Source organism: Zosterops lateralis, assembly GCF_965231275.1.
Source record: "Zosterops lateralis genome assembly, chromosome: 6".
NCBI lineage: Eukaryota > Metazoa > Chordata > Aves > Passeriformes > Zosteropidae > Zosterops > Zosterops lateralis.
Window position 1 is genome coordinate 41,327,991 of NC_139761.1, and position 144,179 is coordinate 41,472,169.

General features: G+C 41.6%; 2 protein-coding genes across 4 annotated transcripts; both read right to left on the reverse strand.

Moving 5' to 3' along the window:
• Nucleotides 1–39,675: 39,675 nt before the first annotated feature.
• Nucleotides 39,676–95,320, reverse strand: TTC17 (tetratricopeptide repeat domain 17). 3 transcript variants are annotated; one of them, XM_083864314.1, is made up of 25 exons: nucleotides 95,034–95,320; nucleotides 82,288–82,377; nucleotides 80,795–80,964; nucleotides 79,705–79,816; nucleotides 78,499–78,630; nucleotides 77,694–77,803; nucleotides 77,258–77,402; nucleotides 76,743–76,882; nucleotides 76,348–76,508; nucleotides 75,917–76,029; nucleotides 74,833–74,973; nucleotides 74,280–74,395; nucleotides 73,013–73,181; nucleotides 72,431–72,508; nucleotides 70,049–70,273; nucleotides 67,682–67,868; nucleotides 50,787–50,957; nucleotides 50,195–50,445; nucleotides 49,497–49,662; nucleotides 47,120–47,240; nucleotides 46,640–46,799; nucleotides 46,073–46,156; nucleotides 44,476–44,595; nucleotides 42,123–42,266; nucleotides 39,676–40,741 (listed from the first exon to the last, which is right to left on the reverse strand). In XM_083864314.1, exons 1-25 carry the CDS (start codon nucleotides 95,247–95,249, stop codon nucleotides 40,610–40,612), a joined length of 3,654 nt encoding a protein of 1,217 aa, XP_083720440.1. In that variant the 5' UTR covers nucleotides 95,250–95,320; the 3' UTR covers nucleotides 39,676–40,609. The 3 variants fall into 3 exon arrangements, with proteins under 3 accessions (XP_083720440.1, XP_083720442.1, XP_083720441.1); XM_083864316.1 differs by lacking the exon at nucleotides 95,034–95,320 and adding an exon at nucleotides 93,112–93,178; XM_083864315.1 differs by lacking the exon at nucleotides 95,034–95,320 and adding an exon at nucleotides 86,682–87,128.
• Nucleotides 95,321–96,872: 1,552 nt separating this feature from the next.
• On the reverse strand, nucleotides 96,873–113,984 carry API5 (apoptosis inhibitor 5). Its single transcript, XM_083862849.1, has 14 exons — nucleotides 113,850–113,984; nucleotides 110,203–110,364; nucleotides 109,327–109,420; nucleotides 108,290–108,355; nucleotides 107,779–107,930; nucleotides 106,218–106,424; nucleotides 105,580–105,684; nucleotides 104,804–104,893; nucleotides 104,068–104,249; nucleotides 102,814–102,907; nucleotides 102,221–102,277; nucleotides 101,100–101,176; nucleotides 100,630–100,766; nucleotides 96,873–99,024 (listed from the first exon to the last, which is right to left on the reverse strand). Exons 1-14 carry the CDS (start codon nucleotides 113,916–113,918, stop codon nucleotides 98,945–98,947), a joined length of 1,572 nt encoding a protein of 523 aa, XP_083718975.1. The 5' UTR covers nucleotides 113,919–113,984; the 3' UTR covers nucleotides 96,873–98,944.
• Nucleotides 113,985–144,179: the final 30,195 nt, after the last annotated feature.

Consider the following 144,179-nt stretch of genomic DNA (forward strand, 5'->3'; position numbering starts at 1 on the left):
AAGAGAGGGATTTTCTTTAAGCACCACACCTTTCCCTGCTCCCATTAGGCAAAACACATCTCTGAAACGACCTCTCTTGCCACTAAGTGTGTGAAGAGGGGTCAATTAACAAATGCAGCTGAGGAGGGGAGGGCACCAGGAGCCCTTCCACGGTCCCAGAGGAGCTAATGAGGACCTTGAAGAGCAGATCGCCTTCCCCGTCTCCCAGTCAAAGGGATGCAGCTGTTTCTTAAAATGCCTAAAAAAAGGCAAGCGCAATGGGCTGTTGCTATTTTTAAACACATCTCTCATTTGTTGGAAAATGGCACTAAAAGCATTAAACAACCTCCCCACCCCGGGGACAGGCTCAGGCACACACGCCAACACCCGAGGGAAAGCCAAGGTTTATGGACCATCTCTTCACCAGGTAGGAATATCCTACCATGCCCTGCCCACCATCAGCTCTTTTCACACCTTGTATGAAGAGAGAAGCAAAATGCTGAGGCAATCAAGGAGCCACTAAGTTATTTACTGTCTAATCTGTACACACACATTCCTTATTTATTAACTCACTTAATTATTACCAACTTCTTTTGCAGACAATGAATTTCCTAATGTCAATAAATTGCATTCAATGAGGTAAGGCTGTCTCCTCCTCTGTCTCTTAGCCAGGCAATGCCATTGCAAACTATGATAGTGATGTAGCAGCACGCAGGGAGGGGGACATCACACACCTATATGAGATCACATCATAAGCACTGTCAGGCTTGGGGACACAGATTAAACATTTTTAAATGACTACACACACTCTCTGGTAGAAGTGAGCAGATCCATTTTCATTCACACATCTCTGGCATGCCAGTCACAAATCCATCTTCCCAGGACTGGGACAGATGTTGTGGTTCAGACCTAGGAGAAAAGCCCAACCTAAACTATGTTTTTACTGTGCGCACCTGGGAAGCTGGCCTTTATAGCAGGAGCAGCCCAGAAGACAGACAGATGCAGAGAAATACCACTGTAGGGAAAGACCTTATACCAAGGACAGATCAAGACACCTCAAGAGCCCAGACAGTGCCAGACACACAACATACCTTCTTCAAGGAGCTGCAACAAAGCTCATCCTGAGTTAATAAAAACATTAGGCAACACAGGAGTTTGAGGATGGAAGAGTGCACACCTAAACTACCTTCTGTCACTCAGACCCAAGAGCTTTCAGATAACCCATGGCCTACTGTGGAAAGAGGGGATGATCATCTACCCTATTCCTTCCCACACACACCCCAAGAGCTTGGCATTTGTCTGTAGTGTTCACCTCTATGCACATGAGCAGAGGAAAGCTGTTCAGCCTTATTTTTTCTCTGTCACAGAGAAAAAGGTATCAACCTGGTTGTGTACCAAGGATGGTCTCTGAGGCAGGTCAGGAGTGGCCATACTGGCAAGCCTTGCAGCTCCTGGACCTCAGGCCCTCTTCAGCCACAAAGATGCCTGGAATTCCCTCCCTGCTTCACATCCTGAGCAGCTCCTAGCAGTCACATGTGTGGGTTATTTAGGTTTGGTTTTGGTTGTTTGTTTGTGTTGGGGTGGGGGTTGGTTGGGTTTTTTTGGTGTTTTTTAAGTTGTTTTTTTTTCCCCCTAAGTTGTATAGTCTTAGTGAAAGAACTAGATCTTCCTACCAATGGGTTTAACATGTTCTCATGGAAGCTGTAGTATCATCTTTCAGCCTCATTTTCATAAGAGCAGCCTGCCTTCCTCTTTGCTGTCCCCTGCTTCTCCAGGCCAATGCATCATCTCCATCTCAGGAGAACCATCTCCTGTCTTCCCTGCCTGCTGCTAAAGGCTTGGTTGAAGTGAGGTCCAGTGCCCAGAGAATCCCTCTCATGAAAAATAAAGAAATGGAAGCTATCCAAACTGAAAAGAATGTTTGGCAGGTGACCATGTACCAAACAGCAATTCCCATTTCTCCTGATCCTTAGGAACGCTAAAAAAGAAAATCTATCTTCTATCTCGATATTTTAGTTATTAGACATCTCATTTTTGAACAATTAAGCCTCCCTGCCAATGAAGTCTTAATGAAAGCAATGGATCCTGTGTTTGTCCCACCACTGTAAAGTGATGCCTGACAGTGACTGAAGAAGCAGAGTCCCCATCAGCTGCAGGTGTGTGGCCTTTCACCTACAGCTACTGAAGATGCCAAAGGGGCAGCCCAGCTTCTAATACTATGCTACACATAGCTAATTGTCCTCACTCTTGGAAATTTCCCTTTCAGACTCTGCCCAAATGGATGATGCCCCAGTTTGGGATACCACTATTATTATTAATGGTAAAACATTAGTGTGCACAAAAATGCTGCTCAAAACCAACTATGATCTGACACTTAAAAGTAGTCTACTTTGAAAATAAAACTATTTTAGTGGTATTCATAATTTGTTTGGGGTTTTGATCCAGCAAATTCAAGACACCACTTCCTTCTCAATTTGGCTTTTCTGTAGTTTTTGACAGTTACCTCCTCAGAGCCTTGGAGTTCTGCTTACCTGTGAGCCATTCAATAACATATCTGCTATAAAACATTCCCCTAGCCCAGTCTTACTCCAAATAACATTTCAAGTCTGTTCTTGGCCTAGTTCACCCAAGCAACTGAAAGACACGTGATATGTTCCAAACATAAGGAGAACAGAAGATAAACAGAAACAGAATGAAATGCCACCAGGATATACTAGGATCTCACAAACTCACCTCATCTTTTTGAATAAAATTCACCTTGTATCGGGTCAATCAATAACTTATGCTAGTTAACTCTTGTTACAGGAAAATGTAGAACGCAGAAGAAAGAGCAATCACATTGAAAAGGAAATAAATTAGAGCGACATCTATTCAACGTTTTCCTGGGTTTTATAGGTGGTAGAGTATATGCTAGTGAAAGGACTAAAGAGAGTAATTTCTAGTTAAAGCAGAGGATTAGAATCTAGACAGTCCTCTTCCAATCACAAATTTGCTACAACAAGTGTTGATCTGAAATTTCTGATGGAAAGGCTTTTTCCTTGAATAGTTTTGAAGTCCTCCTCAAATTTTAGATGAAATGCCAATCACTTTATGCTTGGCATATCTACTAATGAAATGAAGATAGACAATACTCACTTACCTAAACAGGATGTTCTTGAAGATATCTATAGCATTGAGATAATCAATAAAAGTCATCAGTAAGAAGACAGCAATATTATAAATAATCAGAGATCAGAGCATGCAAGGAAGCAAAAGGAGGAAAGGAACTCTTTACCTCCAACATCAGAATGAGAAACTGCAGTACATTAGTAAAGAAAATCTCACCTGTGTCAGAAGATCAAGGGCTTATTAAGACTTCAATTTATGGAACATTTTGAGAACCTGAATGCATATACCAGGATACCAATAAAATAGACAACTTGTGCAAGAATCATCTCACGCAGATTGTATTAATAAACACTTTGAACAGTTTGGGGTTAAAATGTCAGAATATGTGGGTTGCTTTGTCATCATTAACTTTTCTGTTTACCTTATAGATATATATATTACTATAACATGTAAAAGGATAAAAACTGGATTTTCCTCCAATGGCTGCAAAATCAGGCCCTGGAGACATACTTCTGTGTAACAGGGATGAAAAGAAGAAAAGCATTAGCATAATGAAGCTGGTGGAAAAGAGTACTAAGGTCTCAATATTGAGGATGATATCAAAAGAAAATCATATCACTTTTTAATAAAAGTTAAACCTATGGAAGAAATACAGTGACTAGGCATCATACTTCAGATACGAGGAGCATAACCTTTGAGGAATCTTGCTATAAATTTGATGAGCCTTTACACTAAGATTTGATTTTCATTAGCCTTTAAAATGGAACTTGTCACGAATAAGACCCATGACCTTTAACATAATGTGCACACATATCTGGCAACCACCTTAAAGAAAGAGTTATAAACAAGACCAAAAAGATAAGACAACACTTCAAGGTAAATTATACAGGAACTTGAACAGGGAGAAAATAAGGGAAGGCTGTGATGAAGAAATGCCAAAAATCTGTGTCAGTCTTTACCTCAAGCTATCCAGTATTACAGTCAGTGTGAGAGAATGGGATATGGATAGGGTGATATTGAAGTAATTTAGGGATAATTTATTTATTGAGATAATAAAACATGAAGCCAAAGGATCCATCAAAGAAAAAAAGTCAAGTTCTTTCAAGGCAGAAGACAGTGGGGTGGGAAAAAGAAAATACATTAATTCAGCTCCATTTCTAAGATGGTGAAGTGAAAGACAAGGTGAGATGCCTAGGGTTATGAAGACATGGCCTTGTGAGCACTTATCCTGACCTATGATGCTCCTGTAACACTGTTCTTTACTAATTTGTTCTTCCTTTTAATGTAGTTCAATGTGGCTATCAAGAATTGCAACAAAAATTGCTACTCAGCTAATAACACATATTCAAATAAGGACAGGATGGTGATTTCATCAGTCACTCCTCTACTTACCTTCCGGGGTAACAAAAAGTCTCAAATTCACACTGTTCAGTAGTCCTGGAATTCCTATCTCTCTAGACCCCCAAACTCCAGAAATCCACATTCAGTAAAGCAGAAACATCTGGCAGTTTCCAACAACATGAAGGAAAATGAAAACACAAATGGATCAAATGATCTAGATAACATATGACTTTTTGTCCGAACATCTATTTTTATCCTCAGTTAACATTTATGCACTGTGTGCTAATAGCAAGTTCAACCCCACAATGGCACCAAGGTCCAAGCTGTTTGTGCTCAGATCCAAGCAGTGTTTTTTATGCACAGTTTACAAATTAAGCCACTGGTTCCCTGACTGTGACTGGCAAACCATCAGTGTGTACAGAACTTGTTGAAGTCCCAGAAGGACCAGCTGGGCAAGCACTAATGGCTTTTACTTTCCCAGATGCTGAATCTTCTCAATAGAAACATGCTAGACTTCACATTCTTTTACTTTGCCAAATAAATGACTATGTCTATTAGTACATGGTGTTATCTGGTCATGAACTGGGAGGAGGCAATTCATGTGACTGGGCATAGGAGTGGAAACATCTACAAGGTTTTACTGTTAAGACATGCTTCAGCTCCCCTAGGAAAAACTGTGACAGCTGCTGGACTAACAGCTATCACTGAGAAAACAAGTCATGCCATGAAATTCACAGGAAGAAGGACACACTTCAGTACCTGGAAGAGTTTAGGCCCTTTAGAAAGTCCTCAGACACAGCATTGCATTGCACACACTTGATCAAACCACTACCACCATATGGCCAAATGTGGGTAGGGGAACTATAGTGGTTCTCTTCATTTTGTCTCCTCCAAAGCATGGGATGGGCAGCAGCTCTGTCTCTGGTCCTTGCTGTGGCTGTATGTACATCCTTTTAATGACAAGAGACGTATTAATACTTACCCAGCTCATGATGTGAACTGGATGGAGAAGTGTCATACATAACTTACTGAGTATTAGTAGTATATCTGGAGATCCATGGATGAGCAATAGAGAAGTGCAGGCTATTATCATATTGCTATAAATGCCTGCTGCAGAGCCAGGGGATGAAACCCATATACTTATGCAAATGCCTCACAGATCACTGTTTTTGTGCTGCTTTTGCAGTAATTGCAATTATTATAGGACTATATGAACAGAGATACAAAGTCTGAATTACATTCCATGTAATGGTTTTCTGAGTAGTTCAAGGTTTGCATGTAAAAGCTATTCTGAGTTGTTGTTCAAGACCGACAATGAGTATTTCGCTAAATTTAGAAATGTGTTAATTTTTGTTAATGTTAATATTGTATCAGCTGATTGCTCCTTACATTGGCAATGCGTCACAAGTTAAACTTTCAAACGTGAGCTTCATTACCATATGCTGGCAATCTCAGAGTAAGCTGCCATCCTACTGGGTGCTGTATAAACCCAGAATCAAAAAGTAACAATGTGGAACATTCTAGCTGGAGTCAACACTTGAAAATAGGTTGGAGCATTAAATAAAGCTGGATCCTTATTCAGGGGGGACAAAAAGTAAAACTAATGACAGCTGATGTCATTGTTACCTACCCACCTGTGATGTGACAGGTACTGAACAAAAGAATGAATGAGACTCAATACCTGCCCCATGAGGATACAATTCAGATGGAAGGGCACAGAACAGAGTCTCATGAAAAACAGAGGAAAATTACTTGTGTCCCAGCATGGTTTTGTATTTTGGAATAGTTATATTTTGCAGAAATATTATTGTTACATTATAAATTATATTATGACATTCTTATTTATATTATGAATTATACTGTTTATACTATACTATATTGTGCAGATAATTTTGATGGGATTACAGTAAGTGACAGACAAGTCCTTAGGCAGGAGATCTTGGGTAGTACAAAGAGAAGTGGAAAGTAAACAAGCAGTGAGAGCAAGATACATGGCCTCATACCCACAGTGGGAGTCAATGGGAAGCTGGTGGCTAAGCCTGAAAAGCAGAAGGAACTGAAGCATCTACACAACAAGAGTCTGCAAGAATTTGTTGCAATAAAGAAAACATGAAGGCTGAGACAATCTTTGAATCCTATTTGTGATCCTGGTGTTTCAAGGGGAAAAGTGTCACAGAATAGCAAAAATACTCCAATGAGTATGAGTGGAGCCACTAGTCTTGGCTTGATATTAGGTTTTCAGTTGAGAAAGCAGAAGTGAACTAACTGAGCACTAGGACTGCACATAGGTGTCACTGAATTCTGAAGTGTCTTTCAGAGAGGTCTGCAGTGAAATTGAGAGAGGGAAGTTCTTCTGCCAGACATTTTGTGGACTTGTGTCCTCTTGCTCATTTTTCTATAAACTAAAAGGGAGTCCAAGCAATAAAATGTTTTGCTCTACCTCACCAGCACTGACCTTTTGTCCAGTCCTTCCACAGAATGCATAGTTTAGTAGAAGAAACAGTTTTGTTTCTTGTGCCCAGAGTTTATAAGGTGGTGTGGGGTTGCCTCTCTGAAGACTTTTCATAAGAAAGTGGTACTTTCATTGCCATTTGCTATGAAGAAGACTGTATTTAGATCTCCAGAGGTACTATGCAATTCTTGGGAAGACCATTCAGAGAAGTACTGTGAGAAGAAATACAGGATTTTTATCCATATGTCTGTCTACCTGACACTTAATATGCTGTATGGTGACATAAACAACCACCATCTTAAACAAAAACTTCACATTGGAATTAGTTTATGCAGCCTCCTTGAGATAAGTTGCATCACAGGACATAGTTTTACATGAGAAAATCAGGAGTAGCAGAAGATCATACAAATCAGGAGGAATCTTAATAAGGAATATCCTTCTGCACAAGCATCTAAACCAACATAAGCATTTTCAGGGTTAGATCCTGTGTTGATGCAGTCCTGTTCAGTGTTGGACTAGGAGGAGATGGTAGCAGAGAGAAAGGATGGGGCAGAAAAAAAGGTAGTGGTTAGCTCTTTTGATACAGAGAAACCTTCGAAACCTGACATGAAAAGACACAGCATCTGGAAAGCTGCAGGAGGGTAGATGAGCAGTGTGCAAGCTGGAGAATTCCCTCTGTTGCACAAGCTATGCAAATGTAATTGTAGGCTAGAAAGTGCAGTGACTCATAGGTGAAGTGGATGTGAGAATATCTGGGTTAAAGAGAGTTTGTATAGAGAAGACCATGTGCAGGACCTCAGAAGTTCCCAGAGAGGAGGAAGTGAAAGGAGTTAATGAACACCCATTACCAAGAGTCATCCTGCTGCAGACTGCTTTCTTGAAGTGTCAAAGGAGGAGCTCCTGAAGCTGTTTAAACCTGGTGGCATTTCAAAACATTGAGATATCCAGATCAGTCAAAGATTCGGGGGTTGGGATAAGAAGCAGAGAAAATAAAAGATGAAGCAGAAACCTCAGTAAACAAGGGTTGGGAACAACTTGGGGTTTGGGCAAAAGATGGTAGAGAACCAAAAATCAGGGGTGTTAATGCAGATTATGAGGGTGCAAGTTGGACCCAAAACAGCATCCCGAGGTGACACACTGCAGCTGCTGTACTGTTATGTGGAGGAAATAAGAGAGTGGCACTGCCTGTGGTGTTTCACCTTTTGTAGTCTCACTAACCAGATGTCCCCAATGACATATGCATCAAGGTTCACAGGAATAAAACACAGGATTGCCATGTTTCCTTAGCTGGACAGACAAACAAGAGATGAGGGGTCAACAGATGGCAGTAGAGGTGATTCAAGTCCGAGATAACTTGAGATCTCCATATTTCTGTAAGGGAGATGGACCAATGATGCAGCAGGCAACAGAAGGATTAAGTGTTGGATGTGTTCAAGACCAGGTTGGATAGGGCCTTGAACAACATGGTCAAGTGGACAGTGTCCCTGGGTGTTGGAACTAGATGATCTGTACGGTTCCTTGCAACCCAAATCATTCTATGACTCCATGATTAAGAAATGAGTGCTTTGTAACCAGCAGCCCATTCTTGACAGATCTGTCCTTCATGATAAGGGGTGAAAATAGTGTATGAGCAAGTGTGAAGGGAAAATGCTGCCTCCTAAACACCTCACTTTTGACTTTCTACACCACCTGCCATGACTTTGCCTTCCACTGCCACCCCACCCTTCTGAGGCACTTGGTCATCACCCTGCAGTTGCATGTTGTGTCCCCTCTGAGGTCAGGCTGCTTCATTGCTCTGCTGAGTGCCCTGAGATTCCTCAGAAGAAAAGGCACTGCCCAAGGTGTGACACATTACTCACATTGTGCCCTGTGTCAGTTGCCACAAGGTATTACTCTTCTAGTTATACAGAACTTGAGAGCAGGAACCTCTGAAGGAAAAAAATGCTTTCCTCTTGTTAAAGCAGTTGGTACCTACAGCTACTTTGGAAACCGTCCCCTCAGACAGCAAAGACCATCCAACTTTTTCCAATTAAAAAACCTGCTTGAAATTAGTAATAAATCAAACCCACTCTTCTCAGGCAAGACATCTCTTGATAACCACGTTGAGAGCGGCAGCAGTAAAGAAAACCAGGATGTGCACCACAGATGGCTGCAGCCAAGGTGGAGATAAAGAATCAGTAGCTGCTAAACCCCCATTTTTCTCCAGCTATCAGTATCTGCAATTTGCAAACCACCAAGAATTAACCAAGAAATTTGGCATCTTGTCTTGCACATTGCAGAGCAGCAAAGTTTGGAACATGTAATTCCCTTTAGTTTCTCTATAGATCAGCTATCAGAAATTACTATGTATAAAGATTTCCCTCTACAGGTGGTTAGAGCTTGTAACAGCCTCTCACTTTCCTGCATCACTTTAATTAGTGTTTTGCCTCATCATTTACTTTGTTACTATTTTACCTATTTCCACTGCCTCCACTATGGACTTTCAGTCTATTCCCAGTGGTAGCACATTCTCTATGCAAGAAATGTCAACTCCCTTCCATCCTCCTTAAGCTACAACGCTGCTGACTTTGACCCTTTCTGCAATTAAAATTTCATTTGCAAGCTCGCTTCCCGGGTGACTTGACGCCTTTCTTCTCCCCCCACCCCAAAATGTGACAAAATGAAAGTTGCAGCCTCTACAAAAAGTGTGTGTGGGTCTCAAATGCAGAGCTCCCTGCCTGCAGTTTGAGCTGGCAAACTAGCATGCTTTCCTGCAGGAACATCAAATGCACAGGACACACGACACGACAGCCTAGAGAACTCTTCACAAGGAGGGGGAATGCAACGCTGTCCAGTCTTTTCCGAGTCAGGCAGCCGAACAAATCAGAAAAGTCTACTTTTTGTAAAAGCATCTAACAACTGAAATCAGAAAACTTTGCAAAAAAGCAAAAGGAAAACACCTGCACGCACACACACACACACGCACAGAGAAACCTACCTTGCAAAATCTTCTCCACTTATTTTTGTATGCAAAGAAAAAAAAAATCAACAAAGCAAAACAATCCTCAAACAAAACAAAAATAAATAACTCCCTCCCCTCCAAAACTGCTTTCTCCTCTTCCCCACGCCTTAGCTGGATTTCTAGGGAATTTGGGGACGGGTGGGAAGAGCCGAGGGTGGAGGGGCTATATAAATAAACTAGAGCGTTTCGAGCTGTGTATCGCGAAAGGCTGTGGGTTTCGCGTAATGTGTGCCTGCACTCTTCCAGGAGAAAGGCAAAAAAAAAAAAAAAAAAAAAAAAAAAAAAAAAAAAAAAAAAAAAAAAGAAGCCAGTTCGTGTTCAGAGCCTGACTTGGAGACAGGGAGAAGCAGCAGCCCCCTCCTCCCCTCTCCTCCCCCGCCGCCCCCCCGCCCCGCCGCCCACGCACCACCCCCGCACGGCCGAGCCGAGCCCGGCACCTCCTGAGCGGGTGCGCGGGATGGGACGGGATGGGTTGGGATAGGATGGGATGGGATAACTCTGCCCCCGCCGCCCCGCGCCCCCGCCGCTATTTATAGCCCGCGGTCCCGGCCGGGCACACGCCTGTCCCTGCCTGCCTCCCTCCCTCCGTGTGCGTGCACCACCACAATAACGCTGCCTTTCACAGGTAGTGAGGGTGGGCTTCTTTTTCACCACTCGCCGCCGATTTTTTTTTTTTTTTTTTTTTTTTGGGGGGGGGGGGGGGGACTGCAAAGAGCCCCCGGGGTGCGGGGGTGCGGGGAGGGGCGGGGGGCCGTGTGCGGGAGCCGCGGTGGGTGCTGGAGCGGGCTCCCAGCCCTTGGCTCCCGGTAGCACAGTCAGTTCCTCCAGTGTGTGCTATTGACCTGCATTGACGTCATTGCGTCATTAGGTCTCCCTTAGAAACACTGACTTTCAAAAATAGTATCAAATTAATTCAACTGGCAGAGAGAAGCCACTAGCTGGAATGAGCCATAAAACTCCAGAATCTTCAGCCCGGCTTTGCTGTGCCAGCCCACCCCCCTCCCCCAGCCCCCCCAGCCAAGCGGGCAGAAATCAGATTGTGTGGAAAATACCACCGATGGAATAAAAAAAGGGAGAAAGGAAAAAAAAAAAAAAAAAAAAAAAAAAGGAGGGGGGAAGAGAGAGACCAAATTAGATTGCAAACCCTAGACCAGCCTCTCTCCCTCTCTTTCCTTTCTCTCTCCCTCTCCCCTCCTTTCCCTTTTCTGATCTAAAAATATCCCCCTTGCTTGAGCTGACTGCGGTATCTTTTGTGTTGCATCTTTCTGTTTTTAGCCTTTGCATGAGCCATTGAAGGGTGGCCCGCAAGAGATCAGAAGCACAAGATATTGATCTATTGATACCCTCTGGGGCCAAGAATTAATTTTAAATGAAAGAGCTGCACCTTGATTTTGGCAGTGGGTGGGTGGGCAGATGACAGGGGTTATTTTAGGATACCATTCACATTCTATGAAGCCGCAGCTTCCACTTTCTCCCTCTAGATTCATTTTAAAAATATCTTTCCTTCCTCACCCCACCTCTCTCACGTGGACCTGTGGGCAAGCACATGTCACCCCCATTCATACAAACACAATGCAACGGAGCAGCGGTAATTTGCAGAGATGGTACATTCACAAACAGCAACCCAGTCGCTTTAATGCAGGTTGATTTCACAGAAAGGACACCACAGCCCAGAGGAATTTGATTAGACTGGTGACTTAAATTTGCAAGCTGCTTATTGGGTTCCTTATTTTCTTCATCATAAGTTAGCAAAACTGATTTAATGTCTCTCTCTCTCTTCCTTTTTTTTTTAAAAAAAAAGAAGTAAGAGAAAAATTCCATGTACACTAGTAGATGGTAGACCTAAATCTTAGAACCAGTGCTAAAGGACAGTAAAAAATATTGGTGGCGATCAGCTTTTGAATGCTTTGCATCAAGGCACACACCCCACACCCATGGCCAGACACAGCTGTATCTATCCCTGACCTACACGACGCAGAGCTGTACATATGTAACAAACAGCAGATCTAATCCTGCAACGTTCACAGTTCAGGAGAGTGAGGAATTATTTTTTTTTCATTGGTGAAAATATTCAGAAACAGAAGCACAGTGCTAGACAGTAATAATTTGCAAGATCAGGCCATAAATAGGGCTCTAGCCCTGCAAACATTTATTCACGTGCCAAGTGTTAAGACTGTGACTAATCTAATTTGAAATCAAGGAGATTACTCATAGTAGTAACATTAAATTCATGCATGTTTGCAGGATCAGGGCCTAAATGATTAATCACCACTGCAGCTAGGCACTTTTGGGTACACCATTTATTACTTACAATACTTCAGCACTGTACACACTCAGATCCATCCTGGAGAGTGTGCATTGCTCTGCTGTAGTGAAGAATGAGCAACATATTCTGCTGAATGAGGAAGTATGGAACACACCCCAATATTCATATGCTCGATCTGATTCTTGCAATATCGATGAACTTCCCAAAGGCCCTGGCTAAAACCACTTGGGCCAAATTTGGGGTCATTTGAGCAAGAAGTTGCAGATGTGCAGCCTGCCTGAGATGGGCATCTCATGTGTCATTTGTGTGCACAGAGGCTCCGCTCTTAGTTCTGAGGGAGAAAGACAGAAAGGCTGAAAGCACGGCCATTGTATGAATCATTCATTCATGAATTCATTCATCTTTGTATTACTACTGATATTATTATTATTACTACTACTATTATTGTTGTCATCATCATCCTCATCATTGTTTCGCAAGAGATGTTTTGGCCATGTTCAAACTGGTCTGTTCTTTGATATTCATTTCTGCTGGTGCTCAGCACCAGTGATGACACTCTACTGCAAAAGTGATTGACCTTTGACATTAGGTCCCCATACGAGCTTGTGGCAAACTATCGAATCAAAGAGAGTAAGAGGGAAGACATGCTGAGGCAAGAAGGTTTCCAGGCAGCTTGTTGGGAAAATAACTAAGTGATCCACGTGGACCACGAGGTGCCATGGGCTGTTGGTTAAACCTGAGCAGCACCTGTGCACTGTGCAGGTGACTTCTCTTGACAGCTTTTGGGAACAGAGTGATACACATGCTTCTCATGTTTTACAAGATCTCTTCTTGTCCAAACCCCACTATCTCTGGTTTGAACCAATGTTTGTGACTTCTCTAAAATAAACAGTCCACTGTTGTTTTAGAAACATAAGTAGTCAGGAAAAATCAGTAATGACTTACTGAGGGAAGATAGAAGACAGTTAAAACCAACAGGATTAGGTTACCTGGAGCTAGGAAACTGAATGCAGTCAAAGAAAAACAAGCAATTTGGTCATCTACTACAATAAGTCACTGACAAAAAAATCCCTTTAGCACAAACTATTCTGAAGTTTCTAAATTTTTTACATCCTGGGGTTGGTGGACAGAGGGAAGGCTTTGGGGCATGCATACTGGCTGAAGAGGGGCAGGGTGGGTTGGCTGGATGCAGAAGGAAAAAGGGTCCGGAGGAGAGCACAGGAAGGTGAGGATAGGATTCTGGAGGCACAAAAGCAATTAGAGCAAGGGGAGTTAGAAGACAACAGGAAAAAAAGCAAGGGAGTAGAGCTGGGGCCCTAGCTCAGAAGTGTGCTGAAAGGCCTGGTGCAGAATGAAGGCCAGGTAGGCAGTTAGAGGACAAATTAGAAACACCTCTCATTCCCCTCTGTGTAAGTGCAGTAGAGGGGAATCAAGCCTGTCTTTGGCCAGAGCCACCTGGTGCTGTGAATTGTTTTCCTTCATGCGGCACTTTTGTTTGACCAAGAATGAATTTCTGAATTTCCAGAGCTGTCAACCCTCTTCCCAATGCACCAGGAGCAGCCTGGGGCTGGTCCTTGGCCCTCATCCCTTGTACTGCCACTCTATGCATGGTACACTCACACCTCAAAGCACTGCCATGCTCTTACTTGCCCACAGATATGTCAAATAAGTGTGATGTGGGAAGCAGAAGGGTAAAGCTGGGATGGACATGTGGGAGGAAACATGAGAGAACAGCTGCAAACAGAGCTGCATGGAAAGAAAGGGGAAGGTGTCAGAAGGTATGGAGGTACAAAATGTGGGTGCAATGAAAGAGATTTTAGAGGACCTGAAGCACTGCAGGAAGTAAAAAGAGCCCAAAGGAATATGGTAGATGAAAGCAGTGAAAAAAAAATGGGAGAAACTGATCACTTCAGAACCAACACCCATACCTCACAGGACTTTGAGGCACTTGGTTTCATGTCTCTTGCTTGTCTATGTGCTCCATTTGTCCTCTCCACCATTCAAAGTGTAGTCAGTGGCCCAGGCTACTCCACAGTCCTTCCCTAGATCCTCTTTGGAGCTTCTTGCTGGTACCTGCAAACATAGGAGCATAGACAGGACAATAGTGTGCAAGACAGTGAACTAAATCCAGTGTGGGGACCTGGGCTCTCGACATGGAAAAGGTTACATTTTCTAGGGGTGTGGATGTTTGTGTGAACTGAAGAAGACTTGGTATGATTTGGTATCCCAAAACTTTGCTTAGAGGGAATTAAATTTCCTTCATTTCCTTTCAGGAAGTAGAGAAGTAGAGAGTGGGTGAAAGCAAGCAAGGAAACTGAAGAGACTCAGAACTGTGTTGCACACGTTGCTGTTTGCAATGCGATCTCAACTCTGCCCTCTGGGTGCTGTGCCACAGCAGGGCCCTCACCTGCCATTGCATGCACACTGGAAATGAGTATGGAGGACTCCTGCACAGAGTCTAATGTCTCCCTTGCTGTGGCAAAACACAAGGCAAGGTCACACAAGCAAACAGATGTGAGCTAGGCTTGGCCTCTGCTCTAGTGCTGAGCCTACATACATCACATAAAAAGATGTATTGACTTTTCCCTTTCTACACAGGTTCCTTCTGTGTAATGGCCTAGCTCACCTCTCCCCATGACCAGAGATCACACCACTGGGCTGGGGACAATTGCTGCAGACACATTGGCCAAACCTCTGCAGGTGCACCAAATAACCCACACGTCAGCTCTCAACATAGACCTTGCAGTGTATCACGATACCAGCTTTCCCAAGCTACTCTGACAGTCAATCGATACAGCTACAGTCAACACAGTTAATACACTCAGAATAGATGCAGATAAATGCTGGATTTCCAATTTGTTGTCTGTGATTCTAATAATAGCACACCCAAAGAGAGTGTCTCAGATATATTTATTAGGCTCCTCAGTTTTTGCCTTGCCATTTCCAGGACCTAATTCTAGCAGCTCACAGTTAAGATCACATTGGGAAGGGATATTTCTTTAAGCATTTCATTGTTGACTTCTTAGGCATTGCAGTCCTATGACTATTGGAATTTTCTAGAAGAGCAGGGAGTTACCACACCACCTGTGCAGCAGCAAATGTTGTAAGCACTAAATAATAGGGAAAGGAGGCAATGCAGTGCACACAGTGCTGTATGGTTCAGTATAAGAGAGAGTGCTGTACACAAGGATATTGCAGTCTAAATGAGAAACTGTACAAAAAAGAACAATTAGAAGAGAGGAAGAAGGATGGACAAAGTAAGTTACCAAATTTCACTGTGGGTAGGACAGATACACCTTACTATTTTCAGATTTTAAATCAAATTGGCATCCTGTATTTAAAGACCATTAGGAATTACTGCAGGAGCTTCAGTCCTGGAAGAAGAACCAGGAGATTTTCAGTCAGGATAAGCCTCATGGCACATGGCTTTAGGGGTATTAGAGGCCACAGACTACAGACAGCATACAAGCAAGGCTGTGTCTAGCCTCAAGTCAAAGGAAGATGTCTTTTTTCCCATGTGCAGGAGGGTTACCCTTGGAACTTGATGTCCAAAGGGAAATTACTGGCCTGCACAAAGTGAAAGGAGTCTGATGGATGGAGGATTTATTTGGAATTTAGCAAAAGCAGAAAGTACTACCAAAGGCCTGACAAAATGGTAACATGGTGTGTGACTGTCCTGAATCTCACCTAACCAAACATGTCCCAAGGGCAAGCAATGCTTCCCAAAGGTTTGCCCATGCCACACCACAAAATGTTGAATGGTTTGGTGTTGCTGTCACCATCATGAATTAGCTTCTGAAAGGAGACCCTTAGGCAGCAGCCTTGGATATGATGTCCCAGGCTTTAGCACACTTCAGGCTGAGTTTGTTTCTGCTGGTTTCTCCAACAAATGTTACCATACACACGTGCCACTGTTTTGTCAGAGCATCTTACATGACAGAAAGCCCTTTGCAGGTTTATTTCTACCTCTGTACTGCACTGTACTCAAAATTATCAGATGTGCCATTTTGGAAAACTCATTCAAGACATGAATCTGTTTCAGACTACAGTTAAATCCAGCCTGCTTCCCCTCCTCTTTTTTTTGTATAAAACCTTGCAGTACCTATGTCTTGCTTGTCCCTGTGCAGAAGCAGAGATGGATGCAGAGGACAATATTACCTTCTGACCTCCATGATGAGAGCATTCCCTGCCTTTTTAAGATGAGATGGAGGGCCTTGAAAACTGAATTATCCAAGTTAAACAATGGTGGCTGTAGGCTGGGTCCTCCCATGCCGAGTTACTTGAGGAGGCATTCCCTGTGACACACCAGTTTGTCGCTGTGGAGTAATCCAGTATCTCCCCTCTGCATGCTGTAGGGACAGCACTGGTACTTCTCCTTACTGCCTGGCTTTCCCTCTCCCCCTCCCCAGCAAAGAAAGGAAATGAAGCAGGAAATAATCCAGGGAGCGGGGATTAGAAAGACTCCCTGTCTGCAACCCTGCCCCTTATTTCAGAGTGGTCTCTAATGATGGTGGAAGAGCCCTTAACTGTGTTGGGTGGTCACAGCCCATGGTGGGTGAAGGTCTGACAGCATTGCCCAGACACTTGGAGGGGAAGGGCTGCAGAAGAAAGGCATGGACACATAGGGCAGGCAGAATGAGGACTGCCTCCTCAATCCTGATATCGCTTAGGACCGTTCTGATCAATTCTCTTTTGACAAATTCATCCTTGGTTGAACTCCATGTCCTGGAAAGTTAAAAACTGACTCCCAGCACCTCTGGCTCCATTTTTGGATTGAGAATATAGGACTCTAAAAAGCCAATAAACCAAATATTTATTGTGAGATACTCAGACAGAAATCCTTCTGCTCATCTCATATTTTCTTTTATCCATTTCATTGGGAAATTTGTTTGAGAGCAAGACTTTACAGTGGTCTTTAGCAGTTCCTGGTGCTTTAATTCATCAGAGTACTCACACATGTGTGAGACCATAGAAGGGCTGGGCTAAAGCATCCCTAGGGGTCCATGCTTCCTGTTCAGTGCTCTGCCCTTCTATCTTCTACAATGGCTGCCCTTTGGTGAAACCACCCAAGCCCCAACAGAGTGCTGTAGGGCTGGAAGAGACAGCAAAGGGTGGGGAACTTACCATGGTGAGGATGGATTCAGCCACACCAGGCTAGGAGATGGAGATCAATGTCAAGTTTACTTAGAAATAAATATTCTGCTTGTAAATATTCTTCTTAGCCATTAGTCTCCTCTACTGTCACCTAGTGAAGGAATTAAAAACGTTTGGCAGCTGAGAGCATTTACTGCAAAACCTTAAAAAAGCCAACAAGGCATCCCTAGAGCCAGCTCGAGCCTGTGACTATCACTAAGATCTTCCTGGCTTTAGAGTCGCCCCTGTCATTTACTTTCAGTGGAATCTGGGAACAGAATCAGGCTCTCTGACTCTCCCCTCACCAGAGCTCCCTGCTTCAGCAGGAGAGAGGCACAGGGAGCCCGCAGGTGCCCTTTAGGCCCCCACCCCTTCTCCCGGTGGCTCTGTTTCCCTGGGCACAAGCCCCCCTGCCCAAGCTCCTCCGTCACTACCCGTGTGTTCTCCAGCAGCATTAACTTATGCACACACCATTCACCAATTGTTCGGCTTTTTTTGTCAATGAAGGCACATTTTATGAATTAGAAGAGCACATGCCCCCTTGTGGCTTGACTTCGCTCCCTGCTCCACACCGCCAGCCCCCTCCGCACCCCGGCGGGGGGATCGGGCACGGGGAGGCTTCGCTCGAACCTGCACAGAGGTTAAAAATAGCCCACGGCACTCGAAGAGATGGCCGGGGTGTTTGAAGGATGAGCTGCAACGACAGCATGCAAAGAAACACGGAAAAGAAAAAGAATTTTTAAGGAAAAAAAAAAAAAAAAAAAAAGGAAAAAAAAAAAAGCAGTAGCTTGAGCAATAGAAGGATATATTTCTACAGGGTTTTAAGAAGGGTTTAGCTAATTGAAGTAAACTGAAAAGCAAGGCAGCTGACACATATGCAAAGTGCAGTCCCCTGCTCATCCATGGAGCAGGTACAGCACAGCAAATGGCTTCTGCCTGACCTATATGGCTCAGACACTCTATAGAGAGTGTGAGTGGAGCTGATTCTTCACAGCCTTTTCTCTCCTCGCCCCTTCCAGTCCCTAACACAGGATTTTCTGGGGTGGACTATGGTAGCAGTTTAATCATAGGAACCAGTTTTACTGAGAGCTGAAATGAACCCCATGACCTAATCCACAGAGAGATTCCTGAGAGGAACCAGGTACAACACTTTGATTTCAAAAATACAAGATTAAAGACCAGAGGGAGAAGAAGCAAGACTGACAGTGCACAACCCACTCATGGACCTCATTTATCATCAGGGTCACATCCTGCAGTTGTTATTCATGGCAAAACCCAAGGAGACAGATGCTAGAACAAACCCCCAAAAGCCAGAAACAGCTCTGGCATCACAGCTTGTGGGATTGCTGTTTCTGGGATTGTGTCTTGGGTTATGAACTAGGAATGCCAGAGATCCAATTCCAGCTATCATATCACTCCTTTCCTAGGCAAGGCTCTGTAAAATGAGGATTTAGTTCTCCGCCTCCTGGGGGCTATGTGGCTGAATTATAGATGGTAGAAGGTGAAAAGCAATAAACAAGAAATCAACCAAATTGCTAGCATGAGGGAAGAGCAGGTATTAATATAATTATGAAAAATAAAATCTTTGTTTCTGCAAACGTGGGAAGGATTGCTGTCTCATGGTTACTGGAGACAGGGACAGGCAGGACTTCAGGACTCTAATGCTGGCATGTGTGTGGCAGCACATTAGGCTCAAACTAAGCAACCAGGGCAGTTTGGTCCTTACTTGCAGTTGCACATTCTTTGGTCAAGGATTTCTTTGTTATTTTGCAGGGAGCACCTAGCACTGTGGTGCCCATGGGTGGTATCACGAGGAGACAGGATGCTAGACATAAACCACACAGACACACTTGTGCATGTGCATATTTGCAACCTTTTCCAGTGTAACTGTCTGTCTACACCATCAAAAACATTTCTGGGTTGGTATCTCACCTTTATATCTGTACACACAAAGACCTCGATCATGATTAGGACTTCTGAGAATGGACATAATAAAAGTTTAAAAATACAAACAGTAGTGGGTGTTATGAATGACCTTTGTTTCTGCTGCCATATACAGAAAGCCTTGTTTTTCAGTAAGCCTTACACAGTCTTCTATAGCTTGTGGGATGTTTTAGTTCATGTGACTGTCAGTTTAAAATACTTATGTGGAATATTTCACTTGAATGCTTTCCACCTTCTTCTCTTGTACTTTGCATGAACCAACACAAGTTTCTTCTCCTGAGTGAGCAGTGTCTCTAATACAAGCAATGGCAGCTAAACCTGAAATTGCTGTGTATTCTCCTTCCTACATCATGGTTCAAAATATTCAGTCTAAGCAAATAAAGCCCCTTCACATGTGGGGAGAGCTAAGCCAGTAAACTTGATCTCTCTTTCCTCCTCAGAAATGCAGAAGAAAGCAGCTTGCTAATTTATCTTTCTTGGGGTAAGGGGCCAGCTCCATTGGCTCTCAAAACTAGAAGGGGACTCAACACTTGGTGAAAAAATTGTCACCACCACCTGTTCACAGGAGCAAATTACCAGGACTGCATCCTGAATTTCTCCAGTATGCTTTTCAAAGGTAAAACACACAAGATTCTGCCCAGGAGAGGGCAAAGATGCTTTTGTCTTACTAGATTTGGAGCTCCTATTAGAAATGTCTGGAGGGTTAGTCCAGTTACGGAAGACATTCTAAAGATACAATATAGCCCAAAATATCCTTGGTTCTCGGTGCTACAAAGACATCAATTCTGCTAAATTCATTGTGTCATGCCCAAGGAGCCCCCATCAAACTGGCCTGATACAATGGGAGCTGGGGGTGATCAGGGCTAACTCCAAATGGCACTGGGAGCCCCAGCATCACCCTTTGTTTGCTCGGGAGAGATCCAGTCCTGCTGCTGTGGCCACCACCACTCCACGTGCAGAGGGTGCTCGTTCTTGCTCACCACATTTGCTCTGGTGTGGTTCAGGGACTTTGTCCCCTGCTTGGCTCATCTGGGACAGCTGGGATGACAGTCCTTGCCTACCCATGCTGGGGAGGCTCTGAAGAGGAAAATGGCTTTCCTCTGCCCATGTCTCTGGCACACCTGATGGTGTCTGAGAGGGTGAAGCTCTTCAGGTCTTTGCATCGATGCAGCCTTAAACAGGGAGTGGGAGGGAGATGACTGGTGATGGGCTGCAGAGCTCTTTGTACTGACGTTATTTCTGCATGATAGAAATTATGAATCCAGGTGGTTCATTCTTTTTGGACCCAGCGTTGGAAGAGTGGATGGTAAGAAAGCACCTCATAAACCAAGCAAAGGTACAGGTACAGAGGATAAAACTGTCCTATCAATTACCCCGCTCTAAACCCCCGTGGGATTGCCAGAGTTACTTGAGCCCACCGCAGCCACAGCTGGATTTTGTATTTTACCTTCCCTCCTTTTCAGCTCCTTGTGACAGTGGGGATGTGACTGTTTGAGACAGGCAGGGCAGGACAAGCCATGGCTTGGGCATGGAGGCGGGCAGGGGCACGAAGCGCCGGGGCTGGCGGTGGGGAAATGGGCTGCGGCGGGGAGCACATCCTGCCCCTCAGCCGGGAAACTGCATTTACCTTGGGGACCTCCGGGTTTGTAACGGGCTTGTTCGGAGTTTTGCGCCCCCCAGCACGCAGGGCTTACGTGCCTGTGCCTAAAAATAGAGGCGAGCTGGGCAGGCCGTCAGGGGAAGGCAGGCAGGGAGAGGCTGGGCTGCCCCGGCGCGGCGGTGCCGCAGGGGCGCGGAGCGGAGCGTGCCGCTGATGTAACCGCTGTGCCCCGGCCAGGGCCGGGCGTGCGCTGCCCCCGCGCTGCTCTGCCTGCGGGGCTCACGTGGAGCCACTCCCGCAAGGTGGTGGTGTGGGGGTGTGTGGGGCACGGGGAGCAGGGGGGGCTGCCGGCGAGGCCACCCGGGCTCTGCCCCCCCGGAGGGAGCACGGGGCGGGGGTGCGGATAAGCCGCGCTGAATCCCCTTTGAAAAATCTGCAGTTTGGTGTCTTACTGGGTTTTATTTCTCTCTCCTGTTCCTCTCTTCGCCCTGGAGTTCTGTAGTAGCCCTGAATTAGCATGTCACGTGTATGGCATGTGGAAATGAATCAGGGGCATGTGAGGAGGAGGAGGACGCCTGTGTCTGTGTTTGCATCCAAGGATCTCCTCTCACTCTGTGTTTGCGTAGGTGTCTAGCTCCCTTCTCCCTCCTCCCATCCCTGCCTGCCTCTCTCTCCCTGCCTCCCTCTCATCCCTCCATCTGGCCAGCCCAGCTCTCCCTGCCAGCTCAAGCAATACCTCAAGCAGAAACTGCAGCTTTTTCCCTGCACCCCGTTAGAAAAATAGGGTGGCCCCAGGCTCTGGACATGTACTCAGGGGAGAGCATGCATGCACACACACTCCCGTATCAAGCTCTCTTTCCCGCTCCCCACCTTCCCTGGATTTTTGCTCCTTAGTCAGCACCTCAAGCCCTGCAGACTGCACCAAGGGCAAGCTTATTAATGCTAACAACAACAGAACACAGCCGCAAACCAAGCCCCAGAGCCGCCTCTGTCAGTGGGTACATTGCCCTCACCCCCTTTCAGGGAACTGCCACCAGCACACGTCTGCATATAAAGCCAGGCATGAATCAAATCCACCCACAAGTAGGGAAGGGAAAATGTCCCCGGTGGGGCACTGGAAACAGGCAGGATCCCCAGGGAGAGGGGCCAGCACAGCAGGGGGAGCAAAGGCTCAGTGACAGCTGAGGGAGCTGGGGAGGAGGCAGCAAGACCCCCTTGGGGGGTGCCATGCACATGCCATGATTCTGCCTGTCTGCTCCAGCCAAGGTCAGAGCTTGGCACCCCGAAACAGGGATGATGCCAGGGAAGGGTTAGGGAGCACACTGCACTCAGTCCCCTGGGTCAACAGGCCACATAAGCCCACAGTTCCCAGTCCCATTTATGACTCTCACTGAACTTGCTGCCCCCCTCCCCTCGGGACAAACTCCTCTTTTTTAGATTCTCCTGCTCTACTGGGTGAGATGGGATGTTTCTGCATCCCCCAAAAAAGCAGATTCACTCTGACCAGCTCCCAAGTACTCCCCCAGGCAAAGGTTGTCTCAAGATGATTCCATTTGAAGCCCCCATACCAACCAGGAAATAGCTACCTGACATCTCCCTCCTCAAATCTCTTCCAAAACAGCTTATGTCCCCTGTCAAGCACTGGAGGCAGCTCTCCTGGTCTACCTGCCCCCAGCTCCTCTCCACTTTGCATGCCATGGTCCCCCACTCTGCACACCTCCTCTGCTCTGCTCCCCTCGTTGCCTTCTGGGCTTTCCCCTGCCCTCCTCTCCTTGCCCAGGGCCCTGTGCCCTGCCCCGTGGACTGCCCTGTCCCGTCCCCCCCGGGGGCTGCTGCTGCTGCTGCTGCTGCTGCTGCTGCTGGCAAGGTGCAGCCTAGTGTGGTGAGAGGCTATAAATAGCTCCGTAAGCTCCACTCTCACTGACACCGTTTGGACAGAGGACGGAAAAATAAACAAAGGAAACTCCAGGCTCCAAGCAGCAGCTACATTCCTCATGCTAAATAATGTCAGATTTTCCTCCAAGGTGTGTGGGTAATATACAGATCGGCACTGGGGCGTGGGGGGGGGGAGCAGGAATCAAAACAAATTATACACACCCAGTGCATGTCAATATTTTGGTCCCTCTCATTCTGCCCTGTAGTAGTTAGGCACACACAGATTGCCTATATTTAGAAAAGGGTATATTTTTAAATACTCTGGGATGGAGATTGTTTCCATTAATAATGATGGAGCACATTGGAGGAGGCAGACCTGGCGAGGAGCTGTCGAATGTTGCTTTAGTGACATATAGAGGCCTGAGAGATAAAGGACAGGGCAGAAGCAGAACAAATATTTTGAAATCAGGCAGTGATTACCCTTAAGTTTGCAGTTGTGTTGCTATTTTTACACAGGGGGCTGTTTGCACTGGGAAATTGTTCACAGTTCCCTGGTGCAGAGACTCAGACAGTGGAAGAGGAATTATATTATCAGGGGTTTATTTTATTTTGTGGTTTTTTCCTTTTTTTTTTTTTTTTTTTAATTGAGGACGGAATATACACTGCAGCAGAAAGCTTCAGCTCAGAATGGATGAAAGAAGGGATGGACAGAGAAAAAAAAGTAGCATTTACTGCCCAATTTTAGGATGCTAACTCAGCCTTGCTTTGGAAGGGCAATGACTGCATTTTAACAAAATCCTTTTTTTCCCCCCTCCACCCTGTCATTCTCAAAATAGCCTCTCCCAATCTGAGTATTCCTACAAGGATATGTGAATAGTGAATTTTCATTTATGTTGTGGGAGGAAGTAAACAACCAAATAAGATCTGCACCATAACATGTGAGGAGCTAAACATGCTGGGTGTTAAGAGGCTGCCCAAGGAGCTCAGTATGTGAAAAGAGAAAGAAAAGAATAAAAGGACAAAAGGAGAAAACCCTTTGCACTTTATAGCTGGGTAAATGGAAGTTGAGTGACTTACCCAAGACTGTAGAGATAGTCTGTGGCATTGCTGGGGCACAAAGCCAGTTTTTCTCTCTTGGGGCAACATCCTTCATATGATCATCTTCAGAAGATGTTTCCATATTTTTCTCCTAGATGTTTCTGCTTAGCTACTTCACAGGCAGGATGATTTACAAAAGCAGAAATCCCAGTAATCTTCCTGTTACTCTCTCATGGAGGGACATGTACTAGTCAGAGCTGCCCTCCCCATCTGGTGTCCAGCATGGTGTGGGGAGGCAGCCCCAGCAGCCTCCAAGGCCCTTCCACATTGCAGTCACTCCAGTGGGCACCTGGGGCTTGGGCTGGCAGCTGCCTGTGGTCACTCAGCCCTGGGGCTGGTAGGGCTGTCCAGGGGGGACAGCCCTTGTCCCCTGCTCAGTCAGCCCTAGCCCAAAGCTTCCTCACTCCTGGGGAGGAGAGGCCAGAGGAGGCTCCAGCATAGCTCTTCAGATACCTAGTGCAGGGAGATTTAGCACTTCTCCCAGAGGGCTGACCTGGTGACACTGGGGAAATCCTCTCCTGAAGGGCCATGACCTGTCTCCTATCTCCACCTCCTGGTCAGAGCTCAGCCCCTCTCCCCAGCCCCACCACATGGGGAAGGTCATCTTCCTCTGTAGCCCCCTATGACGGAGCTGGTCTTCACCAGTTATGGCAGTTACCTAATTTATCAGATCTGCACATGCAAATAAACTCCCAGTGTCCTGGGAAAACCCATTTGTGCACCAAATTTTCCCCAAACTTGCATGCAGAGAGAACAGATGTGATCTAACAAGTAGGAAAACACTGGGACCAGATGTTCCTCAGGTTTCTCTTGCTTCTGTCATGGCCTGACCTGGGTAAGTCATGCTCCCTTACCCAGCAGCATAGACCAGGAGTAGCTGGGGTACTTACAGGGTGAGATTAATCAGTGACTTGGAAATGCATCTAAACTCAGAAAAAATGAAAATTAGGTGATGGAAGACGCTGAAAAGTTTGAGAATGTGGGAGAGCTCCTAGCCAGAGTCTTTTTAACCTGCCCTGCACACACACACACACCACACTGCTGGGAAAGGACAAAGCCTTTCCCCAACTGGTCTTCACCAACATCAGGGTGAACCTCAAGATGTCAGATGGCTTAAGAGGATCATGGTGGTTTTTCGGCTTTGTTATTTTTTATCTTGGAGTGTTCAGCCCACATATTTGAGCTTTTCTCTCACAACTTTCTTACAAACAGATATAGTGAAAGGCAACAAACTGAGCTGCCTCCTTTCTCCAGAGGGAGAGGGGTGGATAGAGGTGGGCATTTTAGGCTAAGCCTACTACACTTGCCGAAAAAACTTCCCTTGAAATATACACATGGAGTTCAAATCTATCTTCAGCTAAACCTTTGAATGAAATATAAGTCGACAGCCTCATTCCGCCCATCTGATGCACAGGCGGCACACCCCACACACAGGAGCTTGGGATTTGGGGGAGAAGCAGTGGAGGGATTCCCATTAAGGAAACCCCGCTCACTGTCTGCTCTGGTAAGATGTGGGGGAGGGCTCCTCTCCTTCTCAGTGATATGAACATGAGATCAGTTGCCTCATGGTTGCGTAATGCCCTCACTCATTTGGGAATTCATGTGTTACTCCCATTCAGAGCCTGTAAGAAGAAACCCCTTCTTTTAGGGATTAGGGACTGAGGACTGTTGCTGAGCAATGTCAGCGGGCTTGTGTTCCCAACCTTTAGTCTTGCACCTTATGGAAATTCTTCCCTCTTCTAGGTTTCCTCTCCAAGGGAAAGAACTGCTTCACCTGGGGCTGGAAGTGGGAGTGAAGTAGCATAAATAGCTAACTATGTGTGCTGCATGACTCCCTCAGGGAACTGGGGGCCACAACATGGGAACAGAATGGATTTGACCTTTTAGCACAACGCAGCTGCAATGTCAGCATGCTGGTAAAGAGTGATGTAGCACAGAAGACCAGCCATTTCTGGAAAGCTCATGTTGCCCTTACAACCTCCCTCTAGTCTGCTCCTTGGCAACAGAGGATGAGATGGACCCTGGTTTTAAACTATGGCAAGTTACCAACTTCTGCAGTTGAGCTATAGCTGTATCTACACTATCACAGGCTTGGAAGTACACTAATTTACTACAAGCTCTCTTCACAAACCAAAATAGGCTCTTGCCTTCTCTTTATGTTGTGGTTGTGATGGCTCATCAAGCTAATGGTGGCACAGACTGCTCTCGGGGGGTTGTCACAGAGTGGCAGAGCTGGAGGACACCTGGGTTGCTTTATCTAATCTATCCATCTAGCTGGAGCAGAGTCAGCCATTACCAGAGTCATCCCTGACAGATGCCAGTTCAACATTTTAAAGGCTTTGCCAATATCCTTTACACACAATCTCCTTTCCACAGAGGACCTGTCCATGCTGCAGACAGCAAGTGCAGTGGTTCAGCACTGGCCACACTCATACCTGTAAATGGAGAACCTGGATGGACCTGGCCAAGGTCCATGGTAATATCACATACAGTGGACTGGGGCTGTTAACCCTGGCAGGCAGCAAACAGCTTCCATGTTAGCCCAGAAACGTTAAGCAAGTGTAGGTTGAACCTGTACTGCAGGGTTGTGACTCTTGTGGACAATATAACTATGAGAGAAAAGACATCATACCTTCTACTCCTTCTTTTGGAGACTCTTGGAATCATGAAAATGAAATGTGGGTATAAAAAGAAATACAGCTATGGAAGACAGCTCCAAGGAAGACTTGCAATAGGAGGCTGAGGTATAGGATGACTCTCAGCTGAGCCCCAGGACTAGGATTTCTACTGGTCTTGATGACAATAAGCCTCTAGCTGACCATGCAGGCTGCTGTTGTGCTCTGATATGGCTACAGGGACAGTGGCACCATGCCAGCTGGGTGTTTTATTCATATTTTGCTACTCTTATAAAGATAGGCCCAAGTGACTCATATGTCACTAATCACATACTACACATTTAAGGTCATTGTCATGGATTTGATTTCTGGGGGTTATGTTGTTGTTGTTTTCTTTTAGATATTAATTCTTTTCCCTCTGGTCTCCTCAATTTAATTAAGGTCATGTAATCTGGAGATCTGTAAGGCTCTAGAATGATGTCTCTGGCTATCAAGTTCCCCTGTTCACAATTAGCAAATGGAGACAAGAAGAGAAGCACTGGAAGAAAGGGGTTTTAACTTAAGATGCTTAAGAGAATCTGTGATCCTGTTGTCTCATCACTGACAGGAGGGCCACAGGTGAGGAAGTTTAGGTTTCAAGTCAAGATTCAGGACACTTAAAGTAGTATGAAAATCAGACTTTGTTGAACTTTCTAGAGCTAGACATTAGGAGGAATTCCTAGGACATAGGAATTAGGAGCACTAAAGAGGTTTTAAGCCACCCCTGTAGTGTTCAAGAAACATTGAACAACACTGAGGTCTGCTTGATCTTAACTGAGAAATTCTCATTTCCTCTCAAATGTCAATGAATGTTGGCTTTTGAGCAACACAAGGCAGAAATTACTGAAATAAAACTTTCCACATTCTGATTGTCAGCAAATGCTTTTCCTTCTTTTCTTACTCATCTCATGCCATAATACCCTCAGAGACCTCTCACTCAAAGTTTGCCCTTGCTCCTAGACAGATTCTTGCAGAGGGCGAGGGCCTTCAACACAGTCAAGTGGAAGACAAGAGTCTTGGAAAAGTCCAGTTTGGCACCTACAGTGCTTCCCCCAGGACTTCTGCATTGCACTGATGTGTGGAAAGCACAAGCACATGAAACACAGGGCACACTGATCAGCAACATCATCCAGAAACTTGCTGGCATGCTTTTGAGTTCAGTATTGGTCCACCATAATTTCCATGTAATGTATGAAAAGTTGTGTCTCATACCACACTCCTGCAATGCTAACTAGGCATCTTCAACATACTTTTATCTTATTTTAGGATGAACTCAAAGTGTAGATTTGAGTGTAGATTCAGAATAGTACCATCCCAGAATTGAGAAAAGTAGATGTGGTGTTTTGGGAAAAGATTTCAATTAGGTGATTGGATAGAGCTCATGAACATTTTCCATTTCTAGAACAGATATGCAGACATGAGGAGTTCCCTGCTATAAATCCCTCCTTCCCAAAAACTCATTTTCCCCCTTTTTTTTGAGGGAGAATTATTATTTTTTTTAAGATGCTCTCAAAGTGTAGTAGAGTGTAAGCTAGCAGATATTTTACACTTGGCTTTCTTAGAGAAAACACCACACCTGTTATGACATACCTGTCTCCAAGGATCTTGCCTCTGTCACAGGATTTTCACTGCCATCTCAGATGGTATGGAGCCTCTTGCTCATGTCCTGTGCTGCACCATAGTAATGGGTTGTCAGTGAAAGAGAGAAACAATCTCTACACATCTCCCATAGAGGCAGCCCAAGATGCTGGTTGTGTCCAGTCAGACCTGAAAGTAAAAAAAAAAAAAATGAGAGAACTCAAAATTTGTGGGCCATGGTGAGAAGGACAAGCATATTTAGGCAATGTTATGCTTTAATTGTTGTGGCTCTGGAAAAATTCTTCTATGCCAGTTCTTGCTGCAGCAACAACTGAGACACTCTGTGGGCTGTACCCCTGCACAGGTGGTCTCATGGTGAGATTTTTGAATTGCCCACAGATTCGGGGAAAAAACAATGGAATAAAGGTATGTGGTACATTGGGGAAAACATCAGACCTTCTCACCTTCTCACTGTGTTTAAACACAGGACAGATGCAGCACCTAAAGCAAGAGATTTCTGTGTAATTCCCTCCTGAGTGATGATGCTCCATTATAGAAATGAAGGACAACGTAAATAGACAAAAGCATGAAACCCTGGTTCACCTTTCTAAATGGCAATTTTCTCAAAAGGCAGGTGAGGGTCTCAGGCTTGCAGCCCACACGTCCCTCCACTCTGATGTGGTACCAAAGATGACAAGAAGATGGAGGATGCTGTTGCATGTTTGATACTGCAGTGGTTTGGCACTGCAGGTTTGGGAAAAGGAGGAAACCTAGCTTGAAGGTTAAAGTCAAAACTGAGAATCCCACCTCCTAATTTGTGTTCCAAGGATTGTCTGTTAGGTGGCTTTACACACACAATTGTGGCTCACTGCCCCTCTTTTTATAAGCAGGTTAGGGACACCAGCTGTCTCCTGGGGGCACCTGAGACTGAGTGAAGCAATGGCTGCAAAGGGCTTTAGGAACCTCAGTTAAGGGGTGAGAGTAAGAAAATATTATCTGGCTGGTAGTAGACATGCAATAGATGCCCTTCTGCATATTGACTACAGGAAAGCAAGGGGGAAAATGACTCTAAGAGCTTCTCCTTGTCGTTTTCCTTCAGACTTCTGCTGCCTGATTCTTGTTTCTGCTTCCCAGGAATTTTTTTTTTTTTTTTTTTTTTTTTTAAATGTTATATAGGCAGAAAAGTCCTGGACCAGGATTGTGAGGGTTTTTTTGGGGGGGATAACTGCAGACAGGCACTAGGTCTGTACATTTTAATCTCCCTATCTGGCTAGATTAAACACACTTATAGCACACAAAATGTGCTGCAAAGTAGAAGCTAGAAGGCTGGCTTTGTTGGGCAGGAGAGAGTTAATCCCTATGGGGTGCTCATGTACGTCAGAGCAGGTTCCTGTCTGTGCAGTGCTCAGCTAGGATTGAGAGCTTTTGTTCCTTGTTGTTTTTCATGATTTCTTTGCATTTAATAGTGTTTGGATTTTTTTTTTTTTAATACATTTTAAAGAGCAATTCAAGCTGGAAAATAGGGGGTTGTCTGAGAATCCTGTAGACTGCAATCCCCTATATATCCTAAGATATTAAAGAGCATCTTGGACACAGGCAGGACAAGTCCCCACCATGGCTGTGACTTCTGTACTTCAGCCTTTAGTGCCTGTGCCACGCCCTGCGTGGGCAAGTCCCCAGTTCATCTCTCATCACCTGCCGGGGGCTGAGCAGGGAGTAACAAACGATGGTGAGACTTGGGGTAGGAATGCTGGTAGCACTCCCCCAGCTCTGCCCCTCTAGGTCTGGAAAAGGCAGCTATTACCTGTCCCAGCAGGATTGGTGACCATCAGGTGACAGGACCCGATGTTTTGCTCCCAGGTTCCAAACAAAGTCCAGCTCGAAGCATGACTCTCCTGTTTGATTTTTTTGACTGAATTTAAAACAGTTCGGAAGAAAGTGGTGTCATTCTCCGAGCATAACTCCAGCCCAAAAGGTTTGAAACTGAGAGAGCCTGAGGTGGTGCTTTGTGTTCTGAATTACAGACATTTCAGGGCAGATGCAGTGCTGGATAATGTCCCTGCCCGCTCCAGAGGCAGGGAAGGTGAGCAGGGAACTCCCTGGCAATGGGCTGTCCCCAGGGCTCGGGGGGACAGGCTGCTGTGAGAGGCTGGAGGGCACTGAGGTGAGGCACTGAGCTGCTAAAATAAACCGGGCAGGGTCATCTGGAAAGCACCGATCGTGAGCTTCGTGAAATAGATTAAGACTAGTTTAGCAGTGTCTGAAGTTTGGCCAAAACAAGAACCCCCAGTGAAAGGCGAGGGGATGGCACAGCGCAGCCCGGGGGGCGGATCAGCCTGAGCTGCACAAAGGAGCGTTCCGGGGGCTGGGGGATCGCCCGGGGAAACCTCCCCAGGCAAACCCTCCCCTCTCAGAGTCTGGAGCTGAAGCGGGTGAACCCCTCAGGAGCGCAGGGCTGGACTCGCTTGCCCCGGGGGATCGCCGGTGACACCGCGCCGCCTCCTCCTCCTCTCCAGCCCCGGCGCCGCATCCCCCGAGGGTCAGACCGTGTGGGCGGAGGGAAGGTTCCCCCGGCCGCCGGGGCGCTGCGGGGACAGCCGGGCCTCCCTCGGGCCGGGCGGGACGGGGGGGTTTCCCCGCACCCAGGGCTGTCCCGGACCCGGGGATTCCACCGGGCTGGGGGCCAAGTGCGGACGGCCCCAGCTGGGGGGCTCAGGAACACTCCGCAAAACCTGCCGCTGCCACAGAGCTGCCCTGGGGGCTTCCCTCCCCCAGACCCCGAATACATCAGCCCCCTGTCCCCCCACCCGCCCCGCAAGGGGCGAGCCCGAGGAGAGGAGAGGAGAGAACCCCGCGGCCGCACCTCGGGCACGGCGGGGAGGGGGGGACACTCTGGGCTGCGGTGTGGCCGGGGAGCAGCGGGGTGTTCTTGGGGGCGATCCCCCGGGCTGGGGCAGAGCCCCCCGGGCTGGGGCGGCGCTCGGTGCGGGGGCAGAGCGCGGCGGGGGAGCCCCGACGGGAGCCCCGGCCCCGCCGCCCCGCCCCGCCCGGCCCCGCCGCCTGACGCCGGGCTGCGGCTGCCACCTGCCGGCCGAGCCGGGACTCGCACCGCCCGCCGCCCCCGCCCCGGGCTCCCCCCGCCGGGAGCGGCTTCTGGCCCCGGCAGCGAAAGGGGCCGGACCCCCCTCTCACCGGACCGGGACACCTGCGGCACGGACATCCCCTGCCCTTTCCAGCATGAAAAACTCCTGCCCAGGGTGTTAGTTCAGCCCGAAGCTGAGGGTACTGGGGTATCAGCGTTACCCTCGACACTTCGTCAGTGTCCATGGCAAAACCTGGCCGGGAAAGGAGTACGGGGGACAGACAGACAGACAGAGGGCTGCCGTGAATCAGCAGTGAGGGGCTCAATGCGGGGACCCTTTGGAGGGCAGGAGGGGGCTGCGGGTGTACCCAGGAGGCTCCAGTGCTGCGGGTGTGTAAGCACAAAACTGCACTGCCAGGGAGTCGCAGGGCCAAATTGGGCACACAGAGAAAGGCAGAGCAAAAACTGGGCCCTGCAAAAGTGATTCTGTCAATGGAGACCAGGACAGCGGTGGCAGAGGAGGAGAACAGGTAACATGACTACAGCTCAACAAACCTGGTGTGCCCAGAGGGGCAAAGAGCTGCAAGACCCTCACATCACACTGACTCCCCCCGGGAAGGTGCTGGGACAGGCTGGGGATGAGATAGGAGAGGTGTACTGGGATCAGGCAATCTTACCTGCTCCTGGTAGGACAGATCATCCATCCAAGTCCAAATACACCCAGAGAGGAGGCAATACTAATTTTGTCCTTGGCCACTTCTCATTTTTGGTTCAGCTGCCCATTCATTAACTTGGAGGTAGAGAGAATAAGGCATGACAGTGCTGGAGTGCTTCAGTATCAGCACTTTTCCCGGCAGGGAAAAAGACAGAAGCCCGGCAAGGGGGAGGGAGGTGGTGGGCATTGCCCCACAGCCACTGCTCACACCACTACCCGCTCCTCGGCCCCTCTGGCGTTACCTTCAGGTGAGGAACACAAACACAGCTGGAGGGGACTGCGAAAGGGAGCAGACAGCGAGGCTGGCTCTCAGCCCCCAGGTGCTCTTCCCTCTTCTTCCTCCCACTCCTCCCACTTTCCTCCAGCTGCTGCTCTTTCCTCCCACACAGCAGCTCTAAGAGGCTGGAGGAGACAGTAAGGAACAGGGGAAGCACTTACAAGCTGACAGATGCCACTGCCTGGTTTCTTTCCAGAGCCCCATCTTCCTTCGACCTTCACTGTCTGCTCCATTTGCTCCAAGTTGGCAGCAGTGCTGGCAGAGGTGACTGAGCTGCATGATGTGGATGAAGTGGGGCACAGAGAAATGTGGGTGTCTGGGAACAAAAGCTGGTTACTGAAGCCCTGGGAAGAAGTCACTTGGCTGCAAGTAAGGGAGGATTAATGTAAAGCTCATTAAAAAGTAAAGCTCATGGGTTATTCCCCCCAAAACCAAGCCACGCCATCCAGGGTCCATTTTGCAGGAAATCTGGTGAGTACTGTGCAAGCAATGCTCTGAGATGGTAATCAAGGGTTGCTGGTGACACTTTGAAGTGAAAGAGTCACAGGGATGAATTAATTTCCATTTTATCTGCTGTGACCTTGCTGTTCATTCTAGTAATACCAACTTTTAAATGAATATTGTGAATTCATTCACACTTCACATTCCCCTCTCAAACTTCCTAGAGTCATGCTGACAATATTAGAAAGTCTTGTTCTTTTTTACCTGCTTGAAGGGTTGTGTGCTGAACAAAGAAATCACAGTAACCTGATATGCTAGGACATGCTATCCAGGCTGAAAGAACTACAACTGCCATGCAGTCAGTCAAAAAGATTAAAAAAAAAAAGCTCAGGGCTAGCCCAATAAATAAAAAGGTGGAAAGAAAATAAAAGCCCTGTCCCTGGATTCACACAGGTAATGGAATGGGCAGGCTCTACTCCTCTGCCCAGCACTGAGGAAGGTAGAAACTACAGGCAAATAGAAGGGGGTTGTCTTGGCTTCTCTTCTGAAGAGTTTCTAAAGGAACTCCCACTCATTTGGGTTTTTTCCTTATTTTTGTCTCTTGCAGGTCCTCCAACTGAAGCAAGCAAGCCTTACACACTAAAATACACCAAATTGTTTGTTCTTCTGGTCAAAATGTCTTTGAAACATTTTAGGAGAAAGTGTTTCATAAGAAACACTCCAGGCTTCTAAAGGCACGAAATATCCTGTTTATCAAAAAGGACAGAGGGTTCTTTGTCAGGGTACCAGAAGCAGTGCTGCACTGATCTGATCTGCTCCTGAGGAAATGCTATCACTTGGGTTGCAGCCACCCAATTTTCTATGAGCTTTCAGTGGTGCTTCTGCTAAGGTTGGTTATTGTATGCAGGTGTAGGGGGGTGTTGCTATAGATATTCTGAGGAAGGCCCATGTAAACCCACAGTGACAAGAATAAGAATTCTAATAGAGCTCTTGCAACCTGATGTGCTGACTAAGCTGCTCCAAATAATTAAAATTGCCCTATGATGAGAGGAATTAATTAAGTAGGGTTTGGAAGATTGTTCACCTCTCTCAGATCACTAAGAGACTGTAAGACACTACTGTAATCAAGATTAACACACAGATTAAATAGATTTTAGACCTAATTCTCATTATGGCCATTTAATAGTTAATAGAACTAGTTCAGTGACTGAGGTAGGACACTTTTGTTGTGCAAATGCGTGCACCCAGCCATGCTTAGGGACATACACACCCTGCCATCATGCCATCCACTTGCATAGAAAACTGCCCAAAGGCAGACAGGTCCCCGTGTCACACAGGACACAGAACTCACTATTTGCAGGTCCCCAAGAAAGAGGGCAAGAGTGGGTGGGCCAGAAGATGCCTCTCTGTGTGTGAGGTGTAGATTGACCATCCTGGCATTAACGCCTCAGTTACCTGAATCACACCCTGACCTTTCTTTTCCAGAGGTAACTTCAATCTAGGTTGAGAAGGCAGGAAAAAAAAAAAAAAAAAAGATTATGGATGCTGTACAGTCTTATAAACATTTTAAAATCACTTTTAAGCAAGTATTCTACCCTCCCAAAAGAAGCTAAAAGCCAAGCTAAGTCTGGTCAGACCTCAGTTTAGTCAGGAAGGTGTATCTTAGATAAGCATGTTGTAGAAAACGTGAGGGAGAAAACCTGTTAATGATCTTCTGTAACACAAGAAGTAGAAGACTCATAAAAAAGGGACATTTCTTCACTGGAAACTGATCTCTGGAACTCCCAGCTGTAGGTAACCATAGGAGCTTCTGTTCCAGTGCTCACAGGACGTGTCTGCACTTAGTCTTGTCCCTTGGCCAAGGAGGCTGAGCAGCTGTGGCCCTCCAAACTCCACGGACATACTGACCGTGCAGGAATGCGTGTCAATGCCAGGTGCCCTACTGTCTGCAAGGGCTTTGCAGCATTGACTCATGGCTTCTCAGATGCCCTTCTTGTTTTCTGATGTCTCCAGACAACCAGACAGAACCATCCATTCAGGCCACTGCTTTGTCCTTTTTACCGTGTCTAGTTCTGCCACCAGAAAGTCTCTGATACTACAAAAAGGACCCTTGTCTTCCTTGCTTCTTCTACATGGAGCTTCCTCTCCCTTCTTCAAGAGTCCCACCACTAAAGCTTCGTTTCTTTTCTGTTTTCACAGAGAAAACATCTTCCTACATTAGCTTCTAGCATAGTAGTGGGATAAGACTGGCTCCTCCATCCATTTAGTTTGTTTGGATTGCATCTGCCCACAAGTTAGTGTCCCTTAACATATATCAATTCTTTGTTCCTCAGCATACGGATCACAAGACAGGGCACAGCAAAATGCACTCCTAAGACATAGTGGTAACTCATGCTATCATACTGTAATCTGTAACAGCTGCAGCTCTAGGAAATAATTTCTTTTAAAAAAGAAAAAAACCCCAACAGTAGAATTAATTAGAGAGAGAGGACATGATTGGATTGAGATCAACAAGCAGAACAGGCAAAAATTTTCCATTGAGTTGTAGTAGGACGATCATCATTGATTCGTCAGAGTATTATTCTCAGAGAGATTATGGATGGCTTGGATTTTAAAACCAACAGTGGTGTCATCACGGAGGGAGTGTGACTAGGTTAAACTCAACAGCTGTCTGATCCCTGGCTAAGGCACCAGTAACCACTGAAATTCTTCTGTGGGCCAATGTCTGGGGCTTTACACCCTTCAGAGCAGAAGCTAGCTCTTCTGTGAAGTACCTGGCACGCCACAGGCACAAATAAACATGCACAGCATTACTCCATTAGACTAGCAATAACCTGATTCTGAAGGAAAATGGAAGCAGAACCCTGAAACCAGATTAAAGAAGAAAACACAGCAAATCAAAACACTTGTATTAAGAAAATACCCTTAGATTACAAACATCACAAAGCTAACTCCTGCTCACCTGTATTTGAAACCATTCCTTCTGTGGCACTCGGATTGCATCTCCTCTGGGACTACTGAACGTGAATACTATTATTTTTGCTCTGGAATCCAGAGGCAGATCATTAGGTTTAAAAGTTTAAAAAAAACAGGTACTTGGAAAAATTTGAGGGAGTGCTTTTTTAAGCAGTCAGCCTTATCAAAACACTGCTCCTAATCAATCCTGAGCTTTTCAACCCATGAAAATGAAAAAAGCTTAAAGTAAAACAACCCTCTCCTTTAATTCAGATTGTCACCTTCTTAACTTTCTTTGTGTGGAATATAGACTGTACCACTCTTGTGGTACATTCCCTAAAAAAGACAGTGAAAACAAATTGCCTTTAAACTCACTGCCTGTCCCTTTGTGGTAGTCATTTGCATGACTTTCTGGTGGTTCTCACAGATAACCAGCCACTGGACTTCAGCAAGATGACCACAAATTGATAGGAAAGCTTCATAAGCTTCAGTGTTCATAGACCCAAATTGTTTTGTTTGAATAAATACTGGCACATTTGAGTACATCCAGCAAATCAAGAGTAAAACTCAACAAAAACAATCCCACAAGTGACAAAGCCTTTTCTTGGGGAATGTTTCTTTTAAGAGAGTCTCATTGACTCAGACATGGCCATTCCTCTAAGAATCAAGACAACCTGCAGCACTCCAGAAGGACGTATCTAAATAATGCTTGAGATGGGATGATCACCTGAACCTGCCACACAACATCCAATAGCTCTGGAAGAGCTTGTGTTTTCCTGAATTCCCAGGCAAGTTCTTCTAAAGCATTTTCACTCTTTCATTGCTGATATAGACTATTAAACTTGGCCTATTCCCTGTTCCACAGGTTGTTTTTAATTTGGGTTGCTACTATTTGTAATCTCTGATATTACAACTGTTTCTCACACAAATTCATAAACAGCAATAATTTCAGTTCCAACCACTCCCCCATATGTTCTAAAAAGACATCAGACAATGTGTGGGAGGGAGAGGTACAGCAAGGAGGGAAAACCTGTTGCTTAAAGTCATACAGGAGGACAGCAACAAGGGTAGGAACATTACTGACCTGGGTCCAACTCAGGGGTTCCTAGGCTGGTACCCAGAAAAATTAATGGCAGCTACTGCAAATTGTACAAGCAAAAGCATCACAGTACAGCAACCGAACTAAAAGGCATCTTCAGTTATACCATACCATGCCATTCTTAGGGAGAGGTTGTGGGTTTGCTGTTTTTAACCTTTCTCCTGTGAGAGGGAAAGAGGGAGGGTTATAGAGTGGGGAAAGAAGGCTGTGAGCTGCATCAGGAAACTTTTCTGATGGCAATTTCCTATTTTAGGTGATGCAAGGCATCCACAGGTGATCTCAGTCTCCACTGCATTTTAAAATCTCTTGTTTGAGTATTATCCTATGGTCACACTGGATGCCAATATGGTATTTCAGTGTTTCCTTTTTTTGTATGGCATCAGTGCAGTCCTGACCAGTAGAACTAGGGCATCAACAGTGAATCAAATCCAACCACTTTATAGATAGAAGTGTCTGATTATTTTCCTGTACCATTTTCCCTCAAAAGCCCCTAAACGTCAGGAGCTTTAGAGGCTGTGAGGATGCTGAGGATTTAAAGGATGCTATCTGTGAACAAATGGAGACTTTTTTCCCATTTGTACTTCATTTCTGGATATGCTCTGAAAACAACGGAGAAATCCCCCATTTTTTTCTGAAGAAGAGGATTTTGCCATTTACCTATGGTTACGTCATCTCTAAATCAGACTACTGTGGTGATATGTTAAGCAGAGCCAGTCAATGTGAAGAGTTACCAAGCCTCATTATTAGAAGTTACACTGAAGTTCAGTTTGTCAAAGGTATCTCAACAGTCAATGGAAAGGAACAGGCAGTTTGAACAGGCAATTTGTCATGCTCTACAACAGGGATGGTAGATCACCCTCTCAAGATAATAATCTTTTCCGTTTATGAAAGACAGAGCCTAGACAACCACCTTAGCTTATACTGAAATAACTTAAATGGAAGGAGATGCAGGTACTCTCTAAATAGGTAACTGACTCTGCAGAGAATCACACCTTTGCTCTTAAAAATTCAGCAGCCTCCATTTCAGCACGTTGCCCAACTTGTTTTCTGTTTATAGGATCAGCATAATTAATTTTAATTGACTAACATTTGAACACAAACCACTGAAATGCACCACTTCTTGGCATTTATACAGGAGGGTCGAAGGCATGAAGTGTTCCATTAACCTTCTCTAAGGGCAGAAGCCAGCATTCCCCAGCAGATTCACCAGTAGGTGAAATCTTTAAGACACACACTGTTGCTAGCATTAGGTCAAGTTTATGCTCTCAAACTAGATCTTTTTATTTCCCTGCTTCAGTTGGATGTACTTGCTTGTGCAGTACACATCCAAGAACTACCTAAAATTGCAGAAAATATAGTTAAGAGGGACGCCTAAGCTATTTTAAAATTGGTTATATGGCAGAGAGAACATACAGTAACCATGCAGCAAATAAAAATCCGTACATACAAATTTTATGGGACTGAGGCAGTACACATTTAAGTACTTACCCAAGATTCAGAAGAAAAACCCCATCGTCAGACTACTGCAGTTTTCAAGAACCATTTCTAATGGGCAAATTCTCTGAAAATGCAAAGACAGCAAGAACAGCAATGTCTTGCTACCTCCTTGGCGCCAGTTCACAGTATGGCCACACACAAACTTAAGTCTTCCTACATTTTGCCTGATGTCTGTGTACAGTGCATCTTGCTGCATTTCTTAGAAGAAAAAAATTAGTAAACACTGCAGTAAGCAAGACGTATGCTGGCATGAATATTAATGACCAATTTAAAGTGCCCACCAATACTGCCTACGAGCATAATCCTTGCTGATCCAGAAAAGGTCTATTTTAACTCCATCTTTTGTCAAAGCCATGGATGACCACCTGTGCTCCACATATTGGGGCTCTAGGTTGTTAAGGACCAGCCTTACTCTTCACTTAAATCCCAGCATCTCCCATCAGCAGTGAGACAGATGAAATAGAAAACAGCTCAGCACATGGCAACCACTTCATTTAACCCTGTGATACATTAGGAAACCAAGTTCTAAGGTACATGCTCTGTACCAAGTTAAGTTCTTGTATACTACATTTCAAAACTAGTACATGAAATGCAAGATTTACCAAATGTGACTACTTATCAAGCACTATAAGAGTGAAGCACACCAGTTAACAAAACTGAATAAAAGCAGCCACTCTGCACATTAATTCAAGGAAAAGCCTTTGCTCTTTTTTCTAGATCAAATGGAAATTCTTTCCATTTACTTGCACCTGTCTTGCTATTTTCCCCTCCCACAGCTCTATGTCAGAAATCTCTGTAATTCATTATCTCAGTCCACGATCCTAGTGGTGGTATTAGACCTTTCATTAAGTGGTCTTCCTCTTGGAGTTTATACAAAGATACAGCTATGCTTGTCTCCAGCCAACACCATTCAGTCTTCCAGCAGCCTTGGGAAGAGAATAGAATTTGACATGCTATTGACTGTGTTGACAAAAATTTAACACATTCACCCATTTTTAATAAAAATCTACCCAACAGTAGCACTTGCTCATACCTCTGTCAGGCTTCCTATATAACTGCGAATTACTTGCAATATAACAGAAGTAAAATTTGCATTAGAATTGCTCATCTTCAGTCATATATAAGAATATTGAGGGATCCTTTTATGAAGTAGTAAGTTCTAGTACTATAAAAATGACACCGATGTCATAGTTTCTATCACTGCCATACTTACTCTTAATTTGCATCAACGAGACAGGAAAAATATCGAGGGAGAAAAAACACCCAGAAAGTTCATAAGCATTGTTAGTTCTTTAAAAAGAATCACTAAGAAGGATATTTATAACACTTGAAGCTGAAGAGTGGCTTACATGACAGCTGAGTTAGTTAACTTTTCCTTATTTCCTTCTGCCACAAACAGAGTCAAACACAGAGATGCAAAGAATTTTCTAAGGGTATGCACAAAATCATTGGCTGATCAGGAGTGTCAAAGGCTGTCCTGGCTCCCAGCTCAGTTTGCTCCCAAGGAAAGGCTGTAGCTCCTTCAGGGTAACCTGGACTCTTGCAAGTGGCGCATGACACACACAGTACAGGAGAAGCTGTGAGTTGTTCATAAACAATTTATTTTATTTCAAATATGTGCCCTTTTTGATTCTGGAGAATCATGTCCTCCACCAACCAAAGACAGAACTGATTTGGAAATCTTCCACCTGACTTTTTTGCTGTTGGTACCTTGACACCATGTCCCTCCTCCTCCTTGGCAGCTGAAAGTATGGCTCAGGGTGAGCGTAAACCTGCACCTTATTCCAAAACGGCTAGAAATACAGTGAACAAAGAATTAGTAAATCAACCACTCAGGGAGGCAGAGGGCTATGAATATATAGACAAATATAAAACATCTTATTGGGATTTTTACCAATTTCTTTTTTCTGCAAGTATGATTAAAAACTACTTTGACTTTAGGGTCCTGCTGTTCCCTCCTCCTCATTCCCCACACAAATGAACAATTCTAAAAATGCTTCATGTTTCTCATGTTTTTTTAATAAGTATTAAAAGTCTGTTCCTCTCCTTCCAAAAAAGCAGGTAATGCGGTATGGAGTGAACAAGACCAGACAAAGCATGAGTTTCACATGGATGAATTGCTGATTATCTCTTCTTACTATTTGGTACATTGTGTGCTTTGCATTTCCAGTGGCTTAGATTATAAGACATGAAGCAAGTTATTTTGGATGCTGATGCCAATCTGAGCATTGCGGAAAAACTAACAGTGCCTAGGTCCTGTTACAGGTGGTCATGGACTCATGGAAGTTTCTCGGTTTAATATTTACACGGATGTTTTAAAATTATGGTCTGTGAAATATATTTTCCAGAGATGCTCCTCTATCTGACAAAAAAAATAATAAAAGAACCCCTGATCCAAATCCCATCTCTTTTTAACAGTCTCGTTAAAAATTTCGATTCATCAATTTATCTTAGCACACTTAAGAGCAGAATAGAGAATAATGACATTTTTAAAAAAGAGAAAGATGCTGCTCTCTAAGGAGACCGTCGCTCTTTTTTCAGAAGTAAATGACACTGGATGGTACGGATTCGATTCTTTGCTGGGGCAAACTCCGGCTGAAGCTTTAGTGTTGACTCATACCATTTCATGGCCTTTTCAAACTCCTCCTGTGAAGAAAGAAATCAGAGTGCAAAGAGTCAGATTCTAAAAACAGTGAACACATTTTCTATGCCTTTCCCATCCCAACCAGTTGTGCAGCATGATACGCATGAAAGTAACTGAACCAACCCTTGTGATTTAGGATTTTTTCCTTCTCTCACAAATAACTGATATTTTCTTGGGCTAATGACTCAATTCTGCATAATCTATGGAAAGGAGCCGAGTTATTGCTGAGAATTATTGACCAATGTTCTCGCCTTTTCTTTTTAATAGTACACCTCTGTATTCTTGCTGTGAAAGTAACTTTTTAAAACAGATTTCAGCCAGAATTTGAGTAGATCAAAGCTTTAAAATCATGGACAATGCAAACCCATCAACTTTTCTGAAAAGCTAACATTTTTAGAAACAACCTGAAATTATTTTTAAAAGATTACTCAATAAAAAGAGTAAAAACTGAACAAAACTCCTCCAAAACTTAAAGAGCATACAATAGCTAGACAATTTCAATTGATAAGCTGGACTCCAGGCTGGTAGTTAGAAGCATTCATGTGGAAATAGCATCTATTTTTGTATAGCTGAAATCTCATTACCTATGCCACCTTGTTTTTTTATTAACTAGGAAAGCATGCCAACATCCAATAGCATATTAGAGGAAAAATGAGAGGAGAAAAGACTCAAAATATTCTGGGGTTTTCAGTCAGTTTCATTACTTATTTTTTTCTCTTAAGTTCCTTTTCTCAGTAACTTTAGTTTTGCAGTAGAGATAATATGTACTACTGGCCATATCATAAAGACTAACTAGATCAAGATGAGTTGCAAGTCTTGATTTTTTTAAAAAAAGGTGTATTTTAGTAGTATATATAGACAGTATGAAGAAATTTGAGTTCAGTCTGCAAATTATGTTGGGCATTAATAATCCAGATACTGAAAATGAACTTCCCTTGTGTTTTTTCTCCACAACTGTGAGTTGAGTTTTACTTATTATTCCAAGCTTAGCTAATCAAGATAGAGACCAAATTCATTATTAATTTTCAAGTATTATAAAAATACCCTGTATTTAGATGGGTGGACAACCCAAATGATGAATTCTTCGCTACTGTTTTTACAAAGATGTACATACAGCATTCTTAAGCCAGCTTATAAAAATGTTAAATGAGAAATAGGAATAAAAATGAGAAATAGGCCTTAAATGAGAAATAGGAATAAAAAAAGTTAAAGTATGAGTAAAATAAATGGAAGTTTCATCTTTCTAAAGATACTCTTTCTTGATAATCATACCTCAATTTCTTGAACGTTGCTCCTTTAAAATTATTTGTGAGAATAAAAACTTCTGTATACATGTAAACAGTGTCCCAAAGACAGCCATACCTGGGCAGCAAGCACACTCACCATTGCTACATAGACATTTGCCAGTGTGAAATGATTAACCACGAAGTGGGGCGCTATTTCCACTGCCATGGTAGCCACAATGATGGCATCATTCCAGAGTTTGGCGTTGTGGAAGATGTTTGCTAGGCTTATTAGTGGTACATCCTGGAGGAGAAGAGCAAGCAACAAACCGTTTCTTTCCATTGCAATTGTCTCAGGATAAGCAAGACAAACAGAATAATTCACCACCAACCCGCACTCATCTGGTTCCTACCCACTTACCTCTCTTTTGATGTTGAGAATAATGATCCAGACCTATTTTAATACAAAACTGCATTTGGGCCTGAGTTACAAACAAAAAACCCTCACATCCACATCCACTCACAATAGTGACAAACATTACTCTTGGACAGAAAAAACAACTCAAAAATTAACACACTTAAGTGTATGTACATTTAGTTTTTAGAAGCTCTTATACTATTTTTTCCCCAAAGATGAGATGCGCTCTTTAGAGACAAGAGAAGCTGTTTTGTTTCAATACCCTCCTTTAGCTCTTGCATAAAAGGAAAGGGAATATGAACAAAGGGGACAGCAGGGAAGAGAAAACATGGTCTAACCATTAGTGCAACAGATGCATCACTTTTTTGTCCTGCCTCTGCCACAGAATTGTTATTCTGATGCTGAGTAATAGCTATAAATAAAATTTTCTCAGCTAGACACTGATGGTACATTCTTTATTTCCTGGACTTCCAGACTGTGACCTTGTCTGACTGAAAAAAATTGTAGAGCCCTGGCAGCCATAACAGACTCTCTGGGAGCTGGGCCTCACACCTTCAAAGCACAAAATACTGCTTATTACCAAGGCTTAGGTGCCTTCAACAGGACAATAAAAAGTTCTGGATGTATGTGATTCTCTATTCCTTGACCTTCACATGTCAAGGAATACCTTTTCTGGACAAGTTATCCATGTTTGCAAAGCAGATATTATGGATGTCAGAATCACAAGAGAAGTTCACAGGAAAATGAATTACCTTTTATTTGCATGAGAAAAGTCAAGAGAAAGTAGCCAAAGTGCATAAAAGCAAAGGGGAGGGTAAACCAAAATAGACAAAATAGCTTTTAATTCAGTGCTAACTGAATAAAGGTGCAGCTCTATCTTTACAAACAAGATCCAGAGTTTTCTCTGGAGGCAGCTTCAATATGGAAGACAAAAACAACGCACAAATCTGGAGAGTCATACCATCTCAAGCAACATTATATCATACTTCTAGAAATGGCACTACTCCACCACAATCTTGCCAAACTGTAGTTTCCAATCTACAGACCCTTACAGATCACACAGCTAAGGACTCCTTTCCTGAGGAACCAATTACATAGAAAGACAGGAAAATAAGCAAAAGCTGGATGTGTTAAATCTTGGTTCCAACCTTGTTTTAAATAGATAATGCAAAGAAATAAAATTACAGGAAGCATACAAAGGATGTGCAGTGGGGATGTGGATTTCTTAGTTGAGGTATTTCTGCTGTTAATGGCTAAATCCTCCTAATAATATCCTGAAAGTTTGAATTACCTTATCTCCCAATTTTCAGAGAAAGGCTGAAGACCAAGATTCCAGTGGACTTTACCTATTTCCATGCTGCCCAATTTGTTGCTCAGGTCCCAAAGAAAACTCTGCTATGTTGAGTAAGGAGCCTATATTGCATTTATCAGTTTGCAAGGGGGAGCTTGGTGTTAAAGAGCAGACATTACAATGCTCAGCACAGCACCTGGCAAGGTGAAGGGTACAGAGCACTTCAGCCAACTGAAACACTAAAGAGAAGATGGTGTCCAAAGTACTGCCTTTTTTTTTTTTTTTTTTTTTTTTTTGAGCAGAGAACTACTGTGCAAAGTCAAGGACTAGAATACAACTGAGATTCACAGCCCAAATGCTTGAGATTCAAGCATTTAAGTAATTCCTTTAGATAATCACCTCCCACCCTCTCTAAAAGCACAACCAGAAGACATACTCCCCTCTCTAAAAGCATAACCTGAAAACACACGCCCACATCTGAGGTTAGAAGACTTGTCCAGACAAAGGCTGATGAAGACTCAAAGTCCTAACTAATGGGAGAAGTTCAAGTCCCGGATGCCCAGAAAGGTGTCAAACCCACTCAACTGCAGGAAAGTCCATTGAACCTTTTCTGCAGTTATTTTTAAGATACAGTCCATACTAAACAAAGGGTGAAAATCCTGTTTTCACCTCAGGTAGCTAATATCTAATACATTAGAAACATCTGATATACAGTGTTGACATAAACAATAGTCTGTGAAAGCTCTGCTTTGACAAGTAAAACATTCTTTCATCTGAGTAGTGGGCACAGACACATGTACACACCTTCATGTGATGGGGTGCATAGTGCAATGCTTGCCGTAAACAATCAATTGCCTTCTTTCCTTGGCCTTTCACCCTCCAGTAAAGAGCTGCCATGCTAGAGAGGACCCATGAAGTCTGATTCTGGCAAAAGAAGAACATAAAAAACTGTCATGTAAACACCGGTAGTGAATATTCTTTCTACCTTTCACTCTTCCCATTTATTTGAAATACTGAGGTAGAGGATGATACACTTCAAAAGAGCATTAAACTATTTCAAAGCAGCAAAAAGTTTCTGACAACATATATGGAATAGCCAGGTAAATGACACTGCAAAACAAAACAAATTCCAAGTGCAACATCATTTCCTTAGGAAAGGAATAGCAGTTAAATAGCTTTCAGCAGCCACAACAGCTTCTAATCAGCTCTGTGATGCTGAGCATCTATACGTGCACACACATTACCCCAACATGAAGGAAAAAAACTTAGCTAAATTAGCTGATTGGACTTGTAGACTCCCTGCAGTCACTGGAAAGAGAAAGATGCCCTGGGATGCAGCTCAGTCCAGAAGCCTGCCAAAGCCCAGCCTCTAGCTGGCTGATTCCCATGCCCTGTGTTACAAAGGAAAATACTGAGAATTCTGTTCCTAATCTCTGCACTAAATATTCAGCTTATTTGGGTAAATCTTGATGTCTGCACAGGAAACTAGCATGTAAGAGAAAAAGCTAGTTTACATCTAAAGTGAAAAGAAACTAAGTCCTGTAACATTAGGACAAGAGTAATGTCTTTACTTTCAGGGGATGGACAAAGCTGTATTGGTTTTAATTTCAAAGCACAGTAAGTACCTCAGACAGCTTTCAGTCCAACAGGCATGGGGCAATAAACTATTTTCACTGAGCCCTCTTTTCTATAGTAGTTTGGGATATTGTCCCTACTAGCTGTAAATACAGAACAGCAATCCCAGACATCCCTGTCTGTTTTGTGGATCTTGTGAAAATTATGTCCCTAATCCTCTCATCCTAGGGCTGACAGCTGAGGTTCTTAGTAGCCTTTAGCTAGGAAGCTTGGATTTCTCTAGGGGAAACACGAGTGCAGGCTTGCACATGGTATCACACCTCTGCCTGAACACTTCTGACACTTTAGGCCAACACTGCACCACGTAGAAGCAGCAGGCTGAAATAACAGAAAGCCCCTTTGAGCTGCCTGACTGCTGCATGCCAGGAGTGCTACTGGAGAGGGGAGACTTAACTTCATGGCTTAACTTCACTTTCCATAAGCTCCAAGTCAATGTAGCACAAAGAGGAAGAAGAGGGCTGAGAACTGTTGAAATAGTTTAATAAATCAATAATCAGCAATGCTGCTCACCACAGGGCAGGAAACACTGGGACAAGCTTAAGTTTCAGCAGAAAGGTACAGAAGACACTTGATGGTATAAGCACAGGATGTACCTCAACAAAATACCTGTGAGGGCATTACAGATGCTAAATAGACACAAATCCCTAGTCCAAGTACTAATACGTTTCTTGAGCAGGATTTCAGACAAACGATTTGAGACCGGATTGACCACTATGCCAGTCATGAGCAGTAAGCCCAGACTTCTCATTTCCTCCTTTACACATACCTTTTCCAAAGCTTTGGCTATTCGAGTACCAACTTGTTCTAGTGACTGTGGGGAGTAGTGGTCTTTGCCAAGATTTTGTAGAACCTGTGGAAGAGGAAGTAGAAGTGCTTAGATGCTGGAACCTGGTAGGAGATGTCCCTCCCCCCTTGCTTGTTGGTTGCTTTTTTGCCTGGCTTTTTACAAATGCTGTAACCTGCTTCAACCTGAACAGCACTGTCTATCTTGAGTTGATACTATCTGTAAAACACAGTGCTGTAACTCCATAGCACTGAATACTAAGAACACTAGAAATTCTGAGTATGCTGAGCTGGACTTTACTTTCACTAATTCATCCACGAAGAGCTATAAATACAGAGACACTAATGGTGTTTTAGGATTTCCCTCAGGCCAGACTGTAGATGGCTGGGAAAACATTCTGGTAAAATTTCATGCTGCACTGTTCTTAAAGTTTTATCCAGGCATTCACTCACTGAAAGTCACCTCTGCAGACAAGGCACTGAGCTAAATGCACCTTGAATCTGCCATGGTATGGCCATTTTTGAGTGACGGCCTTCAGCTCTGGCATACCTCTTTTAGTTGACTTTCTCCAGTGTAATGTAAGCTGGCCCGACTAGAGACACCTTGCAGGTGGTCCAAAGTGTGCATACTGGCTGGGAGGTTTGGGTTACAAAGGGGCTCCATGGCTGGTTCCTGCAGCTGTGTGGCAAAATCAATGTGTTCTGTAATGCTACAAATGTCATAAAACAAGTCAAATTAGTTAAGAGAACAGAACAGTCATTAGAAAGCTCTCTAGTGAAAGTAAACTGCCCAGAACCTGGCAGAATCTCATCTGAGTAGCTCAGGAAGCAAGGAAAACTGGTTCTTTCATCTGCACTTGCAGTTTTCAAGTCTAACTGATGAATTCCATATGACATTTGCAAACTTCTTAGAAATCCTGGCAGTTCTTTCTTACTAACATAAAACCTTTGGTTTACACACACTGAACACCATGTAACTGTCCTGCTTTGTGTAAGTAACTTACTTAGGGCTCATGTCCAAAATACTCACTCAATGTTTTTAGCAGAAACAGCAAGCCATGTGCTGGCTACAGTTGTAAGCTCTACCCTGCGGAGTTTCAGGCATTCATCAGGACTTGGCCAGCCAAGGCTACGATAGTCACGCCTTTTTCCTTGAGAAAGTCAAAAAAAACAAATTGAAGAAACTTTATGGAAGTAGCAAGACATTCAACTTCAGTACAAAGAATCTTAAAATACTTTATGCCAGTGGATGCATCCCCTGCATTATATAAAAGTCACTGTCTATTCTAAAACTACAGATAAAGAACAATTGCCAATCATGTTTACAGGTGATGTCTCTACTTAAATGTCCTTAAACCAAATTTGTGAGTCATCATTAATGTTCTACAGCTACAGTTAAAAACTAATAAAAGTTGATTGGTCTTATCTGTTAACAATTTCAGGTGAAAAATACTGCCAATACTGTTCAGTGAGTATTGTCTAAGACAGTCAGTGGCTTTTATTGTGTTCTTACACTCAGGATAGAAACCTTCCTGAAACTATTTAACAATTACACTTTAGCTCTCCCATTTTGCAGAGAAGAAAAGCAAGGCAGGGGAAGGTTAAATAACTTGCTTTATGTTAACAAACAGATCAGTGAGGCAAACGTGAACCTGATCTTCACATCTGAACTAAAGCCTACCAAAATCTTTCCCTCAAATTTGGTAGATGCTCTATCAAGTCCTAGGAAACTGGCCAGTATTAAATGTAAGAAACATTTTCCTCTCGTATCAGAAACATCCAAACTATTTGGAACTACAAGAAAAATTTACTATAGCAGTAGATTTGCACAGTGGGAAGCCAAGTTTAACGACATGCCAGTTTATCAAACCAGCTATCTAGACATTTCAGTATTTATTCCTAGTTACAGGAAATTTTGCCCATTTGGATGCAATTCCTATTTCTCATCCAAGTTAGAGTAAACCACTTCATCATATTTTGCAAATAAGGAAGAAGTCTGCAATATCATGTATTTTGTAAAGTATTTTGATAAAAGGGAAATTAATTTCAAGATACAAAAGGAAATTTCAAAGGGAAATGATAAGTTCTCATCACCATCACTGGGAACTATCTGATTGCAAAGTTCTTATTGGCATGAACAGCAAAGGACATAAAGAGGTACAGAAATGCTACAGAGACAGTTCAGTAGTCTAGGAAGGAGTCAAACAGAAGACAGATACCATCATTCCTCTGTTCTACCAAGAACTCCCCAGGTGATCTTCAATTTGTTACTTAAATTTTGATGACTTAGTTCTTGCAAAGAGGATGCCAACAGACCCTGCCTCACAGGAATGTTGGAAAGATTACTTTATAATCAAGGGATGCTATGTAATAAAGCCAAAAAAGTAAGTCAGAGGGAAAGAAGATAAACATTGAGAAAAGGACAGGTGTGTGCTCACAAATGATAGTCTGTTTTCATGTATTCCTTCCTTCACCAATTTAAATATTTAATTCAATACCCTACATTTGTCAGTTGCTAAAAAAAGGAGGTTGTTAAAGATTTAATGTAAAAGCCTTCAAAATGTGAAATCACTTTCCAGGTCATCAAATCATCAAGGACTAAGATGCACTGTAGAACTTTGCTTACACATCAGTCCCACAACATTAAGATTTTAGCTCCATTGAAAAGTAAGCAAAGAAGTACATGGGTCAATTACTTGGGTTTTATTCTTTGGCACCTTATTAACAGATTACTCTCCAATCCCTCTTATTCATCTAGCAAAAACTCTATTTGCCTCTCAAAATGTCATCTGTGTTGGTGCAAAACTCTACTCTTCTGTAGCTACAGTATTTTGGAAGACAGTCTCTAAGTTTTCTCTTAAAATGCCGCTAAACAATTATAGCAGAACACTTGATTTTTATTTATTTATTTACTTCATTTACTTTGTTTTTATTAGACTAAGCTTTCAGCCCTTTCTCTTTGAGTTATCTATCTTATGTTTAGCCAAAAGTCAGTACAAACTCTTATTCTGCACCCTGATAAACTAACTCCTCTGCCCATTCAGTTTATCAAAAGAGATCACCAAAGTCTCCTCTCTCTTTTACAACTTTTACAACTTCTCACAATGTCTACCTCCTTCATTCTCCACTCTCACCACCTCATCCCCAAAAGTTCTGGAAATTAACTAGAAAGTTTTCATTCTACACAAAGTTAGGCCACACTTCATCAAGAAGGTGCAGATGGAAGAGATTTCTTATTTATTTCTTATTTTTTCCATGTACTCATCTAGAAGGGACATTTCACTACATAGTTTTTGTGATGCTTATTTTCAGTAATAAACCAGTGTAATATAAAGGCTGCAAAGGAAATAAATTATAGTAATACAAAAGATGCAAATGATTTGCTTTCTCTAGAAGCAGCAAGTTACCTATTGGTCCAGGAGAAGGTATCTTTGGTCCACTGATCTCCAGAGCAGTTTGGTAAAAGTTTTCATTTTCTGCATTAGTTCCTTCTTCTACATTTCTTCCAGCTGGCTCCTGGAGATCCAGGCTTTCAGCTTTTGGTTTCTTTAAACGTTTGACCTGAAAAGTGATCTACAAAAGAACAGTATTAGCAAGGTCAACAGTAAGAAAGACCATGACTGTTATCAGCTCCAATGCACTACTTGTTTTAGCCCACAGATGTTACAGATGAAATCTTTGTCTCTCTCCTTTCCTCCCCATCTCAACTCATTCTCAAAGCCTGCCCCCTCTCACTGCATCACATCATGCAAGCAAACTTCTGACCTCCAACACAGGAGAAAATCAATTTAACTGCTGGAGAACTGAAAGGTGTTTGTCATTACATATTTTACTGGTAACACGATGACAAGAGGGATTTCCGTGTTTTCATGCTAACCAGAACTTTTGGTAAAAAATCTCTTTATTTTTAATTGTGAGCAAGAAGTTGGTGATGGATTGAAACTACTTGCTTATTTTGCACCAGCCATCAACAACTACATCTTTTAGGCTTATAGGGGAGGTTCACAGATCTGCATCTCCCGGTGTTAAACCCCGTGAACTGTTCTCATCTTTCCCTCTTCCACAACACTTAGTGCAAGACTTAAGTAAACTCATTCAAACTTACCCATTCAGCTTCATCATCATCACCACAGTCCCCAAAACAGGAGCTAGCAAGTCCATCCTGAGATCCCTTCTTCAGGACTCTGATTCCCTGCAAGTCCATCCGACGACCTTTTACCTCCAGTGCCCCTTCAAAAGCTTCCTGAGGCCAAGAATTTTCAAACTCATCCACCAAAGCCAGCATCTCTTCTGACATCTGATCATCTTCTAAATCCTCAACTCCTTCTGAACCATTACTTTCTGCAGTGACTGTGTCTAAGAGGGAATACCATAAAAAACTTCAAAAATTATTTTCCCTGTGCTTTCAAAAATTGTACAAGAAGAATCTATTTTCTGTTTTCTATTTCTAGAAAATAATTTTAGAAATTTTAGAAATCTATTATATAATCTACATAAACTAATTTTAGAAATCTATTTTTAGCCACTTTTCCACTTGCACAACCCAAGTATGACTGACAACTCACTAGTTTATGATTATTTGTTACTTTATGGACAAAGAGGGGAAAACATGGCTTCCCAGTGGAAAATAGACAGGTCTTCTGAAAAATCTAGAAACCTTTTCAATTGCCAGAACCGATTTTGTAAGGCTGACTTACTTTCCAGTCTCAAGAAGGAGGGATCCCTTGCTGAACTCTGAGTAAGGACTTCTGGATCTTCTGTACCTCCTTCAGAGTGTCCTTCTGTCACTGCTGTAGCTGACTCATAGTGGTCATCAAAGTATTTCTCCTTGCCATAACTGCCATCTGGATTTTTCTCATGACAGTGGCCTGAAAGAGAGAAATTTACTGATATACCATGACAGAAAGCTCCTTCTGGATACAAGTGCAGAAGCTGTATTGTGGAAGCTATCATCTTCTAGTTTTCTGTGGATTTTCTACGTTTTTAGTCCGTGGATCAAAAGAATAATTCTACGAAGCATCAAAGATTTCATTCAGTGATTAAAAAACTGATCTGCCCACGGACAAGGGAGATCATGTAAAACAGTTACAGGAAACTATGTTATTAGGTATATGCTGTGAACTACTAATGCAAGAAAAATCAGCTGTTTTTCAAGGTAAGGTTGCACAGGAGATGAGAAATTACTGTTTGTTGGTAGCCACTCCAATTAACACGCCCAAGACATGTTTTAGTGACAATGCACCATATGAGGTGTTTGCCTGCCACTGAAGACACCATAGTGGTCACCATGCTTACGTGCAAGAGAAAAAGGGCCAAGGCAGACTGATCTGGGAATGCCAGACTGACCTTCTATGCCAGCCACAGACAGCACGTTGGTACAACTAGCTCGTGAAACAGAAAGACAAAAGCTAAGAGCATTAATCTGTGCAAAAAATCAGAAGTTTATACAGCTGAAAACATCTATAATTTTGTGCTCAGGTTACAAGTTTACATTCCATCAAATGCAAAAATCTAGGAATAACATCGGAAAACATCCATATGTAGAGTCAGTAATAAGCAGAAACAAAAAAGCGCACACTTGCAACAGTAGCCTTTGAGCTTTCAGTGCCACATAAGCTTTCAGACAGTTCAAAGGGTGGCCACCTGCATCTTTGTAACAATACTTTTGATAATAAGTACATTTTAACCACAGATGTCAGATTTTCTAATACTAATTGATTTCCAGGGCCAGAGCTGCTTAGGAAACACAGCTAAAGCCACCATTCTCCACATGTGTGAGAGGCTGGGAACTGCCCTGAACCCCAAAGTGCAGCTACACGGCTGAGACATGGACTGGGGACACTTGCCTCACACAGGAAACCTGCCCCCACTGAGAAAAACATACTCCACGTACACAGCTATTGCTCTCAAACCCGTCCTTCCTTTATTTCAATCACTTGTGAGTGAAAATAGTATACATATACAAATGAATTAAGAAGCGAACAGTTGAATAAAAGAAAAATTAAATGCAAGATTCTCAAGTACATTCCCCATTCTACCTTCTCTGAGTGCACATTGTATTTATTTCTCGATGCACATGGGAAGTGTTATTTTTTTCAACCAGCAGCATAAAATAACAAGAATGTGAATAAAGTAGATCAGTGACCCCTTTCTATTTCACACAATGATCCTACGCTACAAAAGAATAATTCTAGGTTTTACGGCTTTATCAGGCCAGTGGGATGAAAGGATGGTTGTAACTCTCAAGTAAGGGTAACCTGTTCTGCTGCTTCTCTGCAAAGTGAAACTACAGCTTTTAGCTCTCTGCTTCTCCATCTGGGAACACACAGGTGTCATCTTTGGAGGAGAAACAGACCAGTATTTTCTCTGTGTGTGTGTGAGTGAGTGACCAAAATCAAACAAATTATACTAGATTTATAAGTCCATTAGGAAAACTATTTATTGTCCCACCTTTTCTGCTGTATATAAGAATACAATGTTATGAGTAAATACATAAAATAGAAGTAATTAACTTCATAAACTCTTCTAATATCTACCATACAGTTATACTCAGCCTTTTCTACTCAGTCATTGATTCTTTCTTCAATCCCCTGCCCATCTCTCCCATTCTGCCAATAAACAATTATTTGGTTTCATTAAAAAAGAAAGAAAACAAACAAATAATCCCAAACAAACAAAACAAACCAACCAATCAACCAAAAAAAGAAAACCCCAATCCCTTCAATATATGGAGAACCTCATGTTTAGTTATGAGAAATGGTGCACACAGAACACTTCAGCTGCCCCCACCTGACATCAACCCAGTGTGACTTCAATGTAAGTCAGGTGCTCCTCAGAAATGTGATGATCACAATTCCTTTTGTTGAGGATCCACTCATCATAAGTATAAAGAAAGAAACAGAGGGCCGCAAACCCAGACAAACTATTTTTAATTGAAATAAAAAAGTCGAAAATAATTAAAAAAGCTGGAAAGCGCAAGCAGAAGGAAAAAAATATGACAGCACTTAAAATTCTATTTAGCACCAACTCTGTTAATGTTAATTTACAAACACTGACAGCTAAAAACAGACTAGATGACTATGCTGGCTTTCTTGGGATCTGAGAGCTGCTATATATAGAAACCTGAGTGACCCAAATTTTTTAAATTGCTGCTTGCAGTTGTCTGATGTTGCTGGAGACAAAAATGCTAGCTGAAAAACCAATGGAAGTTGAAGATCTCTAGTGAATGAACCATGAAGCTGGTGGTACTGAAACACTGCAAGTCAGAACTTCATAGCCTGTCAGCCAGAAGCCTGAAGCCCACCAGGAAATTCAGTGGGGAAGAGTATGAGGCCAGCAAGGGAACAACACAGCCCCAGACTGCAGGCACATTCTCTGTCTGTAGAACTTTGTCTGTATCACTGCAATACTTAACAGCATCTTCACTGTGCAAAGGACAAAAGTGACCAGTGATTTACAAATGCTCAGCTATTTATTATTAATATTTCACATATATTCTGGCTGTCTAAACCTGCACATGTGAGTTTTAGGTGTAAAGTCCTGACACGGTGATAATTACAAAACTTGGAAGTCTAAAATTTCTACATTGTACTTGTTAAGTTCAGGTGACTCAATCCTGAAAATTTACTAGAAAAGGATCACTTATTTTTCTGAGAGCAGCTGTTGTCACTCTTCCTATTGATTCTGTACAGCTAAGAAAGCTCAGAGGGAAGCAGATCAGAGTCTGCCTTACCTTATGTATTATGAGATCCGGTTATCAAATTCCAGAGAGTGAAACAAAAATCATAGTGATGATACAAACAAGTGTCTGGGTCTTTATTTAAGTGACGCAAATAACGCAAATTATTATTAGTCTCTAACATATTAAGGTAGAAATTGGCAGAAAAAAACCCAAAGAGTAATTCCTAATTTGCAAAGAAAATCCTCTGGAGAAAAGAGCAAATACAAACTCTAAAATGAAGCATTGAGACCTTAAGATTAAAAGCAGAACACAGTGTTGTGTATTAAAGGACTCTATTTCCATATTGTTATAACTTGTAATTTTTTTGGCCAATTTTTTTTTTTGCACACTTGTACAGCATTAGCAAAGCCCAAACGTTAAATATAAGAAAGATTTGCTCAATTATCAATTCCATTTAATATCAACCAGCTTCATGATTTTCATGATGCCTCTCAAAAGTCCACTGAAGCTGTGGTAACTACTGCAGTTGGTAGGGCAGAAAAACCCTAGACAAAAAGTTAGGCTGGTGTTCTTTAGGAATGGGTGATTCTGAACTCTTAGCCTGAAATCCACTTAGCGTAAGGAGGGAAGCACCCAGAGTGTTGACATTTGTCACAAGGAAGGAGAAATATTAGGAGAGAGAAGCAATGCAGTAACTGAAATTTAAGACTTGCTTCTTCTATGAATGGGTAATAAATATTTATTCTGAACCATATCTAATGTTGCCGCATTTCTCAGAAAAGTCACACCTGGAAACCATTATGAACTTTCCTCATTTCATATCAACTTTTCTGGTGCTATTTGCTGTGGTGCTTGTTTTTTTTTGGGGGTTTTTTTTGCCCTTTTTTATTTTTTTTTTCGTCTAAGAACAAATTTCTGTGAATTTAGGTGACCCCAAATGCTCAGATTGAAAGCCACTCACTTAAGGTAAGGAAAGAAACATAGGAAGTACAGAAAAGAGGAAAGATGAACAAACAACACTCCCAGAGTATCACACTGAAGTGTTGCACCTTGGGTAAGGTCTTCAAAAGTAATCATTAAATTAGGCACTGATTGTTCTAAAAACGTAAATTAACTGCCACTGTAGCTGTTTGTTTCTTGTGGTATATCTGGTAGAGAGAATGAGGTCTCATTAGATATTTTCACTGTTTGATTCCTATATACTAACTGAAGATACATGATGGGTATCATCAATAGCATTAGAAATAAAAAGTAAAATTATCTTCAAGTGTCTTTGGTCAGCACAAATTTTTTACTGACATTCAGTTCTTTGTCAGTGCAGAACCTGCAAAATATGGCATTCCTAACTCCACCACCTGTGTTCCAACATCCCAGGTTTACGAAAATTATTGGGTCCTAACTTCTAATGTTATACAGACTAGTTCCCTTAAAATTTTTTGGTACATATTTAGAAATTACAGTCGCAGAATAATGCCTCAGAACTAAAAGTCAAGTCATTTTAAATTTAGGTACTGATTTTTTCCCCCTAACATTCTGAATAAACAGAGCTGCATTATCTCCTGAATTATTAGAAGAGTCAAGGACTGTGGCTGTAGTCAGTGACTTGCATTAGGTTAGGCAAAATACACATTATCTGGAGATATGTGTTATTTAAATGTTTTGCCTCTTTATGGGTAAACAGCCAAGAGAGAACTGTACTTAATACAGATGTAAGTCATCCTAATACCTGAGTTGTCAGAGTAGAGAACAGGAGTTACTAACTCCATACTTATTTTTTATGAATGCTTAAAACTAGTATTCCCCACAGTGAAATTCAGTAAAGACAGGTCTTTTTTTTTTTCTTTTTACAGCAGGAATGACATATTACTGAGCTCAATGGAAATAAGTTTCAATCTCTGCATGCTGATGAACAGTCTCATCTACAGATATCTCAGTAGCAGAGCATCAGTAAAGAGTGTTCTCTTTACTTTTGCTAGTCACTGCATACACAGATGCAGAGATACAAATAGAAGGGGGTGGCATATTACCACTTTACATATGACAACGGGCAATGATGCTGCTCAGAGGTCACATGAAAAATTTGGGTGTGCTCACTACTTGAGTGACACTGTGTATTTACAATTAGGCTAAAATATATCCATTACAGAAATTAAACTGAAACCCAGCACACTGTCACCCATCACTTTTATAGAACCAGTCTCGTTCCGTGCTTCGTGTCACAGGGAACATAATTTCTCAGGGTTTACAAAAATAATCTAGAATGACAGAATTCACCAACATGAACCTTTTGTGCATCTAGAACTACTGAGATCTCAGTCATCAACATTTGGGCTAAATGAGCGCCTTAAGACCTGTCTTACTTTCTGCACCACAGTGACTTTGTTGCAACCTGACATTAACAAGCCAGGCAGTATCACAGGGAAGCACTGTTTGGGGACCATCCTCTATACAACATAAAAACATGAACTCTGACTTTCATGGCAATGTTAACTGGTGATTAACACACTGCATACTCTAATTACCTTGATCTTTCAAGGTTAACATGGTAATTTCCTAAAGATCTTCTGGGATATTAAGAGCAACCATGTTATTCCAATCACATATGAACATATATTTGATTGCAAAGCATTTGCTAAGGAAAAAGCAACCCAAGCCAGTTATTTTAACATGAGTTTTAAAAGCAATAGGATGAGCAGTAACTGCAGAAGAGACCTATCTTTAGCAGCTATTGCTGCTCTGCTTATCTTAATCATAAATTAACATGGTTCTATTTAGATTTTGCTCTAAAATTAATGCAGTCCTTTTCTTACTGTTTTAATGAAAAAATACGTACTTATACTTCAAAATAAATCCTATGATTGAGCTCTGAAAGCAGAAACTGCAGAAAACTTAGGACTGAACAGGATTGCCATCAAAAATGTTAAAGGTCCCAGGCCATAATTGCTGAACTGTACAACAGCGCTGTAGTCCAGAAGCAATACCAAAGGAATTTGTTGCTTTCCACACACACAAGCATAAAAAACACAAGTGAAGAACATCCAGTTAATTTTTAGTGAAAAATTATCACCAAAGTAATAGAGCAGGTAAGTAAGAGGAGAAGAAAACTAGAAGTTTTAATTAGAATTAGTTGGTTGTGCAATACTGATTTGTGAATGTTTGCTAGGTCTGTATTCAGCTCAGGAGAAACACACCACATCTACCACATATCCACTGTGCACTATAAGACCCAGGATGGATACAAAGCAGAAGGGCAACCTACATCTGCAGAAACAGAGAACACTTCACAGCCTTGTTGATGATTTAAAAAGCAACCAGCCCAAGCAGTGGTCAGTCTTGCTCTCTCTGAACCCAACAGCATCACTGCTGATTTCAACCACGCACGACTCAGCTCCAGAACAGTAACACCAGTGGACCTCCAGTGCCTTTTACAGCTGTAACACACTGGATAAACCACTAAAAAGATGTATCTGCTACCCACATATGATCACAGATTCTATTCTGGATAACAAAAGAGAGATTGCAGTAAGTTCCATCTCTGATTAAGTTAAGTATCCATATGGATACTGGAAAAGAATGAGGAGTGTAGTGCTCGAATTTTAAATGAAGCTTTAAGTGTGTTTTCTCCCTACACACAAATACTATTTGTTAATTTTTACCTTTTTCCTTAAATATAAATCCTCCTTTGAAAAGCCAGAACTTACAGGACAAAAATAAGCATTTTCAAAGGACAGGACAAACTGCTGATTGAAAAAGTGAAGTATCAAAGACAAATAATGAAAAGCAAAATGAAGTATTTTAAAAGCTGATTTTCATAAGTTCCTCCCTTTAATAGCCAGTGGCCCTTCCTCAAAGATGATGAGAGGCATGCCCAAAAAGGAAGAGTCAAAGAAAACACTACATAAAAAGCTTTCATTTGATGCATAGCAAAACCTAGGATGATAATTTATGCTATCAAAATTTAGGCCGAAGCACACAAAATGAAGCATTCAAAAATTCTTTTTTATTACTTATTCCAACAACAGTTTCCCAGTTAAGAGGTTTATATGGAAACACTGTGCTCACTCGTAGGAAGTTTCAAAATCTGATTTGTAGCAAAAAAGCTGCCTCTAAATTGGCTTAGCTATAGATTTAAAGGTTATCTATTTGTCTCATCACAGCAGTTCTGATTAAACCTTTCAAAACATATAAATGCCAACAATACATAACAAGATTTCTTGATCATATTGTGGGAAATACCTCACCACTGCGTAACAGATCAGTCCCTGATGAACAGATACAAAAATTCTCCTTATGAAATATAAAGAAGTGGTAAATAAAACATGGGAAAAAATTAAAGAGAAAGACAAACCTATTTAAAATAGAACATAATGCAGTTTAATAAAGGACATGCATGCAAAATGTCCTGAAGAATTCAGTAGGCTACTCTATAACAGAGTAGAAAATATCAAATCTTCCTCCCAGCATCAGGGAGGGGAAAATGAAAGAGACTGACTACCTAAAGCCTTCGCTGTCCACCCACTAAAATAGGAGCTTATTTTTTTCATGATGCACATCTAGAAGCAGACACTTACTCTTTGGTGCCAGGAATAGGGCCTAAAACATAGAAACATTTAAACATCTAAATGTAACTCCCCCCCCCTCCCCCCAAGTCCTGTCAGTGAATAAAAGAAGACTAGAAAATGCCTCTTTCAGAGGACCCTGAGTCTATGTATGGAGTAGGAAGGTAAGTAGCCTTCCTGTCCGAATTTCAGTCTGTGACTCAAGGGTACTGATTTTTTTTGCTTGTTTGTTTTGGGGAAAGAGAAAAAATGTGAGAAATAAGCACATAAAAGCTCTGAAGACAAAGGCTTGTCCTCAGTGACTTCTCCTTGGGCCAGATTTTTTTACTGTAGGTAAGAAAATAGTTACTTAAGAATTTCTTAACAATAAACACTCACCCATCATAAGGCTTGCTATGAATATTAAATGACTAATATTTACATCCCTGTACGCAACACTATTCTGAAACCTGTTTATGATTAAACCAAAGAAAATTCTTAGTTTAAGTATCACTAGCATAAGCAAAGCCTACAGTGGCCTGCATTTGTTTTTCTAATCTTTCCTCTTTTTTACATGTCTGTTATGCTAAACATCACATATTTTTTAGATTCTGTTAGATCCTAAGTATCTATGAACTCAACTCTAGAAAGGACTTTAAGTACAACAAGTAACCTTCTACTGAGAAATGGCATCATATAGTTGAACTCTATGAGAGTTAATAGCTCCACTATGGGTTTCCCACTTCTCTGAATGCATGGAGTTGAAACTCCAAAGACAAGGAAAGGCCTTATGTGTGTGTCTTGATTACCACTTTGTCTGTAAGTTTTGCACCATATACTGGAATTTAAATGATATACCACAGGGACCTGATGACATGTTTTTTATTCTGAGAAACTATTTTGATAGGCTGTATTTATGTTTACCTGTGTATCTCTTCTCTAAGTTATACTGCTCAGCAAGAGTGGAGTCATAGTCAGAGCTGATCCATGAAAATTTACAAATTTATTTGGAATAGATATCCATGCAACTGCTCCTCCTAACTGGACATCAAAGCAGAGGTATTGACACACTCAAACAACAAACCAGTGTTAACTGGTCAGGTAGGCCTGTCCCTTATTAATCTAAGAGAGCTTTTAACTGCTTGGCAGTTTGCCTGACGGGGCACATTCTATATAAATCATTAAAAAGCAGAACTGTTGCTGTAATTACAATTTAAAAAAATCTTGGTGTTGATGGTTGTGATGATGAAGATGAGCCTTTTCTTAAGTAAGGAATACCTGCAGAAGGTTATGTTTGACAAGAATACTGCCAACCACTCTAGATTAGAATTCAACAAGAAAACTCTCTCCTCACACTGCCAGAACAGTACAAAACCATAGAATACTTACTGCAGAAAGACTAAAAATTTTTGGAAGAACGTCCCTTCTCCCCAAAATGATTACATTCAAGAAGGGAAATGCTTCCTCTGGGGAAATGCTGAACTGTCCTAGTTTCAATATCTAGTAGCCAGAACAGATGATAGATTTAATGCTTTGAGGACAGTCAGAGCACAACACAAACTCACATGAACCAGGCAACCAACCTTAAAAGGAAAAAACAAATCAATAATGCAGACAGATCAGGGGTAGTTAAGTGCCTGGCACTCCGTGGCTCAGCGTGCAAGTGCTCATTTTAATCTGAGCACATGGAATTGCATGCTGCTTCCAGACAACCTCCACATGACTCATTACAGGCTGAGGCCAGACATCACCACTTTACAAGTTCTCAGATTTAAGCCAAGTGAATAAAGCCTTCAAGGTCTTGGCCAGCTGCTAATGACGCTAAACTACACATTGTCACTTTTCCCATATATGGGGACCACACATTCTTTTCCAAATATGGTTTAATCAACTCACTAATTCAGTGTGTACAGCTTGACTACTAACACGTTTGTGCAACTACATCTCCCTGAAGATGTAGCTGGGGATTACTATTCCTCCTAAAAAGACTGTTGAACATATATAGTTGTTGGAGCTTTTTTAATAAGTCCAGCTCTAGGTGTTGCATCCAATTAAGGTTCAGTAAGAAATGTTAGCAGCTGCATGTAAGTAACTGCCACTGGCAAACACAGCCTCTCAAACAGAGAGGAAGACACAGACAGTCAAAATTTTCTCATTTTCTCTACATTCTTGTCACAGAAAAGCACCACACACGTTGCAGAGAAATGTTAATATATCTGTTAAGTGAAGGTATCAACTTTTGAAAATTTAGTTGGAGAGAGAATCTTTTCCCTTTGAGCAATGCCCTTTGAGCAATCTCTCCTCCTCATATATGAACAGATAGCTATTGCCCAAGTAAAGGAAAGATCCAGGTAACATCTGAAGAAGAATCCTTTGCACTGTAAAGGCAGACGAAAATGGGAAATGTCATATTATATTTAGTTTAATACTGTACTGCTTTTTTTTTCATACTGAATGGTTTTGCACCATTAAACTCTCACTGAATTCTCCTACACTTCTACATTCCCTTTCACAGTGCAATTCTCATATCCTCAGTTGCTCCAGCAGCTGAGGCCGTAATTTCCTCCTGTCTCCTCCGCTAGCCTTCTGATCTTGGGAAAAGACAGAAGGGATACAGAACACTAAATATTGCAGGTATACCATTCTTAACAGAGCACGAGGCAAAGTGAGACTGATGACTGTTGGGAGAAGCTGGCAGGTACACTGCCCTGCAGGAAATAAACAAGCCATGTAGGTAGGATAGCAAGACATACTTTGCATGATGAAAGAAGCTGCAGAACAAACTCATCCATTAGTATATTTAATGCATGCAAAAGAGAATGACATTTGAGCAACAGAGATATACTTAAGAAATCATGCATTGTTTACAGAAACCTTTAAGATTTGTAATGGCTTTCCAGCAAGCAGCAGCTTGGAAGCAATGTGCATATGGAAGCAATGTGCATAAGCAGTGGGTATACAGCCTTTGGATACTGGTGTAGCTAAAAATGCCACATTTAACGTAGTATCACATTCTTTCATTTTTCAAATTGAGAATCTCAATCTATACATCTTTTATATAGTTTTGACAAGAATAATAGATGGAAAGGAAAGACAGGTTTCAAAGTGAGCTTGGCACAGCGGTATTAGGGCAAGGTCATTCACCTTCAACTTCCTTCAGCCACTCAAGAGACACTACACACAATTTTTCAGGGATGAAATACATACAAGACTTTTCAGGGAGAAGTATGATTTATAAATCAGGCTCCAAGGAGTGAAAAGTACCAAGAAGCCTGTATCTGGTCCACTATCTTCAAGATCACATCACTAATATTTTAAGATCATTGCAGCAAAAGTGGACTGTGGGAACTGCTTCTTCCCTCACTGGGCTAGTGGTGCAGAAACAGTAGCACAAACCCAAAATAATTGGGTCACATCATTTTCACAGAGCACATTCTCACATGGTTTTCTCCAACATCTTCCACTCAGAAGCACATCTGACATTTCCCGACACCCTCACTCCCCAGGGATGTTGACTTCCACCAAGACAAAAAGCAGACCTCATTCTCCTTACCCCCATCTGCCTACATTCTGCAAGATGGTTTCACTCTACACAAGTGCAATTTAACCTCGTCTTACTCCTTTAGCACTACAGAGCCCAAATCCAGTGATCTAGAGTCCACTTGTGTGGCACCCACCAGATCTTTCACATGGACCGTCACTGTACGATCTTCACTGCCAGAGATGCCTGGCTGCCAGAGGAAAAAAGAATCCAGTCCCACTTTCAGATTCCAGGTGGAACTTGCAGGGTGAACAATATGCACATGGGTGCACTCCTGTGCATGTACAGACAGGGCAGCAATAAGCAATTGAGTATTTAACTTCAAAGGATAACAGTGATCTTAGAACTCTCACTTAGAACGCACTTTGTCTATGCTACTGCTAAATGACCAAGGCAAATTATTGCCATGACATGTTTCTGAGATCACTGACAAGCTGTTCATGTGCTTCATAGAATTCTGCTCGTTGTTTAAAAACCCTACTGGTGCTAACTCTTCTGTTCATACAAATGAACTTTACCATAAGGCGAGAGAGAGTAAAAGCAACAGAGAAACAAATGGTCACAGATCCCACCCTTTTCACAAACTCTAAGACAAATAAGAGTACTAACATATGCAGTACTCTCAGTAAGGTTCAGAAGCACTCAAGAATTCTGCCTTCCAATATGCAAATCAAGGTGAGAGAAAGCTGCATTTTAAACATACAGAAGTGCTCAATTCAGAATTCCATATAATTGGTATAGATTCTGGCCTTTTGCTTTAACTGAAACACAATGAAATTCTGAGCTAAGCTCAGTGCTCTTTGATCCAAGAGGAAACATCTTAGGTGATGTCTATTCCATTAATGTTATTGTAACACCATTAACACTGTGACAAGCATTCCTTGGATGAACAAGATAAAGCAGCTTGAGAAGAAGGAAACTACTTTTATGATAAAAATATCCAGGACCTCTAGGCATTTTAGTCTAGAAATACATAGGAAATAGAGCAAAAATTTAGCAGTCTAGGTAGTTTTTGGGACTACCAAGTCAGCCGTAACTGCTAGGGAATAACTAGTGTTATTTCACTTAACTAGAGTTAAGTGAAAGGTGCATTTAAAAATGCAAAGTATTTCACATCCCTGTGTCTTAACACACTATTGTAAAGAAAATTATGTGATGCTTTTGCTTAATGTTCGTGTATCTCAAATCACTAAAGGGACTTGAAATGTTTGCAGCTGTCAAACTAGTGTCAGAGGCTTAAACTGGGATGTCGATTTAAGGAAGTTATTTAATCTGTCATAAGCTTACTATTATCAGAGATTCTCCTTTCAGGTCAACCTCTGCCCTTTAGGTCAATTTGCTTAAGGGTCTAAGCTTATTATCTTTAACTTACTTGAACTTGTAAGAACCTAAGTGCTGGGGGATAAAGGGAAATCCATACACATATAAGCTGAAGCACCTTTCCTGTGTTTTAAGAGGAAATAGACCAGTTTTGATTTCATGTGGCACAGAGCACTGGGACCACAAGAGGGCACTAAAGCCACGCCTAAAGCAGATCCACATTACAGAACTCTCTCTGAGGAAGAAAGATGAACTGCTTTCACAAACACTCCCTCTACATACAAAGATTCAGCTTTCTTGGTGGCATGCACATACATTCATAACGAACTCACACTCCCTCGACTTTCCACAGAGCAGCACAAAGCCTTTTGTGAAAGTACTATCCTGCCAAAGGTGAAAGATAGTGAGACTTGAACTTGAAGCTTGAAACAAGTCATGTTTCGTGTTTTGAAGAGCATCAGTCTATTAATAAGATTTTGAATTTTGGTCTTGCCTAAAAGAATGTGAAGTGCATGAGCTCATAAGCAAATGGAACTGTGAGTCAGAAGAAGATGCTTAGTCAGATAAAAATACTGTGAGTACAAATGACTTGTGTTTGCCCAGGTAACAATTCTGTTTACACATAGAAAGCAAAGTTTTATTCAACAGCAACTAACAAAACAACATGTTTCAATGGTCCGCTGCCCATCACACTAAAAATATGGTTGTCGTATTCTGTAACCTTTTTAATAAGCCTTGTAAACATCCGAATGTTCACATCAGCTACTGAAGTGCCACAGGAACAATCCCATAGCTGGATAGTCCTCTACAGACCTTAATACCTGACAAAAGTTACTTGTAGTATTTTAAGCCATAAAGTATGCAAGACAAATCTCAGCAATGCACTATTCAGTAGCAGACAAAAATGATGCTGGCTTTCTCTACTAGCTTAATAAGCAGCCCAAATATTTCATTTCTGCACCTTTGAGAGCTGACCCTGTTTTTCACATTAAGCTTTTTACACTTGTTAACATACATCTCCTGGTCCTGTTAGCTGTGTGTCAGACACAGCTGTTGAAGTTATCTGTCAATCAACACAAAGTTTTTTAACCTGCTTCAGGAACTGACTCACCAGTAACCTAACAGCAGATGTAGCAACAACCCTTAACACTGCCAAGTCACCTCTAGAAGGATCACCTCAGGATAATGCTGGAAGAATGAAGTCTTCCAACTGTTTTCTCAGGTATCTGGGAATAAGGCACTGTGTGGGCTCTTGGTATATAGCATCTATATTAGATGGAATTGCCTGAACTCCTGCAGCTGTCTAAAATACATGTCAGAGGTGACAGGGTTGGAATAACTCTGGGCACTTCACATACATCCTCCATAAGAAAAAAAAAACCACCAAAAACCTCTGCAGATTTAGAAATTCTTTTACAATGAAAACAAACATTTATATAAACTTGAATACAGGAGGCAAAAGCTAAATAGGAAAGTGTTGGTCTGAGATTTTTAATTCTGATTCTCATGTGCATGAAGTGACTCGGGTTTGAAATATAAATTATCTATACCAGAAGTAAGTTACTAAAACACAGTACCAGGCAGCAGTACAGACAGGAACATATAAGCAAGCATCCAAAAAGTGAGAGTTAGTCAGTCACACTTCCAAAGTCCTGCGCTAACATGCTTGAGAAAATGCCTATTTCATTTATTTGAAAAAACACCAAGCACATACTTTAATCAAAAATCAGGCCATGAATTCAGATTTTTGATCCCATATTCCATCTCATGCTGGCATATAACTCCCACTGACCATTTGGTGGATTCTGCCGATGGCTCACGGCAGCAGAGCAAGGAATTCCATGTCTCGCTACTTAGTTCAGTTTTCATGAACAGAGGCTTTTGACAGGCGAAGCAAAAACACAGCTATCACATGGGCCTACAACCCAAAGCACAAGAAGCCTACTGCTGTTACTTTCAGAAATACTGAAGGAATGCTCATCAAAACAAGACATTAAACCAGAGAAACATCTGACATTCCAAATGCTTGGTAAATTTTTCAGCGTAAGATATCGATCTCAAAGGATACAAATACTTTATGACATGCTATCAAGTGAAAAGTAATCTCTTTTCAACAGTTTTCCTTGGACTGAAGGAGAAACAGAAGACTCCCAAAATTTCAGGATACTTTTAAGTGAAATATGATTGCTGAGTACACATTCTTGAAATCATTCTGGTTTTGGAGACTTAACCTCACTTTCATATAGCCTATCAAGGTTCATCTTGAGTCAGCTGAAGTTTACAGTGGGGGAAAAAAATATTTCCCCAAACATCATGCAAGAAGTTAGATAAACCTATCCATCCATTTTTAAATTTTGAGTTTGGACTTAAACCACAAATTGTCATCAAGGTTGAAATAACCAGTATGTTTATTTTACACTCTGTACAAGAATGTACAAAGAGTATTACGCTATTTGTTAGGTTTGTATTTTCAGGTTTTTGCACTAGAACAAAAGATGACCTAAAGGATATTATAAATAATAAGAATAAAAAAATATATTAAGACAAGAAGAGTTCTAGAAAAAGGCAAATAATATAAATACGAAATAAAATACTTAAATAATGGAATACTAAAATTTAATGAGCTCATTAACATGCTAAGGCATATTCAGCTCCCTCTTGATTTAGCAGCTTCACAAATTCCTTATTGACCAAAACCCAACTCCAGTGAATTAGATGAATATACTCATGCTCACTTTGCTAATCAGTGGCCAAGCTGGCAAAAAAAAAAGCAAGATAACACTCTTCTCATAAGGACTTTAGAGATGGATTTTCCCTCACATTCAAGAAATACAAACTTCCTAAACAGCATATGCTCTAACAGCTGACCTCAAAATGAACATCCTGGATCAAGAACCAATGCAAGCAGAAGCCAAGAATCAACCAAACTACATTATGACAAATCTAAGGAAGAAAAGCATATAAACCAAAAGATGTCAAAGATAACTTTGGAGCCCATATACAACCACTGATTGCTACTGTTTCTGTTCTGTAAATATTCTTTTAAATTGCTTTCTGCTTAACTTCAAAATAGAGTAGCTACAACTAAGATTTGACTGGAATCACTTTTAACCTTGTGAGTTGCAGACTTTTAAAAGACCTTAATTAAAAGTAAACATTGTTTTGTTTTCTGTTTTTTAGAACAGTGTAAATGTCTCTTGTGATGAAATGTGCAAGTTTCATTACTGCTCACTCCTAGGATTTTTCTAAGAAGGGCAATCTGAAGTTAAGAGATTCATTGTGAGATACCAGCAGAGGAGTTGACATTATGGGTATCAGCAAGAGATCCATCAGTTGGGCTGCTACACTACTCACTACAGCCCACTCAGCCAAACAGCATTCATTTCTCTGCAGAGGGGATGGGCTCTCAAAATACACAGTCATAAAAAGTAGTATTATTTTAATGGCATAGTCCTGGAATTTCACCTATGATGGCATAATCCATATTGTACCAGGAGACAGGATGGACTCAGGTCTGTGTTTAGACAGCACAATTCTAGATGCTAAATCAGAGGAGGTTTCTCCACTTCTTTTCACTGCAGAGGGAATTTTGAACAACCCTCAGAGGAAGTCCTAGCAATGCTAAAATTCACAAGCAATTCCCTGGTGAGGTTTACACTTGAAAATAAAGAAAATATTAGATGGAAAGATACCTTAGTGACAATTTGAGACAGAAGGGATTAGAAAGTATATTAATAAATTGTCTTTAAGACTGCTCATGAGTATCATATTGGTCATATTCAAGTACAGAGAGAGTACTGAAAATATTTAGTGGGATTGAATAAAATGAAAGGATCCATCTCCAAATGCTATTATTTTTTTTTTAATAAGTAGCCATTAATGACAAATCATTCTGTTGAAAATATTTAAATTTTTTTGGGGGAAGAGATTGGATCCTAAGTCAATCTTACAGATTTTTGGAGTGTTAAGAGAAGCGATCACAGGTCCCATACAAGTAACATAATGCTGACACAAGCCAGTCTATTCCTTGAATCTCTAGAAAATGACAACCAAAGTACTGAAGACATTGAAAGGATATGAATTAAAACTAAACTGCTCTTCATCAAATTCTTCAGCTTTAGGGAAACAAATCCAGCTGACTGTAAAACCTGAAGGGATGTACAAAGGGGCTGTTGAGCAGTGTAGCAGTAGATACGCACTTCCATAAATACTGAATCCAGCATTCCTCGTTCACCAGTAAGAGATATTGGTGGTGCTATTAAGGTATTACTGACAGTCAGGAAGTAAAATTTGCACTCGGTGGAAGCCTTCTAGATATTCAAGAAGTCATGCTCAAGCAATTATTTAATGGACTGTAACTTTTCCATTAAAAGCAATGTCTCAACCTTGATCCTTAAAGGTAGAAAACACTGTAAAGCAAAAGGGTAGAAACTTGGAAAAAAAAAAAGTCTCCAACAGCCAAGGCAAATAGACATTATTTGACTTGTGGTCCATCTCTCAGCAGTTGCTTACCGCTGCACACAGAAGAGGTGATGTTGTACAGGAAAGGATAAAACTGCAAACAGCGGATCATCTTCAGGCTGCTTTCACACTCCAAGCACTTGGTTGTCAAATCCAGTGCATGTCTGAAGGCCTGCAGTGCTCCACTAATGTTGTTCTGAGCCAGGTATGCATTTCCTAGGCTCAGAAAAGTCAGGGGCTGTGAAGAGAAAAGCAACACACTGCAGTATAAGCATGTTCACTGTTTAAGATTGAAGCCAAATAGGAAAAACCCTTGTCAAATGACACCTCCCAAAACTGGTGGGAAGGAATTTAGAAAACTTCTTAAGCAGGCACTGCCTATTCTTAAAATGGAGAACTAACAGCTTGATGCATTGATGGTAACCAAAAGCTGTTTTGCCATAGGGTTGTGTTAGGAGTTCCATCTTTCTACAATTAAAAAAGCAGCTGTTAAATACACACAAGCTGAAATGAAGCATTAAGTACTTGTTTATAACCACCAGAAACATAATGCTTACTGCAGAGAAAGCCAAAGGACTAAAAGGAAATGCACAAAAGCAATCTAGAATCATTAGAAGTCTGCAAAAAAGTAAAAATATCAGTAGTGTTCTAGCAGGACAGATGCACTGAGTTTGCCAAGAATGTTCAGATTTACTCTATCAAAGCTACGTTAGTGAAAACGCCTCACACTAGCCTAGGGGTACACTTTTTTGGCTTCCAATTCTTTGAAAAAACAGTATTTTTGTTTGCTGCTCTTGTATACTATCCCTAAAATACATTTTTTTTTAAAGTAAAGATTATAAACACCTTTTTCACTGGGTATAACTCACCACTTTAATACAGGCACACAGTAAGGTATTACATTTATTGGTTGACTGAAAAGTCTTTCACTTGGATAAAGTAATTTGCTGCAATTAACAGTACACTGCTGTATTAACAGTACACTGCTAGAATAATGACTATGGCATTGTAATTTAGCAGGTGTTTTTCCCACTGAAACAGTTTTGTTACATTGATTATCAACAAATGTGAAGACTGAGGGGTAGCTGATTTTTCCAACTCAGCTTGTATTGCTAAACTGCATTCAGAAAATCGTGCAAGCTGAGCAACAGGATTTTTCTTTTTAACTGCTTTTGCTGATAGAGCACATATTTTACTTCCAGTAGCTGTAATTAATTTTAATTTATATTTATTTTCCATTATATTCCAAGAAATACCATTCAAGTATAATGCCTCCTGCTAGGTTTTCTGGTACAATAGGTATTACAGGAGTGAGTACACCTGAAAAAAATAGGAGCAGGCATTAATGTAACAAGGCAGGATTTGCTAGTATTTTTGAAGAAAAGCATGGTCCTAAGGATTCCCAGGTTCCTCCCCTCCAAGGCTGTGTTTTCAAGTGTTATTCTCAAGGCATATCATTCAAGCATGGTTCTTTCTTTAGTTTCTTTTTGCACTCTTACCTGCCACCCAAATGGACTACATTCCTTTCCAACACTTGAAAATTTGTTTCTGAATGCTACATTGAATAAGCTTATTTTGTTTTCAGCTTTTTTATGTGCTAAGGTGACTGGCAGCCTGGCAGGTTTAAACTCTGTTAATCTAACTAGAGAGGTAGAAGCACAGGAAAGAAGTCACTTGAACTTCTTACTGAAGCATCTCAAATGTAGTCAAAATGATCTGCTACAGTAAAGGTGTTCCCTGCTACGCCATTCCCTCCCCCTTTCTTTTCACAACTGTTCTGGCCAGCCCAGTAGTTCAAACAGTTTATATAGAAACTCTCTATATGACATAGGTGACAACTTACAGAATGTTTATCATGTTACTGTTCAGAAATACAAAAACCTGGTTTGAATCTATGGTTGGAAGTGAAGCCAAACATGTGGTTTTGTCCTCTATGTATAGAGGAACAGAACATGTTTTCTTCCGTGTATATAGACAAAACATAGGGACAAACAGAACTGTACAGTTAGAAAGTGTCACAGAGAGATGTCTATACAGTCTAAGATCTTGGTGGCATACATGCTACTTAAGGATTTTAAGAATCAAAGTACAATGCTGACAGTTTGACATATCTCTGTTTTAGGTTAAAATGCTGCCAAACACCAGGATTAAATTCCTTGGAGGCACGGCTGATAATAATAGGTTTTGGGAGGCTAAAAGTCTGTCACTGATTTACAAGAACTTCTCTAGATGTTAATACTCTCAACAATTAGCATCACCATTGGTGCAGTCAAGAATTTACATGAAAATTAACAGCCAGTGTAAATCACAAGCTGGAAGATGAACTGTATGCACAGGTAAACACAAGTAACATGTATTTAGAAAATAATGAGGGGAAACACATTCACTGCTGAGCAAACACAAACCCCATCATCTTACCTCAGAGGCATTGATGGCCAAAGCCTTCAGCAGGAGCTTGCTGGCATCCGAATGAAGACCATAATGAAACAAGAGGTTAGCAAGATTGACCAGAGGGATGTCCTGATACTCATGTGGAGCCAAATTATATGCTTTTTGCAAACAGGTGATAGCAAAGGTGCTATTTCCAACTGCGCGCCAGTACAATCCAGCTTCATTAAGCACAAGCCATAGAGGATCTTCTGGCTATAGGAGAGTCAGGGAAAAGGATAAAAACACCCACAAAGAGGTGTCTCAGGAAGACAGAAATGCCTGCTCTTTAATAAGAAGCAAACAGAACTCACTCTTGCATACTACATTGTTAACTAGATACAAATTAAGACTTTGCTGTGACTATTAGCAGATTATTCAATCTACTCCATTTTACTCAAATGGACACGATTTACAGGCTGAACTGTAATTCAGCAGCAGCTGTTGCTCACACTCTACTCATATGAATGCTTTGTATCATGACCACAGAATCCCTTAAAACACACAAGTGATAATGGTTAGTTCACTACAGGAAGCAAAGCTTGTCAGGCAATTCAGAGTCTTAAAATTATACACAGATCACAGATCTATGTAAAATGGTAGAATTGGAAAGTCAGGCAGCTATTAAATTACAGTTAGATGCACTTCCAGGTCCTCTGTCTAATGTTACCTTTCCCAGTCAATTTAAGGTTTTAGAGTTGTTTTTTCTTAGATTTAGTTATCTATTTGTCTTAGGAAAGTTGATAACTGGAATGCATTAGATACTGTTTAAAGATTATAAAATAGTAAGCAATAAGTGAGGGCAGGTGAAAGAATGGAGGAAGTGTCAAATACACCTTGAATGTTCCCTCCTCCTTTTTAACATATAAAAGCAAAAACAAGCACTCAACCCAGAGGAGAAACAGCAAAATTTAAAATACTGACATGTTGACAGATGTAGGTAAAACATCCACTTTCAGGTGTGCTTTGAAATTATTTAGAAGTATGTTCTAGTTTTTAATGTTCCCATCATTCTGTATTACCTGATCTACAAAACATTTGCAGTATAAAATCAACACCTGAAATGGATGTCCAGTCCTACCTACATGTCTGAAGCCCAAATGTATGCCTGTGTAGGAAACAAGCAGTTGGAGTAAGGAAGCAAAACAGTGATAATACGTTGAATTAGTCAGTAAGATGACGTTTGTTCTGGGATTTAAAAAACCCCTCACACAGAAGGGTTCTAACTAATTCTAGATGAACTGGAAGATATCAACATGATATAATGCTCTTTGTTTGGAGTTTCTTACATAATCTGTGATTTCAAGATTATTAATGACTGCCGTTTTGCAATGCACATACATAACATTGCTTGCATGTTGTTCATTCCAAACTCCTCGCTCAATTATTCTCTTGAGACACAGGTCTCAAGCACCTCTCCAACTAAATCCTCAGCAAGTTATTAGCATTTTGTCTTTCCCAATACAACGATATTAATTGTGGCATTCCTGCTCTAAGTAGTTCATCATTAGCAGAACAGGTAAGACACAAGTCTGTTCTTACATCAGCAGACAGAGAAGTTCCGGCTTTTAGCATGACAGCAACAGAATACTACAGTTAAAACCAAAATACTCATGCACTGCACAGCAAGATATTAGACATGTATAGGACTGTTCTGAACAACATAATAATAGGCATCAACTCCTACTGCTCATTTTTCTCCTGGTTAAGACAGATGCACATAGTAAATGGTACTGATTTTAGACTCAAAAAGTATCTACCTATAATACTTTGACACAACTTGTACAAGAAAGTTAAATTGAGAAATATCAGCTTGACATGTCAAGAAGCGTCAACGTCTCTCTCAATGCTTCCTGTCACTTGACTCTCAAAGGCCCCACGCAAGATGGAGGTGGCATTCCACAGGGTTCTATACAGAGGTACATTCTTTGCCCCAGAGTGCTAATTATCCTGACAGAAGATTGACAGAGGGTTGGCTTCCTTGGAGGGAGAGTAGGGGGAAAAGCAGGGTAGTGGGAGGAGGAGGAACAGCACAAGGCAGGCATGCAGGAAGGGGTGGCAGACGGAGGAGTAGTTCCAAGCTACCTCTCCCAATTAAGCAAATGGCTGCCAGAATTAGCTAATATATTGCTGCTCCCTATCTTTGCAACAAGAACAAGCAACTACAGGGCTATTTGGTCCACATTAAGCTGAATTAGATACTTCTCTATATATATTTCTGCTTTACTTGTAAACATGAATTTTTAAGTTAGTTTCATCTCAGTTACAGGCAGCAAATCAACTCCTTTCTAGTGTGTCACTGACTACTTTAAAATATAAAAATAAATCTCAAGTAAGAATTCTGAATTCATTTCACGTGATAGGCTGACATACCTTTTTCATGGCATGATCTAGAAACACTCCTATCTTCATCAGTGTAATAGTTTCATTGTTGATACGAGAATGCAAAACCTGGAACACAAAGATTTGTTTTTCCCCAAACTACTGAATAAATTCTACAGTCAAGATCTACAAGGGCCATTCAACACTTGCTTCCTTAAATCTTCTCTTTAGCAAAGGGAAGATAAATATATTGTATTAAAAAGAGCATGTGAACACATAACACTTAAAGCAACCAATCTTCAGAATGCAACATGAAGGCTTTAAGTTATCAGCCTGGTAGAATGCAGTAGTTTTTGGAAATGAATTGTATCAAGTGACTGTTAGATTTAAAAGAAAGATGTGATTCCAAAGAGTAAATTAAATTTCCCATTTTGTACGCTTTTGGTCAGCATCTGAAAGAAGTCAGACAAATTAACCCTTTCTCCATTACTATTAGAAAGGATTCACCCACATTTTTCAGAAGTATTGATTACCTTGAAGTATCAAAATCTTTCATGATCCGAGTAACATTTTTAAGGCAATAAAGAGGACAATTTTAAACCAGAAGAGAACCAACAAGAAAACATCTCTTACTTGTCTTGCTTGATTGTCTGGCATCCTGAATTTCAAGTCTACATTAGTGTCTAGTTCCTTGACCAGTATGTTTAGAGATTCATTATTACGAGCATCAGTAATGGAAGAACAATCTGGTGCTTCTCCGTGCTCAACAGTGTCTCTTGGGATATCCAGTATTGGCTGGATTCTAGCAATAAGGAGAACCAAGACAAATTAACAGCATGTGCTGCAAGTCATCAAGTAGAAACACAAGAACCTGCTAAGCCTTGTACTCCAGACTGCTCTGAGACATGAGCTGCAAACGTGAAGAACTCAAGGACCACCCTTCCCTTGAAAAGTAATTTTGAAGGTCTTTACTTTCCATTTTTAAGCACAGAATAACAAGAACAATGAACAGTGCCGCAGAGATAACAGAAGGTTCTCGTATTATGCTAATCAGGATTCTGTGAAGTTTAGGACTAAACAGATATGTGACAAAAACAAGTTGATTTTTTTTTACACTAAAACTCAATTTCAAAAACATCAAGAGGTAGCCACATTACATATAAAGAGCATTTTAAGATGAACACTGTTTTTACCAAAGGAAGCTGCTGGGTGTTTGTAGATGGGAACCTTTAACACAAGCTCAATACTAGTATGATACTGACCAGGTAGAACAAAACAGCCTTTTTTACTACCACTGTTATAATTTAAGTAACTAGGCTATTACAACATTGCATTGACCTATGTAAGTTACCTATTGCAGTACAGACACATTTATTTTATCCTATATAATAACATGGATCTTCCATGACTAAGCTGCTTTTTTACCTCTATCTCAAAGGAACAAGCTGGAGTTTTCCACTCCTAATCCTTTTTTAGTGTTTTCTGGTCTTCATAATTTTCTGTTATCATAAGTAAAGCTAACAGGATGTATGCAACGTACAAGAGTGAACTGTAGTTATTAAATAGATGCTCACCTCATTCTCTCTCTCAAGATACTTTTTTTTTTTGTTAATATAGTTCACAAGACATTCAGACTTGTGCTGAAATCTTTGTTCTATCTGTATTTAACATGTTCACCCTGGATTAACAGGCAGGGAAGAACCACCATGAAATTGGACTGCTGTTATACTCACAGCAAAGACAACAGTCCAGGAAAATGCCCTCCTTCTGTGGAAAGGCCAGAGAAGGGGTCTGAACACCTCTCTGCTGTTGATTACTAATTGCATTCATCCTCTCCCGAAAGAAAATACTCTTTGCTCATAGAGATTTACAAATACAGCTTTGAAAAATCAACACTTGCCTGAATCCCCTGTTTTCTGGAGGCAAGAAATAAGTTGGCAGTTCTTCTGGGTCAGGAATTTTGGGGAAAGATTTCATGCATTCTGACCGCTGAGGCCAAAGAATATGCTGTTTGTCCTAAGGGGGAAAGGAATTATTTTTTATTATTTTCTCAATATTTTAAATATGCTAATGAACAAGGTAATAAAAGAGATATTAAAGGACAGTCTGAAGGAAAAAAAAACCCAGAGATCTTTAAAACTATTATTTTTCCATCTTTTTTTTTGTAACATCAGCAGTTGAAATTTCTATCTTTACTTAGCTGTAGCACTTCACTTGCAGCAGATGTTTACAGAACAACTCCCTCTGTGCTGCAGTAGTTTCAAAGGATAGGAAACCAGTACAGAGAAACTAGACAGATGCTTGTATGTTGAATAAATTCAGAATGTTACATTCTCCAGTGCTGCCACACATCAAAACTGTGGCCCAAATGCTCAGAAGTTTCACATAAACAAGGAGAGGATTCACTTTCACCCTTCTTCTGTGAAGGAGCAAAGCTCATCCTCTTCACTCACTCTGCTGGGTTCCACACTCCACACTGAAACGACAGAACGAGCCACAGGGGAAGACTGCAATGACTGGCTGTGAACACTTTGGTTTGCATGAAGATCCAAATTCATGGATGTCATACTAGAAGTTGAAGAGTCTTCACCAAACTAGAAACAACAGAAAGACGAATTTTAATAAATGAGATGGTACATTCCTTGTTGAATTTCTCCATGTTATTTCCCCTTCCCTCCCCACTTATGTAGTTAAGCCTTACTGATGAGCTGAAATGTGGGTAGCAGAAAAAAAAAAAAAAAAAAGGAATTTAAGCCTCTTGATCCACTCAGACCATGCAAGAATAATATTCATATTGTAAGTAAGTCAACAGTGAAAACACAAGAGCAAATCAAGGAAAAGAATGTTACCAAGCAGACATTTCACAAATAAAATCTACTTATCTAGATTGCACAGCTTGAGATCAAGTCAGAATTGCTAAGACTCATGGATTTCAGAATTCTCTGAATAATGTGAATTTATAATTTTATTATAATAGGAAAAACAATCAAAGACAACAAGAAGACAACAGCAAAATTAAAAAAATAATTATTCCTACTTCTTAAACGACTTAAGGGGAAACTTCAGAACATACTCCACGTTGCAAAATAACTGAAATCATAATCCTTATCTGTAGTTCTAACACAGCAGAGATGTTGCTTAGGTGGCTGTCATTCTGGATTTTCAGTATTAGTACACACCCTGCTTCCAAAACTTCTTAGCACTCCTGTACCAAATTTTATTGGTAATCACAGGAAACTAAGGCTTTGGTCTAAAATGAAGTTTTTGAATTCAAGTAATTTCTCCTTTCTAAGTAAAACAAAGCCTTTTCCAAGAAATCCTCTGTATTTCTATAGTTTGTAATCTCTCAGCTTGTATTAATATCAAAAGGAATGTGTATTAAAATACTTTGAACTCTGGAAAGAGACAAGAGATTTCTCACTATAATTACCACAGCCAAAATGTAGCCCTTTTGTCAACCCTAAAAAATTGAAACTATTTTGCTAATAAAGCAAATGTGATGTAACCCGAAGCAGTGGTATCAATTCACAGACAAACCTGAACATATTCCACATTTTCAAAAATGTCTCCGCGGTGATAACGAACAGGCTGATCCCACTGACAGTGCAAGCTGTGCTGCTGGTTGCCCAGTCTGCAAATCTGATGGTTCCCTGCAGAACACAAAATATTTTTTTATACTAGATAAGTGTGGTTTCTGAGAAGACAAAGCACGCAGTCAACCTCTCTGTCTCCAGTTTGGTCAACCCATTTTCTTTATTCCATCAGCCCAGAGGAAACTTAACTCCAACTTCAAAAGACTCAAAAAGAATTCCCTGTTTAAGAACATACTGCAATCTCTTGTTTTAATAAGCAAAACACAAGAGACACTCAGGGTCATCTTAATATATGAAGAAGTTATATCCTGACACTTATCTGAATGTGTGTCACATTTAATTGCTTTAATGAGCATGAACATTAAAAAGTTGTACCTAGTTGAGCTTCTTTTGCCATCTGTGTCTCATGAATGATGTTCCTCAAGATTTGTTCCTCCTGGATGAGCTTGTACTTGTCTAAAACATCTTGTTGCCTAAGGTAATGGTCATGCTGCTTTTGATATTCCTTTAATTCATTTAATGTTCGCTGAAGTGATCTTAGAAATTAAACAGAGAAGATTTATTTTGAATGCTTTCTACAATATCACCTTTTCCTACATTCTTGCACGTTTTCAACTCTAGGTTTCTTAAAGTATTCATATGCTTAATTCTATTGCATAATCAAAGAAATACAGAAATTTAAAAACAATTATTCTTGAAATATAAATAATTGCTGCAACAGAATGACAGAAGTTCGATTCTATGCACTGCCACTGGGATACTTTAGTTACCTATGCTGGGCTTCCAATTTTTGCTCAAGTTTTTGCTGACACAGGACAGCATGCTTCCTTTTTACAGCTTGCTCAAATCCTGGTTTGGCCTGTAGAGCATGATCATAACACAGGACTGAGTGGTTGTACTCTCCAAGCATCTAAAAAATGACCGAGAAAGAGAATTAGCCATTGTGCAGTAATATTTAATAAACATAGTAAGTTTTTAAAGGAGCCATTAACTTAAATTTTAATTTAATGGTAACAAGCAGCTTGTCATTTCTGACACTCAAGCCATAATATCTGTTAAAGAAAAGCTGCAGAAGAATTTTACTGAAATTTATTTACAGATAAAAGCCTTTGCTAAAAGACAGACTTTTGAATAAAAGTATCTTGACAGAATCTTAAGCATTAAGCAGGAGATGCATGTAGAGCACAAGATACAATGTAAAAAAGTAAAGCATTACAAGTCAAGCCCCAAAGATTAAGTAACATTTAATTTTCTTCAAGTCTTGGAAAACAAAGATTGTATTTACTGCGTATATATTTCCTAAAGTGTAATAGCTGGTAAAGAAGTCACTGTAATCCAGAGCTGCATGAACCACAATAGCTGCATCTGCAGAGAAGTGAGCCCGGTGCAAAATATTTGCCAAATTTACCAGTGCAATGTCTTTATTTTGCCTAAAAGAATAAAAGAAAATAAAAAGAAAGAAAATTAAAAACTAACATTAAAGGAAGGTAAGACTATAAGAATCATGCACAAGGACACATTAATTTTCCAGTCACACATTAAAATATATCACTTGCTAGAAAAATGTCTCAACTATTTATATGCCTAGTATAGCACACAGAGACCAAGAACAAGTAACACGGATTATTCCTTAGGATACTGTCTTAGAAACCAAAACCTGTTTACTAATTAGGATAACTAGAAAAGCAATCTGACAAGAAATCCTTATTAGCAATTCTTACCTGGAAGAAAAATGAAGGGCACGCATGGCACATTCTACTACTTGGTATGGCTCATTCTTTATTCTCCAGTAAAAAGAAGCCATGTTATAGAGTACCCAGGAAGAAGAGTTCTGCAGTAAAGAGAAACACATGAACTGTACTAACACATGAACTGTACTAACACATGAACTAAAAGGTTAATCAGGGCTTTAATTACTATAGGATGAAAAGCTGAGCACCAAAGTTGGTGCTCAGCTGCTCTAAGCTATCCTCTTCCACTGGAAAGCTGCTATTTGGCAACAGTTGTCAATGTTTAGGAACACTGAACTAGCATATTAACGTATTAAAGACAGAGAATTTCTGCATTTTGGCAGATAAAAGTACAAAATGAGGTGAAATGAGAGGTGACAGTAGTTTAAGCACCAGCATCTTAGCTGGAGTTCAGTGAGGGTTCCTAGATTTTGCAGGAAGACATTTAATGAAAACATACACATTTCAGTACTGTTTTTTCTTTGCTCTTCAGGTACCCATATTTTTCTTTTAAAAACTCTTATTACCTTGACAAAGCAATGAATGTGGCTTGCCAGACAACATAACTACGTAAGTCCTTAAAAATGACAGTAAGTATCTATTTATTAGCTTTGCTGATGCCTTCTCCTCCCTCTACTTGCCTACCAGAAAATGGTCTGTTTGCCTTTTGAAACTGAACTGTAAACCAAAAATACATGTGCAAAACTGGATCTGACTGCTTGTATCAGGTGTATCTAAACCTGTGAGACCTTTCCAGCACTCTTTTTGTGCATCCTGCAAGATTACAGTTTCATACCTTCATGAGCCCATCATAAATACGGTGACCTATTTCCTCTATACTTCTTCCCAGCCTTCGTGATAAGTATGTGAAGATCGGATCTTCTTTAGGTAACAGGGGTGCAGAAAGATTAACCCTTTCCTGGACACCCTAAAATAAAAATTGAATACAGGTATTTGCTGACACTTAGGAGTAGAGAAATATAAACAAAAGCATGACTCCCAGGAAAATGTATGGCTTGGTTATTTTACAATCTTATCTTTCTTTCAAGATTTCTGGGAACTGATAGAACAATTTCACCTCTGACAGATAATAATATATATTATTGCAGACCGGAAAACAATAGAAGCAGCCAAAAGCAGCCTCTGCTTGTGAGTTCTACAGGGGAAATACTCAGTTCTGGTAGCACTGTGTATCTGGCAGCTACTGAATTTGCTAATGGCCACTTGAAGCACTTAAGTCAGGGTTGTCAGGTTACATGCACACAATGGAAGTATCCCTACACCTCTTCTCTTTCTTCCTTCTCCAAGCACAAACATACTTCTTCCAAAAATATATCCAGACCCAGGAATAGAGCTAAAAAGCCCTTTGTTTAGCTGTAAGAAAATTCTTATTTGTTGATGAAAAGACTAGCAATAAAATAAATATCAAGATAAAAGCACTAACGCTACATCTGCATTAGAAAATCTGCTCATATAACACTGTTGACAAACCCAATTTTCCCACCACTCTTCACCGTAACTTTTCTAAAGCAGCTGAACTTTGTACTGGTAGGGAACAATTATCCTCTGGGTTTTTACTTGGCATTCGGATACCAAATAGACATTCAGGTTTGTTAGGAGCTACCAACAAAACTGCAAACAATTTTTTTTATCTTGAATATTCATACATTTTAGAGACCCTGTTCAGCACTCTCTGTATTTCCACTGAGACAATTCACAAGCTAGTAGTAGTCCCAATGAAAGCTACCAATTCGCTAATGAAATGTGTTATGAAAACAAAATACTCCATTTTCCTAAAAACGTTCTCTAAAATAAGGCAAAAAATAACAAAAGAGAAACTGTATACCTGATGCAACAGGTATAACCTCCAATACAAGGGTACTTTAATCAGGCTCAAACTGTATTTTTAAGAAAGTGTGGAACAGTCTTGGAAGATTACAATACCTTTCAACCTTGAGAGAGAACTCTGGGGAAAAATACTTACTTGCATTTGCTCACTTACCCGCAAGTGCTGAAAAGCATGAATACTGTATGGAAGATCTAGAACTTTTGTACAGTCTGGCTGCTGCAGGTCTGGAGGCACTGGGGACTTTGTGTCTATATAGTCTTCAGGGCTGAGGACATAATAACACAGCAGGCTGCAGATTAAAATACTGCTGAAGTTCCTAAGAGACAGTATGGTAGCTGATATAGAGAGTACTCTGATTTAATCATTACAGAAATCCCTGCTTTGGGTACATTAGCCCATTTCTGTTGTATTCCCAGATTTCAGTTGTATCAGGATGTCATGACTATAGGATAAAGTAAATAAATTTGTCTGCTTTAAAGAAAATATCAACATTTGGATAGCCTCCAAAATGTATCAGTGTCAACCTAGTGTATCACTGCTGTGATTAATGATGTATCTGCCAGGCAAATGGCAACGCATGCAGAGTCTTCAACTGAAGCAAACAAACTAATCCCAAATACGGGTGATGAGAAGTCCAAATGAAGGTGGTATGACGATAAAATTGATCTTTTCCCACTTCAAGTCCTCATGTGATTATGATTAAAAAAAAAAATTAAAACAAAACGGTCATTCCTGAAGACGAATTACCAATGAAGCTGAATGTCAAGTACACTGTCTGCTCATCCTTCACTTTCTAAACACAGGGGACAAAATATGACCAGAAAGTTCAACAGCTTGGTAATCAATGGAATTTCATTCAAATTTAAGTCAAGACAGTTTCCACTAAAATAAATATCTAGCTCAAAACACTGAAAGCACACTCGAGCAAATTCAACCCTCTTCTACATGACATACTTCATTTTAATTCACGTCTGTACAGAGTAACAGTGGCAGAACTGGAAACAGGAAAAGTTTCAGGACAGGGCTAGCATAGACAGTTTGGGGGAAACGGCATTTGTACGTTGTACCTGTTCTCAACTGGTGGCAGATGTTTCAAATTTATTCCACAGTAATACAAAATAAAAACTGCCATCTAAAGAAAGTCAGTGATAGTAATTTTTCACTTGTATTTAGAGGTACTGTTTTTTCTTAATTCAGTAAAAAATCTTAGAATATAAAGCACCTTATTAAGGCATCTTATTACCGGATATCTTTGCTCTCTAAGGTGATGTATGTGCCATCGTACAGATCTAGGTCTCCCAGGGGCACCTTTGCTTTAATGCAGTCTGGATCTTCTTTATTATGCCTTTGTTCCAGCCCTGTGTCTCTGTCCTCATTTTCCTCTATATGAATCTTTTGAGCAACTAACTGTTTCTGTAGGAAAAAAAAAAAGGAAACAGAAGCACATAATACCAGTGAAAGCAAACACTATAGTTGCTACGATTCAACAGTCCAACTTTTTCCTTAGAATAAAGTTTATTTGAAAAAAATCTAAAAAATTCTCATTAAATTTTGGGAATACTTGCTTATCTTTTATAACATCTGTAGTTTTTTTGGATTTAAATGGCATATAAATACTTTCATTAGAGATAATACAACTTGAATGAGCCCTTATTTCTCCTGTTGTGCCTAGAAAGTGGGCTAGTAACATTCCAAATCCATGGCAGGCCATGTAGGAAAAGAAGAAATGGTTGCTACAAGTACATCAAATTTTTCACATTTGGCCCCCTTTTCTCCACTGTAAGACCTTGTAGAAATCATACAAGAAATTGCAACAAATCATCATCATCATCTTAACCATTCGGTGTGCTAAGTACTACTGAACATGAGTACATGTGAATAATACTGTACATGCATACCTGTGAAATGAGAAAACCTGCATTTTCAATTACAGCCATACATATTTGATTACATGCTAGTGTGAAACAGTAGAGATATATACACTAGTAGCAATTTGTACAAGAACTTATAATAGGTAACTTCAGCTGAAAGTCATTCATATACTACAAGTTGGACATTAGTAATTTCCGCAGCCCAAAAAGCTTGCAAGTATTATTCTATCCACAGCTACAATGTCTATCACCACAAAAAGAGTATGAGAAAGACTGGCTGAATACAATCACACCTGGGGCAGTCCTGCTTATTTTTCCTTTCTCCTACTTCTCCTAAATTCCCTAAAGCTACCTCTGGGGTCCATGTAGCTTTCCACTTAGTTAGTTCTCCCAATCTGATAAAACCAAAACTGGCACAAGGAAGGGGTATATGGCCAGAAGGGCTGTGAGCTGTTTGCTTACCTAACCCCTACCCTATTTAAACTTCAGTTTTTCAGTTCAAAGTTCATTAAAGCCCTTTTCAAAAGGGTGGTCTTAGACCCCTTCTCAATAATAAGTGGGCTTGAAGAAAAATAGACTATTTGCTCCATGTTCTTCGGGAATACAGTACAACAGAATCTAGTGACTTTATGCAAAAAATGTTAGGATTTATAGCTAACAACAGGGAATGATACAACTGGAGACCAGTTAGGCAGACTTGGGGCAAAAAATTATTGAGATCTGAAAAATTTTTCATTCTTTCATTGAAGAAGAACTTTGCCAGTAATAAATTATTTTCCCCATCTAAAACTATTACTATAAAGACTATGGAGAAAAAAAATCTGTATTATCAGATATTAGTTAGTACTTAAATATTATGCTTTACCTCCAGTTCTTTGAGGTAGTTAACTGTTGTTTCTTGTCTCATTAGTATTACCAAATCATGTGGGTTTCTCAAGTTCATTGGTGAATCCACCTGCAAGACATTTTAACAGGCCATCATATAAGACATTCACCTAAATACAGTGATTTTAAAATAAGGCAGTTATGTTCATTCAGTCACAGTTTGTCTGTTCAGAGGATTTCTGTCAACATCCATAATATGTCCATTATGAAAATCTGTACTTCAAATAACATTATCATTTGAGAATCCAATTCAACCCATGCTTTAACTTTAAACCTATTTTAACTTAATTGGGCACACCAGTTCTAAGCCTAAGAGGCAAATAAATTTCCACAACAAACATTACCAAAGAGTACCTACTGCTGAAATATTAGATACATTAAACTGCAATCACAGAAACTTACTTTGTTCTGTAACTTTAAAATTCCTCCAGCACATCTCTCAAAAGACATAAAGTAGTTCAGCTTCAACTCCTCTCTGCAACTAATTTAACACACTGGCCATACCATTAGGATCTATTGCCTTCAGGATTAATAAGTAAAGGAATGGAATCAGGAGGGAAGCAGGTGAAGACTGAAAACTCTGTTACAGAAGACCACACTACAGCTTCCATAGCTATGCACAATAGTTTACAGCTCCATGAAGAGGGACATTAGAGGCAGGTCACAGATAGAGCAGTTACACATCAGCCCCTGGCTGGGCTCAGTAAATGATGGCACTTCACCCCACAGCTGAAACACCCCAGCCTTGTCCTCATGCCCAACTCTGCTGCCTCACTGGGTGGGGGAAAGCCCTTGCAGTGGAGAAGGTGGTGTAGCAGCAGCTGAGCTGATGCAAAGGTTCACTTGCAGGCTCTTGCAGCCCTGTTTCCTCCCATATGTCAGTGTGAGAGCAGTACACTGGCTGCACACCAGCTGTGGTGACCACCAGGATCTCCTGGAAGCTAACCCAAACTCAGGAGCTGAAGAGAACGTAGCTCCCTCCTGGTTGTTTTGTCTGAACTAGTAAACTAAATTAGTTCATGAAGGATTCAATGAGCATGAGAACAGAAGCAAGGAAATGGGAGTATGTGATGACAGGATGAAAAGACCAGGTGACAAGGACAGCAACATCTCACACTTTTAACATGACTGTTAGATGATCTACATCAAGATATTTTTCCTGGATCTGCTCAGTTTCCATTCAAGCTTTCAGAATACAGAACCAGCTGCTGCATGAAGATGTGAGCACTTAGCTGTTTGTTAGCACTGATATCTCTAAATGGGCTCTTCACCCCCATGACATCTATGCAAATTTGATGACAATTTAATGGAAAAGTCTGCCATATATACAGGTGCAGGAGAACTTCCTGAGCTCCAGTTCTTCCTTTTTTGTCACCTTTCTGAGTAGTTTGGACAAATTTCTGTTACACTCTCTTACTGCAGTAAACTGCATCTCCAGAATATTTCCTGGTCACCCTAATGTGTCCTGTCAACAGACTGTGCCTTAGGCTGTATTCGTTTGGTTGTGACTCACAGAAGAAGCTCAAATCTACTTTCTTTGGACTACTGACTATGAAGTCTACATTTGTTTTAAGATTCTTGACTGAGTAAGGACCTTGTCCTCTGAGATATAAACTCTTGTTCCTTTTACTAAATCCTATATGTGGTTTTGGCTAATTTGGCTTTTCCAAAACAAAAGCTGGACTGCTTCTTTTAGTACGGAGCCATTCTGATGCGTGGTTATCTATACAGTCCAAACAGTTATGTATAATTAATTTTTTCCCTTAACAAGTTAATTCTCTTATATCACCAGATGAGTAGAAAATAATGGGTGCTACTGACATTAGTCCATTTTTACACTATGAATTTGGAGACTGTGGATTCAAAAACTGTTGCAAATAAAAGATGACCAAGTATCCACCATGATGCAGAGAAAACAGAAAATATAATTTCAAAAAAATCTAACTATTTTGTTAATCAAAGTATTAAAGTCTACGGTATTTCGTTCACAGTCATATTTCCTATTTCCTCCTATGGGCCCCACCTCACTTTGAATTGGTTGCACACAAAGCCTGAGTTATGCACTGAATGTAACATGGTTTATGCCTCATTTGCTAAAGAAACTACTGTGGAATGTGCAAATGAATGAGAGATAAATTTGCAAAGAAAATAAGTTTCACTGTGTTTAAAGCACTTCATCACCCAATTCCAAAATAGCACTGCTCATCTGACATCTAAAGGCTGCTTGCATGATACTACACAGTCACTGAGGGCAAAGTCAACTATCAGCTTCACTTTCAGTGACAAACAGCATCTGGGCAGACAATTCTGGAGAAAGTTATGGAGGTGTCACCAGCTAGAAAACCTTATTCTGAAAGATGAAGCGTCTTGGCTTCTCATTCCTTCAGAAACAGAATGATATTCAGGGCTGGCTTCTGTTTTTAACTTTTGGTAAGACAGTCTCATGAGAGGTCTGAATTTAGTATTGGAGAATTTGGAGTGGTATGTTACCAACCCAGTGTGAGTGGGTTGACAGGAAAGCAATGTACTAAGTGCCACACTCCCATCAACTACTATCTGGCAGCAAAAACCAAAGTTTCAGCAACCAAACAGCAACATCACTGAATTAATTAATGAAGTTATGTCAATCTACCAGGAAGTTAAGGATATTTTTCTTTAGTCTTGAGATTTTCCTTTCACATTTGACTCGTTTTGTAACCAGCAAGTAATTACTTTTTAATAACAGCAGAATCCTTCAGCCTAGTAGAAAGTTAACCTTATCAGTGTGTAAACACAAAGCTCCTAACACAGAATTTTAGTAGTTGTTTTGGCTTTGCATGGCAAGGGGTGGCTACTGTGAGAAGCTGCCAGGAGCTTCCCCCAAGTCCAACAGAGAAGACTCCAGCTGGCTCCAAGGTGGACTCACTGCTGGCCAAGGCTGAGCCCATCACTGACTGTGTGATAACACATTTAGGAAGGGAAAAGAAGTTATGGGGGGCAGAAAAGAGAAGTGAGTATATGCAAGAAAAATAGTTCTGTAGATACCAAGGTCAGTGGAGGAGTGGAGAAGCTGTTCCAGGTGCCAGAGCAGAGATTTCCATACAGCCTGTTGTGAAGACAAGAAGAAGCAGGTTGTCCCCTGCAGCCCATCAGGGAGCAGAGATCCACATGCAGCCTAGAAAGGACCTCACACTAGAGCAGGGGGATACCCAAAGGAAGTTATGAACTTCTGGGAAGCACACACTGGAGTAGGATTTTTGACAGGACCTGTGGCCCTCCAGGGGACCCATATTGGAGCAGCCTGTTCCTGAAAGATGGCATCTTGGAGGGACCCTGTGATAGCCCATGAGAATGAACCACACCGGAGGAGTACAAGGAGGACTTCCTCCTGTGGAAAAGACACTGGAGCATGGGAAGGAGTTCTTCCTTGGAGGAAGCTGTAGTAAAACCACTGTGTGATGAACTGACCACAATGCCCATTCCCCTCATCCTACTGTATCATCTAAGGGGAGGAGGTAGGGAATTAGGCATAAAGTTAAGTCCAGGAACAAAAGGATGGGTTCCTGGACCCATCTAAGTGGGTATCTTCAAGATTTGCTTGTATTTCTCATTACCCTACTCTGATCTGATTTGTAATAAATTAACTAATTTCCAAGTTGAGTCTTTTCTGCCTGTGGTGGTAACGGGTGAGTGATCTCTCCCTGTCCTTATCCAAGCTCTTGAGCCTTCTTTTGTACTTTCTGTCCCCCATGCACCTGAGGAGTGATAAAGCAGCTTTGGTAGGCATCTGGTAAGCTCTTCATTACCCCCTTCTCTGTAGTGAAAGACAGATGGCTTTTGAACTGAAACTTATTCATCTCAGATCCAATCAGCAACACTGTCAAGACTTACAGTTCATTACCCAGCTTTTTACAACACCCCTCCCTATATCAAACACATTTTCTTCACAGTGCCAGCCATTTCTACAGCAGGAAAAAGACAAAGCTGACATACTCGCTGTGAAGAGCACCAATACTGTGTTTGCAATGACACCTCATGAAGAATACAGTAAGTTGCAAACAAAGGTTTGTATCTGCATAACTTGCACAGCACAGATATGAGTAGCAGCAGTGGTAAAGATAAGTGGGAAGCAGGATATGCTGAAATCAGGAAGACACACTTGAAGCCCTGCAGGGCTCGTTACATGGATGCTCACACATCCCTCATGCTGCTCGTGCTCAAGTTTCACCTAGCTTCTTGCTTTCCTGTGCAGCCACATCCTCAAACCAGGAAAATTATACCCTGAATAAAACCATAAAATATCTCAGAACTTTCTTGTGAGCTGCTGCTTATTAAAATTCAAAGAGATAGCAACATACCCCAAAGATTTGGAAAAGCCCTCAGAGCTTCACTCACCTGTCAAATAATTCTTTAGTCAGAAATACAATAGTCCAAATAAAAGGTACTTGATGGATACCTAGAGACTGTTCTGGATGATGCCCCTTCCTTCCCACAAGACTCTAGGTAGATTTCAGAGGATACTGGTTTCACTCAGTCTCATGTCATGCTTGTGCTCTTACAAACACTTGCCACTTCACCACACGGCAAACACAGCCTCACAGTGTGGAGAGTGGAGTCTCCTGCGCCACAACAGATGCTTTGTCCAACTCACTCATTTTTAACTCAAAGTGTTTGGCTCATGGCAAAGCACCACATTCATTTACTCTTCCTCCAAAGTGCTGAAACTGTAACATGCAAGATGAAGCACTTGAAATGCAAGAATTTGACTTCAATTCCAACACAGTAAACAGGGAAAAAAAGAGTTGTGCTGAAAAGCTTTCTTTGAACTTTGACAGCTACTGTAGTTACATTGCAGAAAGCCTGCCAGAAAAACACTTTTAGAATAAATGTTCTCTGTTCAACTTTGCCCAAAGGTGAAAGTTTCTTTATAAAGCACAGTTCAAATTTATTCACTGTCACAAAGTACACCAAGAACCTGATTCAGCAAGAAACACACAGAATTTGTGTAATGAAAAAAGACATCAAGTTGAATCAAACCCTGAAGTTTTAGAGTCTCCTATGTTACCTCCATATATCAAAGTCTCTCAACAATTAGACTTGGAAGCCTTGCCAAACCTTCCAGCATATTTTTCCCAACATTGCATCAGGAAGTAAAATTTTTAAATGAGGGCCTATGAATGCCTCAGTCAACTATTTTTAAGTAAGTTTTTTTAAAGTACTGTGGAAACCCCACTGTTAACTGAGGCCCAGGCACATCAGAATCAGAACAGCTGCTAGAGCCTCTGCAGATCTTAAAAGCCTTATACTACATGCAGAAGGCAGATTATTAGAGAAAGAAGCTGTAGAACACACTGTATCAAACAATGACATACAGAAAAATGGGCTCCCCGTATTTGTTTTATAGGCAGTGAAAACTGTACAAAATAAAGGCAACTCCCCCTCCAACAGGCTGGAACTTCTTGCAGTCTTGAGGGGGAGCCAAGGATCTGAAAACTGGTGTTTGTCTTTTCGTATATTCTTGCTGTCTTGAGATACTTTACACTCCAACATGATGCTACATGGCATTTCTGAGGAAGCCACAAAAAAATCTTTACAGCTTTCAGTGCAAGACTCTCTAGGCATCAAGTCGAACTACAAAACTGGAAAATAAATTCTTTGACTCATCCAAATGATAAGTAGGCAGTGTCAGAAGATACTTATTCCAAGGAAAGTCACTAAAAATTTCACACAGAAAAATGATGTTGAAATGAGTTTTTATAAGTAGTGAGCCATTTAAAAGCTTACTGCTGCAGAATCTGTCAGCAAACAGCACTAGGTATTTTAATATTATTAATACTAGCTGTGCTACAGGGAAAACACAAATTTTAAACACTTGTAGCCCTTCAGAAATAAAACCTAACAAAGTTGCAATATTATTGAGTAGCTCTGCTCAACTGAGATCACACAAGTTATGAATATCCCAGGTAACAGATCTAAATACATCAAAGGGAAACAGACTTTACTTTGGAACACCATGTGTCCAGTGTGTTGCTGGTCATACTTAAGGGTATAAATTTCCAACTTGTATATTCTAGGTAAGGTTTATAGCCTTCAGTAGCCAGATGCTCAGATGAATCAAAACAGGAGATGGAGAGATCACTCAGGTATACATCAGTAATGATGCAAGTACTTTCTTTCATAGGAACAGACTGGTTCTTGATGTCTGCTCACTGGCAAATACTAAAAATTTCAAGCATTCCAATATTGAAAATACAGACAGAAAGACTAATTATTAGACTTACAAGATATCTAAAAAATATTAACCCTGAGTAGAACTTCTTCAGCAAATGAACAACAGAAAACACATTATTTTTTTCTGTTAAACTTTGAGAGAAAATACTTTATCCAGCAGTGTATTTTTGAAGTAGGCAGGTACATGAAATAACAGTGGATTTCAGAATCTTGCTGACTTTGCTCTTTTGGGCTTTGGCGGGGTCTTCATGCAAAACATGTGCTTGGGCCAATTCCAAGGCTACCCTTCAGCTGTGAAGCTCACAATACAGGGAAGGCATTCCAGGCACCAAGTGTAACTCTCACCACAGAATAACCAGTTTTAAACAGTTGATTTGTATCATCTTTGCAGATTGTCCAACCCTCACCTAAAAGGTGACAGAACACAGGATCAGAGGCCAGGAAATCAAAGTGTGAGGATCCTAAGAGAAACGGGCCCTGGGAACACACTGTGTCCAGAGGACAAAGGCTGTATAAAACCACCAGGAGCTGAGGAATGAGCACAACATGCCTAGACACGGCCAGAGCCACTGCTACGGCATTCTGGATTCACAGTCTGAACCACCTTGCCATGTACTGCCATGCTCAGCTAAACCCAGACATCTCTGCACTAAAGCTTTTTTGTCAGGAGTCAAAACCTGGCATAATATCCCCTGCTGGATTGTGGCAGGTGTGAGGGGCACAGCCACCAACAGCTGCAGCTCAGCAGCCCTTGGGATCTGCCTCTTAGTTCCTCCACCTCAGACACAAATCTGACTGCTGAGTTGAGAGCAGCGGAAACTACTTCTCCACTGCTGCTCCACTGAATGAAACATTTGCATTTCTGATGCCACATACGGGCTACCGCAAGACCTATTTTTATAAATTCGGATCTAGTCATGATGTTCACAGCGACACAGAAATACAAAGGCTGTGCTCTGCTGAGAGCAGGCAGTGCTGGTGAAGTGCAGCTCTAAATCTCCACCTGGACAAGAACATTAAGCAACTCAGCAACACACTACACAAAATGTTCAGGTTCAAAAATTTCTTATACATTTATGTAAAGGCAGAAAACTTAAAGGGTTGGGTTTTTTAAACTACTATTTCATACCACATGATGGCCTGATGGCCTATGGTCCTCTGGTGATCAAGAGAAGTTCTAAACCAGAACAAGTTTTCCTTTTCTTGAGGAAAACCTTACCTATGCCTCAGAACCATCCTGCTCCAGCTCATCACCCTAGGGTTGGATAATATCTAATGAACTACAGAACATCCAAACCAACCAGCCCAGATGTCTCTGCACACCCTCATATGGAGGCACTGACAACTCTTTTGGGGGAAGGCATGGCTCCACCTCACACACTTCAGTAAAAATTAACAATTTTTTTAATGTATGTGTGTGGTTTTTTGTTTCCTTTTTTGTTGCTGCTAACACACAACAGATTTGGAAGGATAAGAAATTCAGTCAAGTAAGAGTTCATACAACCAAGCAAACTAAGCTTTAGAGTAAGAGCAAAGCAAACATTCACCTGCCATTTCCAAGACAGAACTAAGTGGCTACTTAATGTATCACAGAAGTTGTTTTGGTAAACAGCAAATGACTTTTTATTTGGCTGCACTAGAATCTCAGCTTTCCTTCAGTTTGGATGGCTGCTTTTCCTGTATTCTTGAGCACATGGAGTGCTGCTCTCATCTCAACCTGTTAGCATACACGTGCACTCAGATGCCAGACAGAGCAATGCATTAACCAGCTCTAAAGCCATCCATGAATCAACTTGCCTTGCTGCTGCTCGAGGTGCACTCGCACTCAAATCTGCAACCAAACTAACAACTGGTAGGTATTGTCTCCTGTCTCTACTGCACTAAGCCAGAGTGAAGCACACTACAGCACTGCAGGAAATTCAGATGTCACATTCATTGAGCAGCTGGTTGTCTTAGTCCCAAAAAAGCCAGTCAGTACTGCTCTTTGACACTCCTCTCCAGATCATCTCTCACAAACTTCAAAACACATGACAATGTATTAAAACTAAAACAACTTTTTGGCAAGTCAGATTCCTTGCCAGGGGCTCTTTGCTCCTGACAACGCTTTCCCAATCCTGCTTTGGATCATCTGCCTGGAAGGTTTCTGTGCTTCTTGTAATTTAATTACTCTGACCTAACTTCTTCAGTTTACAGCAGTCCACAAAAAGGCAGTCCTTGCTTACTCAGTTTTAATCACCTCCATCAAGGCATCTCTAGAAAGACCCTACCTCAGCTCTGGTATGTCAGGTCTCTGAGCCATGGTAGTAGTTGGTCCCCACCATTAAAGCTATGAATGACTGTATTCTGCACTGCATTTAATCTGACAACCGTTTGTCCTCTCTTTATGCCGGGTTTCTCCCTTCTCTTGAAGAACACTAGTATTTCTGTAGAGTGACTAGCTTCCCTACTGACAGACAAGCACTGTCTAAAATCAGTTATTTATTAGCCTGAACTTTATACTGGGAGTTGTGAAATGGCTTATAAACATGTGCACTGAGCAGATACAATCTCATTAAAGAGAGACGATTACTCAGTCCCTGGCTTTGCAAGAGCACATATTTGAAGGTAGACTCAGACTAAAAGAAGAACATGAACTGATCCAGAGAATGATGTCTTTGATCTGAAAACCAGCTACTAGAGCAACAGATACAACTTGATGGCTTTTTTTCTTGATGGCTGAGACTTTGAAATATTACATGCACTGCTAGTAATTTATTTGGTCAGTTAGAAATGCTCACTAGAAACTTTAACAACAGTGCCTACTTAGTAAGTATTCTTGATCACTAGATGAGATCTTGCTGATATATGGAAAATTGTTCAGTCTGTGTTAATTTTGCCACTGCTGCCAGGTTGTTGTATCACTGGAAATCAAGTCTGAGCTAGGGTATACCTGTGGTCTTGCGTCACAGAAAAGTCAATCTCACTTGAATGCTTGACTGTAATCTCACATTAAATGCTTGCACCATTGCTGCACTGTAAGGAGAAACAGCTAAGGGAGATTTTAGGTCAATAATGTATAATAATCTCACCTTTCTTCCCTCAAACACATTCCAGCAACTATATTCTGTACTTAGGTCAGGATCTGTGACTCCTGCTGTCAGCTCCTCATCCATAGTGCACTTTGGTATAACAAGGGAAACAAAGCTCTCAGTAGCAAACTCAAAGCTACAAGGAAGTCAGTAATCACTGGTGCTCATCTGCATTTCCACAGATAGAGGCTCATTTAGCAGTGGGAATGTCTGGGTCTTACTACCAATTAAGTTTTGCCTACATCTTAATTATATAGGCTTCATTCAGATAAACTGAAGTAGTCCAAGTGAAAACCAAGTCTATACCTCTCCAAAAAGCTGGTATCTTTGAAGATGTGTTTCAGACTTTAATAATGCTCATATTTCCAAAACTAAATCTCATAAATGCTAATTAATATCACCACTCTTTGCCACCAGCAGCCACTTCCAGCCAGAGACTGCTGTCCTGGAAGCATTGCAATGAGCAGTGCAAGGTCCAACAATGGCTGACCACCAGCATCATCCCTCAGAGATCAATACCAATCGTTACTAACACAGCTCTTTACTACTTTACTCAGCGATAAAAAAGAACCACAAGCTTGGTGTCCTCTGCAAACGTGGGGTAGGGTGGTCATTGCAGGGCTGCAGCAAGACAAGGTGATGGAGAATGGGCTGACAGGGACCGGTCTCATGAAGGCAACAACAGCAACCACAAGCCCATGGGATGAAATAGCCCCATGCAGTAGGAAAGGCTGGGGCTGAACAAAAATTAACTTTCCAGAAATGGCATTTGGGCTCTGCTGGGCAGGCAGCAGTGAGCCCTTGCAGCTGAGGCAGCCAACTGCACCTGGGCTGCAGCAGCACGGCTGGAGCCAACTGGGCAAGGGGTGGGATCGTGCCCCTCCACCAGGCCCCATGGGAAAGTGCCTGCTTCAGCCTTCTGTCCTCCCTCTGAGGGCCAGCAAAGCCCATCTGAGGTGGTGAGGGCCCTGGAGCATGTAAACATGCAGAGGTTCTCACTGCCAGTGAATCACAGAGTATCTCAAGTTAGAACAGAGGACCCATGAGTTCTCCTGATATGTAACAACTTAATGAAGATTATTCTGAAAAATTAAAGCAAAGGAATGGTCTGCAGTGAAGTTTGGGGCTTTTGTCCTGTTAATAAGTTCTTGATATTAGGAGGAGAGCTTAAATATTTTGGAATATTGTGGTTCTGCCAATGAACTGATAAATCACTTACAAATCCTCCAAGTGCTGTCGAGATGCTGCTTGACCTCTGACACATTTGATGCTGTGACCACTTTGCAGGGGAGCCTGTTCCACTGACTGATCGCCCTGTCTGTGAAGAACCTTCTCCTAATGCCCAGTCTGAACTTTTCCTTGACACAGCTTCAGTCCATTTCCTCATGTCCTCTCACCAGTCACCAGAGAGAGATCAGCACCCGCCCCTCCACTGCCTTGCCTGAGGAAGCTGTAAGCTTGGATGAGGTCTCCTCAGAACTAAGGTGAACAGCTGAGTGACCCTGGCTGCTTTTTGTAAATCTTACCCTTAAGAGCTTCCATCCTCCTGGTTGCTCTCCTTTGGGAGGGAACACAGTCTAAGAGTTTAATGTCCTTATCCTGAGGCACCCAAAACTGCATGCAGCATGCAAGGTGGGACTGCACCAGTGCAGTGTAGAGTGGGACAACAGGTGGAGACTGTTACTTTTGCTGTTAACTATTAAACCCACTACTACGTTTTGGCACTTAAAACAACATTGAAGTTCACTAAAAAACTTGTTCAGTGATTCCCCAAAACACAAATAAGTGGAAAAAATGAAATTCAGAGGTGCCATGAAGAGTTGGCAACAGCAGTAACCACAAATTTAAATATCATTTTCATGTGAGCCACAGACATGACAGTAACAGATGCCAAAATGCATCTAATTACAAAAAAATCACTGGACAATTCACAGCATTACATTCCAGGTACTGAAGAATCTGGCTCCTCATATTCCAAGTAATAGCATAATTATAATTGGAATTTCCTTGCTGGAAATAGGTGAATTGATTTCGACCATACAAGTAAGAGAAGTTATTCCACAGATACTGTTTTCTCACCTCACCTACAGGCTTTGAGAACTTGACAGAGGGAGCATGGGAATGCCCCTGCTTACAAAGCATTTGGAATGCAAATAATAGAGAAGACTAATGCATAGCAATGCACACAGTGGAAGCTTCTACCTGTACCATCAGTTAGCTGACATCATGAGAGACCATTCCTTAAAATCAGTAATGAATTTAGCTAAAAAGATTTTTCAAGACATTTTATCTAATTGGATTTTTCCAAGTCACAGCTGCTTTTTCAAAATCAACACTTGACTCAAATTTTATAATATACAGTCAGTATACACACAGAGATGCTTCCAGACCATTATTATATACTGCACCACTTCCCCACTATGCTAAGCGAGGAAAGGAGATGAGATAGCACTAGAAGCGCTGTCATTAACTAATTTATTATTAATGATGGTGTCAGAGCGCCTGGATCCACCCAGACAGCCGAAGTGCCCCAGAACCATAAAGACAGCAGGAGTTTCCTGCAGAGAAAAGTCTGCTCCACCTGCCTGAGGGCCTCAATGTATTTTGACAGGAAAACCCAAATCTCCACAAATGAAAGGCGATAATGGACACTCATGTCTCCACGCCTTTGTACAGGGGGAAGGACACATGGCTTGCTACAGCCACCAACTCCTCCACTCCAGAGGGAAACAGGGAGATCGGACACAAAAGTACATTTCTAGTGCTGCTCCCTTTACAATAAAGAGGAAGGCGAGCAACTAAGAAAAAGCCTAAACACGAGATACAGATCGACTCTTTCAAGCCGCCCAGTGAAGGCGAGGCACAGCTCACTATCAAATAAAGACATTTTGACTAAACCCACGCACAGGGCGCGAGTGTGCCCCTGCACCGAGCACACCCGCCACTGTTTCTCTTTCCTCCTCCCAGCGGGAAGGAAAAGCGGCCGGGTGGGGTGCGGATGTGAAAAATCGCAAACTCACTGACCTGTCCTCCCCGGGCCGGCCCCGCTCGGGTCCCGCTGCTTTCGCCGCCACAGCGGGACCCGGCCCGGTGCCGGCGGCTCCCGGAGCGGCCTCCAGGCAGGAACCGCCGCCTCTCCGAGCAGAGCTCCAGCCGAAACCCATTCTGGGCTCGCCCCGACCCGCCGGCCGCCCCTCCCGCTGCCTCGGCCCGGGGCCCCGGCGGATCCGAGCCACGTTTCACGGGACGCCAGCGGGAGCGCCCGGCACCGCCGTCCGGCTGCGGCCGGGCAGGGGCAGGGCTGTGCCCCGGGCCGAGGAGCCCCGGGCAGCCCAGGGCAGAGCGGGGCTCGGGGCAGAGCGGGCTGCGGGCGAGCGGCGGCGCGGACAGGGCTCCCCGTGCCCCCGCAGCCGGGCGGGCAGCGCCCCGCGTCCCTCGGGCCGCTCACCTGCTGCTGGATCTTCCCGTCCTCCGTGACCACCCAGTGGGTGGTGGCAGCGGCGGGCCGCGTCCCCGAGGCCAGCAGCGAGCACAGGCCCAGCGCCCAGCCGGAGAAGACCCAAACCCGCCCCAGCCCGCCCCGCCCGGACGCTCCAGCCGCCGCCATCTTCCCCAATCCCGGCCTGCTCGCAGCCCCCGGAACCGGAACGGCCGCCGCCGCCATTTTGGGAGCGGGCGGTGCCGCGCTGGGGCCGGGGCGGTGCCCGGGGCGGTACCGGAGCTCCCGGCCGAGCGCTCCCAGTCTCGGAGCAGCCCGGGCCGAGGGGCGGCACAGCAGCGGGGCGCGGCCCTGGAGCGCCGTTCCAGCCCCGCGCACCGACCGCCCCGCGCGGGAAGCCGCGTCCGGTCAACGGCGTCTTCCCCGCAGCGCCGGTAACGGTGGGGCCGCTGTCCCGAGCACAAGGCCGGCGGTAAACGCCAATAAGCGCCCTGTGGCGACACGCTGAACGCTTCAATTTAAAAGAGGTAATTTTTGTCCGGGGTACACTGGAACATTTGCCGCGAGGGCTCGAGGGAACGCTTTTGTGCCCGGCACAAACCAAGCCGGACATGCACACACAGTGAATGGCAGCCCCGCCGGGAGCTGGGCCCAGTGAGCTCTGAGAGCTCATCCCGCCTTTTCTCTGTTAGTGCTTTTCAGTCACACAGCAAAACCTGAACCTTTCCTTTCCTGTTCTAGTTGACAGTAAACACCAACCCAGCAGCAAGAGCCTGTTTCCCCAGTACCGAGAGAAATCTAAAAGCTGCCACCTTCAAATTTTGTTCTGTTCGATCTTTCTGCAGTCCTACTTCTTGAGAACATCAAACTTTCCAGCGCTAATCTATTAAACAGCAACATTTGCTCGCAACTCAAACTCCTTAAGTAGAAACAAGAACAAGTTTACAAATGGTGTGTCACTTGTTTAAAGGATTCAGTTTCTATCAGACTAGAGAAAATATCGCACAAGTATGATAGTTCCTTACTGCTGCCAGTTTTCAATCAGGCGTATTACAGATTCTACAAAAAACCCCTAGGCTGCCCTTCCAAGCGGCTCTTGCTCTATCGTAAGTGTCAGGAAATCCACAAACGCCAGAGGTTCATGTCCAAAAAGGAGACAGAAGATTGCTACAAGTTCATTGGAATAAAGGGAGAGTCTCTCTCGGGGTGTCGGAGGGCGCCCCTCCTTTTATCCAAACTCCGGGCGCGGTGCCCTCTCCTTTCCCCTCTGGCTGAGGTACTCAGGAGGCACAGCCTTCCCCAGCTGCCTTCCACGTATTCCCCCCCTCAATCTACCATTTCACCCCAAAGCTCAGAAACTCAGGCTGTGCAGACCCTTGGCTGTTTCAGGGGCCGAGCTGTCTGGGCTCTGCAACAAACCCGCTGCCCAAAGTTAGGGGAGACATCAGGACCCCTTTCAAAGACGTAACACCCACACCTTCACCCATCAAATTATTTGTAGACATTAGCTTTTTTAAGGTACTAAACAAACTGTATCACACTGACAACATCGAGGAGTTTGAGTAAGACACTGACTGACTCCTTTTCACCCAATTTCCAAATAAGATGTGTAATGTGCAGCTTTTGCTGAATATTTAAATTCCCCCTCAAAATTCTGCATTTGAAAGTTGAATTACTTAAAACTTGAAAGTTAATGCAGTCTAACTAGGATCCATTCCTTAGTGGCAAACAGCTTTCTGCGTCTACAGTAATCTAAGGAGTAATTCAAGTACAACAACAAGGTACCACAGAACCTCTTTTACTAAGGGGACACAATGCTGCGGAGTAACTGTGAAACGAGGAGCCAAACAAAATTACAAAATGAATTTATTCCAAAGCCGGAAGGGAACATTTACAATTCAACAAGATGGTAAACAGGTGTTTCCACAAGAACTCACTGTGTTAAAATTAGATAGGAAACTGGGGGAAAATAATCTAACTACTTCTGAGGCCACAAGAACTTTTGCACATCACCTCTGAAATACAGGAGTCACACAAAGAAAACTCACTCAAAATTCAGTGAGAAAAGAAGCTGCTATTACCTAGTTACTAGTCTAAATACAAGCTATGTTTAGGCTTTGGGATTACATTATTAAATCCCCTCAAAATACCAATTATAGCCACAAGTGCAAAATTCTTTTTCCTCCCAAGAGAAGTTTATTACATATCTAGTGCCTATTTTCAGAGTGACATTTTGACCTCACAAACTTCTCCTTCAAAGCTTTTAGTCAAGTGTCATGGTTTTAATGCCAAATCAGAGTTTAGCAGCTGGCATGTAATGAGAAATACAAAGTCAGCTCCTATGTCCTGGAATGTCCAAAGTTTCCTACCTACCGTTCCAGAGTTAAGCAAAAACAGACTTTGAATTTAGCATCATCAACAATGTTTCTAACTTTGACATAATTTTGGTATTCTGCCCTTCTGATTGTAGTGATAAATATTAAGGAGTATTAATGAAAACACCTGAATCATATTCACAGGCAAATACAAATGGAATTAGGGTGAGGAGACATCACCTTCTGTGGATATTGCTGGGCAAAAAAAAAAGGATGATAAGAAGTATTATTCACTCTTCTAAAGCCTAAGGTATTTTACATCAACATGCTCTGGAACACTTAATTAAAATTCTTTTCCCGTTTTGACTTCTTTTTACTATATACTAATTCCTTTACAATGTTGAATGACCTGAGAAGTTAAAATTTTAAGTGGTGAGAATTAAAAAAAAAAAAAAAAAAAAGCATTGTGCTCTTACATTGTATTTTCTGGGTGCACACCAGTGAATAAAAATGTCAAGTTGCTATGGAAAAAAACAGCATGGAATTGTTAACTTTTTCACCTGAATCAAACTATGTAGCTGGATTTTTTCAATGTTACCCAAAATACAATTTTATTTATATATTTTTAAATGCAACTATTGGTTAAAAAAAAGAACCAAAACACACACACACAAAAATCACAAAACAAGAAAAACCAACCAACCCACCCTCAAGTGCCAACTAATTCAGAAATCTGCATAAAACAGAAAAGAGCCAGAAACTCCTATGGTCCAGCTCCAGCCTATGAAGCTTAATCACTGCATCAGTCTTTACCCATTCCTGAAATAATTAATCATTTATTGTTTTGTTTTTTATGCTATTCATTTACTGAGATTTCAAGGCATAACTATATGCACATATTCATATTAAACATTAAAAATTAATTTTTTAAAACATCACTTTTGTATTACAATGCACGGAGAAGAGTAAGATGTGCAAACCAAAAAATGCCACGTTCTCCACATCTCTAAGTAAGAAGATTGTTTCATGCTACAAGCAGAATAGATTTCCAGCCATGTTGCAAACTTTAAAGAACCAGCATGTATTTCATTCAATTTAATTAAAGTAAATCAAAGCAAATTTAACAATGGTACTCTTCTCCACATATTGCAAAATATGGTTACAGATGAGGAAAGGATTACTTCAGCTGCTAAGCTTATCTAACATGTATCTCTGTTGTCATGCCTTTCCTGTCCATTACTTAATACATAAACTCAATTATACAGTTTCAGTTATGCAGTAGCTGACTTTTAGTTTAATATACAAACTGTCAAGATGCAGCTTTTGATGATACATCTATGCTCTTTTCCAATTTTGAATCCTGAAGACACTTCAAAAGTAAGAACCCAAAACTGCTGACTGTAAGCATCCAAAAATACAGTTGTAGTTTCACTATGGACAAGTTGTAGTCCGTTAGAAAAGTAGATCATACATACAAAGGTATAAAGAACATTTAAGTCAGTCTCAATGGAAGGCAGTCCTTGAAGAAAACAATGCTTCAAGCAAACTTGCTGAGTAGCACTTTCACTTTAGCCCTTGAGGGGCATGGAAGATTTAGCAGTCTTCTCAGTAGATTCTTCCTCGGCTGCGATTGCCACGTCCTCCCCAGCCTCTTCCTCGTCCACCCCGGAAACCACCTCTTTGCTCTGAAATAAGAGCAAATAAGAGTCTCAAATAAGAGTCAAAAACTTTTCAGGCAGGTTTTGTGGTGTATACAGATCCAAACTGAATAGCAGGGTCTGAAGGTACTGAAGGGTAACTTCAGTCTCTGAGGCTACACCTGCTTATGGGCCATGAGACTGCAGAGTTATTTTCTGATGCAAAATGGACCCCACTAATTTTAAAAGGAGGTCAGGAGAACGAGCCCATCTAAATTAAGTGCAGTCTTTCTGCATACTAATATTGTGATACAAAACTGTCCCTGTACTTATATTTGGGCTAATCCATTACCACAGAATTGAAAACTGCCTGCCTAGCTCTTTCTCCTGTTCATAACACAATATTAATCTCGAGGTGTCAATCTGACTTGCTCCTAGTTATTTTATAAAATGATGGAAAACCAGAACTTTGTCTTTCTATCTGTCTCTTCCTATCCTTAATGTTATCATCAGCATATTATTCTTTTTTCTGGGGCTGATATCGTCATTCAATTACAAATCCTAGCTAGAGACGGATACCACACAAACAATTTGTACACTGTAGAAAGTTTTTTCCTTCTCTTTGTTAAAAACAAATCTGATCACAGCAAAAACTCCCCAACGACACAAACCTTAAATAGTTTATACAGTTTCTTTGGATTTATTAAAAGATGCACCAAATCCTTGTTCCCCTTTCATGATTTCTCTTCATGTACAGTCTTAAAATACAGTTTATATTAATCTTCAGAGAGAACTGCATGCTGGTTTAAAGGCTACAGACATTAGAAGCTGACTGACGAGGCTGGAGCATCTCACTAACAAGAAACAGTACCAAGCAATAAAACATTTCTGGTTGAAAAATTCCCAGTCTTAGACCTACAGGATTACAAGCTTATCTTAAAAGACACAGGTGTGCCACCTGAAGTCTAGAATAAGAAATTTGCAGATGGTTTTATCTCTTCTCTTTGTTTTATATATTTGCCAATGCTTTACATTAGTTTTTCAAGCCATGGGTGTGGGTCACACTTTGTCATGGCAGACTACTTGCCAGAGGCAGGACCAATGGGACTACAGGAAAGACAGGAATGGGCTGCTGCCATTGCTGGACCTACTCATCCAGTCTGCAACTGCTCTTGTGCTTCACCCAAAAATATGACTGGCAGAAAGGCAGATTCAGTGTGACTGGGAACACGAGGACATAACTGTGTGCATGCACAGTGGCCCTGGCAATTCCCAGAACTTCTGGATCAGGTCTGCAACATCAGCAGTGGCTGCAATAGAAATGCAGCACAAGTGTCCAATCGTATGACAGGAGGTGACCCAGCTCTGCCACTTGCCTGTTCAATGGGGAATTGGTGCACTGTGTGCCGTAACAGAGAACACAACAGTGCAATTACTAATCCTAAGTATTAAAATACTAGTGAACTAACTTGCAAATAATGTAAGTCATGGGCTGGTAACATCAAACACTGCAATACATCAACAGCTAGGAAGAGACCATCACATCACATTCCTGACAGTACAATCTGATCTTCCAAAAATGTGGTATTTATTCACCCCACCCCGAGACACAACTGTCACTAGACAAAGTTTTTTCCAAGCTGCCTAACTTACCGTAAGAAAAACTACCCAGGTTACTGCTGTATTTTCCACTGGGAGGATTATATATTTGCCTGGCATCCCTTTTTGGTCCTGCTGAAGCTTTCTTTGGGGGTGAACTTGAGGTTGTATCTTCACTTGCTCTTTTTTGACTGACAGAAGAAAACAAAAACATATCATTACACCCCTGTGGTGACAAGTACAGTAATAGTAGTTCAGCCACAAAGATTATCCACTGGAAGTAAGCAGCAGGCAATGACAATGCCCTGAATAACAGTATCTCAAAAGAGCCTCCAGTTGATTCAGTCTTTAGAATCCCTAAAGCAAGGCTGAGAGCATCCCTCCACGGCCCCAGGATGGCTGTTATTTTTGATGTGAAACTTTTAGCTTATGTGCTGTCTGTATTGTACAGACACAGCTTGGGAGGATAATTTTTACTGTTTAAAAAATAAACCCCACTGTTTTATTATATGAAGAACTCTTACCTTGCATCTGCCTTCTGTACTGGTTTCCAGGACAATGTAACTGTACTTTTGTAAGAAGGAGGAATGTGGAAGAGATCCTATGGAGGCAGAATTGGACAGTTTATTATACAGTTAAATTCATGTTGATTGCACTTCAAAATTTTAGCTACTTACTGAGACTCTAAAATAACCACTACTTTCCAATAAATTTAAACCCTTTAGACCCAAGGCAGAGAGAGGAGGCAGTAGCTTACTGCCTTATCCAGCTGCCTTTACTGGGAAATTCAAGTAGGATTTATCTCCTACTTGAATAGTGTCTTACACTGACCAAATACAGAATCATAGACTAGTTTGGACTGGAAAGGATGTTTAAAAACCATCTACATCAATGACCCTGCAATGAGCAGGGACATCTTCCACTAGATCAGGTTGCTCAGACCCCCATCTAATCCAGCCTTGCATCTTTCAAGGAATAGGCCATCTTCAGAGAAAGCACAGGCTTTCTCTCCTTCCCTGTGCACATCAAGCGTCTTTACAATGAACTACAGCAGTTCCTGCTGGAAGACATCTGACACCCCTATGATGGTACGAGATTTGCTTCTCAATATGGTGGGCCATGTTTTTAGTTTATTGTGGTGAGTGAAAGTGAGAGTGAAGAAAGAAAGGAAAAGGGGGTTAGAAAAAATCAGAATGGGCTCCACATGAAAGTCTCTTTCTTGCAGCCCATCTCTTCTAGGCTTTTTGGAGAGACAGGTTCTGTACAGAAGCTTCTCTGCCTCCTCCCTCCTTTACATCTCCTTGCACCTCTCTGAACTATTCCGTACTCCTCACTGACACTGCAGGAAAGGGAAATGACAAAAAAATCTAGAGACCCCTAAAGAAGCAAGGTGGAAAGTTTTTTTTCCTAGGAACTACCAATGCTGCAACAAAGTGTGTCCACACCCTATCCCAAGAGCAGTAGCAGCAGGATCAGCAAGATCCACCTCTCTTCAGAAAAAGGAAAGCAGCACCAACTCTGAGCTGGCTACCACCAACTAACACAATACACAATAACACAATACAACTTGGTTCAAATCTATTCCTTTCTTCTGCATATGTCACTCTGCTGTGGAAATTTAGTCCTTCATAATGTGATGACTTACCTTGATTAAAACATTAATGTTATTGGTAATTTTCAAGGCAACCACTTTAATCTTGTTCTGTAAAAAAAAAAAAAAATAGACACCACTGAGCATCCAGTAGCTTTATGTCAACCTCATTTCATGAAGTCATAACATTAAACTGGCTGCTCTTCCTAGTGAATTGCTATAGTTGGTATATCACATGCTATATAGATTGCTATATCACAGTGATAGTGAAAGGTGTGTACACTTCCAAGTTTTTATCACAGCTGCTTTTAAGGTTCTTGTAGTTTCACACTAACTAGCTGCTTTTAATGTTCCAGTGTAGTTCTACTGGGTTCTTTTTCACTCAACATATGAAAATTTCCCCTTCAAAACAAAGTATAGATCACAATTAAACCAAATACATGTGGCTGCAAAGAACATCTAACAGTCAAAACTAGATCATCTTCACTTGCAAAATGTAGCATAAGGGAACATGCACTTGCAATAATGTTAGCACTATTATTCCCTTAATCTATTTGCATAGATTGAACTATGCCTGCTAGTATGTGCCAATGGTTATTTCAGTAGGCTCAATTAGAAAAAAATCAGAATTCCTGAACAATTCTTACCTCCTCTGTTTTCAAAGCTTCTCCTGTTTTTCCTTGAAGTGCCAAACGAAGCTGCCGAATATACACCTGCAACCCTCGAGCAAAATACTGTAGCCTGAAATATTTAAAAACAATCCCTTAGTAAAATTTACACAGTTCTGTAGAAATAAAAGCATAAGCAAAGGGAAGCTGTAATCTTGTTTCTTCCCTTTTAGGAAAAATGTTCAAAATAAGTCTTCCATCAATCTGATTTGTGCTTCTTTAGCATCTAGATAATAATTCACACTTTCATAGAGTCATAGAATTATAAAGGTTAGAAGAGACCTACAAGATCAACTAGTCCAATTGTCGCACCTAAATCATACCCCCAAGTGCCATGTCCAGATGCCTTTTGAACACTTCATGAGAGTGATTCCACTACTTCCTCAGGCAACTTATTCCAGCGCCCAACCACTCAGTAAAATGTTTTTCTCTAGTATCTAATCTGATCCTATCCTGGTGCAACATAAGGCCACTTCCTCACCCTTTCAGGTGAGATGTGCCAAAAGAGATTGACCTCCACCTCACTACAACCTCCAGTCACGCAGTTGTAGAGGGCAATGAGTGCCTCCCTGAGCCTCCTTTTCTCCAGACTAAACAGCCCCTACTCCCCCTCAGCCACTCTTCATCAGACTTGTGCTCCAGACCTTTGCCCTGCTCCACTGCTCTTCTCTGGACACACTCCAGCACCTCAGTGTCATTTTTGACATGATGGTCCTGAAACTGGACATAGCATTTAAGATGAGGCCTCACCAGTGCTGAGTACAGGGTGACAATCACTGCCCTGGTCCTGCTGGCCATGTGATTCCTCATACAGGACACTGCTGGTTCTTACCCAGCTGGTAGCCAACCAGCAGCCCAAGCCCCTTTCTGCTGATCAGATCTCAAGCCACTCCGCCCCAAGGCTGCAGTTCTCCGTGGGGCGGTTGTGGCCCAACAGCAGGACCCAGCACTCCACCTTATTAAATCACATGCAGTTGTCCTCAGCCCATCGATTCAGAGGCTCTGCAGAGCCCTCCTACCTTTCAGCTGATCAACACTCCCACACAACTTGGTGTTGCCTGCAAACTTACTGAGGATGCAGCCAATCTCCTCATTCAAGTAATTGATAAAGATGTTGAATAGGACAAGCCACAGTACTGAGTCCAGGGCAAGTTTCCACTAACACTTTTTAACAAACACCTTGTAACATTAACATTTGTTAATTAACATTAGCACTTGCCTCTAAATCATTACCTGATTTTGAAGTCTTTCAATTTCTCTGCATTCAGCTTGGCTGTGAGGAAGTCTGGAAGTTTGCGCCCCAGCTGATGGAAGCTATACAATAAACACTCCACATAACTGAATTGCAACTTGGGCTCTTCATTGCCAGCGTTTTCCCCATTTTCTGCTTCCTCTGGAGGAAGGGGCATATACTCCTGAAGAACAGAAAGGAAAACAAATGCATGAGACACTTATGCTGACTGACTGCTCTTTCTGAGTGTTTGAATTGGATGGTTTATCTGTGTGGACAATTTGAGAAGAATCCATCATCTCTAATGGATGAACTACTAAATAAAGTCCTGGTGCAGGTGGTTTGCCTACACTTCTGTCTCCACTCAGAGTAAATACTATGGTGACACTACCACAGGAAGCAAAGTACTGCACCAATGCTTCTGAAACAGTGCTGAATTTGCTTAGAATTGTCAGTGCAGATATATTGTTTAATGAGATCAACATGAGTCTCTCAGGACTATGAAATTTAAAAAGAAGAAACACACAAGTTTACTGGGTTAAAAACATTATTCAGGTAACAGCTCTCTATCTAAGAAGGCTTTAAATTGCCAAATTATGTTCAGCCTTCTATCAGTGGACAGGACTGTCTCTGAAACTTCAGAAAAAGGATAAAGAGACAAATACATAAAAATAACTTGTTTTGATGAAAACACAATTTCTTAGTGTTTTACATGAATAAAAATTGAATTAGTCTTACCAGTAGTTTATCAAACAGCTTCTTCAAATTTGATTCAAGCTTTTCCATATCACCACAAAATGAACTCATTTCAGCAAGAAGCTTCAAAACCTACACATAAGGATAGCTAGGTTTTTGTGTGTTAACTGAAAGTACACAAGTTTAACATTCAGCCTAAAATCAATTATCACATCACTATGGCTGGCACAGTAGAAGCCAGATACTGCAACCAAACCCCTCCCAAACAGCAGGAAGGAATACAAGGAAGAACATGCCTAATTTGTTTTTCCTGTCCCTAAAGAGAAACACAGGCTTGTGTATCTAATCCTAACAAGCATTAGGAAACAAGTAAACAAAACTTCATCTCCCACATCTGCAGCACAGCTCACCTTCAAGTGAGAGCCACAGAGATCTAACTGAAGCTGTAGGACTGATTAATGTAAACAAAATTACAGACATCAAGCCACTCCCTTAGGAGGCTCAATTAGCACAAACTATGCAACCATCATTTCAGTAAATGCTATGTGCTTAAAAAAAATTGAGAATAATATAAAAATGATTACACTGATCTGCTTATTCTACCTTGCTTCAAAAGCTTGGGACAGGTGACACATGCTTTAAAATGCAATGCTCAGTCATGCCTCAATAGAGCAAATGTTTTTTTCTAGTGCAGCTACTTTTCCTACAAGTCAAGAAATGAAAACTACTTGAGGAAAGAGCTTGTGATTTTTAAAATAGCTGTCTTTATCTAGGATGGTTATTTTTCCTCTATGGAAGACATTTTAGCTTTGGCTTACCTCTAACTGGATATCAAGACCCTCCACTAGAGTAGTCAAAGAGCTGAGGTTTGGCAGAACATGCTCACAGAAATAAGTAACGAATTTTGTGGAATGAACATTTTTCTGAAAAGAAACCACAAACAAACCATCACACATTATTCACATTACTCTTGAGTCTGAAGGAGCTAAACGTTTTTCTCCCATCACCCTTATAAATGCCTGCTTCACAGCTGTACCTTAAAACTTTATTAAACCTCCTTCTTATTCCTAAGACAGATCTCCTTTTGCAGGTAGCCTAAATTCAAAGGATGTCCATAACAACAGCTGAAAAGATTGCTTGCAAGGCAAAAATAGACCCTTAAATGCTGCAATTGCCTAGCATTGGACTTGAAATAATCCAATTCATACAAAATAATGTGAGAATCTTGTCATGATTCACTGTAACGCCTTAAATTTGAAAAGAGAAGAGAAAAACACAAGGTATCTTTGCTCTTGGAGGCTTTAAGGATGTTTTCCAGAATCTGGATACATTAGAGGTTAAAGGTGGAGAAGTACTGATTTGTGGTTTTTCAAACATAATCATTGGGAACACCCAAGCCAAGCTCCAGCCATTAACTTTCCTCAACAGCCCTTTTGCAAAGCAAACAAACACATACTGAGAACAGAGGCACTGCCTGCCGAGTGCACTGCAGCAGCCTGTCCACACAGTCTGTATCCGATGGATTGAACGTCTGCTCCAGGTCTGCCTGTTCAGCCACCAGCTCCACCAGCTGTTGCCTCCCACTGACTGTCTGCAAACTTTTTAATCCAGACAATATTTTCATGAACAGGACAAATTCCTCGCCGGTCACATCTTCCAGAACCTTAACAGAAAAACAGAAAACATATTTCAGTTCCAAGTCAAACCTACTGGATTTGAAAAGGTAAAGTATGCAAATATTTAGCATTTAAATTTAGCATTTAGTTATTTAAAAACACAAGTTTGAAGGAACACATGAAAACATTCAGTATAATTGAATGCACGTAAAAATTAAAGCAACTGTCATCAAGTTGTGCATAGGAAACAGGGTTTTTAACTCTTAAACTTAAGAACAAGCTCCTGTCTAACAAAAATCAAATGCTTCAGGCATAAATAAATGTTAACAGTATCTATACTTTCAGAATAAATGTTAACAAGTATTATACCTTTCAGAATAAATGTTAACAAGTATCTACTCATTACTGGCTGTTTTAAAACTTTTTGCATCTTTCTCAGCTTAGGGAATGCACAGAAATCTCATAAGATTCCGCAAAGACAAATGCCAAGTCCTGCACCTGGGATGGACCAACTTCCCTCCATCAGCACCTGTAAGGGACTGACTGTCTGGGGAACTGCTCTGCTGAGGGTTCTGGGGTACAGCAGGCTAAACACAAGTGACAGCACCACTCCCTGGGTGACAAGCAGCGTTCTGGGCTAAGGACAAGAGCACAGACTAAGGCAAACAAAGGGACAGAGGACTGACAGGTCCTTGGTTGGGTCCTTATCTAACCAAATCTGGAATACTGCACCTCTGTTGGGCTCCCCTGTATGAGGAAGTGCTCGGTAAGTTTTAGGAAGGCAAATCAACAAGGTGATCTGTGTTTAGAGCACATGAACTGTGAGGAGAACCTAAAGAAACCAGGCTTTTCCAGCCTAAAGCAAGAGAGCTGTATGTGGGTGTGGCAAATCAACTAATCTTCCAACACTTCAGAGCAAGACACCACCCACAGCAGCCAGGGGCAGACATGGTCAGAATGAAACAATGACACAAAACTAAAATGGGAGATTTTAACTGAATAGAGGAAAAAAAAATCTGTTGAGGACAACTGAACATTGAAGCTGGTTGCCCAGAGAGTATAACAACTCTCCTTCCTTAGAGGTTTTCAAAACCCAACTGGAAAAAGCACCAGGAAGTCTGATCAGAATTCAGCTGAGCATGATTCACTGAGCTGGTCAATCTCTCGAAGACCTCTTCCAATGTTAATGATTGGGTCCAATTCTAATCAAAGTCACTCTTACAAAATTAGAAGAGCCCTGGTTTTAACATTACCACAAAAAAACGCTGCAAACTTTGGAGTGTATCAGGACAGGTAAGTACAAGATCATGTTTGTACAATGCTCAAACAGACCTCCAAATAACACCAATGATAAGGGATGGTTGAACAATACTTCAGTTTGAACTGAAATCAGACACTCACCTTCTTCGATTCAGTCAAGATGAACTCTTCCACTTCCTTTGTCATCACTTCCTCTGGTAAGGTTTTCAGTTTTGTAGAAAGGAACTTAATGGCTCTCTCTCTCACAATATCCTCTCCCTGAAGAATTTGACTGAATAAACCTCCCAAAGTCCCTGAATGGAGAAAAAAGTGGGATAACACAAATTATTTTAGAAGTTATGACCTGGACCTTTTATGCGGAGGGAAGAAATTTCCTCTTTTAAGATTCCATTTTAAAATAACTGCTATACTAACTTTTTAAAATAAAATTACAATTTTTATGTATCTTGACATAAACATCCACACTCTTTTATTAGTCTGCATAATTCAGATCCACAATTATTAAGTTCAGTATTGTTTACAAAACCAAACAATTAGTATGTGTCTCACTTTTCCACTGTACTAAGAAGACACAAAAATGAGTCCTGTTCTCATCCTACTACAGACTGAGGAGTATTAATAAAAGCCATGTATGGAAAAATGTGTCCTTTACCTTTAGCATCCATCTTAAATATACTGAGCAAGGCATTGTTCACCAAATTGAATTCTGCAGAATCATCTGGAGAGAAAAAAATTAATATACATACACTCAAAATGGTAAGTTAAGAGCAGAAAAACAAAGATTGCTAATACTGCACAAGAAGTACTCTGTCCTCAGCATTTAGCTATAAACAACATAACCTGTATTTTTTAAAACTATTGGACTGATAAGGTCCAAAGTGATGATTATGGAAGCTGGAATCAAAAAAAAAAAAAAGCTATTTGTCACTTTAGTCTCCCTGCCAAAACTAAACCTTAAAACTTCACATGACAGAAAACTTAAAGCAAAAATTAATCTAGATACTTAGTTATTTTAATAAGCAAGATAACTTTCACTTAATTAATGTAAAATACAGAGTTACATATTTTCAAACTCTTAATTAGTCAACAGTATTTCTGCATGCCAACTATTTCTCTCTTAAACTAAATGGAGAATGGCATAAATCTCAAAAAACCCAAAACCTATCTTCTGGGAGGCCCAGAGTCTTAACCATACAGTTTTAACAGAAGTTTGAACAACTAATATTTAGCACTTTATAACTTACTGAGATTAAATATGTATTAAATTCTGAATTTACTCCAAAAATATTTATCTTGCACCAAAAAAGCATGGAACAAAATGCCCTTAGGCTTTTTCAGGTTCTAGAAAGTGGATCAGAAATTTAGTAATTGTTTTTCAGAAAGCAATTTGCTGCAGTCCATTACTGGAAGGTTCCCCCCTTGCCTTTTTCTACAGATGCTTCCAGAAAACTTGAATGAAAAATAATTGTTTTATTTAAAAGAAAGATTTTTAGTTTAGATAAGAATAATTAGTGACCTTTCAGCAGAAGCAGCAGCCTAACCATACAGCAAATATAAAGCAGGAGAAAAAGAACACAAGAAGAACAGCAATGGGGTAAATTATGAATCAGTGTAAACCGTTTTACAGAACCAAAACTGTATACACATTTAGGTGTGCCATGAGGAGATCAGCCAGGATGTGTCTCCTACCTGACTGCAGGAGCTGGGTCAGTATGTCTGCTACCCGAGGAAGATTATCTCCAGTGGCAAATTGAGGCAATTCTTTGATTGCTTGTCGCCGAATCTGACAAAATTGTCAATAATGTAGAAATTTTAAAAATTTAAAAATTTCAAGAATTACATAACACCCCAAATCCCCCTATTTTGATATATTATGAAGAAGATAATGTATTTTCTTAGATCTAGGTAGCACTGGAGGAAAATCAAAATCAAACAGCACTTCTGTTCACAAAATAATTCATATGATCAATAAAATAAAGGCTGGAATGTGGGTTATTAAGGAGTTTTATTTGCTAACAGGAAGGACAGTCCTACAGTTGTTCATATGGCAGGGATAAACTCTAGGGTTTGTTCCCAGCACTGAAAAAAATCCTTGAATGATCTGTCCAAATCCCTCAAGACCTGATAAACCAAGATGCTTCAAAGGTACAGCTTCTACCAGCACCACAGAAGCAGCATGAAGCATCTCAAAAAGTGTTAACAGTCAGAATCACATCCCTGTGGTTCTCAGGTGCAAACAAGATTCTGTCTCCCAGCAGTATTTGTCAGAATCAATTACCACAAAGTGACTTTTGATAGGAAAACATATAAATGCTATTCAAATAAACAATTTGTTTCTATACAGCTATTCCTCTGATCAGTGGTGGGAGCAAAAAAAGGTAAATGAAAACTGATGCATCTTCCCAAACATCACACAATGAATTAAATGCAAGAGTACAATTAAATTTATGTTTTCCAAAGACCAATCCTCCCCTCCCAAAACACACAGCCCATTAAACAAATTGAGAAAACAACAGCAAAATATAAATTCTAAATATCAACTTGCAACAAGGCTCTTATTCTTACAGAAACATCTTCATCCTCACAGAGGTCCAACTGGGCATTGATAGCTGAGTCAGCTAGCTCAGGAAAATGCTTGAAGAACTTAGGAATGAACTGTGCTGCAAGTCTCTTCTCCTTGGCACCTCCTTTCACACCATCCAAGATCACCTGGTAGGCATCCTTATGCTGAAAGAACAAAACCAGAATACATAAATGGAAAAATCTTGGGCTATTCTCAAGATAAGGAAGGACTTTTTTCTCCCATTCTCTTAAACTTTTTAAGTGAACTGTATTATACGAGCTTCTTAAAAAGGAATATATTTTTCTCTTAGACTGATAAAACCATGTCAGTTTTGTAATATTTGCCTCTGTTGCGTGACTTTTACAGTTATTCTGGCTCCTGTCTGTTCAAGTGTGCACCACTCCAGCTGCCAGCCCTAAGGGTAACACCTCGTGCACACTGTGATTAGGTCAGTGCAAGGAATTCTATCATCACTGCCACTGAACTTGGCCAGTTTTGCAAGGAGTTTCTGCCTTTTGTATGCTCTTGTATTGTCTCTGAAGTAGAGGTTACCTTTCCCAGTAACTGTGCCAATGCAGGGGATCATGAATTCTTGCTAACCTGTATGGTGATAAAGTATCTCTGGTATCTATTCAGGTAGTTAATCTGGGATGAAATACAGTGCTTGGAAGATCTGTTAAGGGAAACTAGATTAAAAAAGAATCCCAGAAAGCTCCACTCTCAAATATAGAAACATATATTCCAAATATAGGAATAAACACTTCAGCAACTGTAAAATAATCTCTAGCTGCTCCAACCATAATCATACAGGTGCTTCTGATTCTGAGCCTGCAGGACTAAAACTTTAAATTAATTGAAGTCTTTGCTGTGGTTAGCTGTGTGTTTGTGAAATAGAAGTCAGCATTACTAGCAGAAATCAGGACCTTCTAACATCAATTTTCCTTATGGTTGTGAAAAAGAATGTCTAAACCAGCTTATCCTACTTTGAACAATGCTGACAGCACAGGACACTTTCTTTGCTTTATTAACATTAAATTTCTCAGAGCCACGTACATCACCACCACTACTCCACATGAAAGTTGTCCCACTGCAAATACAGATACTAATTGACAAAGCAGAACACTGCATTAATACCCTGTAAAGCAAGCTGCATTTCAAAATTTAGTGCCCCTACTCCCTGGAGCTTGTTGATAGCTCTGTGTTGCCAGAATCTGGAGTGGAGTGGGATACAGATCTGGATGAAAAATAAGCAGCGAAAGAATCAGTTTCCTTTCAGCTGAACCACATCAGCACCCAGTTCACTCTGTGGCTGGGCCAATGCAGTACACTCAGCAAAGGCAGGAATGAGCCAGCACAAACTGGCAATGAACACACATCACTACAGACACGGGTTCTCAGGCTGCACGTTAAGAACAAGTTCTGCTGTAGAACACAATACGCAGAACTTAATACATTAAAAAAAAAAAAAAAAAAAAAAAAAAAAAAAAAAAAAAAAAAAGCATTCATGCAGCAATGGAACAGAGCAGCCTGTGCTCCTTGCTTTTGTGTTCCTGCATGCTAATTACCCCTGCCATGTAGGCAAAGTACAGTTCAGGCAGGGGCTCGTTTTACCTGGCAGCATGGAATGCTCTAGAAAAAACACAGGCAACTACAGAAGTGGAGTGATCCTTCTGTTTTGTGCTTTCCTTTGTAATAAAGGAATATCCTAAGCTAAGAGACAGTGCCCAGATCTTTGTTTTTAATAACTGTTAATTGACCAATCATCCATTAACTTCTCTAGGTTAGTTCTTGGGTCAGTTCACACCCTGCACAATGCCCTGTGACAAGTTTCACAATGCGCTATGAAAAAATGTTTGTCTTTATTTTCAGCCAGCTTCCTAATAGTTGTTCTCAACTCCTCACCTTCATTCCACTTGTGGACACCCCTACCTGAGCCCCTTTCTCAACTGAAACACTCTCTTCCAAGCTCAAAACTTTTTAAACTACTTCTCTTGATGTCATAACTTCCGGTAGTTCCCATGCCCGTGCTCAATGTTTCTTTACTTGAGACAGGGTGACCATGACTTTTTGCACAAAGAGATCACATTCATAAAGGTTGTTAAGAGATCATAAAGCACTAAGTGGGATAAGACTGATGAACAAAGAACAATTACTCATGGCTTCTCAGAATGCAAAACCTGGGAGACATCAAGCAAGATTATGAGATGACAAATTTGAAGAGGTAACACCATCACAAAGGTTAAAGAAATGAAATGTTTCAGCACAGAACCTTTATATGCCAGAAACACATTCAGTTCAACAAAGCATCAGAAAAGTTCAGAAGAATAACCCCACAAGCTACACTCATCACAGACCCTCCCTCTGGCTCTGGGAAGCCAAAAGCTGCAGAGGGGCAAAGCTGGGAGAGTGTTTTAGGAATCCCCATTCCACACTTACCTTCAGAGGCTCTTACACACCTGCCCTGTCACAGGCTGCATTTCTCAGCCCTGCTGGAGTTTGCTCTGCCTCAGACCGCCATTCCTTCCTCACAAAAGCTACTCACAAGAACCAAAGTCAGATGAGCTGAGCATTTCTAAAGTGGCAAGGCAACCACACATTTTTCCCTGCACCTCTCCCCGTAGTTCCCTACATTTTATTTGCACTTTGTTTTTGGCTCTGAGGTGATGTTTTTGTTGGACTGTCTGCCAGGATATTTTGTTTCTCTAGGGCACAACCACACTAGCAAAGTGAACGGGCCTAAATTAAAATGAAAAAAAAACTTCAACAACTCCCTGCCCCCAACCAGCCACCAAATTATTTGTCCTCTTTAAGAACTTTCTAAGTGACCTCATATAACAGCATTCTCATTTAGTTAAAAATTCATGGTTAGATATAGATATGGCAAAACTACTTTTCTACTTATTGACATTAGGATCAAAAGAAAAAGTAACTTTTGCTTTTTCAGGGGGCCATTTGGGAAAATGAGGAACTAATGCAATTCCAAAACTAGTTGTAACTAACCGTAATATTTTCTATTGGTAGTATTCTAAGTCATCTTCTTTTCTTGAATAATTCAGTAAAGGTATAAATAAATAGCAGATCTCGCCAAGATTTTACAGAAAAAAGTCTGCTTCAGTCGGGAGGGTCGACCTTACGTTCTTGCCTCAAGGAAGAAAAAAACCAAAGAGCTCCGGGCAGCTTTCAAACTATAAGAGACTTCACCTTCCCTCAGCAAGGCTTTTAGCAAGACAGCCCGCCAGGCGCCCTCCAGCTCTGCAAGTGCGGTGTCCAAAGACCTCAAGGCCTGAATTCGCCCGGCGAAACTCCCCGCCCCCTTGCGAAAAAGAGCCTGACTTTAGCTAAAAACCGGTTAATAGCCCCGAGGCCACATTTAGAAGAGTGTTACCGACACGACGCGGATGCTGCAGAAGCGGCGGGCCCTGCTGCGGTCCCCGCGGGCGCGCCGCTCGTTCCCACCCGCCCCGCGCCGCCGCGGGCCTGAGGAAACCCACCCCGAGCACAGCGCCGGGGGCCCGCCGCACAGCGACGAGCAGCCCTTCTGGCGGCACCCCGGCCCTCCCGCCCGGCCCGGCCCGGCCCGGAACCCGCGCGGCGGCGCTACGCGAGCCCGAGGCCTGGCGAGGCCTTGCAGGCCGCGGGCACACCGCACCTGGCCCGCCGTCTCCGTGGCGTCCGCCAGGATGCCGTAGTTGCGGTAGAGCTCCTCCACGGTGGGCATGGCGCGGCGGGGAAGGGGCAGAGCCGCCGAAACACCGAACCCGCCACTGACGCCGCCGCCGCTCCGGTCGCCGCTCCCGCTCGGGCCGCGTCGTCAGCACCAGCGAGGCCCCGGCACAGAGCGGCCCCGCGCCGCCACCGCCTGCGCGCCGCCCCCTGGCGCTGGGCGGGGGAACTGCACCCTCCTCTCCTCTCCTCTCCTCTCCTCTCCTCTCCTCTCCTCTCCTCTCCTCTCCTCTCCTCTCCTCTCCTCTCCTCTCCTCTCCTCTCCTCTCCTCTCTTTTTGTCCGTCTTATACAACTACAGTGGAAGGTACTTGGGAAGTGCCTGTTGCACGCTGAGCTCTAGTAGGAGATGGAGACTGCTTTCCTGTGATTTGGTGACTTGCATTTTTCCTGCTTCCTAATTCCGGGAGCTGAAGTATCTGCAACTCATGCCAATGAGTTCATTAGTTCAACTCATGCAGCATGTGTTCATTAGGCTCTCATCACCAAATACAAATTGTGGCAAAAGTTTTAAGGCTGTAGCAGTGTCTTCTCCTCGTATCTCAATAGGCTTCATACCTTCGTATCTCTTCATATCTCAATAGCATCCTGCAAATTTCACAGGCACTTAAAATGAAAGAGGATTCCCCTTATGTGAATCCGAGGCTGAGAAAAGCAAAGCGCTGGACTGTCGCTATGTCGGACACACAAAAGACATGCAGGCAGCAGCAGGTCAAGCAGCAAAGATTCTAATTTAATGTCTGACTCCATCCTTATATACATTTTGTACAGAAGGCCAAAGATTGGCCAAAAGGGTCACCACCTTATGAACATCATTGGTGGACTTGACCATCAATCACATTCCTCCTCCTAGAGAAGAAATATGTAAACACATAGATAAGTTGTAAGAAAACAATATTGTTTATGTGAAGCAGCGTAGGAAAGCTGCTGCAAAGGTACAGAATTTCACAGGCAAGAAAATTCAGGGTGACACCGGACCTTTCTAAAATACCCTTCCCAGCAGCAGGAAGGATGCTGCTGGAGGCATTTGAGGCTCAGCCTGTCTCCAGGACCCGTGCTGGTAGACCGTGTTCAGCAGGGATGGGCAGCAGCATCAATCATTTACCTTCTTTTGTTTTTCCTCTATCCAGTGTTTCAGCCAGTGGCAGTAGTGGCAGCCTCAGTTACCTTTCTCCCCTTCCTTGGACTGAGGCTCAGTGCCTTTACCTGCCCACCAGTGGATTCATGTCATTCCTGCACTCTGTGATGGAGTCTGAGGGTGTGGAAGCTTGTGGCTGCTGCCAGATCCAAGAGAGCTCTAACCACATCCTGCCCCTCGCTGTGCTTGTGGCCATCACATTTACCCAAAGTAATCTTAAAGGAATATGCTGGGTAATCTCAGTAATGGGAACAAAATGTAACGTGAGAGAAGAAATATTTTTAGTGTAACAAGCTCGGAAGGACCATATGCATGGTTAGGAGAACCTCTCATTTTCTAGGAAGGGAGAGCTTCCTCAGGCAGCCTGGTGGATATCAAGAGATGTCAATCTCTCTCTCAAGCTGTCTTCCAGCAGTTTCCAGGCAGCATTGCATCTGAATGCAGATTTTAAAATTCACTATAATCTTTATCAGCACTACCATGGCAAGGTTTTACAACTTGGCCAGAAAGGAGGAAAGATGAACATCTCATTTAATGGCCTTTTACTTTCCCCTGCTAAAGTGTTTATATAGATGGAGCTGCTTTGTTTTGTCCTTTTTTTGCTTTTTTCCCTCAAGAACACTCTATCAAACTGTGATTACATTCCATAGCAAACATGGATAAACATGTAGCATTTATACATTGTTGTATGTATATGACAGTTGTGGAGAGAAAAAAGAAGCAAGCATGAATGAAAAGGGTTGTGAGAGATTTACATCATTCATTTATTCTCTCCTTAAAATTCCATTTTTTAGTCTTTATTTTTCACCTACTTATGAAATATCTATAATATTTTTTATAATGAACCTGTTTAAAATTAATCACCATTAGTCTTTAGCTTTTATACAGAAGGAAAAATAAAGGAAGAGCTGATGGTGTTACACATTTTGAAGAAATTGTTTGAAACTATTTTTCAGAGTTAGTCATGGATCTCTTGGTTAAAATTGTGATATTTTTGAAAATACATCTTTAGGAACTGAAAAGTTTGACATGCACATTTGAGAATAACGCAACTTTTTCAGACTTTGTAGTGCAAGTTTCATAGTTTCACAAAACTGAGTTAATCTGGCCATCAGCCAGGATTTTTCTGTCTTTTTTTTATTTTAATTTTCTGCAAACCCAAGCATGTGGAGATAACCCTTTGGTAAATTTGATAATGAAGTGTATCATTATACATTTGACTCCCATTCTCTGCACTGCCCATAAATCAAGTACTCTGGAATCACTGCAGGTTCTCCAGAGGAAAAATAATTTTCTTGTGAAATTAATGAAGTTTTCTGTTTTCCTTAGGGGAAAAAAGTATTCCTCCTATCCCACACGTGTCCTGGTCTTTGGTGAAGGACCGGCTTCCAACAAAGCCATAGATGGAGCGAGAAAAGACTTCGGTTATGACAGAAGGAGAAGACATGCTCAATGAAAATTTCACACTGGAATAGTGGTCTAATCCCATGGACCAGACCTGGAAGGTTTCTGTGGATAATAAAGTGACTGAAATAGTCACTTTGTCCATTTGTTGGCTTATGCTGGATCAGCAATTGATCCAGAATTCTTCTAATCTCCCTTTTTAGAATTGGGCTTGAGTCACTTACAGAGGTTTTAAATGTGAAGGGGTACAGCGATTACCTTCCATCCATCTTCAAAATCCGTGGAGAGTTTTTCAGAAATTGGTGTCCAGATATCACAGGGGAATACGAGTGCACCACCAGGTCCACAGATGTAAATCCTTTTATTGGCATGCACTAAAGGTATCCTGCATAAGCATCCGGCTGCTGTCTTCAGACAAGCGCAGATTCCCCACTGAGTCCCTCTAGTGTGAAAGGGTTTTCTTGCACGATTTCTCCCTGGCGAGGCGAGGAGCCTTTCCCGTGGGAGCGGCAATCTCTGCTCCTCCGCCCGGCTGCGCTCCCGGGCCGCGCCAGCAGGCGGCGCTCGGCGTTTGCGGCTGGGAGCCCTCTGGAAAAAACCTGACGCCTGGTCTGTTCCAAGTCACATCTCCAAATTCAGACGAAAAAAGCGATTAGAGAAATAGAGCCGGTTTTTTCTTCTCCCTGTATTTTTTTTTTTTCAGGTTGCTGCCTTTGTACACAGTCTGCTTGTACTCCTCTCGCTGCTTACCCCGTTACAGTGTGTAGGAAATGTAGAACATCCTTCAAAATAATCTGTGAAAGTGTTAGTAGCGCTCCTCTCTTCTGCAGTTCAGAAGCTCCCACAGCCCCGACAAAGCGTGTGCCATAGGCATTAACTGTGGTCAATCGGCGCTCTCGTCTGGAGACCAAAATCCTGCATGTCTTTCTGCATGGGCAAGGCTGGGTAAAGACTGAAACCCCAGCCCTCTTCAGAGTGTTTGATAGTCATGTTTGTGTGGGATATTCATACAGCAATATTAGAGACAAAACACCTTGAAGAGTAAGAAAATGGGGGGGGTGAAATACAATATTTGGCAAGAAGACTTAAAAGCAGACATGGCATCCACAAATTGTTTAGCTCAAAGAACATCTATGGAAGAGGGACAGATGACTTGTTTATACTGAGTTTATTCTACTTTTGTTGAAAAGTTCCACATGTATACAATGTTGGCTTGGACAAATTAGTAGGACAGATAATGGGTACTGCATCCTTCATTGAACAGACATAAAATTGTTGGGGTGATACTTTTCTACAGGCTGAAGTTTGGATGGATTGTGCCTCTCTCTGCTATGATGGTCATCACTGACTTGCCATGCCATGATTCCTACCTCCTGGGACATTTCAACATGAATCTGCTGCTTCTCTAGGCTCACTCAGGAGAGGTTTCATCTCTGAATTTTGCCTCCAAGCTTTTGGAATTTCATGCTGCCAGTTCATGGTCCCCCACAACATCCTTCTCTTCAAACTGGAGAGTGATGGATTTGATGGGTGGACTGTTAGATGGATAAGGAATTGCTTGGATGATCACCTCCAGAGGGTAGTGGTTAATGGCTCAGGGTCCCAATGGGCAGCAGTGATGAGTGGTATTTCTCAGGGGTCTGTATTAGGATGAGTGTTATTTATTATCTTTGTTAGTGGCATAGAAGATGGGATCAAGAGCACCCTCAGCAGATGACATCAAGTCAAATGGTGCAGTTGACACATGTGAAGGGCAGGATGCCATCCAAAGGGAGCTGGACAAACTTGAGATGTGGGCTCATGGGAATATCATGAGGTTTAATAAGACTAAGTGCAAGGTGCTGCACCTAGATTGGGGCAATCCACAGTATCAATGGCTGGGGGATGAACAGATCGAGAGCAGCCCTGCTGAGAAGGACTTGGGGGTGCTGGGGGATAGGAACATGGACATGACCCACCCATGTTCACTTGCAGCCCAGAAATCCAGACATGTCCTGGGCTGCATCCAAAGCAGTGTGGCCAGCAGGGCATGGGAGGGGATTCTGCCCCTCTGCACTGCTCTGGTGAGACCTCACCTGGAGCTCTGGAGTCCTCAGCCCAGGAAGACATTGACCTATTGGGGTGAGTCCAGAGGAGGGTTATCAAGTTGGTCAGAAGTTTGAAGCATGTCTCTTGTGAGGGAAGACTGAGAGCTGTGATTGTTCAGCATGGAAAAGGCTTTGGGGAAGATAATTGCAGCCTTAGAATACTTGTAGGGAACTTACAGGAAAGATGGGGCAAGAGTTTACAGGAGTACGTAGTGACAAGACAAGAGTGAACAATATTCAAACTGAAAGAGTATAGTTTTAGATTAGATATTAGGAAAAAATTCTTAACCATGAGGGTGGTGAGGTTGCTGGAACAGGTTGCTCAGGATGTTGATCCCTTGTCCCTGGAGGTGTTCAAGACCAGGTTGGATGGGGCTCTGAGCAACCTGGTGTGCTTAAAGGTGTCCCTGCCCATGGCAGGGGGGTTGGAACTGAATGATCTTCAAGGTCCCCTTCCAACCCATTCTATGACTCTATGAAATTCCCTACCATTTTCCTCTTGTTTGATGAATTCAGCCATAGCTGCTGACCCAGCTCCCACACTGAGCAGCTTGACATCCTGTACGTACCTTGTAATGCTCCTGAGGCTGCTGCTGGTGAGACAGCTGTCACCACTGCTTCTGAAAACACGTGAGAGCTGCTCTGCAGCACAGTGACAGATTGGAAGTGCTAAAGCCACATGGCAGCAAGCTGTGAAAACTTTTCCACAGCTTCTGTGTATTTGCAGTGGCATTTGCAATGGCATGGAGCACTGTTTTCGTCTGTGCTGGCTGATAAGAGTATGAAAATGACAGTGGCTATGCAGAAGGAGCTAGACTGTGACAAAAGAGAAGAATTTTGAGGACTGAGGTTTGTTTTTAGTTGGTTCTGGCAATGTTATCCAGACATACTTCAGAAAAATCCCAGCAGTGTGGACAAAATACCTGGAATATTTGGAATAAATGCTCAAGTAGCACTCAATAATGGCCCGTGCCACCTGGATGACACACTGTGGGCTGTAGCAAGCTGTGTAAACATGGCTATGGAAACCACAGTCTGCAGCACTTGCTGTGCTCCAAGTCATAGTCGAAATAGGATCTCTAAGCAGATGATTCTTTTTGGCTTGGAATGGACTAGATTAGAATGAAATAGTATTCCTCCAGCACTCTGAGCTACTCTAATGTGAAAAATCATCCTAAGTAGATGCAGGGCTTTGTTATAATGGAAAAAATTTGATGGCAAGTTGAATCTCCAATTACTCTGAAAAAGAAGCAAAATATTCTTTTTCCTTCTCCCATTTCTTGAACTAGAGAAATTAGACTGCCAAAGAGGGTTTTTTTCTGGCATAGCTCAAAGACTTCTGTTGTCATGGGGATGTCAATTAATGGGGTTGTTTTTTATGTTCTTAACCTAGCTGTGCCAACTAAGCTTTTGCATGCAGACCAGGTCTCACACCAATCTGAAAAGTCATAATAATAGAAACTGGGTTTTCTGTTTAAAAAATTCTCTTCTGAAAACTTTACTGTATGCCTTAATGTGTTTTTTTCTCGATATCATGTTTTATTAAGTAAATGAATGTACGGGCATGTATTGCATACGTATGAATTGGAAGGTGTCGTAAACACAGGTTTTGTTAATGCACACTGATATAAGTAATCTGAACTTTATTGGCAGGTCTGGCTGTGTGCAGGTCCTGCAGGTGTGTGTTGTAAGGTGCAGGCTGTTCCTGTGCTTTGTATGATCTGCAAAGACATATAACACATAATGCACAAATACGTGCATATGCACAATGGCATCACACGTGTCAAATATATAGGCATGTGTGGAGTGCATGCCTGAGTCCATGATTACATATATTGTTGGGTAAATAAAAAATGTTTTATACTTTGTATACTTATTTGTCATAAATGTGTGGGAGTGTATAGAATTGAAGAGATGAAGAGATTTTAGAGTGTGCAGTGTGATACGTACATGAGACTTAAAGCCTGGAAAGCATCTTTTTGAGCATGTCTATATTGCATAGGCAAATCTACCTTTCCCATGAAAAATATTTTAAAATTATTTATATTTTCAATTGAGCTCTGTGTCTACCATGATTGCTAAAAATGCTGAACAGGAGTAGATTATTACAACAGTTTCCTAACTGTTTTGCACTTGAGCTCTTCATCTGTCTTCTCTACCTCAAGAATCTGTGTTTCTTGGAGCACATGAATATTCTGTGCTGGGTAGAAACCCTTGCTGTCTGCCAGCAAAATATTGGTAGTGCCCTTTGTTGGCTTCCCTGGGGAGTTCATGCAAATCACTTTGAAATACAACAAACAGTAAGATCCCTAAATGCGTTTAAACAAGACCAAATTAGAAAAAGCCTTCACATTGAAAACATAATTTTCAATTAGTATCTATTCAGCAGGAATAGGAGTGAGGTGGGGGAGAGCTGCCATGTGAGATTAACTGGATTTGTTAAAATCCTTGAAAACACTTGCGGTCTAGCATGTCTTTTTTTCCCTTGTGAGTACCTTGCTGTAATTTGGTGACATTTCCATCGTCTCTCTGCTCTTGTACTTCAGATAGAAAATGAACTCTGCCCAGCAGGAGGTAGACTTGAGACAACCACCAGCCTACTGTGTTTATGCATCATGTGGAGACCTGAGTATTGCTGTACAGACTCAAAGCTGGAGAAGGAACAAGTATTTTCTCTCCTCAGTTCCTACCTATTACTATCCACCAGTTCATACAGGAGAGCACTGAATGGGGAAGTGGATGACTGAATGACCAGAGACCAAAGTGACATCTCATTCCCTCAGGAGCAACTCAATGTGTCTTTGGTAGCATTGATGTGGGAGGTGTTTTTACACGGATAGAGAGTGCTAGCCTGCAGGAAAGGCACTGGGGACCCTTCACTACCTGAGTGCATTTTGTCAGTATATCTCCCTCTTAACAGAGGAAAAACAGGAAGTTATTTGCTGCTGCAGTTGCTAACTACTAGAAGAGAGGCATGAAATATACCATGATTAGCTACTGTTTCTTTTTCCCTTTATTGATTTATTCTCCCTAACCTCCAACATGTGGCAGCACTGACGGTTTTTCCTTGTTTTTCGCATAAGGGTGAGTGTACCTGGTACTTATCTTCCTGCTTTGGTTCTGGTGCATTACTTTGGTTTGGACCTTCTTTAAATTACCTCCTTGCCTTATCTCATTTTCTCTTTCTATTCTCACTTTCTTTTGTTTCTTGCTTTTGCTCTTGTTAGGAATTATAATTTTCTTGCCTCTGATCTCAGGAAGTATCAGCCCTGCCACGGCTATAGCATGGCTATGCCATGTTATTTTGCCCAATGTATGGAGTGGCGCATCCATATGTTCATTTGTAGGTGCTGTGTAGGTTACCTGCCCTTTCTCCTGCATTTCAAGGCCCTGTGCTAGAGATGCTCTTTCACATGTGTCTGTGTATCCCTGGGACCACAAGAACTCCTTTAACCAGTGCCTCTCAGCTCATCATCTGACCAGTTTCTCAGTCCCTGCTCAGCTCAGAACAGAACCTGGGATGAGCAGTGACGCCTCAGATCCAATAGCACTTATTTCCTCACCTTCATTTTCCGTTTTGGCAGCAGGAACTGATGGTATTTGTAATGGTCAGGAGAATCAGTACAGCACCTACTGGAAAGAGGACTCTAAAAATTCCTTTATCAAAGTGAAGGCCAGTAACATCTAGTATTTTCAGGGGTTTTCTGTCAGGGCATGGAAGTTCTAGGACCCTCATTTCACTAGTTGCACCTGCTATGGTGGAAGTGTGAAGATTTTATCACACTGTTATGAATACTCTACCCAGCTGAGTTTCCCTGCTTTTTCAAAGAGAAAGAACTAAATAAAATATGCACCTAAGCTTAAGAGACAGTCTGGACTTTTTCTTCTGGCATGGGTAAAATTTCTTGATTATTTACTGTTTGGAGTTTGGCTAATAATACAGCAGCATGAAGAGTTCTGAGAGACCTATGATTCTCCTCTTAAGATACAGACAGAAATATCAGCCACTGTCAAGGATACAGCAAAAGGTTAAACTTCTGGACATGCACTCTTTAGAAATTTACAATATGAACTGTTTTGTCATTAGTCTTATTGGTCCCAGTGAGGCATTCCAACTACTCCCTTTCTCTTGCCATTGAATTTGACACTTTGGGGAGTCAACTCAAACTAGCAATTCATTATTTATGTGTAATTTACCAAGAAGAAAGACAAAATTAAATGTCTGAATCACAACAGAGACAAGTTTCATTGAAACACCAGTTGTTTTCTCAGAACTTTCCATGTCATATATAAGTGACTGATATCCCATGCAAAAGAGGAATTAGGTTGGGCTGTTCCCTCTTCTGGATTTATTTAGCTGTTCCTGGAGTCAACAGGCAACCTATTCAGATGTCGTCTTGAATACATGTCAAGTGATAGATAAAGGGGAATTTTGAACCAGTCTTGATTATTCAAGATCCGTGGGCACTTTTTGATGATGCTGGTCCTCAAATCAAAACTCAGATCTCAAAGTACCTCTTTACATGTGAAAGAGGTATGTGAATCTCTTGCATGAGATATTCACATGTAACCCTTTCCCACCTGCACACCAGAAAATATTGGAGTAGAGCTGAACTAACCCAAACTTTTTGATTCATCCCTATTGAAAGCCTGTATAATTTCAATTGCATTTTTAATTGTCAACAGGCTGTGGGTTTTTCTGTGCTCTTCTGAACAGCTGCAAGTGTTCTCCCATGTGTTTCCTCTATTTTATTGGCAAGTCACAGGATTTATGAAAGGGATTAGATGATATTGTTGCCTGTGACAGCAGAGGACCAGAGTCAATGACCCAGGCAGCCTCTGCCAATCCTATGTCCCTATTTTTCTGTAGACGACGTAAATGATATTAGGACTCCTGGCATGAAAGCCACAATGCTAATCTTTTTTATTATTGCTTTATCCATTTTGAGCTAGCATATCCAAATCACAGTGCTTGATTTTCTGTTGTCTTGCCGCTTATGCTGTCATTTGAACTAACCCATAAAGGATGTCAGAACTCATCTGAATCAGACTGGAAAGGCTTGAAGTTTATTTTACACAGATGTGAAATGACTACCTAGGCAGGGAGAGATCACCCCCCTCACGTATATTTTGATATACCAAACCTCCGAAGCAATTTTTTTACTGTTGGTCTGTGAACTGTCTTTTTTCAATGATTTAACACTTTGAGGTATAGCTATGCCTGTGAAAACAGGGATTAGGACGTTCCAGACAGAGGATTATGAATGCAGGAGAACTTTCATGCAATGAAAGACTTCTTTACAATAGAATTACCATTTATATAAACATGTAGTTCTGAGATCAAATGAACTAATGAAGTCCGTTTTCCTATGGTTTTGTATATTGTGGTTGGATATCCCTGTACGATGTAATGTAGACACTGCAGGTGAGGCATTTCAGACAAACTTCTTCATCAGAACTCTAATGCTGAGTGAAGATGATCATATCTCAAAAATCTTCATTTTCTCAGGCTGAAAAAAATACCAGGTAAGAGCAAGACTTACTTCCCAGCACTGTTGCTAGGGCACACTAACCATCAGCAAGATGGGAGCCTTTCCTCCCATCTGTCCATTTATATGACCTGTTACAGTGCACCACTGGTAGATTCAGGAAGAAATGTGCTGCTCTGCAGCCCATCTGCATCATGGGCCACATCCAGTTCTGCAGCTGTTTAGCTGTGAGAAGCTAATAATTCAGAGGCAGGGCTGCACATGCTTTCTGTGAGATGCTGGCTGCTCCTACAGGAGCCTCTGCCTGCTTTCTGTCACCATGGAACTCATTACAGAATAAGCTTTATTTTGTGTAATGACAAGCATATAATAAAGCACCCATGACCCACTCAAAGACGTGAACCTTCAGGTTGGCTCTAAATAACTCTGCAGCTCTTTTATTTTATTAAGGCCCCAAAGTGGGCATTTTGTTGGCCTCTGTGAGGTAGGGAAAATTAGATTGCTTTGCACTGCATAGCTCTTTTATTATAATAAATGCATTGAGGATTGAGCTCTTTAATTAATATCTGGAAAAGAAAGGGAAGGATCTACTACTGAAGCCCTTGGGCCATCTCAAGGAGAGGGTGAGAGTTAGAATTAGCTGGAGAAAAAGAAATTAAGCAGCTTTCTGAAAAGAATTCTCCTTGATACTGACTTTATGTCCAAATGCCATGGGAAACAGGATGTTTTTTTAGTGGAGGAGACATTTCAGGACCATCACACAGAGCAAATCATGGTGTCATTTTGGTCTACAGCAGTTGTGGTGTCTCGGGACCCTTGTCCCGCTTTGCCTGGCCAGCCCTGACACCGGCCACAGTGACATGTACAGTCCAGTGTCCAGGGAAACCTTCCCCATCCTGGGGGGTCTTTGCAGCCACTGCAGCGTGAGCATGACGAGGAATGAAGGAAGGACTCTTATGGAAGAACTGCAACTGGGGTTTATTGGGAACCACGCGGGACCACCTCACCACCAGAGAGACTGCCAACAAGAACGGAGATCTTCTCTGTACAACCCCTTATAAACAGGGGAGGGGTGAAGGGGAAGGGTACAGTCTGGGACCAACCAGGGGAATAGAAGGGGTGGCTCTGTATATAAAAGACAGACAGTAGAACAAATCAAAAAGGCAAGGGAGGGAAGAGCAGGGATCCTGCCCAATCACTTGACGCTCTCCCTGGAACTTTCCAGACACAAGGAGAGGCCCCAAAGTGACTGACAGGATCCGGGGGTTATATAAGATAATAATTGACAGCTAACAGCAATTGAGGTAAACCATGAAGGGGTAAAAATGAGGGTACAAGGGACAAACCATTATAACTTACACAAAACAGTATAAAAGCAAGGAACAAATACACACATAAAACTGATAAAACCCAAAATACATCACTACATGGGTCAGCAGGACATTTTTCTTTCCTGAGTCACTTTTTCTGAAGGTTCCCAAAGCAACTGAGCAATGACACTTTGGCCTTCTGCCCTCTGGAAATCTATGTGTAAAGGTTGTGCTTTCTTTTTTTCTACCTGGCAAAGTGCAGCACTGGAAAATGACAGAGCATGGTACACAGTAAGGAGGTCAAGAGCCTTTGAAAACAGCATTCCTCTACCCTCTCCCCTTCTGCCTGTGGTGTGCATGCAGTTTTGCCAGTTATTTGTATTTTCAAATTTAGGAAAAATCCTACCTTTTTGTTGATGGACAACCAGAAGGTTGGACTGGCAACTTTCAAAGTTTCAAGCAATGACGCTGGGAGAGGGTTATGCTTCTGACACATAAAACTGTTCACCCAGGCTGGGTAGCCAGGACTGGAATAGGCCTCTTACAGATGTAACACACACAGCTGAAACACACAAAAAATTTGGAAGATTGAATACCTCCCAATGGAAACTTTGACAGGCAATATATCTCTCATAAATATTGAATTTGCATGTAAAGTAAAAGGGTAACAAAAGAAAGAACAAAGCTAGTCTTTGGCAAAATACAACAAATCATGTTGTATTCTTGAAAGAATGTTGAGAACATGTGAGTGGTAAGTACAAAATGAACTCTACAGTCTCTTTGGCAGCTGTTGCTCATTCTGCCTCCTAACTTGCCAGCTTAAATATTTAACATTTAAGAGACCCATTTTTTTTCACTGGACTGCAAGAATCCACTTAGAATCATAGAATGTTAATGGCTGGAAGGAACCTTAAAGATCATCTATTTCTACCCCTACCACCATAGGCAGGGACATCTCCCATTAGACTAGATTGCTGAAAGCCTTATCCAACCTGGCTTTGAACCCTACCATGGCTGGGGCATCCACAACCTCCCTGGGTAACAAGTTCCAGCATCTCACCAGTCTCACAGTAAGAATTTCTTCCTAACATCTAGTCTAATTTCCCCTCTCAATTTGTACCCATTACTCCTTGTCCTAGCATTACAATTCTTGATGAATAGTTCCTCCTCAGCTTCCCTGCAGGCCCCCTTCAGATATTGGAAGGTTGCAATGAGGTCTCCACACAACCTTTTCTTCTCCAGGCTGAACTTTCTCAGCCTGTCTTCAAAGGGGAGGTGCTCCAGTCCTCTTACCAACCTCACGGTATCCTCTGAAATTGCTCCAACAGTCCATTTCCTTCTTACACTGGGGACACCAGAGCTGGATGCAGCACTCCAGGTGGAGTCTCACAAGAGCACAGTAGGGGAAGAATCCCCTCCTTTGCCCTGCAGGTCATGCTCCTTTGGATGCGGCCCAGAGTTGGTTTGGCTTTTTGGGCTGTGAGTGCTGGCTCATGGTGAGTTTTCCATCAACCATTGTCCCCCAGTGCTCTGCAGGGTTGCTCTCAAACACTTCTCCACCCAGCTTATAAGTGTTTCTGGGATTGCTGATATCCAGGTGTAGCTCCTTGCACTTTGCTTTATTGAACTTCATGACATTTGCCTCAGCTCACCTCTCAAGTGTGTTAAGTCCCTTCTTCATCACTGACTCCTGAAGTGTCTCTCCTTTGGTTCAAGAAATATTTTCTTACCATCTTTCACAGTGGTTCAACTCCACTGAGTGTTGGATGGTAGTGTGAAAAGAGGCTTTTAATTTTTGTATATGTTTCATTTTTAACTTATGCTTTTATGACAGAAAAACTATACTGCTTCTGGATTTGGTGCCAGCCAGGTTGGCGTTAGTGGGACTCAACGCACAAAACAACATTGGGCAGTGCAGACAGAATTCAGCCATTCTCATTCTTACATCCATGGGCATTGAAGAAGATATTTCAGCTTGGCTGCATTTAAGACAGAATCAACCAAAAATGTTCATGTTACCGGATTGGGTGAAGTTTAAAAGGGCTATGGTCCAGCCCCACAAATTTAATTCAGATGAGCTATTACAAGGAATCACTCACCCTTGGGAAATAGGCTTGCAGCTACACCGTGGAAGGTTGGCTAAGATGGCACAACACCTCCTACTTGCCTTTTCTTCCAAACCTGTTCTAGAAAGGCTTAAGAAGAGGCCAGATACACAGGACTGACTTGAAGTAGCATCCTTTGGTAATTAAAATCTGAATGGCTGAATGACTTTGACAAATTTCTGAAGCACTGAACTGAAAAAAACAGGAGCAGATTCTCTTTTGGGATGCTAATACAAGTCTCTGCTATGAGCAGCTCCAAAGAACCATGTAAATACAAATGAAGTCAGAAGATGAGTTTATGAAACAAATACCAAGTTTGTCTTTCATTCTCTTTACTTTGATCTCTGCAACCAATTAAAAGATAAAAAAAAAAAATTACAGCACATATAAGTCCAATTAGATCTTGTAATGAAATCCTCAAGTACTACTGAGGTGGAACTTGCAATAATTAGTTTTGATACATAAATAAATTTTCCAAATACAATTTTGTTCTTTTAAGATCATGTTCCACTTTGAGTTCATAGTGTTTTATTATTTCACTGATGTGTGAGAAGTAACTTCCAATGTTTCTGTTCCCTTGGTTCTTACAGCCTCCATGTTAATGCATTAAAAATAACTAGAATTAATGACAAATCTAATAAGTAATTATTCTAGTGGCAATACTATGAACTGGAATTCTAATTTTAGGAATAGGTGAAAAATACTCTTAGTCCCTTAGTTTCACACCATCATCCATCCAGAGAACGACAAAGAAACTGGATTACCAAGGCACTGAAGGCTTAACATAGATTTTACAAGTGAACAGTCAAAGTTGTGGCTAAGATGCTGTGCTTGAAGCAATGATGAGTTTTGTAAGCAGCTAATAATTTCACAGGCTGCAGTGAATATTGTTTCCTTAGTGAGGTTATTTGAATAAACCCCCAAATATCTGCCCCACATCCCCATTTTTAAAAAAGAATTAATGAATTTACACAGATAGAACTCAAGCCATATATAGGTAGAACTTTTTCACTTGCTGCTTTACTACACTCCTCTAGGATTTGTTTTCATTTAACAAAGTAAGATACAGTCTCATAGTTCGCACTAGGACAATACACTGAAAGGGTTGTTTTCTGGCTAAAAACCGTTGCAAAAAGTGAAGGTCATGAAAGCCCCTTTGTCCATACTCCACATTTCTGAGTTGATATTGACTTTCATGTACAGTGAGTTTTTGGGCCATTAGCCTACACCTTCAGAGGGTAAGAGCCTGTCCCCTTTTTGCTGGCAGTTTATGTTGTTCAGGTGCTTAAATCCCTGCTTCCAAGGAGCAATAAGGGTGTTGTAAAAATAAATACATGAATATTCATAAGAAACACATGGAAATTCAGATAAAAGTTGATTTAGTCATTCTTAAACAGCAGTGTTTTCAGGTGTTCCTACCATGGCACTGGGAACCGAGTCACTGCACACAAAAGATAGGCAGATGCTAATTACCATCGCTCATGTCTGGCTTATCTTCAGCAGCCATAGGCATTCAAATGACAGGGGCTTTCCGAATCTTGCAGGATTCAAGGCATAGTGTTGCAGCGGCTACCAGGTCTGCCTCTTCTAAAATGCTCTAAGCCCAGTCTACTGACTTTTCACCTCAAAAGAATCTTCTCTGGACTCCAGTCTCGGCTGCCTTGTCAGTGTCCTTCTTGTGCTGTCTTCTTGCTTTCTTTTGGCTGACTCTCTGGGCAAGTAATCCTAGCCCTGTCAAAATAATTTAATGCTACATCCTTGCTGCATGTCTTAGGGTTTATCTTTGCTGCCACAGAGGCAAACTCAGGTAAGGCTTGGCATATACATTTCAGACCTAAGTCAGTGCACACAGCAGAAGGGGGAAAAGCCAGGCTTGCTCTCCTACAGCACAGTCTGTGGTCAAAAGAAACCTTTCTGAGAAGAATATGTCAAGCTGCAAGGGCCTGGGAGTTGGTTGGTAGAATAATGTCTTATACTCCCTGATAGCTTCTGTTGATTAAAACACCTTCCTGCTCCAAATACCACAGAGGCCCATGCAAAGGACTTCTCACCCAATTTGCTCCTTATAGATATTTAGTTAACACAGGCAGGCCATGCCACCTCTATCTAGCTACAATAGTTATTTCGATGGGAATATTTTCAGCATCACAAATTGTGGATCCAGCCTAAGGCATACATGAGATGCTGCCTGCTTTAGCAATCTTGCTAAAAATCTCAGTCTTTATATTTCTGACATCAGGATTACATCAATTTCTATGGCTTTCAGTGGGGATGCACAGACTGGCTTCATTCTTTCTAGTCTGGGATGTTTAAGTCAAGCACTTCACTGGGGATCAATGTATAAAGATATCCATAATCAAGAGAAAGAAAGAGATGCATCTCCAGAGGATTACTCAGATTTAGCTAGGCTCTTTTGAGAGGTTGTTTTGTAGTAACATACCTTAAATTAACAGAACATGACAACTAACTGAAGTAACACCTGTAGTCTGGAAGCCTTATAGTTGTATTAACATGGCTCTGTATCCCAAATTTACAACAAAAGCACATCTCTGAAATGTGGTGGGTTTGAGTGATATACACTGCACATACATTCCTTCCAAAGTACAGTTGGAGCCAAGCCAATTTACAATGTTGTTTCAGTACCTTACAAATAACTGTCAGTGAACTCTCAGCTCAAAATACAGCTAATGGCAACAAGACTAGAAAAGTCTGCTTTTCTCTTTACTAGCAGACAACAGACATTTTTCATTCCATGACTGTTTAGGCAGTGAAGGTATCAGCCATTTGATGGGGTGCTCCTTCATGTAATTTGCAATAAATTAGTGAAAAAAAAGAAAAAAACTTGCTTGTTATGGCTCTCAGCAATCGTGGCCATAATAAAATGCCTTTTATAAGATGAGTCAATGAAAATCTTATTTCTTAGGTGGCAAAATAAATGTCTGAGTATCAAGGATACTAAATCCCACAAAAAAAAAAAAACAAGTGCTAAGGACATGCTACAGGCTACCACATACAAGGATAAAAAAGTTTAAATATGTCAAGAATCATGGGGAATTTGAATAATCATTGCATGTGAATCATTTTAATTCAGCAAAAAGAGGTGAAATGTCTTTTTCAAAACATCTGTCAGGAGCCAGGCAGTAGAGCAATCCAAGGTGTCTGGTCCCAGTTTTTAGAAAGACTGTAAAATAAGCCAGTGTGTGGGAGTACACAGAAGCAGCCCATCAGCATCTACTCAGTCCATGGACAGCCCTGGCAGCCAGCAGGGACACTGTGCGGGGATTGTGACCCCCAATCTGCCAAACCAAAGCAGGGCATTCCTCAGCTTGAAAGAGGAGGTGCACCAGTTATGGCATTTCCAGCGTTCTCAAAGAGGAAAAGGGAATTGGATGATAATAGTCCAGAGCAGAAATGTCTTTTTACACTTTTGAAAAATGCTCAGACCTGTATCGACACACAGCTTCCCTGAGTGTATTCCTTCCTAGGCAGGCCCTTAGAGAATGATGAGATAGATGGGTGACAGAAAGGATCAAGAACAACAGTGCGTTCAGTCCTTGTGTGACAGTGGCACCCAAAGTCAATCAACGATGGCAAAACTTCCAGTTCACGCTCCATTTCCCCATGTCCTTGCCAGGATGCTGTGGATGCTGTTCTGGAGAGGAGCTGGGTGTCACACCTTCCCCCAACAACAATGTGCTGTGGTGTCTTGTCCTCTTGGTCAAATAATGAGTGAATTTAAACAGGAATGGAGATGCTAATAGGCAGAGAAAAGAAGGTTTTCTTCTTCACACAGAGCTCTCCCTTCTCCTTCATCCCAAAGATTTCCTCAAACCTGCAAAAATGCTTTTAATTGAAAAGTTTAAACCATCAATCATATAAAAGAGCTTGCCGCATTCTGCACTGCCTACCACCTGCTTATGAGGAAAAAATAGAAAGTTCCAAAGGAGCATATGAATTGAATTGTACTGAAAATTTACTCAGTCAATCTTTTGGGACCAATTCTTGTCTCTCAAAACTGATTTCATTGCACTATTTGTCTTGGTAATATAACCAGAAGTGGTTTCTTCCTTCTGGGAATTGAAATGCCTCTTGCTCTAACCTGCCTGGCATCTGAACACATTGGGGCTCTATTACCTACCCAGCAAAGTCCAAGCCATTAAAACCTTTCCATTCTCCATTGTGGCCCACTTTCAGGTACCCTCTGCTTTGAGCAGCAAAGACAGCTGTTGGGCCCAATAAAGCATTTCTTCAGAGATGCCCAGTCAAGTGCATGCCAGAACTAGCCTGCCCTACTGTCCAGCAGTGAAAAGAGAGGATTGTAATAGACCATGAAATAGCAGCTTTTACACAGGGTTTGAACACCACAGCACTTAAATATTGCTGATTTTTTTTACTCTGTTTCTGAAGAAAAACTGATTTTCTTGTAGCTAAAGCCTTTAATAAGAAACATAATTCTGAAGCTGCAGATTTTTGATGTAGATGCTGACAATGAGGCATTAGAAACATAGAACCACAAAAAAGTTTGAATTGGAAAGGATCTTAAAGATTACCTAGTTCCAACCTCCTGGACATTATAAGGGACACCTTCCACTAGACCAGGTTGCTCAGGGCCCTATCCAGCCTGCCCTTGAACACTTCGAGGGATGGGGCATTTGCAGCTGCTCTAGGCAACCTGTTCCAATACCTCATCAACCTCACGGTAAAGAATTTAATCCTTAGAACCAATCTAAACCTGCTCTCTTTTAGTTTAAAGCCATCCCGCCTTGCCCTATCGCTACATGACCTTGTAGTGGCACTCAAAAAGTGTCTCTTTGGCTTTTTTGTAGGTTTCCTTTTGGTACTGCAAAACAAGTTAAAGCCTGGTGTGCAAGCAGCTGACACTGCAGTTAGCTCTCAGCTATCAGTATTTTTGCAAAGACATACCTCTAACGTGTTTGTATTGATCTTTGAAGTATGAGAAAACCCTTTTGACAAGAAACCAGTCTTTTTTCCCCTCTTAAATATTCCTCACAAAGGATTTGTTCCCAAACATCCTCGATACCATTTCTTGCCTTTTCTTGATCCTTCTTTCAAGTCTTATTCCAGAAGATTGATTCGTCTGTATGTGCATGGGAAGTCCTCACATGTCCACTCTTACACAAGCCTCTAGTCCAAGCAATTTCTCACCTTCCACTATTGTGATCTATGGGAACAATATATATCGACTGGTGGCTGGACATGAAACTGTGCAAGGCTGAAGGATGCTTCTTTTATTGAGAACCAATTCCCTGCTTGCTCCATTTTCATGTTGTGAGCTCCAGAAGCAGAGATTAATGACAGCTGTTCCACTTGTTTAAACAGCTGATGTCTCAGGCCTAGATCCCACCTGGGGCTCCCATCTGGACAATAACAACATGCCATTTCTGAGCTAAGCAAAAAAGCACTGGTAAAACCAGAAAAGTTTTAGCTTCCAAGTTGGCAAAGAAAATAATTTCTTCAGGAGCAGAAAACCAGTTGAAGGACAGAAAATGAGAACCACTAAGGGCAGCCACAGAATTTTTACTGTAGTCCATTACTACTGAATTTTCATAGACACGGATTGCAAAATGCAGACATTGCTGGGGTGAGATGCAGCTGTTGGAGATGAAGAGACACAATTGCCATAACTGTATGATGGATGTGTTCACAGTGAATGAAATGTAGAAGATGACAGGGTCAATGATAATAAATGTGTAGATACAGAGGGAGAAGCTGGAAGAATGTAACAACAAAGCATATAGAGCTATTTTGGGTCCCTACAACAAGTGTTTTTGACACAGGGAATAAAAAGGATATAGACAACAGACCAGCAAAGCTGGGCCATGGATTAAAACCAGTGCTTTAAAGAGTGGTAACCTAGGAACAAACTTGGCATTTCTAGTTCCACACCAAAAGACCTGGATGAAGATATATATGGCAAAAAAAAAAGATGTAGGTTGCTTTGCTTCTTCCTTGGCTACAAAAGAAAGGCTGACAATATTAATGAAACACAGAGAGATTGTGTTGCTGCTTCATGTGCTACAGTTATTCTTTGTTTAGAGGACTTTGGATTCCAAGGTTCTTGTTCCAGTACAAAAATAAAATTATTGGAAAAAGTGGCCAAGAATAATATCTAGATAAAAGGACTACTTGAAATACTCCTACAGGCGAGTACTAAGGGTTCATTGCTTTCCATTTCTTCAAAAGCTCTATAGTCAGGTAAATTGGTTTTTTACTATAAGGTATATATGTTGCCAGATGGACATGAAAAGATCACACTCACACCTTCAGGTTGTGAGACAAGAAAGAAGGAAGTTTGTTTTGGGTTTAAATAGGGTATGGACTTTGACCAGTGATTGGGGGACGAGGTTGACATCTCTCTGACCCCACTGGTCAAGCCAAAAGTCCATCAATTTTTCCGTCCCCCTGGAAGGAATGAATGATTTACAAAACATCATTCTTTGTTTATGTTACAAACTCCAGTATAGAAATGTAAAACATCAGAAGGCTGAAAAATCAGGGTGACATATATACTTTTTTTTTTAAGTGCAAAATTTCACAATTCATTCTCAGGCACAATCGAGAAATAAGAAATAGGGATCATGCAGCCATAAAGCTTTCCAATTATATTTTCTTTCCTCATTCCACGTGAAAAATATCAGCTGAGCCTTGAGTTACATTGCATACCATTGTTACATCCTGTAGCTGCCCTTAACTGGCAGAGATGGGGGAGTTTGGAGAGTGTTATTTGGCTGCCATTTATTTGACTAAGAAACAAAAAGGGAAAGGAAACACTCAACACTCCACCCCTGCCATCACCACTTTGTCTATCTGCATCTGTCATCCACACAGACTCTTAGTGATTAAATCTATAAGCATTTTCAGACACATTGAGTGAGTACTGCTGAATCAGGAGGATCACAGTCTGGTCTCAGCGATGAGTTCATATTTTAAGCCTCATGTTAGTTAAAGGACATTTACAGCTCCTTGATAAAAACCCAGCTGTTGTTTTCAGAGAACTTGAGCTAGATGAGAGCTCTTAGATTCCAGTTTCTTTACTTTGAGACTTTGAGAAGAATTAAGAAAATATTGTTTATCTGCGATGACCCAGTTTGTCTCATTTCCCTTGTTTTGGGCAAAGAAAAGCTACTAAAGCTCACCAATGCAGTGAGGAGGCTGGGCTGGGCTGGCATAGCTGCTCTGAGGTGTTCAAAAGGACAAACAAAAAAGTCTGGAGGAGGCTTACCCTGCAAGGCGCTTTGGCCTCAGTGAGCTGCAGAGCAGCCTGGCTGAGCTGCTGCTGCCATGATGGAACCAGATGCTTTTGTCTGCTGACCTGATTGCACTACTCTGCAGTGATGGTGCAAAATGACAGAGTGATACTCTTGGTATTGACTACTTGATAAAGGCTGCCATTGCCTGGGCTGCTTGGGAGGTAAATAAAGATGGGAACTTCTCCCTGGAAATTTTGTAGTTTTTATTGATACGTCAAAGAAAACCCTGGCTTTTGAGCTTACTTTGTACTGTTGCTTTGGGCTTTTGTGTAACTATCAGGCTTCCCCGTGCATCCTGATGAATCAAAGAGGTCGCTATGTAAAAGTCAAATAATGCACCCTCGAAGGCTGAAATTTTGAGATGTCAGATATAGGATTTTAAGGAGAGAAGATGGTGGCAAGCTGCATAAACCCCACATTTCTGCTGAGAAACAGCTTGACAGCAATTTCAGGCAAAGGAATCCTGGCTCTCAAGTTAGGACTATATGAAATAAAGCTCCATTGATCCCTCCTGAACTGTGTCAGTAAATCGAGTTTGACTCTTCAAATAGCATTCTTCAAATAGCTCCTGATAAAATGAAGACTCAACCTCCAGTGTAAGTCTTTAGCCACTCCTTTCCTTTTGCAAACAACACATAAATGTCAGAGTGGTTTTACTGACCTCAATAAATGCTTGCAGGCAAGCAGGGATGATCCCAGACACTGCCAATAGGAGGCCATTAAGATTGATGTTATGTTTCCACAGACTTTGTCAGCTGAGAAAACCTTTGCAGTTTTACAGTCTGGTGTAAGCTTGAGTCTGGTGTTGTTCAGGTAATAGACCAGGGCTAGCTGAAGCATGGAGGGAAAACCAGGAGATTATCTTCCTCCATTCCAGGTCTGGTAAGGGCTGAGCAGCACTTGACAGGCAGCTCTCATACAGTCAGGTGGGATGGTGACTGGAAAAAAGCAAAGTGAAAGGGAGAAGCTGCAGAGATATTGTTCTGCTTCCTACTCAGTACCAGCCAGTAGACTTTGCTAATTGTGTGGGTGAGAATACATTCTGCCTCAGGATGGATTTTAGGAGCAGGAGTGATTCTTTGCATGCCAGACTGCTCTGACTGCTTTCTTTAGAGTCCTGAGGGGCAAATTTATCTCTAACATGAGTCAATGGATTTTCACAAGAGCTGAATAAACTCCACCCACTTTCGTAAGAAGAATAATAATGTTTTCAGCAGCTAGGGAAAAAAATAAATTACACGATAGGTCTGAAATCAAGTTCACACGTGGTATATCGTTTCCGAGTGGCAGATACAAGTGTCCTTCCCTTGCTCTCTTTGACAGCTTTCCCCTGAGGATGCCTGAGGTGTGCAGCTCCCAAATGTTACAGGAACGCTCCCCTGGTAGGAAATGAGGCGGCATTAACAGCACCCACACACCGACCAGGTAATGGCTGTGCTAGGGGACATTTGGCTGCTGTTCAACTGCAAATTCTCACAGGCATTTAAGAGACAATTAGGCTCTAGAGCGAGGAATCCAGTGTATTGTGGCCGTGTTTCTTATGATGTTAGAGACAGAACATTGTAGCATTTATTACTCGCTCAGTTTCCTGGTACTCACTTTCAAAGCCTCCACAGGGGGCTTTGTTAGTATGTTTCTAGCATTTCCCTCTCATTTTGGATTTTCTACTGTACTTTACACAGATTAACAGAGGAAAGATTGAGCAGAAGGTGAGAAAACAGGATGCTGGCTCACATTTATTCATGAAAAGAAGTCTAACTTCAGCTGGAGAGCAATGACCCCTGTAGTGGGATAGCATGTGAATGTTGATGCTTCAGAAGCCTCAGATTATTTTTAGTTTTCCATCTCAAGGACAGGAATCCCATAGTGCAGGTAGAGTCTCTCTCTGAAGTTGCTAGACCACGCAAAATAGGCACACACATTTATAATGAAGGAATTTTGGCCAGAGCTAAATAAAGTTGGATTCTGCTCTCAGTTACAGCAGCAAAAACTGAATAGGAGTTCTGATGCCAGTGACATAATTTTGGATTTGTTCCTGAACACAGAGCAAATCTCTAGCCTTCAGTCTTCCCTCCTTTATGTTCACAGGAACTTTCTACTGAGAGTATGCATTAGTTTGTATCTCTCTTTTCATCTTTCTTTCAGCATGTAAAATCCCAGACTCAAAGTAGAATTTGGAAGTAGTAGTCAAGAAACAGATGGATCCAAAGAAGATATAGAACTCAAAGGATGATTTTGTCTATACAGATCTCAGCATACACATGTTAGTGAACTTGGTGAAAATCTTTTCCAAGTTTATTTCAAAGGCTTCCAGTACTCTGAGGAAAGCTGGCTTTGGTCATCCCTTCCGTCTTACATTGTATTCTCTTCTCATCCTTTGAAATACTTCACTGTTTCACAGGAGCTTTTCTCAGTCTAAAACATCGTCTTTGCATCTTTGAACAGAGGATGGACAAAGTAGAAACAATTGCTGCTTCTTTTGGTACCAGAGTGAAACTTACTTTCCAAGCAACTGCATTTGCTACCCAGACTGTGGGTTTGACAGTCCTGAGGAGTGAAGTTTCCTGTGGAGCAGAGTTCTGTATGGAAAAGCAGTGACTTTTCAGAAATCTGGAAAGAAAGCTTTCCCAGACAGACTTTCTCTTGTTGCACCTCATCTTTCAGGGAACTCCAGCTATTCAATGTATTATCCTTCTCTTTGTCATTTCAATGAACAGCGACTTTGGAGGAAGTACTTACTTCTTTATGTTTTAATCTAGTTTAAGTCAATTCCTTGATCACAACACACCAATGATATCATACTTAGTGTGCGCTCATTACAGGTTGTTTTCAGACTTCCAATATTTTGTGAATCTTCTGTTTCAGCCATATCTTCTTTCCTATTCTTTTCTACATACCTTATTTCCATTGGTTCTCTATCATACTAACATGCCATCTTTAAATCTCTTTTGCATTGTCCCTATCTCTAATAGTACCCTGACAACTGCTGTTGTCAAATCCCATATTAATTTTCTGTTTATTTTTAAACTCTCTGGAGATTTTGAACTTCAACATCTCTGGCTCTAATTAAATGACTTTAATAAAGCCATCCACATATGAAAATGTGCTAAATTATTTATCTCAAGAGCATTATGCAGCTGTAGCACTTCCTCTTTTTCTCCAGACAAAATCCTAAACCAACTGTCCCAAGAGGGCTACAACCCTCTGACAGCCAAAATATAAATACACATTCTGGGGAATGTGAGTGGATGAAATTTTGTGAGCACAATACTTGTAGGGAATGTTTTTGAGATTTTGGGATATATCTGTATTTTAATTAATAATGTTGTCCTACATTGTCTTCTAGGAGAAGGGCAAAAAAAAAAGCACAATTTTCATGAGCTCCCATGGATTATTTTCCAGGTAAGTGATAACGTCCAGGGACAAAATTCACCAAATTAAGTCAAAGGAATCCTAAGAAAAAGTCTGGTTAATGGATCTGATTTTGTGTAACAGGGAAGCACAGATGTTTTATGTGAAGAAATTGTAAAATAGACTTTAAGATATAACAGTGCTGATTGAAAGCCACTCTGACAGTAGTAGGGAAACAGTAAAGATGTATCAAGCTGAGTTTAGGAGATGCATGTGAATGGAAAGGGAAGAGAGTTTCCAATAATGAGATCAAGAAGGTGTGCAGTACTGGAAGGAGAATGGTGATCTGTTTGAAAAAGCTTTCACTAAGATCTGAAGATGAGGAAAAGAGGAGTGAAGTGGAGGGGAAGGAGAATTAAGGTTGATGAAAAACATCACCTGTCTTTTTGTATGTTGGTTTATTTGAAACACATTTTTTCACTTTGATATTGGTTTATGTTTTCCTCAGATTTTCTAAGATAAAATATTTTTCAACAGAAATTGGAACAGAATTATATTCTTTAAAAATATACTCCTTTTTAGCTGAAAAAAGGAGAAATTTTCTGTAAATATTATCACTGAAAACAGTATGGATATATTTTCCCAACAGAAAAAAAAAAAAAAAGGTTTGACATCCAGAAATATCAAGAAGTGAAGAAGAGTGCCTTAGCTACACAAGGGTAGAAAGAAATTTGCACACTAGGAGTAGGACTTTGGTCTGGATGTTGGCTGTATTTGGTCTGTATTTGGTCCTCTTGCTGACTGCAACCAAGCATTCAAAAGTCCTTGTTCTTCTGCAGCAAGAGGACAGAGGTGACTTTGTTACATTGCTAGTGTGGTATATAATATAAAACAATTTGTGCTTAGGAATTAAAGATTCCAAAAATTGTAAAACTAAAGCAGCTACAAGGAGAAACTAATTTGCAATTGTAAAAGAAACACGGGCAGCAGTGAGGAAGAGTCGAATTTGCAATAGAAAATAAGAAGGAGATGGGTCTTCTCCAGGGATGGGCCTGACTACACCCCAGTGATTGATACCCAATATGCATCTGTGGTAAGACGTGGAAGTTGTCAAGGGTGTGCATCCCAATGCCAAGTTCCCATAAATCAAATCAAGCCATCATCCCTGACTGGAAAACTGTTTCCAAAAACCAAAGGCAGAAAAGAAGTTACATGAATATGCGAACTGAGCAAAAGCCAAAAAGAACCCCTGCCTGAGGGAGAAAAACCTGTATAAAACAGACCCCTCAGAAGCTGAATTTGTGAACCGGGCAGGTTTGGTGCAACAGAGGCCAAATCTAAGGTTCACCCAACGCTGATCCCGGGATCGGTGTTTCCTTTTTGATTGTGGCTTTTCAAGATCGCTTTTTGTAGTGAAATAAAATTTGCTTTTGATTATTAAATTTGCTACGTTGTTTATAACACTAGTGACCAGAGACTTATCTGTAGTTCACTTGAGAGAAGCTTTTGGTTTTGAACCAAATGCCTGTCTGAGCATTCTTCAATTACACAGGGGTTAATCTGCCTGGCCAGCAGGATTGATACACCTAAGGACAGACCACAGCACTCGTGTTTTGCAATGTCAAGTTCAATACTGGCATGCATAAAGTATTATTACCAGGCAGCTGCTTGCTGATGTGGCTAATTGTCTGACTAACAAATTGTTTGCTCACAGCAAAGCACAGAAATCAAAAGTAAGAGATGGAAGGATCCCAGTGGCAAAGCAATAATTTATCCAAATCAGTCAGTTGGGTCTACGTGAAGAATCAAGATCATAACTCATATTTTAATTTGTTGTGTCTCCTTCAAAAACTGCTCTATTTTAATATATGTTTCTGTATAAAATATATAATACATTTTGAAGTTATCTTTGCTTTGCTTTTCATTGCTGTTTATCATATCTGAACAATATATATCTGATTCTAGTTCAGTGAAAATCTCAGGTGTGTCAGTCTAAACAAAGAAATTTAACCTAAACACTGGAGTAAAACTTAACAAAATTAACAAGGTGTTAACCTTGTGGAAAACAAGGTGTTAACATTGTTCACTTCTGGACAAACTCTTGCCATAGGTGAAAAATATATTTTTCCCTCAGTCCTCTCAGTTCTGATTAACCTTAGTTTGTCTGGAGTGTCTCTATTCACTTTAAAAACAGAGAGGCAATATCTGCAAAGTCCAATGTGTTCAGAGGCTGGGGATTGAAGCTAGGGTTTGTCATTCCAGAGAGCAATGAAGGAACATGGAGGTCTCTATCAGCATCTTCTTCCCTTATCCTTCACCTGTCTTCCTAATGTTTAGCCAGAGTTTCAGGATTTTAAAGAAATTTAATGATCAAGCACAATGTTTCTGAGGCAAACTGACTGGAAGATTCATAATGCCACCAATACAGGCCCAAAACATGTAATTTAGATTCCTATGAAGCTGCTTTCAACAAATTATATGAAACATCTGATGGGTCAAAATCTTCAGAACTTAAATAATCTTCCTTGTTCCTTGCTTTTCTTCTGAATAGAATGATTTTTTAATTTCCCCTTGCTGACCTTCATTCCTCTATCTGCTTCTGTAATTTCTACAGGAGTTGTGATTTGTTTTATGGACTGCCTTTGTCTGGGCTGCTTCTATCTTGAGTGCATTTTGTTTTGTCTTGCTGTGTTGCCTAAACCATTCCTTGTTCTTTGATGATATTAACAAATCGAGCTGCCTCACTGGATTGACTTTTGTCCTCACTTATTTCAGAGAGCCTTTTGGATTGAAATCTCCAAGCCCATCACAACTGCCATTGTAAATCAAGCTGACAGTCAATTACAAGATGGACTAGGTATTTGAACAAGGCCAGCTTTGAAAGCCCAGCTATTTCTAATACATTTACAGACCTGCAAATGCTCTTCCTTTGCAGGACACAGGGATGCCCACTACATGGGAATGGCTGGTGCTGGGATGTGGTGTAAAAAATCAGCTGCACTTCAAGGGAACTTAGAAAAGTTTACTCAAAACAATAAGAAAAGTGTTATCTGCCTCCCAAGGAATAAATCTCAGTTGGTGGGATCCTATTTTTTATGAAGCTTTATTGTATCTGATGCATTAACGCTTGCAGTGACAGAGAGCAGACAGGCTGGGATGTACCAAGGTGTTTCAGGAACAGCCAGGCACATTGCAGCCCATAAGAACCTTGTGATCCATGAAGAGAGATGTACAATAATGCACCTTGCACCACTTAGAGTTCTAGTAGAAAAATATTGCAAGACAGTTTGTGATATGGGCGTATGTGTCTGTGAGTAAACTCCAGTTAGCACTTGGCATAGTTTAATTCCTTTCCATTTGGCAATTCATCTGGTGTTCTCCCTTCTGTTGCATTTCTCAGAATAATACTGAAGGGACTGTCCTCAAGTGTACAAAAAATAGGAAGCTTGGGCTGCACAATGACCATGTTCCTAAGGCATAGGAAATTAAAGTAGCTCTGTTAGATTTACCATTCTGTTATGGCCACCAAAAATCTTCAGAATTGTGGAAACAGCACTGGCTGGATAATGCTGCAGAAAGCAGACCATGGTACTCAGTATGGGCTTCCCTCATGAGAGCTGCTCCACTGGGATGGTGTGTATAACCTTGTATTGAAAAAGGTCTGACAAAAGCAAGGAAAACAGCTCTTACTTCTGGGAGGATACAGTCAGTCTAGCCCAGGTATGGTGGAACATACAAAATGAATACTCTGTGTGGGTCTCTCCATCAGTCTTCCACTTTATGGTGCCAGTAAATCTGCTGGCTTGATTTGAACAATAATAAGAATAATATACAATAATATAAAAAGAGAATGGTTTTGTGAGCTGATAGGGGGAAGAGTGATTTATTTTTAAAAAGTGTGAATATTGAAGCAGTTGAGGAATATCTTCTTGCCTTGGGAATCAACATATATTCTATGACCTGGACTAGAAAAAAGACAGAGGTCACAACTCACATGCTATGCTTATGTTACAAGCGATCCTCTCTCCCTTGCCTGGAGGAACTTAACCAGCACAAGGCAAGGAACAGGAAATAATGTTGTGAAGACTGTACCAGGATTAGCAGGGAACAGGCCTGTCCCCATCTGCTTCTGTAGCCCCTGCTGTTCTCCAGGAACATCCTGTCTCTGCATTGGCTTAGTCTGGGGCAGAATAAAAAGGAAAAAACCACCATGGTATTCAAACTTGATAAACTGCAGTAGACGCAGATAATGAAATGGCCAAGTGCTGCTCCTCAGGTGCTTTACCACTGACCTGTCTACCCTCTGCAGGCTGATAGGAGAGGGATTAATTGAGATTCCTATCTCACATCAGCTCTTTAAAAGCCTTCTTCACCATCTTGGCGAGCCTGTGACTGAAAATGCTCTTCCCTTTCTGTGACAAGTGGACTCCATCCATCCCCTCAGTGAACCAGGTTTCCTAGAGTAATTCCCACAGTCTCAATAGGCTGTTGCATGAGTCCTGTAACCCGTTGTTGAATTTCCAGACCTGACTAACTCTTTCAAACTCCTTTCCTTTGATTGGTGGGATTGATGAAAAAACTACCTGTGCTCTAGAGTTCTTTACCACCACTCTCAGAGCTCTGTAATCCTTGACAAACCTCAGACTGCTCCTGGCTGTATCATTAGCACCCAAAAGAAGCAAGAGCAGTGGGTAATAGTCTGGACTGTACAAGGCTCAGTAGTCTCTCAGTGACAACCTTGACAGGAGTCTCTGCATCACACCTCTCTAGAGAGTGTGTCAGATCAGCAAATGGATGCCTATGTAGCTTTCTGAGGACAGCTGCCTACTTCTTTCACCCATTGTCTTTTCTTAGTTGTGCTAGTTGTTATATGGGGAGAAGACCGCGCTGCCTTTACTCAGCTCCAGTCTCTTCTGATGTGATGAGTCTTTCCTTGCCTGTCTGCAGAGCCATCAAGTGATTCTGCAAGGGCACCTCGGGCTTCAGGGGAAGATTTTTCCTCCTGCAGGCACTTGCTGTTGCAAGCTTCCATTCTTGGGTGTTACTGGCTACCCTCCCTTCTGTGTATGCCTGTGAAGGAGTTTTTGGCAGTGGGCTGTGGGTCCACTGTAGGCTGTGTTTGGAACCAGCTATCTGGTTCCTTCTCAACCTTCCCAATGCTATGCAGCTCTCTCACTGCCTCCTGCAGCTCAGCCACTTGCCACACAAAGTGGGAGACAGAGTGTTTCTCCTGCCTCCATGCTCTTGGCAGCTGGCAGCTTTGTCTGTTGACAAGATTGTCACCAAAACTGTGGAAATACAAAAACTCTCCAACAACATTTTTCAGTGTTAGAGAATTAAGACATTACTTTATTCTGGCCAGGATGTTATTCTGGCCAAGATGCACAACAGAAATAATTTCATCCACACATTTCCTGGGCTGCGCAGAGAAAGTCATTCCATCACACATTTTTACTAGATTTTTCACATACTTATTCAGTCAAAATCCAGAGAAATTCATTGGTTCAATGTTCATTGGTCCAAAGTTACACAGGTCTTAGTACTTGGTTTCCTATTGGTTATTGACCCCTTTGTCTTCGATGTTAATTAGGTTCTCATTCTTTGTTTTCTTATCTATCTTTTCCAGGTCTCTCCATGCCTGGCCGGTGTTTGGAGTTGATGTTCATTAATGGTCATCATCTTTTGTGTATCTTCTGTGCTACTCCCAGTCTGTTGAGATGTTAACCTCATCAGGCCTCAGAATGGTGAAATGCTCCTTTGAAAAGAAACTTCAATTGCCTTGCCCCTGGGCAAAGGCAAACAGAACCCCTGACTAAAGTTATATAAAAATTTTTAGACTTTGAGTCATTTTCAACAAGACGAGGCTGAAGTGAGAATGACCCGTTTGCTGCTACTAGCAAGAAGCATGATAACAAACTGTCCCTGCCAGCTACTCAGCATCACCCACCTATTGTGTGTAGTTCTTTGTCTTTCACTCAGCTGTAACTTGAATTTGGGCCATATGTCCTGCCGTGTTGATGGAAGAAAGACTCACTCTTCTTGGACCAACAGTAGTTATTCCAAACTTGCCTCAGGTAGAAGTTTTACGTTACATATTTTATT

Excerpts from the sequence above, each read along its gene's own strand:
- TTC17 (XM_083864314.1), bottom strand. The coding sequence starts at position 95,249 with ATGGCGGCGGCGGCCGTTCCGGTTCCGGGGGCTGCGAGCAGGCCGGGA. Across the intron at positions 74,974-75,916 it reads AAAATGTGGAATATGTTCAG|TTTGGTGAAGACTCTTCAAC; the intron begins GTTTGTCTGTGA and ends TGTTGTTTCTAG. Across the intron at positions 72,509-73,012 it reads CAGACAATCAAGCAAGACAA|GTTTTGCATTCTCGTATCAA; the intron begins GTAAGAGATGTT and ends TTTGTGTTCCAG.
- API5 (XM_083862849.1), bottom strand. The coding sequence starts at position 113,918 with ATGCCCACCGTGGAGGAGCTCTACCGCAACTACGGCATCCTGGCGGAC. Across the intron at positions 100,767-101,099 it reads GTACAGAAGGCAGATGCAAG|TCAAAAAAGAGCAAGTGAAG; the intron begins GTAAGAGTTCTT and ends TTCTTCTGTCAG. Across the intron at positions 99,025-100,629 it reads CCTGGGTAGTTTTTCTTACG|AGCAAAGAGGTGGTTTCCGG; the intron begins GTAAGTTAGGCA and ends CTCTTATTTCAG.